The sequence below is a fragment of the Pempheris klunzingeri genome, chromosome 7 (genome assembly GCF_042242105.1).
Source record: "Pempheris klunzingeri isolate RE-2024b chromosome 7, fPemKlu1.hap1, whole genome shotgun sequence".
Taxonomy (NCBI): domain Eukaryota; kingdom Metazoa; phylum Chordata; class Actinopteri; order Acropomatiformes; family Pempheridae; genus Pempheris; species Pempheris klunzingeri.
Window position 1 is genome coordinate 13,322,537 of NC_092018.1, and position 144,179 is coordinate 13,466,715.

At 40.9% G+C, this 144,179-nt stretch overlaps 5 protein-coding genes across 7 annotated transcripts; 2 read left to right on the forward strand and 3 right to left on the reverse strand.

Annotated features, from left to right (window-relative positions):
* The first annotated feature begins 23,354 nt into the window (after positions 1-23,354).
* On the forward strand, positions 23,355-90,918 carry col27a1b (collagen, type XXVII, alpha 1b). Its single transcript, XM_070833948.1, has 61 exons — positions 23,355-23,407; positions 25,097-25,161; positions 30,142-31,463; positions 35,380-35,433; positions 40,756-40,809; positions 44,015-44,068; positions 44,170-44,223; positions 51,419-51,463; positions 54,084-54,137; positions 56,445-56,489; positions 57,408-57,461; positions 58,462-58,506; positions 60,590-60,643; positions 61,552-61,596; positions 62,196-62,249; positions 62,481-62,525; positions 62,729-62,782; positions 63,017-63,070; positions 64,273-64,326; positions 64,471-64,524; positions 64,606-64,659; positions 64,748-64,792; positions 65,866-65,919; positions 66,148-66,192; positions 66,367-66,420; positions 66,749-66,802; positions 66,985-67,038; positions 68,439-68,492; positions 71,578-71,631; positions 72,066-72,110; positions 72,933-72,977; positions 73,171-73,224; positions 73,893-73,946; positions 74,034-74,087; positions 75,072-75,125; positions 75,341-75,394; positions 77,765-77,872; positions 77,971-78,024; positions 78,288-78,395; positions 78,485-78,538; positions 79,490-79,543; positions 80,608-80,664; positions 80,750-80,803; positions 80,911-80,964; positions 81,078-81,131; positions 81,263-81,316; positions 81,435-81,542; positions 81,631-81,738; positions 82,607-82,714; positions 82,804-82,857; positions 84,629-84,691; positions 84,854-84,907; positions 85,009-85,044; positions 85,575-85,592; positions 85,749-85,784; positions 86,917-86,943; positions 87,061-87,126; positions 87,276-87,444; positions 87,553-87,662; positions 88,362-88,580; positions 89,716-90,918. The coding sequence occupies exons 1-61, from the start codon at positions 23,355-23,357 to the stop codon at positions 89,860-89,862; spliced, it is 5,115 nt and encodes a 1,704-aa protein (XP_070690049.1). The 3' UTR covers positions 89,863-90,918.
* A 671-nt stretch (positions 90,919-91,589) lies between these two features.
* LOC139204164 (3-oxoacyl-[acyl-carrier-protein] reductase FabG) lies at positions 91,590-95,164 on the reverse strand. Of its 2 annotated transcripts, none has more exons than XM_070834138.1 (8): positions 95,088-95,164; positions 94,771-94,941; positions 93,092-93,270; positions 92,523-92,616; positions 92,367-92,436; positions 92,245-92,281; positions 91,991-92,054; positions 91,590-91,803 (listed from the first exon to the last, which is right to left on the reverse strand). In XM_070834138.1, the coding sequence occupies exons 1-8, from the start codon at positions 95,109-95,111 to the stop codon at positions 91,645-91,647; spliced, it is 798 nt and encodes a 265-aa protein (XP_070690239.1). In that variant the 5' UTR covers positions 95,112-95,164; the 3' UTR covers positions 91,590-91,644. The 2 variants fall into 2 exon arrangements, with proteins under 2 accessions (XP_070690239.1, XP_070690240.1); XM_070834139.1 differs by having other exon boundaries at positions 95,097-95,163.
* Positions 95,165-95,335: 171 nt separating this feature from the next.
* Positions 95,336-97,824, reverse strand: ppil3 (peptidylprolyl isomerase (cyclophilin)-like 3). The gene is made up of 6 exons (XM_070834185.1): positions 97,770-97,824; positions 97,421-97,495; positions 96,385-96,478; positions 96,222-96,289; positions 96,012-96,130; positions 95,336-95,886 (listed from the first exon to the last, which is right to left on the reverse strand). The coding sequence occupies exons 1-6, from the start codon at positions 97,770-97,772 to the stop codon at positions 95,760-95,762; spliced, it is 486 nt and encodes a 161-aa protein (XP_070690286.1). The 5' UTR covers positions 97,773-97,824; the 3' UTR covers positions 95,336-95,759.
* Positions 97,825-102,761: 4,937 nt separating this feature from the next.
* lrrc8ab (leucine rich repeat containing 8 VRAC subunit Ab) lies at positions 102,762-108,586 on the reverse strand. Of its 2 annotated transcripts, XM_070833509.1 has the most exons (4): positions 108,491-108,586; positions 107,726-107,851; positions 103,475-105,593; positions 102,762-103,291 (listed from the first exon to the last, which is right to left on the reverse strand). In XM_070833509.1, the coding sequence occupies exons 3-4, from the start codon at positions 105,584-105,586 to the stop codon at positions 103,016-103,018; spliced, it is 2,388 nt and encodes a 795-aa protein (XP_070689610.1). In that variant the 5' UTR covers positions 105,587-105,593; positions 107,726-107,851; positions 108,491-108,586; the 3' UTR covers positions 102,762-103,015. The 2 variants fall into 2 exon arrangements, with proteins under 2 accessions (XP_070689610.1, XP_070689611.1); XM_070833510.1 differs by lacking the exons at positions 107,726-107,851; positions 108,491-108,586 and adding an exon at positions 107,081-107,136.
* A 112-nt stretch (positions 108,587-108,698) lies between these two features.
* hscb (HscB mitochondrial iron-sulfur cluster cochaperone) lies at positions 108,699-113,279 on the forward strand. The gene is made up of 6 exons (XM_070834145.1): positions 108,699-109,148; positions 109,257-109,353; positions 111,615-111,704; positions 111,863-112,007; positions 112,652-112,699; positions 112,841-113,279. The coding sequence occupies exons 1-6, from the start codon at positions 108,790-108,792 to the stop codon at positions 112,933-112,935; spliced, it is 834 nt and encodes a 277-aa protein (XP_070690246.1). The 5' UTR covers positions 108,699-108,789; the 3' UTR covers positions 112,936-113,279.
* Positions 113,280-144,179: the final 30,900 nt, after the last annotated feature.

Consider the following 144,179-nt stretch of genomic DNA (forward strand, 5'->3'; position numbering starts at 1 on the left):
CATCTCATCTCATCTCATCTCATCTCATCTCATCTCATCTCATCTCATCTCATCTCATCTCATCTCATCTCATCTCATCTCATCTCATCTCATCTTATCATATGATAACCAATAAACCCCAGAATCAGAACCACAATTGGTTTATTGCCAAGTATGTTTTCACATACAAGGAATTTGCTTCATTTGCTTAAGAAAAATTGCCAGAGAAAATTGAAAATAGCAAGAAGAGAAGCATTTACAGTAAAGAAATGTGTAAAATAAATAAAGAATATATAAAATATGTCTGTTTAAATTGAAAGGGTTGTACAGTTTGTGCGGGAATGTGCAAAATATTAACCCTGGAGTGTCCAAATGTGGTGTAGAAAAACTAGTTAACAGCCTGGTAGAAAAATTAAAGTGTAGTTTCTGCCACTCCAAGTGGTAACAACAAGACTTCAATGAAACTCGGCCAAATATACTGAAAAGAAGACCAAACCTAAATATTAGGATGAATTCTGTTATCACAGGATCATGTATTCACAGTTGTTGACGTGGCTCCCCGACAGCCGTTTTGTGTTTTCTTGCCTTGAATTGCTATCGTGAGGGACATCTCATCTCTTGAAGGGGTAAGATGAAAGGGATACTTAAGTTTGGGAATCCCAGCTTTAGGCCATTACTGCTTTATATTAGGTAGAAATTATGCGATGGGAAGAATGGGAGGAAATGAAGTATGTTTTGCGTCTTTGGTAATCACAATGAGAGGCAGGATGAATGGTCAGTAATCTAAACTGTCCCCTAAGAGCAGGATATTGCATACGCTGTCAATAAAACACAATGACGTATGGCTTCAACACAGCCTATAAACTTCAACACCAACAGTCAAATATTCACTGCAGCAGCTTATATTTCCACATTGATCATTGATGACTTTTACAAATATTGGCCCTCAAAAGATGCTGAGCAGGGGAGAAATGACAAATCGCCCCTGCAAAGCACCGCTCAGATACAGTAATGTGTCACATCACGGACGCCGGAGGGTGGAGGTGTGTGGTGAGCCCATTATAAACTGACACATTGCTTCAGTGAACATGGCAGGAAGCAAATGCTGGACTGCCAAGCCAAATACACTCAGACCCCCTATCAGTTTATGGATGTAATGGATCCAGCAGGCACACGTTGGCCTCCAGTGGCCCCGTGGATGTGCCACGGCACACAAGAAGCTGCGCGGCGCCAGTGTGGGTCAGGCCTTTTGAGAGAGCTGAGGTGTGAGCACAGTACAGCCATTCACACAGCTCAAAGAGGAGAGATGAAGAGAGAATGAGCAGGTCTATATGGAGCAACAGCAGGAAAATGCCTGTTATATAACAATAACGCCATATGATGGCGATGACCTGCAAGCTCTCAGAGTAACTGAGCAAAAGAGATGCGTGTTGATGATCTCTGGAGAACAATGAGATTTCAATTGTTTTCATATGTTCTATCGGCACTGGTGTAAAATACAAATGATGGCAATAACATGTCTGACTTTTCTTAACCCCTCAGATGAATAAGAGGATTTCCTCTGTATTATTCTTCAATATGTCTATCAACCAGCCAAGTACTGTTGAAGCTTCAATGTAACCAATTATGGCAATAATCTGCCATTAAATCTGAGCAATGGTCGGATTTACGAGAGTTTAAACCATTCAGCAGTTATATTACTGAGGCCCCCTTCTGACTGCAGCAGTATAGCATCTTCTTGCCATAAAAGTTCATTCTTGACTTTGGAAGTAGTTGTTTAGTCATAAATATAAAAAAGATGTTGGCTTGAAAGTTAAATACATGCTGTGTCATGTGTGATATGACTGAAAGCCCTGGAAAAAGCAGGTGGACCTTGAGCTGTTGAGTTGTTTTGCATTGAGGGCATCATGGCTGAATATTGCAATGCAAAGACTGTTACCCACTTTAACTGATTAAATAAGACTACTGAAGTTGATCAGGTCAACTTTGCATGGAGTGTGTTTTTGAACAATGTGAAGACTGTGGCTTTTGTTCCCCATCACTTGCATTGAAGACACACTTGGAAAAAATGGTGAACTTGTCCTTTAAATATCGTATTTCAGCCAGTCAGTGATATTCACCGCTAATGAGATCCAGCTTCCTTCCTGAGTGAAGTGTATTGGACTTTTTTGAGCATGAAATTGAATCCCAACAAAAGTCTAGAAGTTTCAATGTTTCAAATGGTCTTCATTAGTGGATGGAGTTTGCTTACAGCACTTTATATGAAACCAACATGGATGGGAAGTCCCAAAATTGTTAGATTAATCAGATAGATCAGAACAGAATTGAATTAGTGTAGTTAAGTTTTGGTGTGCCATGGTGGTCTAAACGCTGTTTCAGAGGCTTTTCTGTCATGCAAAGCAAAAACTGAATCCTAATTAAATTTTTGGCATGGACGTGGTCAAATATAAAACTGTAGAAAACTGGCACAGTGTATCAGCTTTTGGCAGCTTAATTATTATTCAGTAATTATGACTACTGGCATCAACATCAGCCTCACAAAAAAAAACCCAAACATAAGACAGCAGAAACCAAGACACTAGCACACAAAGCTTCTAAGCAACTGAAGATCAGAGAAGAACAGAGTGAAGGTCAGGGACAATGAAAGATGGATGAGGAACCAGAGTCAGGCGTCGGGTGCCCAGTGCCAAAGGTGTCGGCTGCTCAGGTGTCACTGGCTGGCCGTGCAAAGGGAGAGCAGAGAACAGGAGATCAACAGCTGTGGACGTATCACATCACCTGGTGGAAACACATTCAGCTCCGCACCTCGACAACACAACAGGTAAGACCTCCGTCCTGTGATGGGAAATTAGTGAGCGGAGAGAGTAGAAAGATGAGTTTTATCACTTTAGTACAGATCGTCATTGGAAAGAACTACTTATCACTGGTTTTATCATCAAGGTATAAAAAGCAGTAAGGGACAATATGAGTCATTGCTGTAAGTGTTTTGAAGTGTATCTGTTTTCTATCAGGTAGTCGAATAGTCAAGTAATTTTTTACAATAGTTTTTACAAATGGTGATTGCTAAAGATAAAGAAATTAACAGTGGTGGGAAAGTGGCTAAGTTTCTTTACTTCAGTACAATGTTTAGATAGTTTGAGAAGTACTAGTCATTTACTTTGTTCTTCCCCCACTGCATTTGAAAGCTGCAGATTAAGTTTGCACTGAGAAAATATTGAAAGTACTTCCATTATGCATCGTTGAAGATGAAGTTTGAAAGTAGGTATAATTTGCTCTCCCTGGTCCAGCTACAGCATCAAAATGCTGCAATTGCATTAATTTGTCTTTCTTTTTATTGGTGATACTGAAGTACTTGTTGCTGATATGAGTTACTTGTATTTTTACTCAAGAAAAATCCTAATTGCTGGACTTTTGCTTGTAGAGGAGTATTTTATTCGTCAAGATATTTCTATTCAGACGATCTGAAAACTTCTCTCACCAGTGGAAATTAATATTGGCAGATAGATTTACTGTGCAGTTAATGTGGATCATGGGCAGTGACGGCTGTCATTTGGAGGTGATTAAATAGCCTCAAAACTGAAGAGAGACTAGATTAAATCTCATGACTAACACATGTTCTCTCGTATTTTCTGCATTCTTCATGTTCTGGTAGAAACTGCAAAAATGTGTTTTCTCTCCAGCCACCAAAATGTTAAACACAGGGTATGTTAGCTGCAGTAAGTAAAATGCAAATTTACAACAACCTTCAAGGCAATAAACTGCATTGGAAATAAACAAGCATACACTCCTTTATTGCACAAACCCTATATTTCTTGCTATTCACCATCTGAGGTGCACTCATGCATACGTAGGCTGCTAATCTCAGGACATGGCTGTCTGCCTGCTGCCTCCTGTCCCAGAAGCACTCAGCCCAGCAGATGACATGGCCGCGGATGAAGCGATTAGGTTACAGATACTGCAAGTCACCGACAAGCTGTGAAAGAAACAATAGAGGCCTCGTAGACTCTAGTGAAGAGATCGGCGTCATCTTAATTCAGTTTCCCCAAGGTGGATTTCATCTGTGCTGAACACTTGAGGACCAGATGGGAGGACTTTGTGCCCGACTCTATTCATTGACCATAGTGACCTTACAGCTCCAGTAAGAAGCAGAGGACAACATCAGTTTTCATCTGTTCACTCTGATCTCCGTATATCGCCCTTGCTACAATGAGTTCTATCCCACCTGCTCGACACATCTTGATATAAAAATCCGTTTTTATTTCTCCTACCTAATATTTAATTCAACTCCCTCACACTTCTATAAAATGACCATCAGACAGCACTTTATGTTACCGCTCAGTAATGATGTGGTAATATGTGAACCTGGTGTCAGCTATTATCTTGGTAATAAGTGTGTCTTCGCATATTGATTTTCATTAACGGTTGGCTGTTGTTACCAAAAAATGCTATTGCTAATATTTTCTGCTCCATATACCATGAAATATTCCCCACCAGTTTTACATCCATGCTTTGATTTACCACCCTACTGCAAAAATGAAACCAAGATCTAATGAAACCAAGATCTTCTTCTCTCTTATTTTTAAGATAACTGGGCCACAGCCCAGGTGCTCCTAAATTTAAGTCGTTTCAAGTTGTCTGACATTTTGGAGAACTTACTCTCTCGCTAAGCTTTACATGACAGGATCGACACCACTCTCATGCCTAGTTTAGCACACTGACTGCTGACTACTTAATGCACAGACACAAAAATGGTGTCGACCTTTTCAACTAACTTTCAGCAAGAGGGCAAATGAACGCATTTCCTCAGATATTTTGCATTTTTCCATTTACAGTAGCAAAAAATATTTATTGTATCATGCACAATGCTGATAAATTTAATCTGATTGTATTTGATTATTACCTCTGTAACTGCCACAGTAAAATGTCATCATTAATTAACCTATTTACCTGTTATTACCATCTATTACCCAATTATTAGTGGCAATGCAAAATCTTACTTTTCATTGTGTGACCACAGAAAAAAACATTGCTCTACCCCTATAATGTTGTTTTGTGATCAACACATTTTTATTTTTTTTCACTCTAAATATAAAAATACATATTTGAAGGTCTGTATGTTTAAATCTAAATGCTGCTGTCTCTGTCTGGTGTATCTGACAGTTGTATTTATATCAGAAGGAATCAATGAGAAGAAACAGGAGAAACAGCAAGACTCTCCTTCAGGATCTCTTCTATAGGGGAGTCCACGGAGGAGACAGAGATACTCCTGTAAGCATGTTTCTGATCCATGTGTCAGTGTCAGCCCGAAAACGCCCAGCACCCCTTTCGTACAAATTAAAAGAGTAATTTGTTTTTTTAACAGATCCCAGCTCAGCCTGGGAGAGATGCTAAAATGATCCACTCCATCGCCAGTCTGATCAGAGCGAAGAGCAAACTCCTCCTCCTCGAGAATCCCGACACCGTGGAGATCTACAAGGTCAGCATTCAGCTCTTTGGAGAGTGTTTTATTATTACTATTATTACAGTGAGTGATGATTTGTCTTTATACATAATACATAAACTTAAAGCTAGTGTTATAAATTGTAAAATGTAATTTAATTTAGCTATTTTTTAACTTCAACATCAATAAGGAACAGCACAAATAAACATTTTATGGGTATTATTTTTTTCCTCACCTTATGGAGAAAGCACTGAAGTGGTAGCATTTCCCCTCACCACAAACTAAGCTTTTCAATATTCAAATAAAGAAATGCATCTTCATGGCTATGCATTACAAATGTGATCCTGTTGTTGGTCTAAAAGTCACATTATCTTACATAGTGATGATGCTTTATGTTTGCGGTCACATAGATAGAAACTCCTCATTACATCTGATATGACAAACTAGTCTAAACTCTCCTGACTTGTTCAGGATTTGGGCTTTGGGAGTGGCGGTGCTGAGCGAGGCCGATCACAGATACAGAGCGTATGAGCATCAGCTGTATTTAAACATGTTTTACAGCAGCAAGGGTCTCAGAAGTAATATGCCATTTTCTTTAGCGTACTTCTGAACACATCATCACTCTACTTCATGAACAATGTTTGCGCTGTTAAGGAGAGACAGACAAGACATTGGGGTTAGATGTGATTTCAGATGGTTTCACCCTCTTCTAATGCGCCCAATATACTGTAGCTGGATGAGTCCACAGCCCGGGCTGGCAGAACTGGCAAAGACGATGTTTACCTCCCAGCCATCACAGCGAAGGCTTCGAATCTAAACTCAATCAGAGGGGCTCTAAGTCAGTCCTGCCCTTACCTGTACGACAAAAGAAGAGGCTCTTTCTCCTCAGTTGCCTCTCAGAGAACTGGAGGTCACCCCAAAAAACAGGTAATCTGACATCTCATTAAATTCTTTTCAAGCTGAAACCTCTCTGCTCAGACTACCACCTTCTCTCCTCATATCAGAGTAACCTAAAGGCACGAAAAGAGGCAAAGAAATCCAACGTCACTGTGACAATGACCTACCTAGGACAAGGTCGTCGGGGATCAGTGTTAGGGTCGACTCAGGATGAAGTGAAGCTGCTCCAGCAAGTCAACGGAGGGGAGAATATCTGTGTCTTCAAAGGTCTGGTGACTCCAGGAGGTAGGAGCTGTGAAATTTATACCTTTTTCGTTAGAATGGCAAAGAATGCACGCAAAAGAGCATTTAGCTTTCTCTGCCTACAAATGTCTTAGTTATTAGAGTCATTTTCCAAAATCTATGAAGGTTATTAAGGTATTTACTCCCATTAAACACACCCAGAATAATAGGTGAGCGAAATTAGAGGTGTTAAAGCCTCTTCCTCTCATCATACCACCTCTTTTTAATTACTCATCTGACCTCAAAGCAGCATTGCAAAAAGGATGATTACGATAGCCTGAGGCAGTATCTGAGTTGAGCGGGAATGAATGGCCAATGTGTGACCTAACCAGACTACTATCACATAAAAAAGTCAGCAGACAAGACAAGTTATTTCATCTTTGCAGCTCGTACATGCTGATACACACTACCGCCGTCGCTGCAGAGATGGAGGCACAGTGTCAGGCAGATGTACAAGAAAGCAGTTTCTGTGTGTGTGTGTGATCTGTTTACAAAAACGTCTGTTGCTGTGTAAGTTAAAGGAGTAAAACAAAGGGGGAGGCAATGCATATTCCACACAGTCTATAAAGTTTTACAAAGTTTAGATTTTATATTAACTTTTTTATTGAGTTTTATTTAATTGATTTTTCACTACATATATATATTTATATATATATATATATATATATTGTATGTACACTCTATAGATATACTGACTTCAGTGGTGTGTGACTTTGATGTGAAATACATTTTAAAGAGGAAATAGTCACAAGGAAAACTTAAGGATAAATATTTCAAAAACTGTGGCTGAACTGATGATTCTGAGTCATCATTTTCACTGACTGAATCAATAGCTTTTAGCATTAAAGCTCCCCTCACTGGTGATTGAAATTGAATGGAATAAAATGCTGATGCTTGGTTAAAAGCTTATTTTAACTAAACGACCACAAAAACCACAGAAACAATCATGGGTAACAAGCCAAAGACATCAGGAACCGCTGCAGTATTCTATTTCCTGGATGCTGCCATCCCAAGTGTCTCACAGCAGATCCTACCATATATCCTACAGCTCAGGGATACTTTTCCTTAGAATGGGACAGAAAACCAACCCTCACCCTGTTACTGGCAACGTGACGGCAACGCAAGCCAAACGACAGTCAGATGACCAGGCTGAATCTGTTAGAAAGATCAAACATGATCACGTTTAAGCTTTAAGCGTTTCATGACAATTTCTCATTGTCGTTTTTAGAGCAGTTCCAGTTTGTCTCTCAGAGACACAGAGGTTACCCCTTCAGTGCTACCATGTACGTTAACGGCATCATGGTGGCCAGAATCAGCTCCTGCTGTGAGTACCGCTATGCTCCCGGCTTCCAGCAGGGCAGGAAGAGCTGCTTCAGGTTGAGTTGGCTCGCTGGTGGGATGCCCTGTTACAGGTCAGATTTCATCCTCTGGGAGGTGCACAGCATAGCATTGGCAGAAAATTGGAAATTAGTGTCAGTCAGAACAGATTGGGTAAAACCATTGCTCTGCAGATATAATGTATTGTGTGTCAATAGGGGAGGAAAAGGGCTGCATATGGTTTGACATGAGGGAATGATGGTAGTGGTGGTACAGTGGAGGAAATATGATGAAAGCACATTTTTCATCTTTTTCAGATGTACAAGTCTCCGAAACAAATACAGCTCCTGCCAACAACTGAACAACGGCACAGAGGAGAACTTAATTCTCCCTCTAGAGCAGAGTCCTGGCAATGGTACAAAGCCTGGAAATGAGTGTCTCAATTTTCCATTACTTCCTAAAGCTTATTCATCAACATTTTTGACATTAGGCCCAGTGCTTGATTTCAGAGGACTAGTTTAAAGACAAAATGTCCCACAAAGCGTTTTTTCTTCCTTTTATTTTGTCTCTAATGTCGCCAACGCAGGCCCCATCGAGTCATGTCCATCATCCCCTCTGTTTATTCCCGCCAAACCAGAGAAGAAATCAACAAGGAGGACAAGAAAGCATACCAAGGAGGGCGGCGGAGGATCTACAGACAGCGAAGACCCCGCCGTAGCTGGGATTAAAGAGACCTCCAAGAAGAAACGACGCAAGGGTCAAACTAATCAGAGAGAGTGCAAAGGCAAGACAGCCGGAAATAAGAGGGAAGAGGGACGAGACAGCAAGGGCTCCGATGTCTGGCAGGGGTCAGCAGTGACAGAAAAATGTGAAGACCAAGCATCATCTGCCAGACAGGAGCAGAAACTGCTGAGAGCAACCAGCGATGTCGAAGTGCTGCGGACAGAACAGCTGCGAGCGAGCAAGACAAGCAAAGTTCCCGGTGAGCACTGTTTGACTCATTTTAGCTGGTTTCATTCCCGTAAAGAGAAGAAAAAACATAGAGGAGAATAAAAATCTTCCACGCTTTCAAGTCGAGATTCTTCACTCCATCTGCTTGTGGTATTTCCATTTAGTATTCTTTGTGGGGGAAAAAATGGGAAAGAACAAGAGTGTTTCTTTTTAAAGATTCATTGCAGGATGAGGAAGCACTGACTAAGCAGAATGGAGAGAAACAGAAGGTCCTGGGTTCAAATGGGAAAAACAGAGATGGGGAAAGACTGAAGGACTTCTATGAAGAATGTGTGGAAATGAGCGCTGCGTTGGAACAGGGCCCAAACAAACACAACTGGTTCAAGGCAAACAGTGAGTAAAGAAACTGCAGCACAGTAAGAACGAACTGGAATCCCCCTGGAGCGCTGTCAGTGATTTACATAACACACTTAGCGGAGAAAAAGGGTTGAATTTGCGAGAAAATGATGCATTGAACAATGTCTGGTTGAAGAAAGATGGATGATGTGCTGGAGAGGTTATACAGACATTGTTCACACATACACACACACACACACACACAGGCCGGCATTTATAAATCTAACTGCAGCAGATCTGTTTTCTCTATCAAACATGAAATGCACAAACTGAATTTTTGATTTCATCACTTAACATTCTCACACCAACAGCGGGTATCAATATCCCTGTGTGAGCTTGGCTTTTGGAGAGACAGTTTTATTGTGGCTGAGTAGTTGTTGTTTTTTTCTCCTTGTATGCCAAGTCCTGGAGAGGTGCCGGCTGCAGAAGAGACTGTCATCGTGCCCCAAAGCTCCGGGCTCAGATGTGGAGCACAGTGCAGAAAGTGACACCGACCCGCAGCCTGATGTAGAGCCAGAGGAAGAACAGGACACAGCCAGCCACAGTACTGGCAAAGAAGAGCCTGTTAAAGAACAAGACCTGCAGGCTCAGGTGTGTGTAGAGCACAAATTACTGTGGTGAATCTGTTGTTTTTGCCAGAAACGCTCTTGGCATTAGATCACTGGCGAAGTCGCTTGAAATCCCTGCCACATCCCTGCATTATGCAGCAGTGCACATTCATTTGTGTTAGAATTGGTTATTTCATAGCCAAATAATATCATAAAGTGTTCATTTAAGACAATTTGTCCTTTAAAGGGATATATTTTCCAATAATGGCCAGTAGTTATTCAGCTTTCAGGCTTAGTAAGAATATCATAATGCAGTATTTTCAGAATGACGTGATTTTTTATTTTACAGTAAACTTCACAATGTTATATATAAAACCCCAAAATATAAAATTGAGTACAATGACAGGAAAACAGCATCATGTCATTGGTATGTAACACTTAACTGACTGATTAAAAAGTGGATTCATTCACACAATAATCATTCTAATCTAACTTAAAGGGCTATTACATTTTTCAGAGGTTAATACACAAAAGGTTGTAACAAATGGTCAGCGAGTTTTATCTGGGACATGCAGGCGTTTGGCTCGCTTGTACCCATCACGATGAAAGAGCTTCCAACAGTGCCTGAAAAATTCCTCAAGGTCTAGCAAAGTGGCACAGTGGATGTGGCCGACAGCCAGACCATATGTCTCTCTGGACTCTCACCCCTTCTCTGTGTTTAGAAAACCGCCAGCACCTGTCCCACTTACGTCTCATTCCCGGCCAGCAACACATTTTGGTGCTACGCTGTTCTCACACACAAACAGCAAATACTTCACATTCACAGCACTCTATTCTCAGGACTGTGTTTCTGTATGAGGGGGAAAAATAATCAATTTACGCCACAAAATGGGGCTTCTGTAATTCTCCAAAAACCTGCTGCCTGCCGATTGGGGGGGAAGTTACATTTCTTTGTACAGTCTGATGTTTCTAACTCCAACAACATTTTATTGGAGTTCTACAACCCTTGGTCTTATGAAAACATCATCATTATTATGAAAGTAAAATGCATTCCCGCCATTTTTTCCCATTTAATCTTTTCTCAGTTTTTCTACTAATGTCTTGCATCAGGCCAAATCAAATCCAAAAATAACAGCTCAGTTGAAATATTGACTAATATGACTTTCTCTTGGTTTGGACCTGCAGCTGGACGCCATGATGACGGTGCTGAGCACGTCCGATGAGGTGGAGCAGCTGGTTCTGAGGAACACGGACCTGACAGACGACCTTCTGCTGAGCCTGGCTGGGGCCCTGAAGAGCAGCCTGTCCGAGGTCATGCTGCTCAACCTCAACCTCAACCTCATTGGCCCATATGGTGCTCACATCCTGTTGGATGTTCTGCGAGTGAAGCCTCAGGTCAAAGGCTTACAGTAAGTCCCAGGCTCCACTGTTCCTTGGAAAAATAATAATTTTAATTCGGGCAACACACTGAATAACAAGCAGATACAAGAACATCGGTCTTTTCAAAGGGGACTAATATGACTTTAGCGCAAAACATAATAAGAGGCAGTAAAAAGACGCTGCTAATCCAAGGACTGCGTCGTCATTGCAGAATAAAATCTTAGCCTCTCACTGTTGAATTACACAATCCATCTCTTTTATGTCAGCGAGAAATGCCTCCAGTGCCGTACCTCTCTGAGTTTTTTCTTTTCCCCTACGAAATACAACAAATGTGCAAGAGCTTGTCTTTGTGACACTGGCTCAGTACACACTGACGGATGTACAGATGTGTGTGAGATACAGGGCATCGTAAAGAGCACAAAAGAATAGTGTGGGACTCGCCATTTTGAGAGCAATGTCCCTGTGCTTTCTGATGGAGAGATGGATATGAGAGAATTGATAACCCTCGCTTATCTGTCCATTGAATATTACGCTGCAGCCAGTGGCCGGTTAGATTCATTTAGTCAACGGAGAATCCAGGAAGTTACTGGTCTCCGCTAAGAAATAATATGGCACATAACCCCACTTAACATCAATGTTTACAAGTTTACAAGTTACAAGTTTTGTGTGGATTAAACATACTTACTTGTATGAGTGTCTAATGTGTGTGCATGATGTGTAGCAGATCAAACGTAGTCCTGTAAGGGTTGAGAATATGTACGAAGTAATGGGGCGGCTGTGGCTCAGTGGTAGTGTGGGTCATCCCTTAATCAGAAGGTCGGGGGTTCGATCCCCAGCTCCTAAGGGTCAACATGTCGAAGTGTCCTTGGGCAAGACACTGAACCCCAACTTGCTCCTGAAGCATGACTCCAGTGTGTGAATGAGTATGAAAGAATAGTCTCCTCCAAATTATATTCCTCCTGTATGAATGATGTGTGAATGGGTGAATGAGGATGTCATGTAAAGCGCTTTGAGTAGTTGAAATAACTAGAAAGGCGCTATACAAATACAGACCATTTACCATTTAATGATGAAAATCCCTGTAAAAATGCCCTACCCTACCAATGCATAATTTCAAACATTTGTGCAATAGTTCAAGTTTAAACAAAATATGTCTGACTCAATAACAGGAAAATATGCATAAAATCCATTCGTAACACATGCAGAATTTTTCCATCAGATGTAATGCTCTTGAAGCTGTATAAAAGGCAGGTACAAAACATTTATGTGACAGTTTGTAGCTTACAACATACATGATCCCATGAGGGAAATGTAATATCAGGATGCAAAGCCTTCAAAGTGAGCAGTACATGGAGGAATCAAAATAAATCTCCATGGTTACCATTTTTTTCTGTCTCTACAGCTTGTTTGGGAACAAACTGCGTGACCATGGAGTGCTGACCCTGTTGAATGGAATAGCTGAGCTACAGGAGCAAACAGCGAGAGCTGCTGCTGCCATCCAGCAGGCAATGCTTTCCCCATTGGAACAGAATATGTTTCTGCACCTCCCCTCTGGATGGAGCTCTTTCAAGGTTTTTTCACTTTTAGAACTGGATATTGGGGGAAATGGCCTGAGCAGTGACGGCGTAAAGGTCTTAGCCTCATATATGAGGCACCACTCGTATCTTCAGTACTTGGGGCTGGCGCAGTGCAGCAGCGCCGATCTGGCAGCGTGGAAGGAGTTTTTCGACAGCCTCAAAAGCAACAGCTCACTGACACAGATCATCCTCGACGAGAACAATCTGGGAGACCCAGGGGTGCGGCTGCTGGCGGACATGCTGAAAGAGAACATGAGTCTGCGGCAGGTGGATCTGGACAAGAATGGCATCAGCGACGTGGGAGGAAACGACATCATGGGGGCTTTGCTCTGCAGGACACAGTTCCCGCTGAGGCATCTGAGCCTTCAGGAGAACAACATCAGTGCAGGACTAATGAGTAGGATACAGGAGGAGGTGAAATATAAATGAATCCTGCAGGAGTGGGAGCACGCTTTGACAACATATGTAATATAATAAAACAGAGCGCTGACTTGCGAACTCATAGGATTCTTTGTTTACATTTTGAGGTCAGAGAGGAAAACTCATCTGACTCATTTGACCTTCAAACACACACGCAAAGATCTCTTCCTTCCTATAACTGGGTGGCCCTGCAAACAAATGCTGCATCTTAGTTTAGCCCAGGCAGGTAGTGTAGGAGGCATGTTTGCTTTAGGGCTGCACTGTGGTCTGGATGCACTTTCAAAGAGATCTCAATAAACTGAACCTTTCTTCTTTGTGGTGAGGTTACATCTTCACCATGAGTTTTTTTTTTTCTTCTTCTTCCCACCAGTGTTACCCCTCATGACTCCACACCTCCTGCTTTGCTAAAACTGACTCCAGCACAAGGCTCACTGATCCCTCTGTCATTTTATTGAATCATTTGCTGCCTCCTGACAAAAAAGTAACCACAGTGATTCATTCCACCCACAGTATTTACAGGTCATGGTTGACTTACTCGCAACTTTTTTTTTCTTCCCCTAAGAACATTTCAGTTGCTATCATGAGATCCCCTTTCTCCACTTCCACAAATCAAAAGAGAGTTATGGGCAGCTAAGCCATGCCACGTCAACTACCCTCATTTTGTCATTCTTGTCGCTTCGTGTGCTACACAGAGCTTCTATTCACAATCTAAGCATAAAGGGGGGGAGAAAAACTAGGGCAAATTCATCTGAATTTTGAGGCCGTCATTTCACTGCTCTATCAACACAGACATTCTGAGAATAACTGTACCTGTGATCAAAGCTTGTCAAAGTGGTAATTATCTCCTCCTCTCAGGCCTGCCAGTAGTGATTCCGCTGAAACCAATCCCTCCATATTTCATCTCCAGCCTTTACGAATTCCTTTCTGTGGAACCCCGATAAAGACGCTCTCCGAAGCCCCGAGAGGATGACAGATAAATGAGACTGGCGCACCTGAAGATTACATCGGCAGAAGTCATCCTGCTCTGTCGTATCAGACTGAATAAGCTTCTATTTGTGGTGTTGTGGTGGCGTAAATTCAAAACTCGGTGCCGCAAAGAAAAGACGTCTTATTTTGTATGGTCAATTATTTAAAGTCTTGTAGATGAGACAGGTTAAGATTTTGCTATCAGCACTAAAAAGCACTAAAAGAAGTCCAAGTGTCTTTTGTTTTTGACGGTTGATCTGCTAAGATCTCAACAGCCACAAAACACAGAGCTAAGTGGTACACCACCATGCCTGGCTGAGCATAAGCTGGCAAACAGGGGCTGCACTGTAATTCACCGTCTCCTTCGATAAGGCCTTCGTGCTTCTCTGTTACAAGTAAAACTCAGATCAGTGACCCCATTGTCCGTCTGCTAATGTTATCTGTATTTGGCCCGAAACAAATCCTGCAGTGTTACAAGCTTCTTTCAACTGCTCTTACAAAAACAAGGCCTTCAATCACAGAAGCTCAATCTGTTAGGAATTTACAGGTTTGATCCAGGAACAGTTTCCCCTTTCAGGCCTTTGTAGGTTACTGTATCGTATCTCTTGGTGCTTTAGCTGTACAGTTTCATGAGGCCTCGCTAGCGCTGCAATATCCAGTAAAATCAGGTTAAACCCATCATTCATCAATGTTATCCTGATAAGAACAAATCCATGTGACTAATAGGTGAATTACTTACTTTTTTACAGCTGAAAAGTAGCATAGATACATGTGATAGACTAGTATCGAGGGGTTAAGTCTCAGAAAACTGGTGCTGTGCTGTGCTGTGGGGAAAATGGAGAGCAGAAACTCTTGGGAATTGAGTTTTTTGATTGTGACTTCAGGCAAAAAAACAAAGCAAATGAAGTGAACAATGGTTACTTACCCCCATGGGAAGTTCAGTGATTCAGACTTCCTTTAAGTTTCCTGGGCAGGCTGATGCAATTGATTTCCACTAGCAGCATATGAAGGGTCAGTGTCTGTTTGCAGGGCCATTAACTTTTGATGTCTTTGTAATCGTGCACCTCTGGATACACACAGGTGAGTAAAACTTTTCCAACTTTGAAGTGATTTTTTTTTGCTTATGCCAGTGGCGCATGTCCTCCATTTTGGTCCAGACTATAGCATCTTAACAACTATTTGATGGATTACCGTGAAGTTTTGTACAAACATTCATGATCCTCAGAGGCCACCACTTGATCAGTGTGCACTTCTGATGAAGCATAGTAGCCGCTTTAGTTACACCTTATTACATCTGTACATATGCATAAAATGCTTAAATGGTGCACGGGACAAAACAGTCTTTATTGAGACAGTGTAGACAAGGCTGTATTTTATTGCATTTCCAAATGGAGAACAGCAGCACACTGAAGCTTCCACACTGCATCATTTCCACCACCACCAAAATGAACACCAAAGCGTGCTGGGAGTGACTGAATCCGCTTAGAGCATCTGTGCCATGAGAACAGTCTGAGTCAATGTATGGCATGAGGGAACGCATGGGCAGGGGTGTATGTTTGTGTACAGTGGGCCTGTTTTCAGCCTACATTTGGAAACCCGGGCGGCGTGTTAGTGTTTACGGAAGCCCGGAGTTGGTGGACTTCTGTTGGAACAGCCAGCCCTCTGTTGGGTTCATTTGAGTTGCCTCTGTACTGACCGCAGGCACTCACCAATTTGTTTTGTCTAATCTGTCCAAATTAGATGTTACTTGTGCAGCTTGACCAATTGGAAGCCGTTTTTTTTATTAAGTCAAAAAACAAATTTCACATGGAGACTTTGTTCAAGCCCTGAAACAGCATGTCCTGGCTTTGTGGTTGGCTAAATAGAGTCACTCTGCCAGGTTATGTGGATGGAACACAAATCAGGTTGGTTACAGCACTCAAAGAAGACTATGTTGTGGTCTTGATTCACAGCAGTATTAAGATCTTTGTCTTTATCCTCTCAACTGTTGCAGTAAACAGTAAGAGGGCAGCAGGAAGTTGATGTTGGCTCCTACTTACGAGGATGAACGTGGAAAGGCCTGGCTGAGGATGAGAGTAAAGATTTCTAGATTTGTCAGATGTAGCACTGGAGTGAGACCTCCTAGTGGGGCCTCTTCATAACAAATCCTCTTTTATTGTAAGTAGGAGGAAATTTATACACTGGATACTGCTGTGAAGATGATGCATGCAAAGCTACAGCTACTGCAGAAGAGTTAAAGTGATAAGTTTTTCTCAGATTGGTGGGACAGCTTGCAACAAATAAACCACTGGTTCCCAACTTGGGGGTCTGAACACGTAAAGTGGATCCCAAGATAAATCTGAGGGGTCATGAGATGATTAATGGGACAGGAAGGAATTAAAAACATATTTTGCTGGACAAAATTAAATTTATTTTTCATCTTTTATACAAACATTGCTGTTTTGTTGAGGAATACTACATAGGTTTATCCCTTCATACAAGAATCTGGGAAGGGAAAATAACTTGTTGGCATAGTCAGTGAGGAAAGTACATTTTATTGGCTGTGGATTATATGAGAAGCAGTACAGTATGTGAGTCACATGAAACAGTCCTTTAACTCTTAAGGATATAAACTGTATGTTCAGTGAAGCCTGCGTTGCCACATTCACTACAGTATGTGAAACAGCATTGTGATGGTGGTGAATGAAAAGTTTCAGTTCGCTCCTTGAACAATGGCTCCTGCTGCTGTTTGACATTTGGCAGAAAGAGCAGCTTTTCAATATGGATTATTCATCAGCGGCTTGATCCTCCACTCAAATGTCACCACAACAATGCCTCTGACTTGGCAGCAGCGTCTGTCTTTCTGCAGCTCTGCGGGGTAAGGAATTGGCAATAATTACCACATCTAATGTGGCCTTCAGAAAGATTCAGACTTTGTTTTCAAGTGCTTTTCCTTTTCAGATTCTTATTATTACAATTTTATTGAGAATTCAGGAAAGACATGAGAATCTTGGCTCACCACATCAGTGCATTATTGAGCTCTGTGCTTTGACTTGTGCCTGCTAAATAAGTTGTAAAGTTGTCTAAAGCAGGAAATGAGGAAATGTGTAAACTGCTGCAGCCGAACATGGTGCCTCAGATGATTGATGGATAGAGCAGACCTGTGACCGCAAAGAAAATATCAAGAGCATTTTCTTAACATGCAGCTTGACTGCAAAACTTGCCGGTAATCAACAACCTGCCATTCATTAAAACTCCGAATGTCCCTGATGAAACCTTGATTTGGGCTGTAAAGCTTCACATTTTAAACTTTTTATTTACTCTGGAAAAGCAGCACCTGCTTGCTCTTCTGCGCCAAAAAAGCTATCTGTGTTTATGCTGTCAAAGCAGAATCTGACCTTGTAGTAGATCATGTAAATTAGATGTTTTTCTTTAAAGCCTTTAAACCTGCATGAATAGATTTCTTTTGACCCCTTGAGGTACCAATAAGCCATCAAGTGATATCACCTTATAATGTCGATTTAATGAACGTATTAGCCAAAAGTTACCTACTCACACATTATGCAAACACTTGGCACTTGACTTGTGACATTATCATTCGTTTATTTCGGGCCAATCGTTGTTGAATTTCCGTTCAGTATTCACTTTTCTTCTAAACCCTGTCCCTGTCTCCACCAGCTCCTGGGGCAAGTGTAGCTAGGTGCTAATTTTGTGAGATTGTGAGTAAATCAACAACCTGAGTTTATCAGAGCTTTTTCATTAGAATGAGCAACCATTTTCACATCACACATGGATATCTGATCATTCATCATACACTGTGATATATTGATCAGAGCAGCTTTAAAAGTTCTCCCTACAGGATCTCAGCATCTCAGACCAAAATGTGCAACAACTCCTCCCCCACCCTGCCACCGCGCCTCCTGTTCATTCTTATTCGTTCTACACACACGCTACTAACATGGACTAACATGCATATGTGGCAACCAAAACACAAGACAGAGAAGTTTGAATTATAACAAATGTAATGGGAGTGACTTCATTCTTGCCATTAACCCATATTATCTTCACAGAGTAGTTGTTTAATGCCATAATAATGTAAACTAAACGTTAGAAAATAGCGAGAAGTGACCCAACTAATTTCCATAAGTTCCAAAATGTACACACAAATTGCTTGTTTTGTCCAAATCCCAAATATATTTAGCTTTAAATCACTGAAACAAAGACAACTTTGGAGAAGCTAAAACGAGTGAATATCTGTCGTTTGTGCACAAAATAACTTTAAAGATCATTGCACATATTTTAGTCGATCTTTAATTGCCTGTTGTGTCAGCTTTAATGTATTTGCTCTTTTAAGCCCATGGTTTGTCAATTGAGATCAGTAACTCTTACTCATTAAACCTATTCAAAACATACTCCTAATTAGATGTCACACAGTTCTGTCCCGAGGCTGCAACATAACAAAAACAGAGAGATACTATTATGTCACTCTAATTTGGACTTACCAAACAAGACTGAGTAGACTTTTCTTTTCTCTAAATTTCCTGTTGTAATGTATGGAATGGATAAACACAGCACCAGGGCATGCCCTTATTGGATCCAGCTGTGCTTGGACAGAGGTTGCTGCATTCAGCCGGCCCCAATTCCCCAAGACATGGGAGTGAAACAAAAGAGTCTGTGTTTATCAGACAAGACTTTCGATCACTAGAGTGTGACTTGAAAGGGCACATATGCTATTTTCAATGTCCATATTTTGAAGCCTGTTCTAAAAATACAAAAAGAAAGAGGGATAACCTAAAATGATGACAATCCCCTCTTGTGTTTTGATGTTTTAAGCAATTTTCAGACATGGCAGCCACAGTCAAAGGAACAAATCACCCAAATAAGTGGACTGTGCACAACCAGCTGTTGGTCATAAATGATGTGACTGCTCTATTAACTAAAGATGATTCATATGCATATGGTATAGGGACACTAGTTACATTGACACTGTCTGTCTGCAGGAAAATCCTCCAATTTCCTGCAGACACTGAACTTCTAATATCCATTGTAATGTCGCGGTATACAGGCCAGCTGACTTCTATTACCCACCACTGGTCTGGAGTAAAAACAGTCGCAGCGCCTATCCACACCTGTCAATGGTTATAGACGGCGTCCAGGATGGCAGTCACATGTGATGAGTGGAAGAAAATCGGCTCATAAACCACTAATAGAAAAACTTTCTTTTTAAAAGAATCTTCTCTGTTCCATTTCTCATTCCACCGGAGGTCTTTCCCGGTTTCCACCAGGCTCTTGGCCTTGATTGAGAGTGGAGGAAAGTCTGTTGTTGAACTGCTGTCAGGTAGGAAATCGGTGATAAACTTGCGGCGCTCCTGCCCTCAGGCGCAGCGTCCCACAGGCCAACATGAAAAGAGCTCCCAAAAGTTCTTGTGTCAAGGACCACCATCATATCAGACCACAAACCCTTGTGTGTCCCAAAGAACCATATCTGGGAAAACTCTATATGACAGTTACATATGTTTCTACAGCCCACGCTCGACGGGAAGGGATGGACACTGGCAGCTGTTACCGGCCCCCTTCTTTCAGTCACTGTGCAGTAAATTGTGTATGTAGCCAAAGCTTGATAACATATTCCTCTGTGCCACTGAGCTCAGCTGTTGTCTAAAAGCTTGGAGATGAGTGCAATTACTGACACATTGTTGGATTTGGACTTTCACGGGACTTTTAACTTTAAGAAAAACAGAACTTTGCTAGTGTTATTCTTTAAGTGGAAGAATTTAGAATAATTACAGAGGAAAGTTAAGATGTGCGTATGTACCTTGTTCCAGAGAGTTAGATGGAGATAGAGTAATATAAAGCTATAATCAGCAGCTGATTAGCTTAGCTTATGATAAAGACTGATAGCAGGGGGGGAAACAGCTAGCTTTGCTCCATACAAGGATAACAAAATCTGCCTACCAGCAGCTCTAAAGCTCAAATTAACATTTTACTGGCTATCTCATTTGTTTAATCCGTAGAAAAATCCAGTAAAAAAGAACTGTGATTTCCTTAACTCCACAAAATGTAATTTTTGCTCTTCAGCTTTTGTACGGATTTAACAAATGTGCCAAATAGTGAGCTTTAGATGTGCTGGAAAGGAAATTTTATTTCCTTTGGGCAGATCCAAGCTAGCTGTTTCGCAGTTTCCAGAGCTGATGCTAATCAAAGCAGCTGCAGGCTGTAGTTTCTTATTTATTGTGCAGATGTGACAGTGGTATCAATCTTCTCATGTAACGGTCAGCAAGAAAATAAATTTCCCTAAATGTCTAACTTATCATTTAAACTATTCCTTTACATACTTGCCCCCCCCCCCCGCCGGCATGACTTCAAGAACACTTGGCAGTCCCTGGGCCACAATTTGAGCACCACTTCCTTAGACTGCAGCAATAGTCATTACAAACCCCATGAAATTTTACACCCCAGATTGGAGATCGTCACTCTTCCACAGGCCGTGAGGACATTGCCCTTCTTGTCTGTGAACTAGAACTTGCGGTAACAAAAGCTCACATCCGACGTAGCTCAGACAGGTACATGGGAAGTGCTCTTTCAAGGTGGTGAGCTCCCTTCCTTCCTGGCCCTGAGAGGATGAACTGTGAGGGGGCTCTGTGTGAGGAGGAGGGATCCAGTTGCAGGCAGCTGAATCGGTGCTCTGTTGGGTCTCCCCTGGACACTGTCATAGCGTGTTTGCTGAAGGCGGGTCAATGAGGACTTTCTTTGGCAGAGGAATTTCACAGCACACGACAGCACACACACACACACACACACACATATACACATACACACACACACACTGGAACCAGTGCAGCCTTGCAACCCAGATCTCTGCTACTCTGGTGAGAACGGAAGTGGATGTTGGTGAAGGAGGGCTGTCACTAAAAGCTGGTCTGTTGGCTTAACTTTTCACTTGATGAAAAGAATCAGTCGTTTGTTATGGCTGAAACATGCCCATCATATTATATTAAGGTTTGGTAGAACTTGACACAAACACAGCAGTTGTGAAGTACAAACAGTAGGAGTGTTGACACTGCAAAGTTTCATCTGTCAAACAGATTATACTGTAAAAGTTAAACCGACCCTCTCACAAGAATATATTCTATATTGCAGAAAGAGCCAGTTAATTGGTGATGAGATTTCAGGGTAATAAGGAATAAAAATCCTGCTGTCTTGCGTTTTTGGTTTCAATGACCTGAAATGAGTATTGGTGCACATCTCGGCCCATAAGCAACAAGAAATAGCAGTACATAAATGTCATAGTTTGTCCAAAAGAGAGCACTAACTAACTTCACATAAGAATCTCAATTTAAGGTCTGCTTACTCGCTTATTGTGGAACTTTCGACCATATTGCACAGTATTGATTAGCAGTTAGGTTGCTCACTTGCCATGGTACTACAGGTATTCAAACTTTTCAAGATTTTGAGTACCTCTAGGATTTCTTGTCCATGTTGCTTTAAAGTAAACTTTAAAGTTGCAGTATATTTTAACTGTGCACTCACAACATAGCAAACCGGGATCTGCTGATGAAGACATGTGAAAAGGTCAAACTTTCCAGAACATGTGAGTAAGAAGACCTTGACTTGAGACTATTTGCTGCTGCTTCAAAATCAATTAAAAGACTGTCAAGCTCAACTAAATTTATTTTCAACTGTAAGTGTATTTATTTCGTTGTTGATTTATTCAAGGGAAGCAAACATTCATAAACTTTGTTGTGAATGCATCAGCTAGCAGAAAGCCTTTTTTCATCTATAGTCCCCTATGCAGATAATAAACAAGTATTGTGACCAGTTAAATGTGCTCCTAGGTCATATTCCACAATATAAAGTTTCACAGGGAGCTATTATCACTGAAATCCCCAGTATTTAAGTGCGATCACTGTTAGGCAAAACATAAATGCTAATATATGGTGAAAAAAAACATGGTGTATTAGAGAATAGGTTTAAACTTAAGTGACAATACAGCTTGTATATTGCCTTCCTGTAAATGCAGCTGCATTGTGTTGACATGCTATAATTTTGAAGGCCAAGAAAAATAAAACAAGAATAGGCCTTTTTTCACAGCAGACACTTTGAACTGCCACAGCAAGAAAAGCACAGGTGTAACTAGTGATGTTAAGGATGGCTCTGTTTTACTTTAGACGCCCCCATAAGTCACGACAGTGAGCCAGCATGCTTAATACCAGGACCCTGAAACTGAGGCAGCTAAATGGAACCGAACCAACATTAATTCTATTAGTTACACCAATGTTTTTCTTACTGCAACATGTCAAAATGTTTTCCAGGAAAAAAAAAATTTAATCTTCAAGGTTAAAAATAGTAAAGTTTATAAGGGGCTTTTGGTGTTTGCAAAAGTATTTTTTTTGCTTTCAGGGATGAAAACAGACTAAATGCAACAAGCAGCTATTGGCTCATAGATGCACAACTCATTCATTTATGACCACAACACACACACACACACACACACACACACACACACACACACACACACACACACACACACACACACACACACACACACACACACACACAGCACATTCAGGAGATGTTACACTCAACACGTGCAATCCGAGAGGGTCCTCTTCCTGTGAAAGACACACCTTCAGCCGGAGCAGCGCTGCACCGTCTCTGCTGCGGATCGGCTTCCCTCGATGTCAGCTGAGGGCGACAGAGGGAGGTGTTCCCCCTTCCCGGTTCTCAAGATTTTCCTCAGTCCACAATAAACTTTCATTTTGGGAAGTCGACACACACACACACACACACACACTCACATATACACATTCATGCACACACTCCCAACAGCGGTCGTCATCTTGTCCTGCATCGGATCCCCTTTGGAAAGAGAGCAGGACCAGACCTCCCTTCACCTTCACTGTAGTTTGCAAAGCGCGCCAGAGGAGGAAGGTGGAAACATAGGAAGCGCACAGGTGGACTTCTCCGGAGCGTCATTAAAAGAAAGAAAAAAACAACAACAACAAAACACACAGTCATCTTCTTGAAGGAGACAACAGGAGGCAGGAAGACGATGACAGAAAGCTGCCTTTTCACTGCAGGCTGATCCCACAGCGTTTTTTATTTGTTTGTGTTCCTGCTTCCTGGCGCGTTCACTCCTCGAGGGACACCTGGAATGGAAAAAGTTTATCTGCCTCGTCTGGACTATGGTAGAAACTCCCAAGAAAGAATGAAGTAACCGCTATGGAGCCGGACAATGCCCCGCACTCCAAACTCAAAACCACTGGAGTCGGGGGGTGAGTCGATCCATTTTAAAGTCTGTACTAAATAACTTTTTTTTTTTTTGTAACCCTTCTGTTTTTTTTTATTGGTCGTTAATGTGCTTGTGAACATCACCTGCGTCCTGATCAGTGTGACGGTGCTGTTCTGTTTGTGTTCACTTGTATGTAGGATTCATTTAAGTTGGAATGTTGTGCACAAATAGTCTGTTGCAGAACATGTAAATTCACATTCTGAGAAATAACACATTTTAAAGCTTTTTTTTTTTTTTTTTTTGGAGATGTATGCAGTTGAGCACTTGTTAAACAGGTGATGTGCTTTATTAGGTTGCTTGTGGAGGCTATTTTCCCTCCTTCTCAGACACTTCAGTGGAGGCCAGTGTAGCCTGCTGTACTGTTCAAGGAGTTGTGTGCTTTGCAGCTTGTGTTAGAATGAGCTGCCAAACTATCTGGGACTGATTTGAGGGAGATGTATGAGAGGAGGAGACAGTCCTCTCCTCCTCCTCCTCCTCCTCCTCCTCCTCCTTGCTGTGCATCTCACTCAGCTGGTTGGCTGGCTGTCCTAATGGGAGGGGAAATAAAAGTCAAAATGTTGCATCATATAACCCTGCTGGACATATGAGAGAGTCGGTCACAAGCTGCTACACCCCCCTTTTCCCCCCCCCTGCTATTGTCAGTGTGAGAGCAGTGAATGGGACGTAAAGAGGAGGGAGGGAACGTTTTAAGAGCCTCCACCAGCCGTCAGTGTGTCAGTGGTTGACCAGTGGCTTTCTGCGGCTCTCTGGAGAAACCACAAATGTAAAAAGATTTCCTGTAGCCGCTTTCATTATGGCACTTGTCACCGAGCCTGGTTCACTTGCTCAACAGGCGTCCGATTTCAAGTGCTGCATGCAACAGAAATCTTTAGCTCCCAAGAGTGCAAAAACCCAACATTATCCTGGTGATGATATGAGCTCTCATCAGAGATAATGACGCCTTTTAGAGCCATGGCATCCCAACGTGTGAGCAATCAACACTCTTGCTATCACTTGTCCCGAGAAATAAATGTCACGGAAAAATCAATGCTGTTAATTTTTTTTTATCGGCTGACATGGGATGATAAATGTCATGTGAAAACAGTTGCTGTGATTTCAGATGAAGGATTAAGTGGTTTTTTATAGGTCAAGAAAAAAGGCAGTTTGTCTCAGTTATTGAAAAGTTGGAGATAAAAAGAAACGCGTCCCGTTCACCTATATTTTTTCACTTATCGTAGGCTTTAAGGTGATGAAGTGTTTTTTAGGTTTGTAAGGGGTGGTCCTCTGGGAGCACTTACCTAGCACAGATGAGCTGTAGCTTATCTGGTCAGGCAGCAAGATAAGACAAAGCTTGTTGAATCGAAACGGATGTTTGACTCTTTGAACACAGCAGAGCTGCTGCTGCTTGTCTGCATCAGCTCTGATCGTCGTGCATCAAAGGTGCAAATAAGCGTTGAATAAATCATTTGATTTTCTGTGTTGAAGACATGAATGAATGGATGACTGAGGAAATAAAGAAGTGCTTTTAGTTTCTGATCAGACTAAGAAAATAAAGGGTAATATTTTAGGGCTCTGGGTAGCTTTGATTGGAATATATCATTGTTTTTGATATTTTATAGTCTCAACTATCAAAACTCTGAAGAAGTCTCCCAGATTATCTGTATTTCCTAAACCTTTTTGTCTTTCTCTTTAGGAGAGTTCTGATTCTCTGGACTCTGCTCTGTTGTACGTGCTCTCTAAGGCTCGCACAAGCACAAGGTAAGCAACTCGAGGACAAGGATGAGTGACTGTTTGTTTTGCTGTTCACGAACACATTGTCGAGCAGGTGGCGTCACAAACAGCAGTGTGGGGAAGAGGAAATTAAAATTGATTTATGGGAGGTTACAGTGACACTTTCAGGTATGTTCTATGTACTACACCGCAGTGAGACTATCCAGATTCCAAACTAGGTGATATACCCATCCATCCATTATCTATACTGCTTACCCTTCAGGGTCACGGGGTGCCGCAGCAGATCCCAGCTGGTAATATTCTCATTATATGAAATGAAATGGGTATGGAACACGAAATGGATGAAGACAGTGAAAGTAGCCATTGTTATAATATAAGTAACCCCAGCATGGGCCCCTCATTGTGCACAGCTTGATCCTTGTTATCCAGGGATTATCTATGACCAAAGAGATCAGCATCTACATTTTTTTTTTTTTTTTTATACGGCGCGGTCAGCTGTACCTCTGCCTGCATCACTCTTCAAGGCCATCTGATCTAACTCGGACGCTGTGTGATTACTTTTCCCTGGAAATCAGATGGTTTTTGTTGGAGCTTGGCTGCTCTTTGCTGCATTTTTCTGTGAAGTGGATGTTGTGTAGTGAACACTTGAACTGGATTAGCTGGAAACTGCAGGTGCCCTTGAGAATATGGCTTCCTATTAATGGATTTGTTCTCTGTGCAAATTTAGTACGAGACGCATGACACTAGGCTCTCACTACACCCCATAATCTTAGTGAAAACATAAAAAGAATCCCAGTACCTTGGAAATGTTTTACCATTTTGTAGCAGTTCACTTTATATATCTCTTAGCTCAAATAAGCCTCATACCCCTCTCTGATGTCTTGGGGAAGGTTTCCAAGGTGTTTCATGAGCTGCCTCCTCTCATTCCTAAAGTCTGTTCTGCAAAGATGAAGTGTACTCTTTCTCATGTTGACATTCAGCGGTGTCTTGATGTCTGATGCAGTCAGCTCTCTGTAACACAACTTAAAGACCATAATTCTGGCCATCATCAGTTGATATTTTCCTGGAATGATGACTGCTGGGTGTCTAGACATGTAGATTTGTACACGGAAGTGTTAATTTGCAAACTCTCCATTTCTATAAACTAGACTCTGTTTTAAAGTTTTAAAGTTGTCCATTTAATAAAGCAGGCCACTAAAACGGTTCTGCTGGTATAAAAACCTGCTGACTGTTTTTGCATCTCACTCTGTGTTGTCTAAAGCCTCCCTCCACGGCTGTCACCGGCTGGGTTATCCGATTGTCCGTCCCTTCGTCCATGTGTCATATGTTGTGAATGCGACATCACAGGAACACTTGAACAATTGAGCGACAATTGAGGGAATTTCTTCAAATTTGGCTTAAACGTGCACATGGATTCAAGGATGAACTGGTTAAATTTCACTGGTCAGAGGTCAAAGGTCACTGTGATCTCACCTCCATCCCATTCTCGTGAACGTGATGTCTCAGGAATGGGCATTTTATTACATCTGACACATGTCCACTTGGTCTCAAGGATAACCTGATTAGAATTAGGCTAGTCAAAGGTCAAAGTCACTATGACCTCTCAAAAGATGATAACTAAAGAATCCATATGCTAATTACAACAAAATTTAGTTTTTGGTGACACTAATTGGACACTAATCTTGGGTGCCCAGTTTGAAGCGGCAGTGATTATATAGATCCTCTTTGCTGCTGGTTGAAGACACGTGTGAGACATCCACATTTTAGGATTTGTAGCTCCTTTGCAGCAACATACATATTTGAAGCGCTGTTTATTGTCACGGCTACAACAAGGCAGACACGAGGAGCAGGGGATTGAACTTCTGATTGGTGGATGACCTGCTCTACCTCCGAGCCACAGCTGCCCTAGTGTCAATGAACTGACACAGTCCAGTTTTTTTTTTTATTGATTCGGACCCCAAGATACTTGTATGAGTCCACGCTCTTCAGTTCTGGAGGACAACCAGGACAGGGGCTCTCCTGGCCCTCAGATGGTCCACCACATGCTCATTGAATTTGCTGATATTGAGCTTTAGTTGATTGTTGTTTTACCATTTGACGAAACCATCCAGTGGCAGTCATGTACATGGAAAGTGACTTTGGAATCACAATCTATCTTCAGTCTTTTTTGCTTGAGTGGTGCTGGTCATACTCCAGTGCTAAAGGCCCAGTTCAGGATTGGTGTGCAGCACCAAGTGCTTTCCTCTGCAGTCATAGGAGTTCTACCACATGGGTTGCTACTTCTATGTTTTGTCCTTAGACAGCAGAAGGAAAATTAAATATTGATGTTCAATCAGCCTTTGAATTTAGTGTTTTTTTTAAGTCAGTTGCCATAGCTGCACATTCATAAACTCTCTACACATTTCCTCAGAAGGGTCGGGGCCCGATTAAAGTCAGCCACAGTGCACCATCCCTGGAGCAGATTTATCACTGTGGATGTCATACCTGCCTCCTTCCGCATGGTGACTCACCTTTCATTGCTAGGACTCAAACCAGCAACCCCCGGGTTACTGGTCGAGCCCCCTGCCTCCACATCTCCCTTTCAGCCATCTGGTAGCATCTTTTAGTCAGAAGACAACCTGAGCAGTTTGAATAGTAACGATGATAATGAAGATAAAAACATACAACCTGGGAATTCACTCATTCATGTAAGGAATCGTGATGTCCCAGAAATTGTTTTTAATGTGGTATGAGAACTTTTGACCGAGTTTCTAACTCCCTTCTTGTATCCTCTGGCCACTACGTACTTTAATGTGCTGAGTCAGTGGCCAGCAGTTCACCCTGTGTTTCTTGAGAGAGACAGTGTGACCAAAAAATGTCTTTGATTGCAGTTCTTCAAAGACCTTCATCTTTCTGCAAACACAGGCTGGAATTTAGCTAGTTGTATTAAATGTTAAGGACCGATGTGCTACTTTTTTTTTTAGCAGGAGATGTTGAGCCTGCATTGACAGAACGCCAATACTGGAAATGCATTAGTGTGTACATGTGCCTGAGAGAAGTTGTTTTCTTTACATTTGTGTCCAGAATGTGTAACACTTTTCTTTTCAGCTCATTAGGTCCCAGAAAGCCCTAAGCAGCTAGTCTACCTTAGATTTACTAATGCAAGGAAAAGCCCAGGAAGTAGATCACAGTTCACAAAATGAAAGAACAGTTTTGCTTTTTCTCTTACTATATTAACAATTCAAATGAGTACTTTATGGAGAACTGAGCTGAAGACAGTCTTTGTTCTTTTTTCAGTTTCTGGCTGTTTCTTTTCTGTGGGTGGGTTTTTCAATTGAGCTGACCTCCCGCTGCCTGCACAAAGCGAACAGGGTTTCCCTCCCAACATGTCTTGTGTCTATACTTGTTTCTCCTCTGCTGAGCCATAATTCATCATTTAGTGGTTTATTTTAGTCTTGCCCACATTTGTTTGATATCAGTTTGGAAACGGACGGATATTTGAGATCTATGTGTGAGCTTTTAGTTTGTGCATTGCACGTACTGAGAGGATTAACATACTGGACTCAAGGTATGCCGATTGGCCCTGCATGATCAGTTCTTCTTTATTTTCCATCCTTGCTAAACTAAACAAAAAGCTTTTGTTTTGACATTACTGATGACTTGCACCAATGCCTAACAATAGACAATAGTATGATAATGGGAACATGTCCAGTCTGCTTTGATGGTTGAACCAAAAACAGATTTGAGTTTCTAAGAGCACTGAATGTTATGATTGTGAAAGTAATATCTTAGATTCAGCATAACCTCGGTGCTGTTCTTTCAGTGGTTCTTGGTTTTTTTGGTGTTTGGGACCACCATGTTGAGTTTAGGGGTTATGAAGGACACCATTTTTTGGAGTTGAGAGATGATTCAGAGGCTAAAAAACATTTTTTACTCTCATTTAGCTTTAGTGTCAATTCAGTATCACAGCCTAGAGAGAACAATCATTTTTATAAGTTATCCTCTCCCTATAGGCAAGGAGATGCTATTAGTGTCACAAGTTGAAAAGGCTGAGAATCCTTCTTGCTCAACAATGTGCACTTATTGTAAAGAATACTCTTGAAATACAGGCTGCTTCTTGCCACAGTGAAATGTGGATTTAATTAAATCCTTACACAAAAGCGCGGATCCAATTAGGAGCAATATACAGTACACACAGCACTGTAATGTGTGAAAATTGCCTGCATTTTCCTCCCGTGAGATGCAAGTAGCAATTAAAACCTGCAGAGAAACACTGCGGTATGTTTTCACGAGCATGGGCCCCTGTCAGAGTGATCATCTTTAATCAACAGACATCACCAGATAAAGTGAGATGGCTTGTGCAGTAATGCACCTCTTAAAATCACACCGCTGTCCTCTCTGGGGACCCATCCAGCCTCTGTTTCCGCAATTGTTCTAATTAAGAGTGATGTAACGATTACATAATTTGTGGCAATCCCCAAAACTGGATGTTGATGTGTGGCCCTATCAGAAACTTTTATGCAGCCTTTTTAAATTGCTTATGCCGCAGGACTTCCATTAGTCTAACTTTAAACTTGTGAACTCCCAGCTTGGCCTCGCAACATAATTATCATTTATAATATTGCGCTTTTGTTTTTTCAGTTTATACTTTGATGCAGATCAGTGCACCACAGTGGGAGGTCATTAAAAGGTGTTTAACATGAATTAATTCTGAGTTGTCTTTTAAATAGCTTATGAAGTGCACGTATACAGTGAAATGTATTAAGCAATTAACTTTTCTTTTACATTTTGACAGTCATGTTTTCTTTTAATGCCCTCATGTGAGTCCCTTTGTAATCTGTGGCTTTACCAAAGTATTGTTTAGTTATTAAGTTATTTGGGGGTGCATGCAAAAGATAAGTACATGCTCTGTTGTATTACATGAGCTTATAATTCATGATGATACTGTAAGAAAAAGTTACTTCTCCAGATGCTTAAAGTTTACAAAGGGAAGAGTCGCTGACTTCTCTCTGTTTTGTGTCTCTAAAGATGTGGATGTTCTGCAGCAGCTTGGGCTCTCTGGGCGAAGGGCAGGCGGGTCATCATCTTCAGGCGCTCGATCCATCCCTAATGGCATCATACCCTTCAAGTCTGGGGTTATCCTCACCCCGAGGGCACGTATTCAGGTGCCTCTGCGCACTGTTCTGCCTGCTACCTACAGCTCCTCCAATCTCTCTGTGATTGTCAGCCTGTCTGTTCATCGCATCAACAGCGCTTTTCTTTTCTCAGTCCTGTCTAAGAAGAGGAAAGTGCAGCTCGGAGTGCAGTTTGTACCGGGGAAGGTCCTGGTACACGTGGGGCAGAGGAGCCCTGTGAGTTTTGACTATGATGTCCATGATGGCCAGTGGCATAGTCTGGCCTTGGATATCCAAGGTCACCAGGTGTTCTTGCACACTTCTTGTGGAAAAAAAAGTGTAAATGCAAATTTGCATTCTAAAAAAGAGGAGACTCTGGATGCAGAGGGATCTTTCCTGCTGGGCAAAATGAACCACAACTCGGTACCTTTTGAAGGTGCTATCTGTCAATTTGACATTTATCCCTCTGCTAAGGCAGCTCATAACTATTGTGATTACATTAAGAAACATTGCAGAGAAGCCGACACATATCGGCCCGTGTTTCCACCCCTGCTACCTCTATTTTCCACAGACCCAAACATTACTGTCACTCAGTTAACTCCACTGTCTTTTACGGATATATCCAAAAGGCCCCAAGGACCTTCTTTGGCCTTGACCGAGGAAAGCACCAGGACTACAATTCTTATTCCAACTGACCGCTCGCAGATGCTGAACAAAACATCTGTGTATCAGACTGTGAGCACTGCAAAACCTGGTACTGTGTCTGTTTCTCAACCGGTTCATCCAGGGTTGGAAAGTCCGTTTAAGTTTCCAACTCAAACTGCTACTGCATCTCTTAGGATCAGCATGACACCACAGAACCCCGAACCAACTTCACATGGTAGTGCTGGAAAGAACACAAAGCAAGGAGATAGTAATTCTCAGAAACCTTCTGGCCAAAATATGGATTTACCTGCTTCCACCAGACCATCCGAGATCAAGCCAAACCTCCAGACCACAGCTGCTTCGCCACAGGGGTCTCCTTCAAACGCCTACTTACCCCATAAAAAGCAGTTGACCACAGTAGCGTCAAAGAAACCTGAGCCAAGAGTGACCAGTGTGCAGGATGTCAAACCCACCTCGCTTATTTCAGTCACTCCAGCTGCAACAGATGGCTTCCAAACATTTGACCTGGAACCGACCCAGTTCTCACTGCTGGCTGGACCACCTGGACTAAAGGGAGAACCAGGACCGCCGGTGAGTGTGTGAGCTCTAAACAAACCCAATACACACATGCCCCTGAAATCCATGCTTGAGCACATGCATGGTTATCACACCTTAGAGCTGCAGTGAATGCACTGTAGGAATATTGAACATGACATAGTGGTTTAGTGTTTATTTTCTGAATCAATAGCTCATTAATTAGGGCATTTGATTTGTAATTGATGTTGTAGCTCTTGGCTGGCGCTGCTTCGGGCCAATTTCCTAATACACCTTTGTGTATCACATGCACAAGTATGACAGCTTGTTGTTTAAGTGTTGGTTTGCCTTTCTTTGATGTCCTGAACTACTGCTGACGTGGATGCTGACGTGTCTCTTAGATGTGTGCTTTGTGAATCTGGCAAGAACTGCCAAGAACTGCATCTCTAAAATGTTTGCTTATTTGACAGGACTGTGTTGCTGCGTTAATGATTCAGAATTGCTCCATTACCTGTCTCAGTCTTTTTCTGACTTGCCAGAAATATTTGCTTGTGGTGTGCAATTATTTTGTTTTTATCAATTAATTTGCTGATTATTTTCCAGATGAATTGTTTAATCATTTGGTCTACAACAATGAAAGCTGTCCACGACAATGTCACAGAGCTCAATGAGACCTCATCAAATTTGTTGGTTTGTCTGAAAAATTTTCCAAAACCCAAAGAATTCAAAATGCAAAACCAAGAAAAGCAGAAAATACCATTTTAGAATGTGAAACAATCAAATGTTGGCATTTCTTTGCTTAAAAAAAGGAATTGGTCAATCAAACTAGTTGTCAACATTCCTGTTGACTAATTGCTGCAGCTCTAATGTGGTGCCCTGTCCAATTGCTGCAGATTAATAAGCAATATCTTTTTTAGCAACAGTGGTAGAAATAGTCAGGTTCATAGCTGGACTTTGACAGTTACTGCTTGTCTGAGTGAAGGGGCTGGCAGTGAGGTGTCAGATTCCTCTGAGAGGGAGTGTAACTGCTCAGAGGATGGATACTTTTAAAGTAGGGTCAAAGTTAAAAAAAGGATAAAGCACTTGTGTACAATTGACCACAGCTATAATAAGAATATAAAAGGCTATGCAACATAAATGCAGTGTTTTAACTGTAGCATTTTACATTTGACTTACCACAGATTTTCTTGATAGAAACACTGCCGTGATGAGCAGGAATTATAGAAAATGGAAAATTGTACTTTTGTTTTCTTTCAAATACACACTTAACATTTTTCACAAAGAAACCATTAAACCAAGTGTTTGATTCATTAAAAATAATTGACACAAACAGGCTTGTGTGAAGGTTTGCGGTTTTGCATGTCTGAAGAGACTTGTCAGACTATTCCTCACATCACACAACAAGCTCCAGTGTTAAAATGCAAGAATGGAAAAGTTATGAGGATAAATGTAAACAGTCCTCTTCATCAGATCTTAACGGGAACACATTATGGAAAATTTACTTTTTAATGTATTTTCAACATAAATACGTGTCCCTGGTGTGTCTACAAAACCCCAAACTATGAGAAAAGACAATCCTCCCTCTTTTTTCATGCTCCATCTTTCAGTAAATGAGTAAAAATGCTGTTTAGTTTTGACCCCACTTGTGATGTCACAGGTAGGGATCTGTTGACCATATGATCTTGCTCAGCATTAGCATGTTGCTCGGCTGGTGTGTTTCCCCATCGGAGACATCAGAGCTGACTTGGGAGATGTTGGTGGTGCCTCCTCAGGGAGCTGACCAATCAGAGCACACTGGGCTGTCTGGGAGGAGGGGCCTTAAAGAGACAGGAGCTAAACCAGGGTGTTGAGAAGGAAGTCAAAAGAAGCAGTATGAGAAAAATAATGTGTTTGTTTTTTTTAACATTACACCCTGTAAACATGTAATGCTAGTATAAACCTGAAAATGAGCATAATATGTCGCCTTTAAGACTGCAGATTAATACTGGCCGTTGTTTAAAATTCAGAACAACGTGTTAGATACGAACATAATCAAAGTATTTCATCTTGCCTTCATCAACCAGTGTTGACTGTATACATTCATGTTGACCATGTGGTCCACTCAGGCACTGCTCCTCTGTTGAACACAAAATGGTTACCCACATTTTCCATTGTTAAAAGGACTTCTCTGTCTTGTATTAGGTCATGTTTGATCAAAAAAAAAAAAGTTTCAAAAAAAGCTTTCCTGCTTTGGCAGCGCTGGAAACCGCAGCACTGCATGCCCCTGAGGCCACTCAGACCATTTTACGAGAGAGAAGTAACTGATCCTGCGGATTTTCGGCATTCACCACCATTGTATTGCTTTCTAATGTTTTAGTATGAAGTCTAAACAGATTGCTGAGTCGGGTATATGATCTAAATCATTTTCAGGCAATTTTATAATATTGTCCGCTGAATCATTTTAGTGATGACTAGAAGCACATTGTTGAGTTTTTGATCCCCCTCCACTGGGATTAGAGTTGACGTTAGTTGGTCATGGACTGTTTAAGAAGGCATAAGTTTCAAGTGCTCCCAGGAGCAGGAATGTCTTTGAAAGTAAATACGACAGAGTCTACTGCAGCATGTCAATTCTGATAGATATCTTAACTCCTGATGAATCCTTCAACAGGCAAAGATCAAAATTAATGACTTGCTACTCAAGTGAGGTCTTCAGTTTAGGGCTAGAGACTTTTATTGTTCTTCTGCTTGTTTTGCATCCACAGATAAATACCTCCTGAAGTATTTCTTGACCTTCAAGGTTCCTGGAAGTATCAAACATAGTTTATGAGTTCATGATGGAGGGGTTCTTAAAAATACTCTTTTTGGATTCCTGTCTGTCAACAAATGATCTGGGATGCATTGATAAAATTAAGTGTTTGTTACATATTCAATGTCCGCTCTTCAGACTCAGCTCTTTAGTACCATAGCAATCCCAGACCTCATGTTACCTTTTATAAAAATGATTACAATACATAAAGCAGTGAGGCATACAGGCTTTTAATTTGGCTAAAGGAGAGCACCTTTATTGATTTGGTACTCTGTATCTGTATGTATGTTTACATTGGCATTGAGAGTGGAAAGGTTGTGAAACCTATTGTCAGATTACAACCTAGAGTTCAGTTTATGAACAATGACTTTACATGCCTTGAAGAAATGAATAGTTATGGTTTACAAATTGTATAACTTCTATAAAGACTAGCTCTCCAGCAGCAACTGCAGCTCATACTGCTTATCGCGTGGACAGCCTGATGGTTGCAGTCTAAAGGAGCTACGGCCCTATGGCTTTTCAGTGTATGTTCCGGCTGAAAGGGTATAATTATAGCTCTTGGTCCTTTCTGAGTTGGACAAAAGTGCTCTATACATCTGACATTATTACAGTAGCCACATTTCAGAAAGGCTGCCTTGAGCTGTTTTGAGGACCATTGCTTTTCCCTCTTTCTTTGAAATAATGGAACCATGGGAAAATAAGTAACGATCTTAACATTTCAAGCAAACTGAGGTTCCTCAGATTGACCCCTCATTAGATTTGACCTTTCAGAGCTTTGCTAATCCATGTATGAAATTGTTTTAAAGCTAGCTGATGCCCATAATTAATGTGATTGGCTGTGGCTGGAACCAGTGCTGACCTCCCTGCCAGTACAATGAGTCAGACTTTCAGTCCGTGCAGTGTAGTGGTTTGGGCTTAAATCACATTGGCTGCAGAGGGACAGGGCTGCTCTAGCCGCTAACAAGACATTCTCATGCATGCCAGCATCTTACTGACTGAGTGCTTTGCAACACTGAGCTAACTTTACTTTACTGTATTTATTCATTGATGTCTACCTTGAGTGACTTTTACATGGTTTTTACTTTGAACACCTGAGACTTAAAATGCTGTTTCAGACTCCCATCCTTCTTCTGATAAAACTAGGACTGTATTATACCCCAAAACCTGACATCTTTTTTATCTTTTTAGGGCCTTCAAGGACTTCCAGGATTGCCAGGAAAGCCAGGGAAGAGGGGCCCACGGGTGAGTGCCTCCCAACCAGTGACAAGTTTCTTATTTTATTTCCTGCAGTCCCTCTTTTTTTTTTTTCCATTACCACTTCTCAGTTTCCCTCCAAAATCTTTCATTTGAATTACATCTTAATGATCCCTTAAACATGTCTGATGTGCATTATAGTGAGATTACATCACTAGCAGTGCACTGATATGGAAGGCCTTTGAGCATTTTGATCAAGCACTCAGTGACATCTTTGGATTACAGAGCATTATTCAGCCAGACGTTAGTTTGCTTTGGCTCTGGGTTTGATCAAGCTGTGCTTCCCTGCTGCCAAGGTCCATTTGTAAAGCTAGAGAGCAAACAACCATAAGCTACAAATCTGTGGGTTGCCAATGTAGAATTAATTGAACACATACGGTAGGTAGTATATCGGCATGAAAGAAAAATAAGGTAACTTGTGCGAGTGCAATATGTATATATTTACAGAACAAGTACATTCTATCCCATACATAAACAGTACCAGTACTTAAATTAGGCATAGACCCTATGTTAACATTTGTGAATGCTTCTAGTGTATTGGACTGAGTCCTCCATTGCCATATCTTTCATTATGGGGCTCAGCGTCTGTCTACAACTGTGAGCTCCTGATGGAGCGACAGAGTGAGTGCAGATGTTATTTTAAGCCCATGTTTTCAAAAGAAATATAAGAAGAGAAAAAACACTGGGAGATGATTTGTCCCAGGGGACAGTTTGTTATTTCAATCTATTTCTAAGACCTTTAACTGATGATTGTGTATGTAGTTGCTGCCCTTTAAACTGCCTCTCCACCTCCCTTATTTGAAAATGAATGGACCAGAAGTGGAACTTGGCATAACAATGAGTACTAAGCTGAAATAAATTTGCAAGAACTTAAGGCAGTCAAAAAATGGAGGGATGCCCGTTTTGGTTGCTCTTTTGCAGAGCCCCTGCTGAAGTCCTCCTGCAGGGTACTTGTGCTACTGTGGAGTGTGCGCATGAGCTACCTGCCGCAGCCCGTGAGACTGTGCCCTGCGGTCAGGCCTCAGAGGGGTGGGCTGTGGGAACCCAATCTCTTTAAACAAGAAAGAAAGAGGGCTTTGTCCCCATCTTATTAAAGGCATTTAAGACCCTGTCTGGAGCTCAGCAGCTCTATCCAGTAGTACACCAACCTCTATAGAGTTCATTCATCATCAAGCTCTTGAGACCCAACTGCAGGCCACACCGACTCAGAGCGAGGAAAAAAAAAAAAAAAAAGAAACAGAACCTGAGGGTGCAGTTCAGGTTTTTACTGATTGTTTTCTTGAACCATCAGAATTTTCCTGGATAGTTCACGTGATTAGAAGGAAATTCCTCGCAGCTACACACAGGATCAGCAGAAAGCTCTGAAGTGGACTCTGGTCTGGGCAAAGCCTCTACCACAATGAATGCCACTGTTATTCCTTATGTTTGTATAAGATTTTATATTTCAAACATACCTTACTTCAATTTGCAGAAAGTTAATGAACAGTAACTCTCATTTAAAATATTGTAACAAAAAAACTCTGTTGTACAATTTCTGTCAATTTTTCAAGGAAGATGCATTACAACTTTAAGTATTTAGAGACAAGGTTTCTTTGAAAAAGATTTAGTGAAAAGAAGAAACACTGGCCAAAAATTCTGCCCTGAATTGTGTCCTTTTTTATGGAAATTATGTTGACACTTGTGTACATGAAGATTAGTCAAGTTTTATTTAAAAAGAAATGTAGTGGAAAGACTTGGTCGCCTTTTTGTTTTGTGAACTTGAAAAGCCTCAAAGTGAAGACGTATGTGATAAATGTATTCACCTCCGAGTTATCTGATTTGCTGGAAGCGGCTCATATCTTTGGAAGGCCCTTATCTCATTTCGCTTTCACCTTTCTAGTCAGATATAGAGAGCGTTGCACCAAGATGTGGTGTGAAATAGACAACTGTTGCCGTATTCTAAAATGTGTGAACAGCGTGACCCGTGTGGGGCAAGGCTAAGCATTCGTACTTATCACAAAAGCTTTACAGCTGTTGGGATGACGCCATGCTCTCAGGGCTTTAACTCTCTGACAGTAAGGTGTCACGTCTGACCGAGCAGACAGTCTCACCGCTGCTACCACCGAGCAGCACCTCTTACACGTGAGAGCGTCCACGTTTCTCAACACAGCCCAGCAGAGTTCACCCGGCTCTGAAGGGGAGGCTTGAGAGTGGATCAAAGGGGGCTTTGTGCAGAGAAAGGGACCTGCCAGTGCGCTGTCAGTATCTGACGCTGTGTTTCTGTCAGAGTGAAAACATTTGCACTTTAGCTTAAAGAATGGTTGACGATATGACAACAAGGATCCTATGCACTTAGGCTAATAGGGAGCACATTTAGAGAGCTAAAGTTAAGTGGCTGAAAGTTCAAGCAACACTCATCATGTTCATCATCGCTGAATTTTTCACTGACAGTTAAGCTGAGCATGTGTAAATCTCTCTGTAAAATGTTTGACCTTTAAATGATTTTCTCTGTATTACTTAAATATTATTAACACGCCAGTCATTCTATCGATACTTAGCTAATGGAAACATTTGGTGCAAAGGAGATGATTTTATATTTCCAGCAATAGTTTGTTTTAAGTCGATGCACGAAGAGAAGAGAGCATCACATCAATTCATCGACAGAAAACCCAAGGAAAAGACAGATGTACTGAAACTGTCACTACGTCCTGACAGTATTACATGTGACAGGTGATCTGTGAAAAATCAGGTTCTTTTGGCTTCTTCCAGTGCTTCTTAGGTTATTGGCAAGAATCCAAAGTGCCTGAACGAAAAACAACCAGTCAGAGCCAGGAGGAGTCTCTAACGGCGTGTCAGTCATCGCTCGTGCACACGCTGCACAGCCCTCCCCCACCCCATGTGCATCTTATTCAGTGAAGCTCAATAACCTCATGAAATTATAATGTAAAGTGACCTCCACCACTTCTCTGTCTCTGCCTGTCTATCTGTGTGTGTGTGTGTGTGTGTGTCATCTCCCTTGTTCTGTTTAGACACAACTGACAAATATGTGAAATATGTTCTCAATCTAAAAAAAACAAATCACATAACAAACAGCAGTGATGCTAGCCAGTTTATGATAAATATAGTGGTTGGGCTTTGAAATGTCATCATGTGGAGGGAAAAAAAATCTGGGAAATTGAAATTCCAGAACAGGGAAGAGATGGTGAGCCAGCAGCCCCGTGGCTCCGGCCTGCTGTCCTGCTGTCCTGCTGTCTGTGGCAGGCTTGTCATCAGCAGTGCTAACGTTGTGTACTGTTCTGTACCGTTGTATTACTGGCCCCATGCAGTGCCGTGGTTAGTCTGCGCATGCATGGCAGTCTTCTCTGTGAGGAGGAGCTTTGAAGGCAGAACTGAAGTGCAGTGGAGCGGGAGGGACCCTGGAAATTCATCATTCAAATTCTGCAGTGAAGTCCACTCTCTTCTCAAAGTTACCAACTGCTGCTCTAACCAACAATTTTGATAAGCAGTTTAGTCATTTATTAAGTAAAAATGCAAGACACTTGATGGTTGACACAGTTTTACATTCAAATATTGTTTCCGGGCAATTGATAGACTTGACATTTCATCAGTTCATCAAAAAAAGATTGGCAGATTCATAGTGTACTTAGTAATGCCACCATAGTTATACTACTAGTGCCGTTAAGATCCTTTGATATCCATCATATAGCGTAATCCTCCGGTTAATGACACAGTGTTTCCTTATGTGCAGTCCAGTGAAGGTGTTAGCGGGTCTGTTTGGGGTTAATGGCGTATAAAAACAGTAGCACTCCACGTGTTACTCCTGTAAAAATCATTGACCCACATCGTAAACCTGGTCACAGCTTTGGCATACAGATGCTCTTCATCTGCAGGTTTCAGGTGTGAGTGTGTGTGTGTGTGTGTGTGTGTGTGTGTTTTTTTTTATGTATATGCTGACTGAGGTTTTTCATCAGTGCTCATGCATATTTGTGTTTATTTGCTGGTGGTCTCTAAATGGTTTCTTTTCTTGGAACTCTTTTCAATAATTAAGCAAAGAGGCACTTCATTCCTCTTTTCACCCACGCGAAGACAGATAGACCTAGTGAGTCATTCCTCCCATTACGCTCGTCTCCATCGGGATAACACCCACCATCCCTGTCGTTAGTGCCGTGCCTCCTCACCTTATGTACTGAGCGAATTCAATTTGTAATATTCTGTCCCAACCTCCCTCTTTCTCTACGTCTCCTCCTCCCTTTGCTTTCTATCTGAAGATAATCACTTCCATACGTTTTAATATCGAGCGAGTGAAAAGGGGAATGCTGCGAATAGAGGAGGAGGAGGAGAAGGAGGAAATCTGTAGATGAGCTTCTGTTAAGTGTCTCCATATGCCCAGCAGTGAGCGCCTGCGAGGGGATAGGTCTGGCCAGTTTGAGTGGAGGGGGAGCTGCCTGGGCTGTTTGACTCCTCTCCCCAATCTGATAATTGAGCGCAGATAAATAACAGAGGCACAGACGGGCTGGATCACCCAGCCGTACACTTACACCTCTTGGCCTCCTGAGTCTGTTTGACTCAGAGTAATCTTATCCCTCTCTTTCACCTCCATCTCGAGGGAAAAGGTCCCCCCTCACAACCCATGGAAAGTCTGAACAACCCGAAAGAATGGGCTGAAGTTACAGTAGCTTCCTGTTCAGGCCATCTGAACATGTTTCAGTTTTTCTGGGGAAGATTTTCCATGCTCAGCAATTCGACTTCTCTCCAAACAAGTGTGCAGTTGAACTCCTCACTTGGATGCCTAAGGAAGTTGTGGCTTTATTTTTCCAAACAATCCCCCTTCGCAGCTCGCTTGAATTTATTGTCGCTTCAGCCAGAAAGAATAGATTTCCTCTCCTCATTTTTTGCTCTTATACATCGTCATACCCAGCCTGACTTGCAGGAGAGTCCGTTTTGATAAAACATTTGGCACAGGTGGTGTGACGGATGAGTGGCCTTCACTTTGTGGGACCCTAGAAACAAGTGGAAAAGTGTAGGGATGAGGAAAATCACATCCATATGTCGTAACTTGGGCAGGCAGGCAGACAGACGGGGCACGCAGGAGACACAGTATGTCTCACAAAGCACCTTTACACAAACACAGAGGGACCCCTGGGCACCGCTGACCTGTCCCATAACACAAACAGGCAGTGGAAAGGGAACAATATGTGCATACATCTGTGAATACCTAACACATAGTACTAACCCACCCCCCCTTTGCTGCAGAAATGGAGGCCTGTTCAATGACCCTGATGATCACCTTTACTCAGTGTCTTCCTTAATCATGTGTGTCTCTGTTTTCAGGGTCCTCCCGGCCCGCATGGAAACCCTGGTCGGCCTGGCCCTCCAGGAGTGAAGGTATAGCCTTGACAATGAATAATTTTATGTCAAACGCTAACTATCTGTATTTAGGAGGAAAAAAAACACCTGCAGCTCATCTTGAAATATGTAGAGGAATGAGAGGATCCAGACTATAAGCCTCTTTTAATTTTGCCAGCCAAAGAATTAAAGGAACAAGCCACAGTTCCACATCCCTTCCAAATCACTTCTGAATTGAGTGACAGGTATTTTAATACGTTGACTAATGCTAGACAACAACCACACAAAAATATTACACTATAAACTGTTAAACAACCTTTCAATGAACCCCAATGTTGCACTGAGTGTCATGTTCTTTCATCACCATAAATACTGTCACTGTATTTCATTTTAAGCCAATCCCGCGTACACCGCCCTGGTGCTGTCAATATCTGCTAACCCACCAAATGTTTATTGAAGGTACAGTCTGCAACTCATTTTAGAAGCATGTGTGTTACATTGGTTCAAATTCTTAGAACAGCAATCAATAAATGGAATAGTTTGACAAAAAAAGAGAAAAAAATCTAATGTCTGTGTCACAGAACTGTAATAAATTCACCGACCTGCCTGTCTACCTACACACCTGCTTACCTGCTTGCATGCTGCAAGTGCACCCATTGTGCATGACCAGAGTCTTTCCTGAGGCTAAAGCTAGCGAGCTAGTTCCACAAGAACGGTAGAGAAAGTTTCGCCAGAATTAAAATTATGGCTGAGACAGACCGTTGTTCAGTGAGCTAAGAGCTCAAAGCCCAGCCGCTGACCCAAGCAAGCAGTTGCTAAGAGCTAAAGGTAACGTTACGTTTGTGATAGCTGTTTTGCTTGTGTTTCCCAGATTGTGGCATCCAGCAGAGTTGTTAATTTGTTTGATTGAAAAACTAAGAGGCTGCCAGTCAGCGCTTGTGTATGAACCAATGTGCATGGAGCTGAGAGCCACAGACAAAAGTAGGGAAGTCTGAACTAACACACCATTTGTTTTGGTCTTTTCATGGGGTCTATAGAGTAAGAACAGTCTAGAATAACCGCAGCCTTTCTCTTATGCCGTTAGTGGTTTGTTTACTTTAACAACACATCAGGGAAATTGGTCTGAATTTTTAGTTATGATCAACTGACACAAAAATGCTTTTTAATATTTATATTAAACTCTAAAAAAAGCTCTTACCACATATTCATGTAATGTATATGGTAAGAAAATTGAACAGAATGGGCCTTTTCAGCACATTGCGAGATTTTTAAAGAATGCTTGTAAATATGGGAAAACCTGTTGGGGATGCAAGCAGTACCAGTGCAAAATGATGATGCAAATAAGATGCAATAAAATGTACAGCAGAGCTTTTTATGGTACATACAGACTTGATTCTCTGTAAAGACCCAAAACTACATAATATAACAAGGGCATTTAAACAACAGTGTCAATTTGAAGAGTAAGTATTTCTTGTGGTTTTTCTTCCTCATCCAGTGTTTGTTTGTGATTTCATTTAGTTTGCATGTCTGAGGTCAGATCCTCTTGGCATCAAAGTACAACTCTTCTAGCCGCTCAAGAAGCGATTTGTTTCCCCTCAGGAGAAAACAGCAGTTTTAAGTCTTTCTGACTCACTAATTTGCAAGTACTTGACATCAGTCAAGTGTTCCAGCTGATTTGAACTGTCAACAGAGAGAGTCGCTTAGCTCCATGATATGTCTTGTATCACAAAGGAGTCTGTATGTTAGACTCTGCTGGAATAAAATGGAAAATTGCTCGTATTTCAAGTCCGTGCCTAATCCATTCGAATGCATTGAATTTCAGCATTTTTCCACTGCGTCTTTAAACATTAAAAAACATAATTGATACCACCCTTTGGCCTGCTTTACCCAGGAGAAAACCATAAGTCTTATATCATACATGTGTGTTACTGGAGCCTAACCAAACCTGGCCCAGCTCAGCTTGACCCATTTGCACACAAACCTCAAACGGCAGACAGCCTGGTCTGGCACAGTCCTCCGCTTTAAGAAAAATGAACAAGCCGGATGAAAACATACTGTGTTAGCTGAATTTTGTTTTGAATATGCCACTTTATCTGGATATAATGATGATAAAATGAGACAAGTTGATAACAAAATGTACGTATTACTTGAAGTAGCCTACCATTAGACTTAAAAATGAAATGAATGAAGACATAAAATATGTGTATAATCAGTGTGAAGTAGAGTGCTTATTAGAGAATGTAGCTTTCAGAAGAAAGTACTTCATTCAGCTGCTCTTTGAGGTTCAACTGCTCAGATGATGTAGTTGAAGTGAAAACCTTTAGTCAGTAAAAAAGACTGTTCATGTATGTATGTAGCTCTTGGCTGCAGTTGCTCTCCTGGCTCTGTTAAGAAATCACTCTGGAGAAAAGTCTTTGGATAAAATACTTTGCAGTGCCAAGTTATAGCTGACAGGAACATGTAGATTTAAAATGGCCAAATATTGTAGATGGGAACTCCTGTCATCCTTTCACCAGCAACACAGTAAAATAAAACACACTTCTTTGAAGCGGTGCATGTCTCTCCAGCTATAACTGCACTGTTGCCTTTTGTACTAAGAAGACTAGAAAAAAAATAGACTCCTTAAAAAAGAAACATGAGCTTCAGGATTGCACCAGAATGAGTCACAATACAGGATTTGTCTCCATGCCCAACTTATTAAATGAAATGTGTCACAGCACTTGCAGTCAGCTGATAACACTTGTTTGATTGCATTGCTACAACATTGTTTCTACCGCATTCATGTTTCTTTATATGATAAGTTCTAACACCGGAAATTATCTATTTCTCCAAGAACCTCTTGCATTATAATTGCCTAGATAACTGGGCCGCTCTTTCACCAGTGCGATTGGATGTTGAATGCTGACCCAGAATGCACTGACAGGATTCCCACTGCCCGAAAAGGCAGAAGAATGTACACAGTCACTCCCCATCACTTCTTGCTGGCTTGGTGTAAACCGAGTCACTGGAGGGCATAAATGGACTGCACGTTAGTGTAAATACAACTGCTAGACTCACCAACAAGTGGGATGAACTCATTACTCTTGATAGCGTAAATGAAAACAGCACACTCCTCTGCGCCTTGTGAAGTGGAAGGCTCTGGCAGTGCAGGGAACATGCAGTGAACGTTGGTGCACATTAGTGTATATCTCATGTCTACTGAGGAGAAAATGTGTATTTAAAAGTATGATTTTTATTTTTCTAGGGACAAAAAGGAGATCATGGACTGTCCCCTGGTCAAGCTCCAAAAGGACAAAAAGTATGCATACTGCCATCTCTCTTTTCATAGAACTACTCCATCATTGGCAGACACAGTCATGCAAATTATGCTGGTGTATTTACCCATTTTCTCCTTTTTAGGGAGAGCCTGGTGTATTGGGCCCCCCTGGACTGCCTGGCCAAAATGGACGACAGGTAGAGAATCTGACTGTTGGTGTGTGTATAAATCTACGAGGAAGTAACTGATACATGTCGGGTATCACTGGCCCCGCCCCATATGCGTGACAGTTTATATCGCTCATGTGTCTCTGCATATGTGTGTGTCTGCTCCTTTTCCGTTCTCTGACACTCCGAATGAACAAGCGACTGAATGAGAAAGTTCTGTATACTGAGGATTTCTAAATCAAAAGTACGCTCTCTCAACCCTGGCCCACTCTGAACTGTCTTTGATGGGAAAATATGTGAAATTGCAGTGTTTAGAGACTCCAGCCAAACATGGATGTTTGAGCCTTGGAAAGCAGCCTTACATAATGCAGGCGTCAAGGCGAACACCTGTGTTCTGGCTCCCCTGTGGGTTGAAATACTAAAGGTTTGAATATCTGGGCTGTTACATCATCAGTATCACAGGCCACCGAAGTGAGGAAGGCAGTTGAGGAAGTTTTAGAGTGAAACTTCAGTTTCACATGCTTCCTCCGAATGCATATTATGTCATTGACTCTCTGGAGAACAACTCTTCTAAAAAGTAGGGCAAGTTATGAATGTGGTTTAGCTCTGTCATCTGGTCCTCCTCTGGGTTGTTAGTCGACATCATTTGACTTATTTACATGCCGCTGAGCTGGCTATCCTGGCAGGGAGTGTTGGTTAGCAGCATTTTCTCCATGGCTTTGCATTTTCTCCATGGCCTTTTCCCAAAGCCTGTTGTCCTGCTCACACTAATTACACATCTCAAGAGGACCAGACCCTGCTGGATTGCATACTGTGCAGAGTGTGCAAATAACATAGTACTCCGTAACTGAGTGACTTTGTTTTTTTTAGTGTTTGTTTTAAGAATATTTAAGCATTAGTTGTTTTTTTTTCCATTTTGATGACTGTAATACTTAAATTAATATATTACAGATTTATCTGTACAATGGGAAACCATAAAGCACAATACTTTCTTCCATTTAAGAATAATTCTGATCCTATTCTATATTTTTGTTACTGTCAACAAATTCTATGAAAAGACGGTAAGCAGCAATGCAACAATACTTCCTTTCTCTGTCTGTTGCTCCACCAAAGAAGAACATCATTAAAACAGTTCAGATACTTTATACTGAATCTGTTCCTTTCTAAAAATACTCAGTCATTTCCTAAAACAGGTAGGCACCTCTATAGATGGCAAACTTTTATCAAATGGTTGTGCATGTGTTGGGGACTATTTTTAGCTGTGGATACAGGATTTCCTATACACAAGCTCATAGTGAGTACTTACAGCAGCAGGGTGGTGGTGGGATTGACTGAAAAGGACTTAAGTGTTCATGTTCATTGTAATGTAATGTTCAGTATAATGCGCTGCTCATCATTGAGATATATATATATGTGTGTGGAGAGAGAGAGAGAGATGAGGAATGAATATCTTTGCAGAAGAGAGTCAAAACAGAGTCGATGGATTGGAAGCTCTGTGTTTCACACCACGCTTATAGTGTCACTCCTATAATCAACAACATGAGTCTAGTAGATTGTTTGCTAGCTGTCCGCACCAATGGTTGATCCCAATGAACTGCAGGCCTCACAAAATCTGTCAGAACAGCTCTGCCATCTTTGCTATTAGTTACCTCCCAGCACTGTAGAGAATGACAATGTGCAGTTAATTTCCATGCCCAAAATTTCACTAATTCAGCATTTCTTCCAGATTTATCTTCTTAGCTGGGGAAAAACCACGACAGCAGCGCTTAAACCCTCAACACTTAGCCCCATTGAGAGACACAAACACTCCCACTAAAACCCAAATGTATGAAATTAATTCATCAGCTTCTCAAGCAGTAGGACCCGCCCTGTGTACTCAGTTGCAGGGAATTTCTAGTATCTGAATTAATAATTGAATGAATGAATATGGTGTTCAAATACGTACATGTGCATTTCATGGCAGGTTACAGGCTGTTTTCATACTTGATAACACGAGAATGAAGAAGGGAAGCTTTGCTGTGGGAATCGCTGCTGAGTTACCTGACATTCGGAGTGTTGCAGCAACATCTGTTTAGAAAAACAAAGTCATAAAAGCTTGTGGAAAAAAAAATCCTCAGACAGGCCTTTTAAATTACACTCTTCAGTTTATCATCACACTAAGCCCCTTTTGCAGTCTTTTGTCAGAGTTATCCACTGGAGAAGATAAAAACAAAAGCTGTGCATCAGTACAGTTAAGGTCAAAGTAAGGTCAGGTTTCAAATGCCAGGAGAATGCTAATTAGAAAACAACTGTCACACAATAGAAGAAAACCTTTGTAAGCAACTTTCTCTCTCTCACTTAGAGACGCACGCACACACAACTGTCCTCAGTGGGAACACAATAGCATGAGTGCAATAACGCCTTGGCGGGAGCACCAACAATCTGTTATGCAATCGGACAGCACTGACTTTGAAAAAACCATCTGGTGCACTCAAGGTTCCTCCGCTCGGTGTAGTAGTGGGGAGGACTCCAGTGCGAAAAAGGAAGACCTCTCGCCTTGTGAGTCATGGAGCGAGGAGTCATGGGAAAAAGCGGATATTCTTCCTGCTGATTTATGGTAATTGAGGATCTGTTCTGGGCGTGGACCGGCATCTAGGCAGAGGTTAAGTGGTTGTAACAGATCCCCTTTTCCTGTCCTGATTAGTTCAGGTGGGACTCTCTGGTTCCACTGATCATGTCTGTGTTAACTTTTAAAAACACACATATCCCCACAAGTAACTGCTGACAGCCATACAAAGTATTAAAATGCAGTTTGTATCCAGCTAATAAAAAACGAGGCAATCAGCTTGGCTCTGCTGAAAGCCACCAGACACCTCATTGCTTGCAGCTGTTCTTAACTCACTTGGATTTTTTTGATCACAGTCCGGCCCTGGAAGCCAAAACTCCCAACAGCGCACTTTTGTATTCAAATTACAGTGAAATTCCATCATCTGCCTCAGATGCAGCTCGACATCGGTTCCCTCCTCTGGTCTCGTCCAACCAGCCAGCAAAGCTATGACCTGCCGCTGTTTTATGGACCCTTTTCGCTGAGTTTGGTGCTCAGTTCTTGGCCCGATGCCAGAGAAAGCCTTTCTCACTGTGGGAAATGTGTAAAGATGTAATGAGGAGGTAGCCTGGGAGTCATTCAGCAATGTGCTCTGTAAAGCAGGAAGAGACCCATGTATGTGCGTGTCAAACTGAAACACTGCATGGAGAGTATTACCAGCCCTGGACCAGTGTGCCTTTTACACAGCCAGCTCTGATCATGGCACACTGGAATAGCGCTCAACTTTTTATTAGCTGCGCAGCCCTCAAGATTTTTCCCTCCTGCAACTCAGTTTTGTATAATAACATTCTCATGCCTTTATTTGCCGAATCTGATTTGTCAGAGGAGGAATTATGAGGCTCGCCAGGTGGGGATACATTTTTTTGTTATAATAAATATAAAAGTCTATGGAAAGCACAGTGTGTTTTTTGTCTGCTAAGGAAAGTCTGTAGCTTATTCTGCAAGCGGCAGAGACGCTGCTGCTGCTGCTGCTCTTTGCCTGTTGGCTGCAGGGTTTATCTGGTATGAGTTACACTAATTAAAACTGTTCGCTCTTCATGGAGAGAGAGAACTAATGGAGAATATGATCATTTGCCATTTTCCTGTCACACAATGGATTTACAGAATTCCGTCCAATTTTTATTTGTATTTTTTATGATACACACACATGCACATACATACACACTTAAGGGACAGACTTCCTTTCCCTACTTTTACTGTACTCGGCTGTATTAGCCTCGCTGGAAGGCCCAGACACATTCCTTTGTCTTTTCGTGGCTGCAGTGCTTTGGCTCCAGCAGGAGACTCATCTACTCCCAAATTCCCGTCAGATAATTCCAACTCGGAGTACATTGCTGTCTGTCAGTAGAGAAAGACAAATAATCATCAATAAGGAGTTAGACAGAACTAAAGTGTAACCGTGTCTGATGGAATCACTGTGGCCTGCATCTGGCTTCACACTGTGCCCAAAAGCTGCAGGAGATGTGACAGAAAATGTGGATCTTAAAAAATAGTTGCTTGTCCAAGTGTGTTTATTTCTTCCTTTCTTTGTAGGGACTTTTTATTGGACTCAACTCATGAGTGTTTTTGATCTCTGGTACATGTGACTCTGGCGAATGCGCAAGTTTATCTTCCTGCTGATGGTTTAAGAGTCAGTTCACACAACATGATGGCACCACAGATTCGGCTCTCAGTCCTTTGGTTTGTAGCTGAGTGTCAGTTGTGATATAATTTCTGAAATGTTCCAATTAAATGTTATTAATGTACTTTTCTGCATTATGATGATACACTGGACCAGTATTGGCCTCTAGATCAACATGGGACCTCAGCCTGCCAGCATGATTTTACTTAACAGCTTCAGGCACGTCAGTCTCACTGTTGCTCAACCCTGCCTGACCCACCAGTGGGTCCGTCATTATTAACTCATGTTGTGCAGCCAACGATTTTTGAACCCATAGAAACTCATTTTAAATTCTAATCGAGTCCAAAGTTGTAGGTTTTAACATTTTACTGATAAGCACCATGTAGCTCTCATAATATTTTAAAGAAGCAGACACAGACGGTGCTGTATAATGATATTTGACATTTTAACACATTTTGAAATAATTTTTTTTTACTTTAAAAAAGAACAAAATGTGGGTTTGACAGTTTCAATGAGCACCAGACCATGTTTAAAGGAATATTTTGACATTTTGGGAAATGTCTATGCAGATTCATGTTAATACTACTCTGATGCCTGCACAGTGAATATGAAGCTACAGCCAGGAGACAGTCAGCTTAGGTAAACGTAAAAACTGGAAACATGGAACAGGAAGTCACTGCGCCCTGCCAAAATATAGTCACACAAGCACACCTTTGTAAGGTGTACACCTTTTCTATTTTATTTGGACAGAGCAAGGCTAGCTGTTTCCCTGTGTTTCCAATCTTTGTGCTAAGCTAACAATTCTTGGCTGTGGCTTCATATATAACGGACGTACATGATAGTGGTATAAAGTTTCTCGTCAAACTCTGAGCAAGAAAGTGGATAAATGTAATAAGTGACATTTAAGGTGGAAAATCTAGGTTAAGGACTTTTTATTAGCATGTGATAGAATCACACTGCATTCTTAATGACTTTTTTCAGAGGTTTTAGCTTTCTAACAAGAGTAAAAAAAAAAATTACACCTTCAAGACTCAAGAGATTCAAAGCGTTTATTGTCAAGTGTACAGTGCAGAAACGGGTTTCCCTGTACAATGAAAATCTTACTTTGTCATCCACACTGAATGCCAAAGAGTAAAAAAAGAAGAGGATAGAATAAAATATAAAAACATATAAATATAAACTGCTATTGCTAAATAAACTACTATTGTTTAACATAGAAATATATTTACAAAATGTGCAACTTAACATAAAGTACAGTCAGTGTGCAGATGAATGTGCAGATTAGAGGTAGTTGTGACTCCTATTGGCTGTTAAGGAGCCTGATGGCGGAGGGAAAGAAGGAGTTCCTGAGTCTGGACGTCCTGCATTTCAGACTCCTGTACCTCCGGCCTGAGGGGAGGAGAGTGAACAGTTTGTGTTGGGGGTGGGTGGGGTCCTTGATGATGGAGGCAGCCCTCCGGTGGACTCTGTGTCTGTAGATGCTCTGCAGAGAGGGCAGGGGAGTCCTGGTGATCTTGGACGCAGTCTTCACCACTCTCTGCAGGCGTTTACGGTCCATGATGGTGGTGCTGCCGTACCACACGGTGATGCAGCCGGTTAAGATGGACTCAACAACGCAGCTGTAGAAGTTGGTGAGGATTTTTAACGACCTGCCAAACCAAAGGAAATACAGCCTTCTTCACCAGCTGTGTGGTGTTCAGTGTCCAGGTGAGGTCCTCGTTGATGTGGACCCCCAGGTATTTGAAGCTGCTCACCCTCTCCACTTCCTGACCTCGGACGAGCAGTGGCTGATGAGGGCTCCTCTCCTTCCTCATGTCCACTATCATCTCCTTAGTCTTGTCCTGGCGTTTGTTTCACATGTTACATTATTTCACATGAAAATAATGTAACAAACTGAATATCAGCACAGAAGGAGGCCAATCACAGTATTTGATCAGCCCAATCCTGATGAAAAATTCTTACATTTCATTGCACTCCCCTTCATCATCACCCAGGCCTGCATAAACTCAGTGAAGTAACCTTTACAGCTGAGCCCTGCTTTACGTCAATACTACCAAATGTCTCACAGCACGTTTGCAGAAGGACTTTTTAATCCCCATGTATACACTGTAGCTGCAGGCTTGAGAGTGCTAGGTATGGCTCACTTGATGGTGACTTGAGTGTTTACACTGGTCCAAATTTTCAGCCTCTGAATAGCCGTGGTTTACTTGTTCTGCTGCGGACAGGCTAACACAGCTGGTGGCTAATGGCTTCACACTTGAGAGGATAGATGTGCTCTTCCCTCGAAGATGGCAACACATGACTCTATCTGCACTACTGTAGGCCTTGATTGTGAAAAGAATAATACATTTTGTAACCAGCTGGCATGCTCATTTGAGACCACAGGGCTTGAAGGTGACCATTAATCACCCTTTTGGGTTTCACTTGTTCCTGTGTAATTGGTTTACTGGTTTTAATTAATGGACGATTGTTCTGAATTGTTTTGTCATAGTGCAGTGGTGGCAAAGATTAGACAAACTCATGGCCAAGCAGTCCTGCAGCCATAAATAAAAATGGCATTGTTCTTGTATAGTAATCATAAAGAAGGGTTTTATTCAGGGTTAACCAGCCAATGTTAGAGATAAATGCTCCATTAGTTTCACAGCTATTAAGTTTGTCTTTGCTGTGAACCCTTTTAAGCTAAACCTTGAACCTCTTTATTATTATTGAACATTTTATAAGGAAAAGTCAAGTCAACTCTAAGGCAACTGGAAGACCTCATCATAATTTCAGCCCCTGCTGTGTTGACTGTGATGCTCTTGGACTCAAGGTGCTAAACTTCCTATCAACAAAAATTAGATAAAGTTTGACCATCGACCAAACTTGACCATCAATGTTTTCTGCCCTTGCCCGACAATCTCTTTCTGCAAAGTGCATCATTTAGCATTGCACTTCCCTGTGGCTTTGTGATCAAAATTTGTGTTTTCCAGTAATTTATTGTTCGATTGCAAAACTCTAACTTACCGTTTCTCTATCAACAGGGACAAAAAGGTCATCCTGGTCCTTCTGGTCTGCCAGGTGAACCCGTGAGTACCTTATTTGTGTGAAATCACGACCACAGTTTATGTATATCATACATTTTCTGTCATGTAAGACATATAATATATCTCATTTCGTTCTCAATAACATCACCAGTCTACCACCAAGCTGTAATGTTCCTCCCCTTTGGGCCAGTCAGTATAAACACATTAGTAATTGCAATGCCTGTAATTGTAGCTCCCCCTTTGGGTCAACAAGTATAACGGGAAAGTGCTAGAATCCAATTAATGCCATTTTGAGGATGCATGCAGTAAACTCTGAGGTGAGAGGCATCATTTCTCTTTCTCTAAAATTACCACAGGGGTTAAAAACAATCATGAGGCAACCAAACCTAAGAGGATTTTTCTGAACAACAATAGTGGCATTTCAAAACAACTAAAAATGATTTCTCTGGTTCCTGTGACATAATCCCTCCGTCGTCTTTGAAGTGTTATCATGCTGACTAAATCCACTGCATGCTGTTTGTCTGTCTGATGGCTGCACTGTGTTCACTGTGTGTCAATGTATGTTTACTCATCAAATAGAAGAGCCAAGTCGAGTCGGTTCCCATAAGACTCCAGCACATCTTTCCATTTATAGTTGCAAAACGGTAGGAAGGGAGGGAATGGCAGAGAGTAAATATTAATTCAGACATATTGGGACGTTAAAAAAGAGGTTTTGGTGTGGTGGAGGATAACAGTTGGGTGGAAGAGACATTAGACATGAGCTGTTCTGGAATCTTGGCGGGAATATCGAAGGAGTGATTTCTGGCAGAGGTACAAGTGGGCTAAATAGTTTGGACACCCCCTGGGTCATTCCTCCTCCTCCTCCTCCTCCTCCTCTTCGTTCTTCCTGAGCACAAATCCAGTGCACTATCTTTGAGAAGAATGTGCTGTGTCACAATGTACTCTACTTTAGTTGAGTCTACTGATGATACATTTTTACTTTAAGTATTTCTCACCAAAATGTGCGACAAAGATGTCGATTGAATTTTCTTCCTTAAAAAATGATTCATTATTTATAGTGAAATTTGCATTTAACTTGAGTCTGAAATCTCCCCATTTACTAGTAGCAGTGAACTATATTTACCCATATGTGGGTTATGACTGAGATTGAGTGAAAGTTTTGGGTATTCTTTCAGTTTTTCAGAATGGCTCTGTCATTGACATGAATGACTAAGCCGTTTGAATATGCAACAAAACATGCAAAGTTAATTACAGCGACTTCACATAAAAGCTCTGGATTAGGGGTCCTCCGAGCTGTTCAGTAATCCGCCCATGTATTTATCCTTTGTCATTTTATCTAACTTTATAAATTCTGAACATGAAATTTCTGGACGTATTGAATAGATGCTAAAATTGTCTCCAAATATCAATCCAAAATCGCAAGTAAAATATTGATCGTCTGTTATGCAGGTAGAGGTGAATGGATAAACGGGGGAATGATTTTTGGACACAGCCCATGTTTACGTTATTTGAAAGTCTTCTTCTCTGCCTTTAACTAGTTTATCTCTATGTTTGTTGGCACATTACTGCCACCAACTGTTGATCAGTGGAATTGCAACTTTTACATTATCACCCTCTTCAGTTGGCAAGAATGTGTATTGCATGCACACACACATTATGAGTTTGTGCATGTTTGTGTGTCCTCGTACTAGTAGAAGCTAAGATAGGAACAAAATATGAACCTAATGGACAAAAATATCAAATGTTGGCAGCCTTTTTTAAAATCAGATAATGTTTGTTTATTTGAAAGGGCATTACCCTCCATTTCTTATTTCTTATTTTGCCATGATAACCTTCCTGCTGCAACAATGCTTCATTATTATTGCAACTTTTACTTCTACTACTACTATGACTACTTTTTCTCTGTGACCATTTTTGCAAGATTTCCCATATTATTTTTGATAATACAGTAACATCTTGATCTCTCATAGCACATTGTCTGTTTTTCCAAACTAGAAATATCGAAACATAACTGTCGCCAGATTTTACTGAATGTGGTCGGCTTTAAGTATGCCGCATGAGCAGCCTGTAATTTTATGCATGCCTCCACTAACTAATCCAGTTTTACTCTTCTGATGTAGAACATGTAGAATATAACATTCCTCTCAGAGAGATGCATTTGGTTTGGTCTCACCACAGGGAGGGAATGACTCATGTGTTATACTGTACGTTGATGAGGATAAACATATTCAAGCAAAACTCTGCTCACAGTATTCTTAAAAGCATGTGGCTTGACCGCATTATAATAGCACTTACTGTTGGATTAATTGAATGGTTAGAGTGCTAACATAGTGGCGCCTCTTTCCTTAGGCAACACTGCCCCGACTAAACAAAAGGACTCTATCAAGAAGCTGAGAGATTTAAATTCTTTTATAGGACTTATTGACTGTTGTTTATTACTTCATAAACAGAAGTGCTTGTATTCATTTTTATTAGTGTCTTTCCTTGATTCTTATTGCAATCAGTGAGGCTCCAACAGAAACCATATGTGCAAAAAAGAAGCCTTTTTTTTCCTACAGAAGGCTGCTTCCCTCCCTCAGTCTCCATCCTTCAGTCCTTTCTTTCCTTTTCTCTCTTTTGCCCTCCTCTAGTGCTCATTTCTCTACCATCTTTCTCTCCACAGGGTGAACGGGGAGATGATGGAAGCCCTGGGGCCAAAGGCTATCCTGGCAGGCAGGTGCAGTAAATCTAGTGTTGCAGTGCTTGTTGAGGAGGGCCACACACACGTGCACACACACACAGACATGGAGACACACACTCACACATAAGGAAAGATAAAACAGTAAATAGAAGCTAGAATATTATCAAATTTCCTTTCATATCACACCTTTTTGAAAATATGGCGTTTTTCTTTTAATAAATCAAATTTCAGCTTGTCATTTTTGCTTGCTGTTAGAATTATGGATAAAATGAGAATTATAGGGGAAACAGTGAATTTTCTGTAGCTAGAAAATAATCAAATGTTAAGATATTGAATGCTGGCAGAGAATCTTAGCCATCGGCTTCTCAGCGTCTGCCTCAAAAAACCTAATTTGGTAAATCCAAATAGAAAGTTTACAGCAGCTGAAGGAAAGGAAAAGTCTTCAGTAAGAGTGACAAACGGCTCTAAATGTTGAGAAGCACCTGCGGTGGAATATCAGTGATGCATGCCCCCGGTCTAGTGAGGAAATAAAATGTTTAAAGGTTTCCATGGTAAGCACCGCTCTGAAGAAAGGAAAGGTAATAAAAGTGTGACTAATTCCACAGCTCCCCGGGTACAAATAAGCTTCCTCTGTTCCTCCGAACTGTGAGCATCTTTTCTTGCCCCATTTCTAGGAATAGCGTTAAACTTAAGAAGTCAAAGCTGGAGAGCATTAGCGTTTCTCTACATTTTAAAATCTGTTTCCTCTTAGCTTAAAGTAGATTTAAACTCCACAAACAGCTGGACAACTACTCTCTTGCTTGCGCTTCCTGAATGTTTATGATAAGGTGGAGTTCAGGCACGGGTCTCAGTGTTTCCCTCTGTGCCTTAGCGCACTTACTATGTCTGAACTCTGATCCCCTTAATGGCGTGTGATGGATTAGGTTTTAGCACCCCCTACCATCTGTTGGCTGTGAATCACGAGGGCTGTCGGTTTCTGTCAAGGCGTTGCACTTTTCTGTGGGGAGTTCTGTGAGCTGTGAGTTGGTCTTTACAGTTTCAGGGGGAGATTTTCTGCACTGGTGGATTTGCCGGCGGTGTCTCTGAGAAATTGATGTGAACGCTGTTTAAGTATTAACACTGCAAACGGCAGCCAAAAGGCTAATTCGAATTTTAAAAAAGGATGCAAAAATCTGGATGTCGATGCTTATCATCGGGTTGCGAGAAGTCTTAACTTGATCACTTATGCAAGAGAACAGAAAGCTCTCACTCACTGTGCTTTTGCTTGCAATAAACTTTCTATAAAGAACTACTTTAATAACTCTTTATTAAAAAGTGCTTTAGTAAAAGGATAATGTGTGGGTGCTTTCTCTTCTCTTGCCCATGGACATTTCCTCCTACGCACCTGTCTACATGGAATTGAAGGTGTGTATTAGCCTTTTAAGTCAAACTTGGTTACATATGGCATTGTCTGACTCAGGCTGTGGGTATAAGCCTACCAATGGCAGACAGTCTCAGTTGGAATTCATACTGCGTGCTGCTGTTTTCAATGTCCTTGTCATTACGTCAAAACAGCAACTTTTACAGAAAAAAAGATGCATAACTTGATAATGTTATTAAACTGATATCAATTCAATTCAATTCAATTTTATTTGTATAGCCCAATATCACAACAGAGTGTCTCATAGTGCTTTACAAAGTTCACAAGAAGCTTATATGAAGCGGATCTGTATGTTGGTGTCAAGCCAGTGTCAGTGGTGCATGCCGCTGTCAGAGTGAAAAGAGATGCCAAATCAACCCGTACTGAAAATGGATCAGGCATGAGAGCCTTGTGAGTTGTTTCTTGTCCGTTCCACTTCATACGAGCTTCTGGGATATAATCTGCATTTCCGCATAATCTGAAATTATCTGTGGTTTTAACTAGCCCATGAGCTCCTCTAGCGCTGAAGTATAACTTAGGCAGACTTCACCTCTAGGGCACTAATGATAAAGTTATGTTTGGCTTCTATATAAGAAAAAGTTGTATCACATAATTACTGTTTCATGTGGCGTTTTCTGTTGTGGGGATTTAGCCATTTTAATGCCGGGGCTCGCCTCCCCAAGTACAAATGTTCAACTAAAACAAGATTCTTCCAAACAGAATTTTGCACCATGGCTGCATCCTGGGCTTAACGCTGCCCGGGACGACTTTGATTGGTTTGAAGAAACAGTAACAAGCCAGAGTGTTTTTTATCCCTTTATACCAGAAAGATAATGGGTCCAGCCAGACCTTTCTACAATTGTTAGTACATTGACTGCAACACAAATTGAATTCTGCCACTGTTTGTAACCACAGAAATGTGTTTTGTCATCTGTTACATTTAGGGTTTACCCGGGCCTTTAGGGAAAATGGGGCCAAAAGGAGTCAGGGTAAGTAGATGTTGAAATTATTACAACTTTGGCATGCAGTATTTTATTAAATGTAAACAGGAAGCATGTTTGATCTCTGGTAATGAAAAAGGTGTTTTGAAAATAAATACTGCATATTTTGTGCTTTAAGATCCGAAGTGTTTAAAGCATCCTCAGAAGAACATACTCTATTGTTTTTGTCATGCACCCTCCCTCACTGAAGGCTACAGGGGCAGAGCGACATGGCATTCTTTATATATGTCAACAGAGCAGTTTCACTTTCTTAAATGGTTAATAAATTACTTGGTGTGGGTACATAAAAAGGCCAAAGTCATAAATGCCACTTGTCTGACCTTGTTAACTCCATGATGATAATGACAGATGGTTTTGTGGGCATATTTCAAGTGCTGTAGGAGCGATTGTCTCTTTTTAAGTTCAAGCAGTTTCCCCGCTCGCTGTACTTGTTAATTTTAGCCAACTATTCTAAAACTGCATTGCTCTGCTGCCGAGCACGACCGTAATGCATCAAGATGTTAGCTTCTCATTAAATGTTATGGTAATTTGTGTTCTGCCCTTTTCGCCACTGTTTTCTCCTCTTCCACCGAGTAGGTTTGGCAGAGAGATCTCCAGAGATCCCTGATGTGAGGGTATGTGCCCTTGGACTACATCGTGGAAGCCAGCACCATGCAGTCCATGGGCATATACACTTGCCTCAAGGCTTGGCTCTTCGAGACCAGTCCACTGCAGCTGAAATGCCTGCGGTGCTGTAACAGATCAAAGCATCACAGCCCAAGTCTGTAGAGAAGTGTTAGTGTTGTCGATGTCCAACAGCTCTTCACAATATCCATCATCTCTGCTCTGTCTCATTGTGCCCCCTCCTTTTCCACCTACCTTTGCCTTTTTTTCCCCCTCCACTGCATCTTTTATTCACCTCCCTAGGGTCACATTGGCATCCCTGGGCTTTTTGGCTTTCCTGGTCCTGATGGCGAGAGAGTGAGTATTAGTGTCTGTGAGAGTAAATGCCTACTGGGTTGCATTAACTGACTGTCCACGGGCCACAGTGATGAAATATAAATTATTCTTGAGGTACTTCAGGCACTCTTCACCAAATTACTATTATAACCCTAAAGTAGCACAAGCTCCCTTATGCTGTATTGGATCAAGCCTGGGGGCAAAAACAACCTATGCCTCCACCTCTGTACTGTCTTGGGTCTGGCTAAAACGTAGGAGGCAGATTTAAATTTACTCAAACCCAGCCAGGATTCAGAGTCTCATAAACCTCAAGGGCAGTGAACCAAAACAGTGACACCAGATCTCTCAGGAACTTTATACCAAGTATTTTGAAAACTGTTTTTCATTTTTAGCCACAGTCGCTAAGTGGTGCTTCAATGCGACAGTGAATCTGGTCAGTTGATCCTACACTTTGAGTAGAACGTGTCAAACACTGGGATGGATTTCAATGAAATTTGGTACAAATACTTACAGCGTGGTCCTGAGGGGATGAATCGCAATTGCTTTGGTAATTCTGGAACTTTTCAGCTAACGCCAATAATGGCGAGTCAGAATTTCCACTATGACAGGTTAGTCCCCGAAATAAGAACCAAATTCTGTCAGCCTCATGCTTAGATGGCATGCTGCGAAGCTAACATGCTAATGTTCATATTGAATGTCAGCTCAAAGAGCTTGACTAAATACAGTTTAGTCAGTCTTTAGTCAGAAACTTTAGCTTAGTTGAACTTGACAAGCTGAGTCTGAAATGCTCTAAAATGGCCATCCCACTGACGCTACACTATTTGTTCCTCCATATTGTTTCTTTATGCTCTATCCAATACCTCTGTTTTCTGTTGTGGACGGAGCATAGGCTCACAGGGTTGCTAGTGTGGCTAAAGACTTCTAATTTCTCCTTTTAGATTATACATCTTTATCTCTCCTCTAGCTCCTTATCCCTGTGACTGTCCCCGTCTCTCAACTCTGTTTTCTGTCCTGTTTCCAGGGAATTCCTGGCGTTCATGGGAAGAAGGGCAAGATGGGTAGGCCGGTAAAGTTTTCTCTCAACATACTTCTCAGAGAACATATTTAATGCAACTTCATGAAAGCGAATGTGGCTTGTCGTGATCTATGGACGCTTACTGTAGCGCAGGTTTATTTTAAAGCGTATTAAATGACCATTACTCTTACAAAGACTGTAGTTCAACGTGAAGCCCCCTCCTGGCCTCATTCATAAATCTGCAAAGAACAGTTGTGGTAACTTCCCCACTACCACAGTGATGCAAATCATTACTATAGGGATTGTTATAAGGGAATAAATATGGACTGTAAATAATGTTACTGAATGTATTGAAAACACAATTGGCCATGTGTCAGCAGATTACATTTAAATTCTCAGTCATTTCCTTTTTACAATCAGAAATTATTGCCCCCCTTATTTATAAACCTAGTATGATTAATTTTCTTTGACTGAATTTGATTACTATGTGTTATACAGTGTGCTTATTACTGTGCTTGTTTTGCATTAGACTGATATGATAATGCGATATGTCAGTTGTGGCTTTGGCTCTCCGGAGTCTCTACCCACAGATCAGGGAAGTCTATCGTCATTGGCGCCTGGAAGTAAATTTCCCGTCCTTCCAGGCTTACATGGAAAATACTAAAGCTGCACATAACCACTTATGTAGATCTGCTATTTTCCCAGGCCTAGTCTGGTTGGACATGTTTTTGGATATTATTATGCAGTAACGGTCAGTGACAAAGACGAAAAATATGCTCATAATAGCCAAGTCATGAGCAAGCCATTTCTCTTCCTCTGCGGTAAAAAGTGAGGTCAGTCAATTTACGCAAGAAGGTTTTTTTTTGTCCTGAGTCAGCAGTAACACGGTTGAACAAACTCTGGAAAGACACACAAGAGAAGCCAACAGAAATACATGCGATTCACATGTCCCAAAGCCTAAAACAACTTCAGCTACAAAAAGCTAATCAAAGATTAAAGATGCACATTTTATGGGGTTAAGTAGTACCCCTCTTCCTGTGCTTTCCCTTCAGATGGAAAGTAGGAAAGTCACCATCCATATTTTATTATTTAGCCAGTGTTATATTTTGCGCATAGCAGACTGGCAGGACCTCCATTGGACAGATCACATAATGAAAAAGGTCTCGCCAACCTCACTGAAAGTTGTTGTCAATATGAGAACAAAGACTTCCATGTGTTTCTGATTAAACCAAGTCAGTTATTGAACTTTTTGGAAAGAGGCACATTTTTCCACTTTTCCTGTGAGCTTCATGTTGCACCAATTACTGCTTATTACTTTATCCACATTTTCCTGATGTTCTAAATCAGCAGTTTGCCACTCAAACAATCCTATCTCTCCCATCACTCGAGGTCGTCAAACCTTCATTTTTAATATTTTCCTCTCTTTCTGTTGGCAGAAAACGAGAGATCTCCCCTATATTCTGATCTTTATCATTTGTCCAACCAGCATTCGGCCTCTGTAGGCAAGTGCTGAGCTGTGATGTGCAGTGGGCTGCATGTTGACCTTGGCACGCTGACAAGCACACGTTGAGCGTGTGGCCTCGCGGCTGCATCACGCCTCTTGTTCTGCCTCTATAATGGAATTACGAGCACCAAGCAAAAAAAGAACGCAGTCAGCAGTTCCTGGGCCAAGCAGCTTTATTCAGCCATTTAGGCAAGTCCTGGGGGTTCGGTTCGCCGGGCTGCTGAGTGCTCCCTGCCAGCGTGTGCACAACACAGACACTCGGTCGCTCGGAAACACTCAGCCGTGGAATTTCCTGCCGGTCTCCCAGGAATGAAGCGCTGGGAGCGTATTTGATGGGATTTGCTTGGCTTTACTTTGTAAACCTCTGTTTTGGGAAGCACTTTGGGGGTCCAAGGATAGAGGGTGTCTCATGCTGTACAAATTGTAATGCCTCTGGAGGCAAATTTGTGATTTTGGGATTTATAAATAAAATTGACATGCCTTTGTTTGTTTGTTTGATCCCTAGTGATTGATGTGATAACCTCATTGACAATCCATGTGATTTATCAGTAAATTTGACCTCAAAATGAGCATTCAGCCTCTCAGCTCCCCCTCTGGTCACATAACTATCCTGTTTCTTTGTGTGCTCAGGGGTTTCCTGGTGACTTTGGAGAGAGGGGACCCCCTGGCCCTGATGGGAACCCAGTAAGTGAACTTATGTCGATAAATGCACCATTTACTCCATTTTAGCACTTCATCTTGTTTGGCCCTGAAGAACATTTTAATCAGGTTTCAGATTTAATGTAGCACATTTCATGTAAAAAGGCACACCAGCGTGCTTTACAAGAAATAGAACAATTGCTTATGAAGGCACATACAAAAAGTAGAAACAATAAAACGAAATGCAACTACATCACTTGACTTTCTTTAGTCTCCGTGCTGTAAGACTTGTGCACTGAAATATTCGTAGCTTATTTGCATATTGTTTTAGGGCAAGAACATTTCATTCCTGTGGAAGACTGACTGTGAGGCAAATTTGTGCAGTCATTCAGTAACTCACTCACCCGTCATAATCCACACTGATATGAGGGCAGCATCAGCAGTCTCACTTGCCTTTCCCCTCTCTGTAGTTTGACCCTCACTGCTCGTGATTGACAGGGTCAGTGTTTGAGCGTGATTGGCTGACCTCTGAGAGCCTCTTCCAGGCTTCATTTCCTTTGCCTCCAGAGGGAAATAGGGATGTTCCATTTGGCTGAATTCATCTTCTTTCATTCATAAAGAGAAGGATGAGGCGGCAGGAAGGCCACAATGGGCTGTGTGTCATCCATCTCTCCACTGCATGCGTAGCTTGGAGAGGATGTAGGCATGGCATGTCGCTGCGGGGTAGATCATTTAGACAACAAACGTCTCTGTGTGTCATGTGCCAAGAGCTCGCTCGCTATGAGTGGAGCGACACATTACATGGGCTATCAGTGGAAGAAAAACACTAGTAAACAAACACATTATAGAAACAAACTGTATGCATTCATGTACAGCTCTACACCTCCATCTGCCGCTGCTTGTGTTACATCTTTTCTTTTTCTCTCTGTCTGTGTTTTCTCCCCTCCTGTTAGGGTGAACTTGGAGCTCCTGGCCCATGTGGAGTCCCTGGTCTTATTGTGAGTGTGTCCTTCTGATTTGATAACTGCATATCTTGTGCTATATGCACTTTGTTTCCTTGTCCTCTCTGTCTCTTAAATCCCTCTTTGTCTTTGCTTTCTTTTAGTAAGCAGCTTATAGCTAATGTTTTGAAATACTGTCATACATCTCTTCCACGTGTCTCTGTAGATACATTCAGCTGAAAAGTACATGTTTGTTGTGTATTGTGAGCACCGGTCCTGGATTTTGAATGCTTTTCTTGGTACTGACCAAGATGTGTCCGAAGTAATATCGAGAAGAGCTGAAAACTGGCATCGAATGTCAGGTCATCTTTGCAATCTTGTATTTCTTGATCAAGTGGTTCATAATTTGAATCAAAATCTTGAAACTTTTTTATGTATTTTGTTTGGCAAATGTCTAAATTTAACATTTGGGAAGTTTAAGAGAAAAACATGTTTGTAAGGTATAAAAAAATAATTTTAACATAAGCACTGAGAGTCATATCAGCACAAGTACAGAACATTTTCAGATGATAGCCTGCCCTACGTATAATGGCAGTTGAAGGTTTTTGGGATTTATCCGGACATTCAGTATGTTTTCTTTGGGTGTGTGTTTGCAGGGAGACATGGGCCCTGTTGGCATTATGGGCTCACCAGGACCACCAGGACTCAAGGTAAATGATACGGTTATGCCTCCGTCTGGCATTAGTGATTGATCTTAACCAGAAAGTCTTCATGTCGCGGTTCATCTCACCATGATCAGACACATGGCTGCTGTTGGGATTCATTTATTCCACAGCTTGAGTATGTGAAGCCTTATGAGCAAGGAAAAGCCAAGGCTGCTCATTAATAACCCTCAATCATTAATCATGTTTTTTTTTTTTCCATTTTATTTTGCTTCCAAGGGAGTACCTGGAAACCCAGGGGAACCAGGACTGAAAGGTGATAAGGTGATCTGCATATGTCTTTCCCAGACTATTAACGTTCAGTATACAAAAATTTGACAAATCATAAAATTGGATCTCTGATGCCTGAAAAAGCTAACAGATAATACAGAGCTGTAATACACCGCTTGTATTACCCCACACCTTCTGTATTGCATGTTTCTTGTATACGTTTTTGCTTATTTTCTCATGTTTTTTGGGGTTTTCAGGGGGATGTTGGCTTACCTGGACAGCCAGGGGAGTGTGGATTCCAAGGTGACAAGGTAGGTGCGTGTTTGTACTGCAGGTCATCCATAAATATAAGGATTGGTTGTGTGATGCCTGGCAGTTCTTTCATCAAAATGTCTTTTGGGAAGTTACTGACCTCCAGATTGCTTCTGATGATCAAATCATAGGAATGTAGTTGTGTTTATATATGTAATCAGCATGTTAATATATGTGATTTTTTTGTTTTTTGTTTTTTTCAGTCTACATGTCTTACGACTTTTATGTTACAGGGTATCTATGGTTCACCTGGGTTGCCAGGTCCCCGTGGAAAACCTGGGCCGCAGGTATTTATATATCCCCCATTCAAACACAGAGCAAGCCCCAGCAAGACAAAAGGTCGAAAAAAAAACTAGTTAAGAGTCTGTAATACCCATTGTTGTTGACACATGTAGAATGTCTGACACTGAAATCCAATTCAAAAGCACAAGCACAAGCACAAGTACAAGTAAGTGCAGGTACATCCTACTCACTAATACAACATAAATGATTACATGCAGGTAACAGGAGCTCAGTGATGCTTCTTGCACCAGTGCAGAGTTTGGATCTCTTTGATCAGATTGTACGCTTAATCAGTGATAAGTGGTAACACAGTTTGTCTCTACACTGTACACAGCGCTTCATAGAGAGATTAAACACATTTATTTTCATGCTCAACTGCTTTAGTTGTTTGTATGTTGTCAGTATGTGAAGCAGTGTGCTGAGTCCCCCGAGTGATCATTAAATGATAAAGCAGTCTACCGAATGGAGTACAGAGTAGGCTGTGATTAGACACAGCTTATGCAAAATGTTGTAGTGGAGGTGAGTTTCTTTTCCTGAGCTGCTTCAGATAAGAATTTTGTTCTGAAAACATAGTGGTGTGTTCAAAGGGTACAGTGATGCACCGAGGAGAAATTGCTGGCGCTCCTGAAGAAAAATGGGTGGAAATCTTCGAATGTGTACAAAAGCAAGCTTCACGCATGTAGGAGAACTTTGGTCTAAGAAATGTATGCTAATCAAGCTGTGGAATAAACAACCCCTCAAAGAGCAGGGGGCCAGCGAATTCCCAGAGCATGTGCCGGCTAAATTTAGACTAATCCAGCAAAGTTGGCACTTGTGTGGTCTTAAGTAATATTTTCAGTGGTCTCTGATCTGATATGAGATTCTAAAATGGAAAATGCACTCTAATGCTTACTTGACTGTTCTGAATGGCCGTACTTTCCCCCCTATCACACTCTGATTTTATCCACAGTGGTTTATTTGTTATTGTGAACACTGTGGCTTTAAGAAAATGAGATTTGATACACTGTAGAAGATGCATTTTTTGGCAGGTGTTATGGGGCAGATTTCTTAATTTTCTGGATTATATTAGATAGTTTTAGCAGCATGCCACATAATGTTCCCTGCACAAACCATTCAGTGAATGTGAGCTATGGTATTTAAAATGTTATGTGTAAATCTAATCTGTGTGACAACAGTAAGTAAGTAGGTAATTTGTGACATTTCTTAGGGCAAACCTGGTGAAAAGGGTCCTGACGGCCCACCTGGACCTCCTGGCCCAGAGGTAGGACAGATTCAATTCATATTTTGCCTAGATGGATTGTATTTATATCATTCTATCAGTGTATATGCTAATACAAAGATGTGTGCTTAAGTTATGCTACTGTGTGGTGATGAAGCCGCTGTTAATTAACAGTCGTTTTCACAGGGCTTTCCCGGTGACATCGGCCCACCAGGAAAAAATGGCCCCGAAGGACCCAAGGTTAGCACATTGACATTAACTCTTTAGATCTGAATTGTCAGTGCAGAGAAATTAAATTCACTCTCAGTGTTTCATCCAAAGGGAAAGCAAGGGACAAGAGGTTTGCCTGGTCCAAGAGGAACGCCTGGACTTCAGGTGGGGTTGCCTTAACATATTTTTGAAAATGAATAAAAGTTAAAAGCAATCTGTCCCCCACTGAACTTCTGTGACAATGTTTTGTCAGGGTGATGAGGGACCAGTCGGGCCAGCTGGACCCGCTGGACACGAGGTGAGTGCTGATTGGATAAGCCCTGCAATTTGAGACCAGTTAGAAAATACGATAGCACAGTTATGTTTCAGGATCCACACACAACACTGCAATATTTGCTGACCACAAGTTCACCATGTGCCTAAATTAAACTTTGGAGGAATTACTATGACCCGTTACTACAGAAATCCTTTGGCTGACTGACTTTCTATTGTCATAAAGCTGTTTTGACAGACTTCCTATTGGACGCTCTGTACCCATGATACCAGAGTGGTCAGCAAATTGCTATGCTCTTTTCTATCGTTCACACGCAATCACAAACAAAAGCAACCGTCTTTAAATGTCAAACCAAAATATGTAGTTATATCAGTTGGTTCAATTCAAGATGAAATTACTGGAAAAGGAACACTTCTGTCTAAATCCTGACAGTAATTCATTATTTTAGTATCTGTTTGGGAGGTCAGTTTACAATTGAAGTTATTAAATCAAGAGACACTACAAAATAAGCCAAATAGTTGTTTTTTCAAGTATCTCAGCCTTACATGCAGTAGATTAATAGTCTCAATTATTAGCATCTGAACAGAGACCATAGGGTACGAAGAGGCAGTGCAACAGAAACATAGGACTTTTTAAGGGACACAAATGATGGCTTTGAACTGTTCTGCAGTATGATAAACATCCACAACAACTATCGCTGTCCAAAAAAAAAAAAAACCTGTTTGTTTTGAGTCATCCCCGGCAGAACAATAGAGGAGACTTTTCCAGTGAAACTCTATTTTTGTAATGGTTGACTCCAGTCTGCCATCTCCCAAAAGTGCAACCCACAAGTGATTACTGAAAACAAACACAAATGACCCAATGACTTGTGTGAGTAATAAGAAGCCTTTGATGCTGCAAACGCCTCTTTGTTTTATGGATCATTAAGTTTCTTAAAGGGATGTTTTTGTTCTGGCATCAGTTGTTGGTTGGTTTTGTGCCGCGGCCTCTCGAGGGACAGCAGACTCACTGGCTGCACCTTTTACAGGAGATATAGACTTTGTTTGTTGCGTGGAGCCGCAGCACACTTCTCTGTGTCATTTTCGCTTTCTGTTCAGGGCAGACCTGGGAGACAGGGAATCCCTGGACTGACAGGCCAAGATGGATTCAAGGTCAGACCTAAAAGTCACACATCCAACGCCGAAACACTGTCCTCCTTAACTGAACATCCCCGCTCTGGTTTTCTTTTATGATAATATATCATCTGAATATGTGTAAATTAGATGTTAATTCTCTGTTACCACAGGGGAACGGGCCTCCTAGCACATTTCAACTGATTTGAACTAAAAATGAAAGGCATGAATAAGTTTGTGATATGCTAATTGTCTGCTTTGCTGTAGGGCGAGACCGGGATAACTGGCGAGGTCGGAAAGCTTGGCGAGAGGGTAAAGGCTTTTCTCCCTCTTTCTGCGGATTTCTGTTTGATGCTCACTGTGTGTCTGCGTATGTGTCTGTTTGGTTGGAGTCCCATAGCTGTGCAGCCTCTTATGAGAAATCTAACTTCAATAGAGCTACGAGAAATAAGAGACAGTTAAGACAGCATGTTTTCTCTCCTTCAGGGACTGCCTGGTTTTGTTGGGCCTCTCGGAGAGACAGGCATCGCTGGAGAAAAGGTTAGCATGCTCTCAATCTGTCACACTTTGCTAGTGTCACAATTTGCTGTCGTCCAGCATCCATTTTTATCTGTTGTGTTTCGCTCTGTTGATGTAGCATGTGATTACAGCTGAAACATGATGTCAATTATTGCAAATTTGTTAATCACTTAATTGTTATTTATCATAATGATAACAATTATTATAATTATTTGCTGCTACTTGCAGATTTGCATTGCATTTTGTAGACCGAACACAAGTATCAGACAGATGAATCAATAATGAAGGTAATCACTAGTTGCAGCCCTACTTGAAATATTTAGCTGATGGTGGCTTGTGGTTCTTCCAGGGGGATCGAGGGAAAACCGGCGCCCCCGGGCCGCCAGGTGAATCGGGGCCGATGGTAAGGAGTAAGTCTGGACCCCGTCTCTCATACCAGGGGGCGTTTTTAAATCTACACATGCAAGGGATGGGGGTGTAATATGTTTAGAGAGACTGATAAGGCCACTCAGTTTTGTCAGAGCTAATTTATGATTTCTTTGATAAATCATATAGATATCACTTGAGTAATGTTGTTTCCGTCAGGGTCACACTGGAATACCTGGACAGATGGGACCACCTGGACTACAAGGGATCCCAGTAAGTTTAACAGTGTCATAGCTTTATGTGCACTCAATGTAAACCAGTGACTACACTAGTCTGCAGTGTGGTCTCCATAACTCTGGTGAGTCATAAGTTTGTTGCATTTCTGTCGACATCCAGAATCAGTTTTGGGCGTGGATGGGTGTGGCCAGAAATGTGCATCGTTGCACTTGTAAGCACACTCAACAGTGATGTCATGACGTACCGACTCACCCTGAAGTACACATCTACATCACTGCAGCAAACTTAGAAGTTAAACCAGTGGAATTCAGCAAAATCAAGATTTTCAGCAAGTCAAGTCATGTATAATGTATGTCATGTTCATTGAACCCATTTAAAAACAGCCCACACTGACCAAAGTGCTGTACAAACCAAAGTGGGTAGCTCAAAACACATCCAATAGAAACACTGGCATTAACATCAATACACACAACTCAAAGGGACAAATAAACAACCCAAAGGCATAGACGCATGTCACAAAAACCCCATCACAAGGTTTTAAACTCTACTGAGTAGAGGTCATTGGAGGGGGCTGAGCTGATAGGGAGGGGGATGCTCCACAGTCTGGAGGATGCAACAGCAAGGGCGCAGTCACCCCTGAGATTATATTTAGAATGCAGGACAGGGGAGATGGAATAAGAGGTTAGGAGGTCTGTGATATAGGAGGGCTTTATAGCCAAAGAGGAGACTTTTAAAATCGACTCTGAGAGAGGCCACAATAGGGGTAATAGGGTCTCTCTTTCAGGTACCTGTTTGGAGCCTTGCTGCAGCATTCTGGGCCAGTTGCAGGGACGACTGACTAATCCCAGTGTACAGGAAGGTGCAGTAGTCGGAGTGGGAGGATATAAAAGCATGCATGACTTCTCTAGATCTTTGAATGAGAGAAACTGCAATAGCTTGAAGTTGAAGAAAAAAAAACTACTACTACTGCATTGACCTGCTGTCAAACATTAAGGAGGAATAAAGTATCACACCGAGGTTGTTGACATGGGGTTTAACAAAAGTGGACAGGTTCCTGTTGGCAGTCACTTTGATAAAGTCAGAGGGCCTTCGACTCAGCTGTAAGAAGTGTTAAATTAATCTCAACAAAAATCCATTACTGACTCAATATATCAGTTCTAACCTCTATGAAAGCACTAAAATTCAGGCTTTGATGGTTGACATTTTATTAAAAAATCTGAACTAAGTACTGTTAAAATAGGTTGGTTAGAAAAAGGCTATTGTAGTTCATGGCAGTTCTAACTGTGCTTTCTATGTACTTAATCTCTATGTACCCATGCATTCAACTTGCCACGGTCACAAAGATATGTATTAGATGTAGACAACTGTCCTGCGTATCTTAGTTTCCAAAGTTTATCACAGTGAAACTCAATAATCATGTTTTCACACACATCCAGGGGCCTCCTGGTTCACAGGGATCCATTGGCGTCAGAGGACCCAAAGGCAGGAGGGTAAGTAACTGTTATCTGTCTCATGAGGTTATATAGCCATTAAATGACACATAACTACTGTCTGTTACCAAATATGACACAACAATTCAATCCACACCCAAATAATTGAATCAGAATTGTGGCTCTAAGTATGGCAGTGTAGATTTCCATCATGCTTTGTTCCCAAAACATTTTAACTTCTTTAATATTTTGCTAAATACCAGCAAAACTAAACACACTGAGCTGTAGGCCTACTTTGTCTTTAGTGCTAAGTAGCAAATATTAGCATGCTAACATCTAACTAAGACAGTAAAGATGGTAAACATACTAACTAAATATCAACATGACAGCTTTGTCAGTGTTAGCACGGCTGTTGCATTTTTAAACCTGGTAGTTTTGGAATTGGTCCAGTCGGTTGCCTGCAAATGGGCTACAGTGGCTGCAACATAAGCCATTCTATGTCCACTAAGGTGCTTGTTTTTACCACTGACAGGCTCAGATTGTTATTCAAAGTGTCTGACAACATTGTGGAAAGGATCCCTACAGAGACTGACCTGTAAGGTCATTTTTTATTAAACCAGAAGCAGCTGTTGCAAACTTTCTTCAAAGCCACCAGACTCCATTGACAAAAACAGTAATTTTATTTCTTGCAGAACTTGGCAATTGATGGTCTACCTCTTTACTGATCGTTTAATTTGTGTTATTGTGTGACTGTGGCGTTTTAAAGGATGAGTTCAGGTCCAACACGATGTTTGTGTAACACACAATAACACAAACAGGTTAAACAGAAGGGACCTTACAGGTCTATCTCTGTAGGATCTTTTCCATAATCTTGCCACACACTTCAGAAAAAACATGCACTTTTAGTTAATGATTTGAGCTGCTCCACAGGATTATGTTGCAACCTCTGTAACCCATTCGTGGCTGCTGACTAAAGCGACCTACTGGACCAATTCCAAGACTTTTGTACCTACCAAAACAAATTTCAAACTCAAAATATGTAAAAATGGGGCCATGGTTTAAAATGACCAGTTGTCATGTAAGCCATGTTTTATATTTGCTGATATGTCTTACCACAGAAAGATGTATTTGTATTGATGTATTTTGCTTTGCATTATATCATGCATTTCACATCCCTAGCAGCATCAACAGTAGGCCATTTGGAATAAGAGCACAAAGTAGAGAAACTCAAACTTCACTGATCAAATCCAACCACCCACATACAGTCAAATTAAATCTATTAGAAGTGCAGTGCTAAAACGCCAGAGCAAAGTATTGCTTCATAACTTTTAAGAAACGTGTCTACATAGTCACACAACAAGTTGAATCTGGGCCTGTATTAGTGGAGCACATGCATCATAATATGCTAGGCAGATATTCCCATTGTATTGCTGCATAGAATAAAACACAGTGGACTTTCAACGTGTGTTCATTGGTTTGTCTGCCATGAACTCAGTATTATTCCAGTGTTCGCTGCCTTTTCCATAATTGAGTTTTCTACTTTGGGAAAATAGCCTTTGGTTGCACAGCAGGACTGAATGAATAATTGATCTAACATGAATAAGTGGTATAATTAAGGCATTTCATTCTGTGGATTGGTTTTACATGGCTCCCTTGATATCACAAGCAGTCACAAATGTAATGTTTAATAACCATAATAGCTGAAAATTACATCAAGGCATTGGAAAATAGAATTAAAACCAGTATGATTAAACACCAGTCTCCTTATTACACTGTCTGAAGTCATTCCCAGTCAACACGAATGGGGGGGAAAACCCAGTAACAACCTTTCCCCGTGCCAAATGTTTTGTACGCTGACTAATGATATTGCCCCCGAAAAAAAGAAGTTAATAATTTCAGTCTTCAGGACAGACAATTTAAAAATGCGGTCAGTGTGTATTCCTGAAAGGAGCGAAAGCAATATGTGACAGCTATTGTGAGGATGAATCCAGTTCTGTTACTTTGTTTACTTCACATTAAAGTCATACTTCAGAATTATGTCACCCTGTTATTCAATTTAGTTGAAAAGCTGAATTTCCAACGCCTCCATCCAAACTGTCTCTGCTGAACTGAAGCAACTTTTCAGTCTGCATGCGATGCATTTTTCTGATATGTAAACAAGTCATTACCATCAATTTTTCTGAGGGGTTTTCAGCGCACTCTTCAGTAAAAAGTCCTAAAATTGGGGCACTTTAAAGGAAAGCCATGAAAAGTGGTGGGCCTCCATCTAATACGCCTGTTTGGGTTGAATTAAAAAAACTGATTATGGACGGAGGATAGTTGTCTCCAGTATAAAATATGTCAATCTTAATAAGTCATATAGTCAATGTTGTTTTTCCTTCAAAAAATAAAAAAAGCCTGTCCAGTTTTAGCTGTAGTCATGTGCTTTCTCCAAGATTTCTTTTTTTTTTTTAAAAGGAGTGACAATAACTTGGAATAAGACAGATCACTACCCCAGTGTCATGATTATGTGACTTTATTGAACAAAATCTAAATTGCACTACAAAAAAGAAAAGATTCCCTCTTATGTGTAAATGTCAGTATTAGACTGAACAGATCATTAAATGAAATAAAATTTGTCTGTTACCGAGCAGCAGTGGATATTCCAAGGAGCTTTATTCTGCTTTTACATAAGATGCTTACAGGAACAACCAGAAAAAGACACAGTCAGTCCTTTAATCTTTAATGACGGTGGATAGTGTGGTTCAATTTTAAAGGCAAGGATGAATCAGCTGCAGGATTTGTGACCTTTTCCCGAGGCTTCCTTACAATAACTTCAGTGTGCAGGCGGTACCACTTTGTGTGTGATGGTGGAAAGATGGGGACAAAGTCGACACAGTGTGGATTGGGCACGCTTTGGAGCTAATTCGCAGATGCCAAGTATTTGCAAAATCGCCACAATCTTTGATGGTGTTTCTCATATGTGGGCTAAACCACAGTACACAGTAAAGCAGAGAACTGCCTCCACTAAACAAGGTTGACAAAAATGGAGATTAAGTGCCCTAATTTATTGACTTAATATATAAAAAAACAGGTGCCTCAGGTGTTTTAAAGGGCGTATTTTCCAATGCTATTCATCAGTGATGACATGTATTTCTTTGTGTAGGGCCTGAGGGGTCCTGATGGCCCAGTAGGGGACAAAGGGTCCACCGGAGTAAAGGTGAGCACATGGTCAAATAGTCAAGACTGATGATTAATAGAGTCTCAGATTGAAGTTTCTGGCCTTTTATTGATGACGGTGCTTTACATGCTGAACTACCTTAGAGTAATGTCCGGCCTTCAGCTTCTTAGCTGCACACATCTAGTCTGTCCCATGGGAAGAGAGGATAAACAACAGTTTCTGTAACGGAAGGAAAAAAAATCACGAGAACTTTTACAAGCAGCTTTGTTCACTAGACTGTAATTATTAACTATTTTTAACATCTAAAGAATCTTTAGAAGACACTCTTTGTTAACTACAAATCCAGCAACAGAACCTTAAATCAAAGAGCCCTAAAATATTGATGGTGCTGGCGGTGCTTGGCAGTCGGGAACATTTTAGCTCTGGGGGATTTCAGAAAGCTCAGTTAACTGAGTTGGATGTTTTCTTTGCAGGGCCCTGATGGTCCACCAGGAAAATTGGGCCTCCCCGGGGAGACGGTAAGGAAACTTGGGCTTCTTTACTTATCCCACCAAACAGCAAGGGAAGAAGTTCTTCAATAATGTACTTAAGTAAAAGTAGAAATACTACAATGCAAAAACAATCCATTACAAGTAAAAGTCCTGTATTTAACATCTTACTGAAGTGAAAGTGCGTTAGTATTACCTGAAATATGTCCTACCAGTATTAAAAGTGAAAGAACAAGTCATGTAGGAAAATGTCAAAAAGGGAAGAATGTGTATTATCAGAAATCATATTAATGGATTGCACTATTCATGCATTAATGTGTATCATTTTACTATTCTTGCAGATTGAACAATTAACATTGCATTATACAGTATAAGATCATATGTAGAATGTTGTTCTTCAAAGTAACTAGCTATTATAGCTGTCAAATGAATATAGTTTGTGGCTTTGTTTTATATCATATCATTGTAAACTGAATCTAAAGTAATTTGAAGATATCACTTTGGGCTCTCACAACTTATGACTGACATTTTTCACTATTTTTGAAATTTGAAGACAAGACAACTTAAGTAAATGACAGATGAGCACAACCATTACTTGCAGCCCTACGTCTAATCATCCCTCTGTTCGTTTACATGGGAATAGGGTAGGAATAGTGTAATCATGACTTGGCTAATATATAAAACCTAAAGGAGGATACAAGAGCACACAGTAAAGTGAAATGTCTGTTCAACCCTCCATAAGTCTGTTTGTTGTGATGACAAAAAAAATGAAAAAAAAACTCCATTAAAATCGAATCACTGTTCACCTGTTGGAGTAGAACTAATTTTTCCATTTGTGTCATTTCGCTGCAGGGAAAGCTTGGCGAGCCAGGTGACGCTGGGCCTCAGGGATTTCTAGTAAGTGATTGGGGCTAACAGAGGTCTCTTTTAGGTCAGTCTTAATTCTTGGGGTGGACTAATTCTAGGAAACAGTGGTGGATAAGAGAGGCTTGTGTGGCACGCTGTTACTCCAGCCTGTGTTGTAGCATTTCAATGTGGGTATGAATACTGGGAGTGTGTTTGTGCGTGTAAACAGCTGTATTATTTCCAGGGTGTTCAAGGACCCTCTGGATCTCCAGGTGCCAAAGGAATTGCAGGAGGGCCAGTGAGTTTTTTTTATTCACCTCTGATAATTGAGTTGATTGTCAAACATGGAACCAAAATAGGTTGCATGTATAATGTATGCTAAGTTTTTGTTGTTTTTTTTTGCTTCATGTGGCTCAGCTATATAACATTTTGTAAAGATCAATTTTGTGAAGACCGATATCACAGTGTCTCACTATCTGTAATGAGCTATGGCTCTCCAGCACCTACTGTGCACCCTCCTTCTTCTCTGCCCTTGAAGATAAACTCTGAATTTCTACTTTCACACCTTTTATTCAGTGCTGCCTGGAATCCCACATCCTGGTCAAAAAGCCCTGAACAACCTAATCCTCTTTCTCTTATTCTGCCCAAGTCTCACAGACACAAGCAGGGAAGTAGCGAGTCTGAGACAATTTGATTTACACCATCTCCTTCCTGGAAAGGCAGCTTCATTGTAGCCTGAATGTGTCTCTATAACAGCAGGCCTGTTTCCATCACTTGCAGAAGCTTTAGCTCAGTGTTTTGAAGGCTCTTAGCCCTGAAGATTAACTTATCTCCACAAATCCACACTTTCGGCCTGGTTCTTATTTCTTTTCACATTTTTACTCCTTTACTGTCACTTTCAGAGGTGTTTGTCCAAGATTAGAAAGCACTATTAACCTTTTTATTGATGCCTCTGCTTTTCTGCAGGGACCAGCAGGGCCACCAGGAACGATTGGTCCGCTGGGGGAGATGGGGCCGAGGGTGAGTTTGATCACACAGCTAGTGTAAGAACTCCCACTGACTTTTATATTGGCATCGAATACAAAAAGGCTGTCACTGTTCTGACAGGGGCCGCCGGGCAAGGCTGGAGAGAGAGGACTGCCTGGTGAACCTGGAGAGAAGGTGAAGATGATGCGCTGTTGACATTGTCATTGACTGTTGAGAAATCTGACTGGTGGATGTCTATTTATATTTGTTTTAAACCACGAACATTTGTGTTGGGTGGTGACATCCCAGCTGCTGCAGTAAATGGTTATGGCCATGGGGAGGGCTCCTTCTGCTCTATGGAATTAGTTTTTTGTGCCTTAAGTGAGTAAGATGGGACATTTTGAGGAGCAAATGAAGAAGAAAGAAAATTATCACAGAAAGAACAAAAATAAGAACAAAAACAAACAAACAAAATTTGGGGGGCTAAAACATAATGCTATACTACTCTCAGTTACTGAGTAGGCAGCATTGGAAAAACAACCATGGCGGAAGCACATTTTGCACATTAGGAGACACAACACACCACCAGTGGTGTAGTGAGAGTGTGATTACACAAACACTGCTGACATGAGCTTAAGATGTGTCCAGATTTTCCCGTGCGATATTGGACTGTGCACAGTGTCGGACTATTGAATGCAGAGGCGACTCTTATTGCTCACTGTAGCTCTTTTCATTTTTGAAAAACGGATATAAAGTACATGTTCTGTGTCGTAAATATCTCTATTTCATACTTTCATATTTTTATATTTATGTTCCTTGATCATAACGGCAAATTCCTTGTAATGTGAATACTTACTGGGCAATTGGAATGAGGTTATTCATTTATTCATTGATTTTGAGTGCCTCTTTTTGTCTGGAGCTTCAGAAACTTTTCTTGGATGCTTAGGTTTTTCCACCATACTCCTAATTGCTGTAGCCTACTCTGTAGCTATGGTTGCTCCCCAACTTCAGCTCTGGCAAACCCATCAATGGTATTTAACATAAAATGCATCACTATTTATGTTGAGAAATAAAGAGACTTAGTTGCCGATGATGGGCTTAATCAGCATCCTGTGAAGTCGTTCATTAATGTGTAAAAGATCTGCTGTCCAGCTTTAACCGTGTTTCTTCTCCTGACAGGGTGCCATTGGTCTACCTGGCAACATCGGGGAGCAGGGTTTGACTGGAGAGAGAGTGAGTATCCCATGTTTTCTTTCTGTTTAGTCGTAACCACAATTGATGTATTTAGGCAAAAAAGTGGACACGTCCCCTGCAGCACTTGCAGGAAATTTGTTTACAAGGCTACAAATACAGTTGTCAATGTGTGACCCATCTGTTTTTTCCCTGTGATTACTGTCCTTGTAACGCTAAAACATATTGCAACCATCATTTTATGATTTGTCTATCAGGGTGAGCCAGGAATTGATGGGGAAGCTGGAACAAGTGGACCTGATGGAGCCAAGGCAAGTTAAAAAAAAATAATACTGGAACTTGAATTTGGATTTATTCATCACTTTAAAAAAAACACTTTTTTTTTTTTTTTACCGTGTAGACAGTAAATGGAAAAACGTTGGCGAGTCATCAAATGTTTGTCAATAACAACAAGGATTAATTCTTTCCTGAAGCTTGATGTCTGTGAACCCAGTGAACGCTCCTGTTTACTGTAGCTGCTTATTGTAGTTAGAGCAAGCCAAGTATTGTTGGTGAAATATTGTCCTTTGTACAGTTGGAGCTGCATTGTGTTGATGCTTAGTGAAAATGGATAACAGTGCTATTTTAAAAGCTCTGAAGTCTGGCAAGTATTGTGACGGGAAAAAAAAGATGTAAAGCACCAAAAGCCTGCTTGTTCAGCAGAGCCAAACTGCTGGAAGTGTGGCTGACGGACCCACAAACAACTTTTGGCTAAAGGAGGTGGTAAAAATGTGAGCACAGAGAACACTGAGGATTAGAATAGAGTCAACCTGAGAGTCTGTTCAGCACTGTGCTGCACAGGACGTTTTCTGTTAGTCAGGAGAGTAAACTACTGTGAGGGCTTCTTGGCCACGGTGCAGCTCCTCAATGGAAAACGGTAGCTCAAGAGGGATTTGCAGCTCGTGCTGTTAACTGTTTGGGGGATGAAAACCAGTTCATTGTTATTGTCATATTACTTGCAGAAATGTAAAATAGAAATTCAGCAAATAATTAAACCGCAGTCAATGTTCTAACTGCCTCCCTCCAGCAGTCTGTAGCAAATCCAATACCTAATTATTGTTTCCAGGTGTTCTAAGAGTATCAAGTGAGTCTTAGTGAAAGAAAAAAGCCTGTTATAGTCTAAATCTGCAACATCAGTTGGTTCTGAGAGAAGCCATATTTGTATCTTAGTAAACCTTTACAGTAAGACTACCCTAATGTTTAAATGGTTTATAAAGCATTGATAAGCAATTCTAAAGAAGTCATAAAACAGTTTTCATACATCCATGCTGGCTAACTATTTGGCAAGATCCAGTAAATGCTTACTATCTAACTTTCTAACATTTATAGTTGGTCAAAGGGAGCCTTATTGTGAAGTGTGAAACACACTTCACACCTTCAAGGTAAACAATATTGCCAAAGCCTTATTGTATGAATCTGGAAATATGATATGCATCATTTGATAAGCCAAATTAAACTGTTTAACTACTGAGATATGCCGACAGGGGTTAAATGTTGTGTGTTACAACAGCTTATTTGAACTAATTTATGAACTAATTATCGATTAGCCCATATGTTTATATGGGCAGTCTGATTCTAAAGTGGTATCCAGGAAGGCGAGGTTGAACAGAAATACCAGCAAAGAGGGAAAAACAATGAGAAATAAGGTGGAAACAGACAGCTTTTGGATACAAGATTTGAAATTCACTAGAGGCTGCTGAGACTTTAACATGATTTGAAAACTAAAACCAGTCAATAAATCAGAAGATCAAACTACAGGAGAGATGAGTTGTTAGATACAAGAGCAGAATTCCAAATGTTAACATTGATCGAATACAAATAATCTGGAAACATTTTATTTCTAAGCACTTTTTTATGTCCACATTTCAAGTTGGACAGACCATTAGCCTATTTGATTTAGTTTCTCACCTTTTGTTACATGGACAGGCCTTGATTTACCTTTCCCTTCAGCTACTCTAAGTAGGTCGGGCATGTAAACTGTTTACAAAACAGCTTGTAGCATCAAATGTACAGCTGAGTCTCAACTTCAGTCAACAAGTGATGCTCTGGGGGCACGATGCAGCTTTAACAACATTTCAGAACAAGTCACAGGGGCATCCTTTTTTTTTTTCCATCTTTGAAATATTTGCAAATAAGAGCCTGTTGTGTCTCACTAATACATTAGTCCTGCTTTGTGTGTCTCTGGCTAAACCCATGCAGAGCCAGCTGTGGAGCTCAGATCTCCCCTGTCCTGGCCTCACATCTCTGGATCCAATTTAAGATCTTATTTCTAACTTGCAGTGCTCCTCACTGACTGTTCCACTGTCAAAAATAAAGATTATTTGTGGCAAAGCTTATGTATTTATGGCTTCTCAGGCTTGGCAATAAATTATGCGGACATTTTGCCACTTGATAATGTGGAATATCGTAAGTGGTACGCACCTTCATGGCTATACTTGAATGTAGTGAGGGCACTTTGACATTTATGTATGTATTTATTTTTGACTTGTGAAAAACTAAAATCGTTATTGCATATAAATACAATTTCTAGTCTGAATATTTTATTGAAATTGATTCAAACTACAACAGGATAAAATTCAAAAATAGTCCAGTATATTTTAACTCAACTGTAAGATCACTTTTTCACTTGTACTTCTTCTCAGGGTGACAAAGGGGATGCTGGTCCCGAGGGTGCTACAGGAGAGAAGGGTGAAATCGGTCTGAAAGGAAAGGAGGGACCCCCCGGCCCCCCTGGACTGGTGGGTGTAAGGGTGAGTGTCACAGCAACCAGCTCCAAATTTCATTCAATACCAATGAAAAGACAGCTCTCATTGCCCACTTACAACCTTGTTCGATGTTTTTTCCTCAGGGTCAGGAGGGTAAGCCCGGCAAAATTGGCGAAAGAGGAAAACTTGGAGACAAGGTTTGTCAGTTCACTCACCGGGGGCTAAAATACACTTTTCACTCTTGTATGTCAGTTTGCTTCCTTGTACGAGAGGTTGAGTGGTTTCTCTGCTGTAGTGATAAACAAACAGTAAGGTCAGGAACCTCTATAAGCATGACATTAGAAGCGCTTGTCAAATAGACTTTAAGCGTTAAATGTTTGAATTGTCAAACTACCTGCACAACTGTTCAGGGATGTTTGCACACTCACTGCATGCCTGCACATTTATGGCCCCTCTCCAGGGGAGCAAGGGTCATCAAGGTCACATGGGTGAGACCGGACCAATCGGTGAGCAGGGAGAGACGGGGTTTGTCGGACAGAAGGGGGCAAGAGGAACCATCGGGCCGGTGGTAAGACATCCAAGAATGACTCAATTGACTCTCTTGGTTTTTTTTAATGGATGTGAGCTAAATATATTTATATATATATATGTCCCTAGGGTGCTCCAGGGAGAATGGGCCAACAAGGAGATCCAGGCGTGTCGGGTTACGAAGTAAGCACCTCTTCATCAACAGTGATTGAATAATACATTTCCCTGCAGGATGTTATGAAAGTGAGCAATGTTGCAAATGGGGACAAACAACATTTTAAAGCCTCAAAAATACAGAAAGCCCGCTCTCACCTAGATGACCTTAGTGACCCTTGCTCTCCTGGAGAGAGTCCATGTTTATGCCACTTAGCAGATACAATATTAGGTGTGAGTCAAAAGACAAAGACAAGTTGGTCACCTTGTCAACAGATATGTTACCTGATGAAGATTTCATGTTAAAGTCATAGCTGTGTTCACCGAACCTTTTTGGGGACCATATAGTGCTTGGTGGCCCTTTGCCTCAGTGTTATTTCTTTACCAAGAAATGCTTTGCACATATTTCCCTCACATCGATCTGTGTTTAAAAAGCCTAGATTGATTTTTGGAAGGTGTTTCATCCGGGCTTATATTTCATACAGAGCATTATTGAATGACACTATTGGTGAGTAGATACTATGCCTGTATTGTTCTGGTGTTGATGAATCACAGGCTGAATCTCATTTGCTTGTGTCTTGTGCTTCCTCTTCACTCCACTGCTGTGGGGAATCCTCTCTAGTACTCTGATCATAAAAACAAAAAGGACAGTGATTGGAGTGTTGGAGAAGCATTTTGTTTGCATTAGTTTCCTAAAAACTTTTATTTCTTGTAAGAAAGAGATGAAAATATAGGTACTGGTCTGTACCTGTTAATGCACATAGTAGATTCAGGATCATTGCAGATTCAAGACAACACTATAATCAAATTGCTCATAACTCATAACCATGACATGGCATTTTCCATGGCAACAAAAACTTCCATGCCTCTCTTCCATGTGTTTCTCTACATTACGAACACAATATTTCACACAGTAAATTGCAGTGAAGGTCGGGAGGTTAATGTCCTGAAATGAGCCAGAAACTGTTTTTCTTGTCATAGGGTCACATGGGACCTCAAGGCCCTCTGGGACCTCCTGGGCCAAAAGGTGAAAAGGTACATTCCCACACTTATTTGGTGTCCCTAATAGCCTTCTGCATTTTAGTTGTGTCTAATGAGGTGTGGGGGGCTGTAGTGGTTGCATTACTTAATGTAAAACTGCCATGCTGCTCACTGTCTTTGAATGCACGGCCAATTTGTTTGATGCATTGGAACTTCAGTTGAGTCCCTAATTAGTGCTCCTTCTGTCCGTCTTGTTGTCCTTGCAATATTCCTAAAGTCATCTTTAATTTGACCAATGATATGAACTCGGACTCATCCAATTAACTCAGTGCTGTCAAATGTGTATAATTAGCGAAGCACCTGGACTCTTCTGCTTGTGATTTTGGGGATATTAGCAACATAATTTGTGTTTATTTGACAGGAGCAGCACCCAATAGAACACACTGCACCGGGGTTTAGTGAGACGCTAATTTGCATTTTTTTTTAGTCCCTGGTCAGGAGCCATCTGGATGTGGATATTTGTTATTTTCTCTTTGCCAATATCCACGAAAATAATGGCTGCGCTTGCTCTCTAATTAAATCAGTATCACACTATCACACGGATCGTTGCAAAATGTGTGATTGTCAATTGAGAGTGCGAGTTAACTGGCACTAAAACAAGCTGCAGAATCTGCTAAATACAGATGTGTATCACGGCAATGTTAGAAGCACTAATGCTACAATATGCTGCTTGTCATCCATGTATGTGTGAGTTTTGCTTGGGCCCTGGCCATTACTAATTATTCTCCTACTTATATATGCCTGTTTTTTCATTTATCCATTTAATTTGACACATACACAATGCATGACTATTTAAAACACACACACACATCTGTGGTTATTGTTTAATGAATCCCATAAAGACCCTGGAACAGACATTGGCTCCATTTATGTGAAATGGGATCATTGTGGGTAATAGCCCATGTAATGATTTGCCATTCATATGAAGAGAGCGGGCAATGTGCGTCCATTGTTATAAGCTCTCAAACAAAACATGAATTGATTTTGCACAGACCATTGGGTTTGAGGGAAATTCCTCTGATTGTGGCTTTTTGTCTGTTTCTGTATCGCTTGTTTAGGGTGAACAAGGAGACGACAACAAGGTAGAAGGTCCTACAGGTTCTCCAGGTGACAGAGTGAGTCTCTTACTGTGCTCATTATTGCTACCTTGTTAGTGGCGGTCTGGATTGTTTAATAAAGTTTTTTCCCCTGTGAACATAGGGTCCTCCTGGAGACAGAGGTGAGAGAGGAGAGCCCGGTGACCCTGGACACATTGTAAGTGAAATAAAAAAAACTGACGTGTTGTTCACTTTTGTCGTCAGGTATAGTGTCAGTTATGTTTAAGTGATGCACTGAAATGTAGAAAAAAATTTATTTTCCAGGGTCAAATAGGCGTTGATGGAAAGAGAGGTGAAGCTGGTTCCCAAGGGCTTCCTGTAAGTATCTCATTCATGTCTCCTAAAATGTAAAACTCTCGTATATAGACACTTTGTGAGATTGTCCATACACAATCAGTGTAATTCAAATCAATGGTTATTGATCATTTCAGGGAAATCCTGGGCCAAAGGGACAACAAGGGCTGAAAGGATCCAAAGGTGGTCAAGTAAGGACATAAATAATAGTGGCATGATTTTTTTGTTTGTATGAGAAAACTCAATATGCAGTATTATTGGACTGTAGTTTCTGTCATGCAACCGAGTCAGAACAGTGGAAAATGAACTCTTCATGCTCCAGGGTCAGAAAGGAAAATCAGGGGCGAGAGGCGCACCTGGGACCAAAGGACCACCAGTGAGTTAAATGTATTTTTTTGTCTCATTCTTAACTATAACTCGCAGTAGAGCTACATGTTACTATTTAAAACCAATGCAATCTTTGACGTAAACATTTCTGATTGTGTTTTTCTAAGGGTCCAGAGGGTCCCCTTGGCCCACGTGGCGTTGTGGGCAGGGAGGGACTTGAGGGCCCGTCTGGAATGGATGGACTGCCTGGTAAAGATGGAAGTAAAGGAGTGAAGGTGAGGACACTGTCAGCGGTACACTTTTCAAATGAATGAAAAGAAAACTAGCACTGAATATTGTTCACCAGCTATCTTCTGTGTTTAGGGGGAGCAAGGAGAGGATGGAGAAGTTGGCTTACCTGGCAAACCTGGGCAGCAGGGTAAAACTGGTGTGGTAGGGCTTCCCGGAAGTCAAGGCTCCTTTGGACCAAAGGTGAGAATGATGCACGCACAATTTGTACCATTTTTTTTTCTCCATTTCAGCTGCCTGAGCTAAGAGTGTAAAGTTTTTTTGATCTTTCTCACAAAGAACCCAGTGTTAAGTTATGGTACATGCTTTTTTTTTTTATAGATCACAATGCAGGCAATTGTGTTGCTAATATCAAATGGAAAGTGCCAACTCGGCTTTAATCTGCCAGGGTTGCCTCCCTTGGCACCATAATGCTGTCTTTATATTAAGTGTTTTCTGATCACAGAGGCCAAACTCTGCACAAAATCTCTTACAACATTTCCCAAAAGACCTCATATTCACTGCAATAATTTTGGGAACTTAGTGTTGCAGATTCATGAGTTGGCACAGTCACGATTTACATGGCCTTGCCAATAAATCATAAAATTTACAAAGAAACAAAGAAAGGCTTTATTTGTTAGACCTGTGGTACCGGGTCATTTTCAACTCATTGCCCATGGTTTGGAAATATAGTTGTATTCTGATTTGGTCATATATTTGTGATCTACGTTCAAACATTTACTGACAATTTGTTATGAGGCAAACTGTTTGGCACCAAGGCATCTTGCGATAATGAAACTTTCACTAATCATTTTAAGTTGCACCGTGGTAATGTAGGGGAAAGGGCACCTGACCAGCACTGTTGAGATTCAGGTTCACTTGTTGGAAGTGGTGCTTCCTTCTTAGTTGCCCGACTAAATACAGTGCACTAAAAATAGTGCCCACTGGTGGGAAGCCAGTGAGGGATCACAAGTATGTCACTGCACTAGTGGCTTCGTTGTCTCTTCAGAGGTTATTGTGTGGGATGTGCGGAGGACGTGCGTGTGTTTACATGTGTTTGTGTGTGCTCCAGGGCGAGAGAGGTCTTCCAGGCCAAACGGGTGCACCAGGAAAAAGAGGCTCTGTTGGTGGGATGGGATTGCCTGGAAAACAAGGAGAGCCCGGAGCTAAAGGGCAACCAGTGAGCACTGATTTGCCAAATACAAACTAACTTATTTGCTTGTTCAGCGATGAAAAGTGTCTTACTTTCCCATCACTTCTGTTTATCAGGGGGATACTGGTGAACAAGGATTTCCAGGGGTGTTGGGTCTGTTTGGACCAAAGGTTCGTGCTCCCATCAAGCTCCTCTGACAACCTGATGTCAATCAGACACATAAAGTTTTAGTTTTCCATTCTGAATTCAATTCTTGTCTTTGAGACAGTAAAATTACCCCGACAGTAGTTTCTCACCTTTTGGTTGAAGTACTTTAGTGAAGTGAATGTCTGAAATTGTCTGGAGGTACATTTCATTATATTATCTTCAGTAAAAATTGGTGTGAAAGCTGTTAGGTATTACAGTAACATGCCCCAGGATGACATCTGCTACAACGTAAGTCTGCTTTACGTAGAGCACTGCTGCTCCATAGATTATAGCCAGCTGTAGAAACAGAACAGGCTCTGCTGGAGTCTCACTCTTTAATTTGAAACCCGAAGAGTGATGTTGGATATTTTCCTACTGTGTGTTAGTTGAAGAGGAGTGTGAAGCAGATGAGCTTCGTGTTAGTGCTCAGTATCGTTTATGATAATTGTTCTACCTCGGAAGCAATGAGTGGGGATGATAAGAGCAGAGTCACCAGATAAAAGTGTAGAATTTAAAGGCACCGAAACAAAGTGTTAAAACATCTGAAGTCCTGGAGTGATGAATGCTTGTAATTACGTAACTGCAGCAGTATTGACCTTATTTTATATAAGAAGAGATATTAAGCTGTTTGCACTAGTTTCTTGTAAAACTTTTCCACTTCTTCAGCATTATTACATTAATCACACTAAAGATATTTCTTTATTTCCATGGTACTATTATGATAAATATAACAAAACCGCTGCGCTGCAAACCATTTGTTTTTACGGCTATTTTAGGGGAGATTAAAACTGGTAGCATATCGTTAAGTTGGGTAGCTGGTTGGTAGAGGTGTATGAAATAATTACACTTTGCATACACTAAGAAAGCTGTTTAGTGTGGAGTTGCCCATAGATGACACCACCCACAATTTTCTCTAGGGGCAAGTTTCAAAGATTTTGCTCGGCTTTGAAGAACCGGGGAAGCAGGGTGACAGTGAATTGGCACAAACACAAACATCGAGCAGTAATTTATTAAGCAAAAACATTTTTTTTCAAATTCTTTCGAAATTTCACAAAGCAGAAAAATATTGATAGATGAATCAATAATGAAGTTTAACTGATGGCCCTGGTACTGTGGAAAAAGAGATATTTTGTGTTTAATAAGAGAAGATGAAGCCTTGACACTAATGTTGTGTGACATCTGAAGCCACGCCCCTTTTCCATACCTCATGCCACTTCTAGGCAAGTTTTGAGTATACAAACGTATAGTATAGTGTAGTATAGTATAGTATTTGTGGGACGAATAAAGGTTTATCTTATCTCAGTAAACCCTCTTTTATTATTAAGTGAGCTTTTAATTGATCTATTGTCCTAAAATCCAACGCACACAGGAAATGGAGAACCCACTCAGAGCTATAATCAGTTAGAATGAACTGCAAATGGTTCACAGCAGGACAACTACTCACTTTTACTACAAAACAAAATAGTATCCATAGATAATTAGGATTGGCATATAGTACAGTCCACTTCTAATTAGTATGTACTCTGGAATGTTTACTTAGTCACCACCTAGTGGCCATTAGGGGAACTGCAGATGTTCTAGCATTAACATTGTGGTTGTCACTTGCAAACCACAGAGACATTTGTTAATTTAACTAATCCTACTCGTTGTCAATAGAGGTCAACAAAGGTCATTGATTACTTAGAACTGTGGATAAGGTATGGTAAGATTAATGGTTAAACCAGTAATAAGAAATGAGTATTTTTGTCTTGCTAGGGACCCCCAGGAGACTTTGGCCCAGCAGGGATTCAGGGACCGAAAGGACCTCGTGGTTTGATGGTAAGATGAAGATTGCCGTTAGTGTGGTAACCCAGTGCAGTATTTCAGCCGATGCCAGTGCAGCGGACTCAAACTGCAGAGTCGATGTGAAAAATAAGCAGAGCCCCCATCGGATGCTCCATCATATGTGTCCTCGGTTACTAACATGCCTTCACTTTTCAGGGTATGGATGGAGCTTTGGGTCCCGTTGGCATCATCGGCCCCAGCGGTCATCCTGTATGTACCTCATATCTCATCCCATCTGCCAAGCTTTATGTGACTTCTCTCTGCTTTTTGGCAGTGATGGAGTGATCCTCTGTCTCCTTTCTCTCCATCAGGGACCCCAGGGTGACAAAGGAAGTCGGGGGGAGACGGTGCGTGGCGCTGTTTTGATGAATCCTTTTCTGCCTGTACTGTGAGCACAGAATAGGATACTTAGTATGGAGACAGCACACCACTCAGCCTCTTTTGCCCTCAGCACTTTTCATTTCCTATTGTGCTCTACTGTTTGTTGTTACACTCACAGTGACACTTAGCTGCTGTGGAATTCCTGTCAGGGTGATAAATGTTGGCTGCATGCTCATCTCAAGCTTTTTAAGAGGTTTGTTGAGCACTCATACACAGGCATAATTCACAAGCGCACTCCTAAAACGCCAACATTCATGTCTGGGTTTGCTGCGCGGAAATAGGATTTGCTGTGTAAAAATAAGATTTCTGAGTGTTGGCTTGCAAAGGAAAGGGCAATTCAACATACAGTAGATAAAGACCATCTATTGAAATGGTATCACAAAGACTGCATTACACTGCATGATACAATAATATCTGCTCTGCTCTCAAACTCATTCTCTTATTGTGGGATTGGCCACTTATGAATATTGATTTCGTTTTCTTTCATCTCCAACAGGGGTTGCAAGGACCAAGGGTGAGTAATTATTCACTTCAGTAGCTTAATCATTATTCTTTGCACAGCCCTGTGGCCTGCTCAGTACTGGAAGAAATGAATGAACTACTTTATCTTCTTCTATAAAGGCCAAGTTCTAAATAATTTGAAGGCTCATGCGCTGATGCAATTTTTCAGGGATATCCTGGCCCGCGTGGACCACCTGGACCACCAGTGAGTTTTTCATTTTGTATATCTCGCATATGAAACAAGACTGCACATTTTAATTTCATGTAATTCAGTCGAAATTTCAGTGTGTAAACAAGTGAAAGAAAATCACCAGCGAGGATTATGCTTAGGAGTTCTTAACACGATTCAGTAATGTGCATCTGAAATAGGTACCTCTCAGATCAAAGAGAGACTCGAGAACACTGACTGATTTGCAGTCTTTTATAGTGCAAACAGATAAGTGTCTTGACTCTACTGAGTCAAAATGTGCTGATGTATTGCATCAGCACATTACATGCGCGTAGTGCAAAAACAACTCTCTCACGAAAAATTTCTTTTGTTTCCAAGAACTTTTTTTTTTTTTTGCATTTAAGAAGACTCATGAAAAAGTAATAGTTTAAACATGAAGAGATGAGAGAGACTTTATTGATCCCACACTGGGGAAATTCACTTAGGTGTTATCGCTCTACGAGTATCAAGAAACTGTTTCAAACATATTTGGTAAAATGAGCTGATCTGCATTTACCACAAGAGAGATTACACCATGTTACGCCATTGGCAGTTTTTTTCCCCCCATTGGTGCCGATCCTGGAAACAGTCTGGTCTCTTGATGGATCTGACGACACCTGAGGTAGTCATGTTAAGTGTGTTTTCATAATTCAGATCTCAGGGTTACACCCCAAATCACAGCTGTACACCCGGCTGTGGCCGCAGCATGTAGTCTGCTGCAAAATCATATGAAGAAGTGAAACTCATTAGTGCATTTACACCCAAGCTAGACTGTATGTCAAGTGCCTTATTTAGAGAATAATCTAACTAGTTACAGACCTGCTTGTTTCCCACTGTGGTCTGATTCATATAGATGCTAGCGAGGGGCTCTTTTTTTCTGCATTCGACACGCCTCATTTCCTGTGCGTTCATGCTTTGTTTCCTGTGAATTAATTATTGTTTCTGTGCATGTCTGCGTATTGGGTGACAAAGACAGAACCCACCACAGTGAAGATTAAGATTTATGGAACTGCTTCCTGAGGACAATACACTGAGAAAAAAAGTGCCAGCAAGAAAAAAAAAAAAAAAACACAGAAGTGGGTCAATATTCATGGTGCATATATTAAAGGTTTCTCTCTTGGGCTTTCAGGGTCTTCCCAGTTCTGCCCTTTCACTTGTAAGTATGTTTCTCCTTTTTGTCAGTTCGGGGTATTGGGAATGATATGTTTGTACAAACTGTGAGGAAAAGACTACGGCTGTGGTTACTTTATTGCCTTGCTGTCTTCTTTGGTAGAGAAATGAGGCTCTCGGTGCTGCTTTTCAAGTCATCATCGATTCTCAAGCTGCACTGAGGCCAGAGGTTAGTTTTCAGAGCATCTGTGCTCCTAATTCTTATTATTAATCTAAATGAGCGTGTATAGACCTGAACATGTTAGAGATCCTGTCAAAAAAATTAGCTCATTTAAATTTATTTTTGAAAAATCATGCCAATATTTATGTCTGAAGCAGAACTATCAGAGCATGGACCTGCCCATGTTAGACCAGAGCACAGACATCTTCAAGACCCTGCAGCATCTCAGCTCTCTGATCCAGAGTCTTAAGAACCCGCTGGGAACCCGTGACAACCCTGCGCGCATCTGCCGAGACCTCTACAACTGCGAGCAGAGGATGTACGATGGTGAGGAGACATTTTTACTGCTTAGTCACTCCTGTGCACATATTCATTCCATTCTTGTTGTTCTAATTAAGAGCCGTCTCCTCCTCTGCTGCTGCTACCCTTTGGCAGGCACTTACTGGATCGACCCGAACCTCGGCTGCGCTGCCGACACCATCGAGGTGACGTGCAACTTCACTGCTGGAGGACAGACTTGCCTGAAACCCATCACAGTGTCCAAGGTTGGAATCACTTCTGTTTAGCCACTTGAGTCAGCTAGACAAAACACCCAGATGAAATGTAAACTCATATTACTTAGATACAGACAACGTCTCTTTGGGAGCTCATTATGCAGACACTGGTATGAATATCAAATCCAGCGTTGCTGGTGTGCATGTGGGGAAAGTTCTCTTCTTTTTTTTTAAAGAAATAATTTATAAAGAAGAAAAACTTGGAGTTTAATGTTCATGTGATAAATTAAGGCAACCAGCTGTTCATTTTCTGGCTCTATACTATAAATTGTAGCTCTTTTTCAATGGATAATTATGGCAATGAATCTTAAGGCTCCCCATTTAGTCCTGTTGGCTAAGTCACCATCAAAGGCACGCTCAGTTGGCAAGTAAATAGTGTCTTCTCTTCTCATGCCTGTATTTTGGAGTTGTACTGCAGCCAGAAGATAATGCAACAAAACATCACACAGACTTGATGCCTGCATAAACTTTAAAGGGAGGGCAGACGATCACACTCGAGGCGCAATCTGTGACCCAGATGTAACGTATTTCTAATTATAAATAACAGAATTGCGGTCTGCTCTCAACTCCCAAATTGATTGTGTTCAACTTCTTCTATTACAGAGATCAATACTTAACAGCTAAGTCCAGTTATTAAAGTTTACATCAGGAATGTCAAAACAGTCAATCGGCAGTACACTTGCTTTACAGTTGGGGATAGGAGTGGGTCGTATCCAGATGAACTTCGTCCACCTTTTGAGCACTGAGGCCGTGCAGCACATCACCATTCACTGCCTCAACACGTCCGTGTGGGCAGCAGGACCCTCTCTGCAGCCTTCATCCAGGGCTGTGAGCTTCAAGGCCTGGTCAGGGGAGAAGATTCAGGCAGGCGACCTCCTGGAGCCGCTCATACCCAGGGATGACTGCTGGGTATGCACAGTTAGTCTTTTGGCATGGGTGCAAAGTGTGTGTAGTTGAATGTCTAGTAGTAAGTTAAACTTTTTGGGAAATAAATTTTGTTTTTTTTTTGCTGGGAGTTAAATGAGAATACCACTCAATGTCTTAAGTGAGGCAACTCCACAGGGGTGCCCTTACCATGAGGTGTTTTCTTGTAAACAAACAGAATTTAAAGTTGACATTCAGTTTATTCAGTGTTACTCTCCAAAACACTGTGTGTGTGTGTGTGTGTGTGTGTGTGTGTGTGTGTCTGTCCTTGAGATCTATCAAGCGCCTTGAATTAATTCCCATACTCATAAAACATTTATAAGCCGATTTTTTAAAAAATATTTTAAATCCAGCTTTGTTCACATCCATGTTTAGGCATTCTTGCTACCAATCTTCTTCCCTTCTTTTGCTGGCACATTGCTGCATATCTTGCAATGTACCACCAGCCGTAGATCAGTGGAATAGTGGAATAGGTGCATGCATATGAGTGCTTGTACACTAGATGAAAAACTGGGAACCGCTGAAAGAAGAACTGCTCCATAGTGCCTCTAGAGGTCAGAAACTCCACATGGAACCTGTATGTATAGAGCTGAAGGCAGGAGGCAGTTGAGGCATGAAGACAGGCAGCATGGGGGAAAAGCTTGCGGGAAGAGACAAGCGTCTCTGAAGCTCACTAATAAGCATTTATCTTGTTAAATTTATACACAGCATGAAATGTAAAATGCAAACCACCAAGTCTGCTATTAGTTCCTCTCTAACTTCTTGTGGTACCAAGCCATAAAGACAGTTTTGGGTTTGTTTGTCCAGGTCTTGAGACATCTGTTTCTAATATTTAGCCTCCAGCCCAATACTGTGTAGGTGAATGGGATTTAGTTTGTCCCTAATCCACTGACCTCAGTGCTGTTTTTTTTGGAACTACTTTCTACCAAAAACAAAGTCAAACAATGAACTCTGGATTATACAAAGTAACGGTTTGTGGAACGGCTGTTGAATTTTTAAAATGGAAATATTCATTGTTTCTAGCACCACAAATAAACTCCCATGTCGACCTCCACTGTATTGAGGGTGGAGGCTGAAATCTTAGCGACAGCCACTCACAGGATGCAACTTTCACTTTCAGATCAAAGATGGCCGCTGGCACCAGACCCACTTCATCTTCCAGACCGCGGACCCAAACTTACTCCCCATAGTGACCGTGTACAACCTACCGACCACAGAACCTGGCGCACGCTATCACCTCGAGGTTGGACCTGTGTGCTTCTTGTAGGGCCTTGAATGAATAGTGGCCGGGAATGCTCCTCAAAGGAGTGAATGCATGGAGGGTGGACGGGGGAGACTAATGCTTCTGCGGTTTACAGAACAGATCCCCATTTTTCTCTCCTCAAAATATGCTCGGACTGCAGTAACAGGAGGGGGCACCAGAGAGAGAAAGCCCACTGAAAATGCAGAGATAAAGACTTCTAGCACTAATCTGCCTATGGAAAACAATAATAAGCTTCTTTTTCAGAGACTTGAGTGTGATACAAGACCTGAAGGCAGGCAAGGAAGTAATATGAACGTGTAATTCTGTCATCTCTCGGACCATGTTGTATCATAGTTTCTTCACGGTCTGATGTCTGATTTTGCAAAAACCTAAAGCTTTTTTCAAAAGAGATCTGTACAGAAATATGAAACCGTTACACCTGCAAATGCAATAATTCCTATTTTAATGTGTAAGTATTATTTATACATGTATATGTACTGTATATTGTAATATAAAGTGCAATAGTTATTGTTCCACAGCCTTTAGGCATATACAGTATCAGCATCATATCACTCATTCAGGTATACAGAGTGCCTCAGACACACAAGCGTACTGTCTCCAGGTAAGTCTCTCTGAGCCTCTAACGACTGTCCAGTGCCGAGACACGCCGCATTTATGCAGATATCTTCACACCAACAACTGCTGTGTGGTACTTTCCACGTTAAAGTGGCTTGAAGCTTTCCACAGTGTGAACCGAGAAAAGTGTGTCAAGATGCTACCTCGTACTGCGCCTCTCATCTCACGGCAAACACGCGGTCACCTGATGTAATCTGGGATGACACGGAGGCGACACCTGGTGCTGCAACAGTTGACACTCGTATGATAAACTCCCGTCAGCTCTCTGCGAAGCTACGTCTTTTTTTACGAAAAAGGGAAGATTGTTAAATATATATGCAGGCCAAATTCACTAAATTATATTGTCATGGTAGCATTTTAACATTTAATACTCTTTGTACTATCTGACACAGTCTGACACTATAAGTTAAGTGTTTTTTATCTCCCTAAATGTAAATGTCTATAATTATACAACCTTTATTATCTACAGTGGACTCTATTTAAATTTTATTTAATTTCTGAGTAGCTTTACAATTCAAAACCAGGCATCAACACTATGTTTTATCACATTTTTGGCCATTTTGGAGCTTTAAGGATTCTACAGTCTGTATGGGGTTTTTCTAGTTAAACTGTCCTCGGCAATCAACTGTATTTTAGGACATTATCATCTTTTTGTTTTATTTTACTGTTCATGCATTTGTCACTCAAAGGTGCAGCAATGATGGTTGGTTCAGCCAATCTATAAACTCAGAGGATTTCGTACAATACACAACATTAAACTACCACAGTACAAAGCTTACAGTGTTTGGTCTGTACAGACATATTCTGCTGCGTGAATGAAGTCTAATGACTCAACAGGTAATTCAATAAATGTCTGAAACCTTTGTTGATAAGCAGCTTTTACATTTTTTTTTTTTTCATCGAACAAAAGCTCATAGTAAAGTGAGAAAATAAAATGTGTTCAAACTGCCTATTTGTGGCAGTGTGTTTTAGCCTCCCGTTAACAGTTCACAGCTGGAACTGTCACATCATGATGGATTTCTAAACATGGAGAGAATGTGTTTTTCTCACTTTCCCACCCAGATCCCTTTTTAGTGGTGACAGCAGCCTTATTTGATACAAATGCACAGGCAGACTTGGAGGTTGAAAGCAGTGTATTAGCAGACTTCTGTATCTTGACATACATGGTCTTTATCTCGGGCACATGGCATGGCGGCCCCCATCAATGGGAAGGTTCACTCCAGTGATGAAGCTGGCAGCATCGGACGCCAGGAAGGCGATGCTGTGGGCCACCTCCTCCACCTCACCAGGGCGACCGAGGGCATGGGTCTGCTTACACTTGGCAAGAAACTGGGGGCGAGAGTGACAGAATGAGGAGGAGGATGGGGATGAAGATCTTCCAGAAACACAATACATGCCAGGCCAGAATTAAACACAAAAGATCAGTTACATGTTTGAGATGTCCTCCTAATACTTTATATAATGCTAGAACCTCTTTACACATGTGGTAACATACAGTATTGACATGATCCGTCACCTGTGCATACTGTTCCTCATCCAGTCCTGCTCTCTTGTGGACATCTGTGACGATCACACCAGGACTGAAGAGTTGCAGCAGGGTGGGGATACAAAATACGGTACATTAAAAATGGTCATTTCCAACGGAAGCAACTGATATCAATGATTTTTGAATCCAAAATCCATTGGAACTGTTTACTAATTGTATGCATGCAAAATATGAGTGAGATCAATTCCTGAACACAATAAAAATCCATTTTACTCAAGACTCACCACACTGAATTCACTCTGACTTGCTTTGACGCCAGCTCTGAAATAAAAGTTGTTTTTTTTTCTTAAATATAAACTTTAACAATACTGAACATGTAGTACAAGGAGAAAAATGGCTCGCTCACCAAGTGCTGTACAACGTGTGAACTGATCGATTGCAGATTTGGACATGCAGTAGGCCAGCACACCAGGGAACTACAGAGGGGAAACAGTGTGTCACAATTCTCAGAGACAATAAAAGTAAAAGACATGATGTGGAGAATCTGCTACTTAACACCCACTGATCTCTGTCCATTCACACTGGATACATTGACGATGGAGCCTTTGGTCTTGATAAGGTGGGGCACGCAAAGTTGAGTCAGGTGGTATACAGATCTGCAATGTGAAACAAACATTACAGGATATTATTACCTAAAATGACTGAAAATCAAACACTAAATATCAAGGGAATCTGTGTCTTCTCGAGGCTGTAAAGGGCAACTGCATCTGATCATCTTTGATGCCATTCCCCAGCATGATAAGAGTGGTATCACACCTACGTCCACACATTTAGACCGGTAGAAATCTGTGTGTGACCACACCATACTTCAGTCCAACTGAATGCAATGATAAATGCAGTAGCAAGCGAGATTCACACAACCAGCAAACATTGCGTCATTCATCTTACCACTCAGAACATTTGTTTGTTTCTTGTGCAAAATAATATTTTAAAAGATGAAGTTGTGTTCAGTTATTGTTAAAGTCTTCCAGGCGTACATCACTTACAGCAACTGGCTGCAAATACCCCAGCTTCTGTACACTCAGCACTAACATGTCACCATTATGATGTGTCAGGTGTTTGAAATCCTACCTGACATTGATGTTCATGACCGTGTCATACTGAGCCAGGTCTGTTGTCTCGATGCTGCCCATGGCCAGGATACCCGCGCTGTTAATCAGAACATCGAGCTGGCCGAAGTGAGCGATGGTTTGCTCCACTGTCTTCTCCACCGTCTCCTCATCAGTGAGGTCCCCGGGAACGAGCAGAGGCTAAAACACATTCAACGTTTCATTACGTTCTGACTTTACAGGCATTTTTGCACCCATTTAAAGCACTTGTTCACACAGTACTGTAAAAAACGACTGTTAAAAGAAGTAATGTTTGGACGATAAAGTAAAATCGTTTGCATGTCTTGTCGTGTATGTCAGTGTCACTACGACTCTATATAATAAACGTACTTACATTCATGCTGGTACACACATTTGACATGAGACTAATTTAATTTAGTTTTAGGTACAGGGTTCCTCACAGACCCCCTATCACGACATCGTGCAGAAATAAATGATGGGTACATAAAACAATATATTTTTGTGACATACTCTTGACAAACTTTCTCATTTGGGTCAGTTCAGCACCATGGAAACAACCACAACAGTGGAGCGCACACACACACACCTGTGGCAGAGGTTCATAGCGTTTTACTTTGAGAATGGCCTCAAATGTGGAAGAAAAAATGCCTATCTAGGAATGAATGGTCTGACACGCCAAGGTCGCCTCCACAGAGTTACCAAGGCTTTAACTCCATCTCTGTTGCTATGGTTACTTATTCAATGTAGCCAGTGCATTAATTTAGAACAACGAACAATCACTTCCACCGTTATTACTTAGGAGGTGTCTTATATCGTTTTTTTCACAAGTGTAGTCTTTATTAGCAACCAGCTACAGTACTCTGGTCAGCCTCATGGTTTTTGGAGTCGTCAGGGTAACGTGAGATGTCACCAGATACTAAATTGGAGTAAATTGGTAGGATTTATTGCTGATCATATCTATGCTCTTTTTATTGCTTTGGAAAAATGCATTGTCTGGAGTAGCTGAATATGACAGGAATCTCTGTTCACAGTTCCACTTGATTAATTTGTGCATTATTTCGACCAACCTTTGTATTCACACACATCTAAATTCTTGAGCAAAAAGCCAAACCTTGCAGAGCTGAGAGTCCATATCTAAACAATTCATCTCTTCGATATCTGGATGTACAAAAAAGGCTGTTAAAATAAGTACTTTAAGCTTAACCACATTTTACTACTATTTTATTCTCTTTAAAATCTTTTTCATTACAACTTAACCCGCCTGGCATGTTCGTAATTATGGACTCAGCTTGCATACACTAAATGGTGTTTGTTGTATGCCTGTTTTGATAAAGCTAAGTGTTGTCTCATTCCTATTTATACCATTTCCAGCCTCCCAGACTAGGAATCTGTAGTTCTAAATGTGCCTACATTTAAAAACATATTTAAAATATGCTTTGTCGTCACCCCACAATTCAGTGGGGCTCTGAGGATTGTTTATGCGGAGTGATTTATACAACCGGGGGCAGTCACACCAAACTCCATTCAAAAAACAGATAATTTTAATACGTCTTCACATTCAGGCTTCCCTTCGTCCATTAAGATCTACGTTCAACGAAACTCTGGCACAGTGTCAGCATGTCTGTACTCCGGTTAAACACTATGAGAGTCCCGCAGAGTCCAGCTCAGTGTGAGAGTTACCTCGGCAGCTCCACAGTCGATGCACTGTTTGGCTATTTTGTTAAGGTTTTCCACGTCGCGGCCGTTCAGAGCCAACCGGGCTCCGAGTTTAGCGAACAGGACGCTGGTTCCTGCCCCGATGCCCGAGCTGGCTCCTGTTATCAGGGTCACTTTCCCCTTCAGCGAAGACACCTAAAATAAGACACACATACAAACGCCAGGTCAACGACACGTCAACCGTGAATACATTAACTGTCATTTAGTGGTAAAGAACTGGGAAAGAAATGCATGAGTGATAAAACATACAAGGAAACAACAGTAAATGCATGTAAAGTTACTTTAAATACATCGTCTGAGTCCATATTTTCTGTGGGGTTTTCTTGTATGCGTGAAATTACTGAAGCCAATGCGCCATGCTTCGTACCCTAATGATGACGCAATTTGACGCAGCAGGTGCTTACGGATGTGTAGTTCATATAGGACTACAACACGCTCTTTCTCCCGACTTCCATTGGCACCTTCATCATCTTATCTTTGGCCACGCAGAATGTTTAGAAATGATACTAAAAACAATGTATTAATCACGCAAGTTTTATTTGATACAAAACAATGGCAATTTATTTACATAGCCTTTTAAGAAAAAAAGATCCGAATCAGTGTTACAGTTGTGTTTTGGACCAAATTGTGAATGCATGTAGATGCCTTGGTGAATAATAAGCTACACATCTCCTAAAGCGTTGTCACATCAAGGTGGGTTTAAAGGAGAAGTAAACAATATCTTAAAATTCATAAATCATATGTAATCAGCTAGAAAGTGGAGAGAGCACAGCTAGATTTTGCTTTGAGGTGAAAATTCCAGAAAATGCAGCTGGAAAACGATATCTTGGGGCTTTTATCTCGAATTTCTAACCTCTGACAAGAGGCCATTTTAACTTTGGCAAGATCGATTCCCTTATTGGAAGTCCACATCTGTCTTAAAGGCCTATTTGAATATTTGAAAAGACAGGCGTCTATCCAGCAAAAGGGTTGGCGTGAATGGTCACATCCTTTATCCGGGTTTCAGTCAGTGGTCGGAACGTCTTTTCATTGATGGGCAGTTTCTCCAGCTCATCCAGCGTTTCCAGGCCATCGATAATCCTACAAGTGCGAGAGACTAAGAGGTCAGTTGCCACTACACACTAAATTCTAATCAGTCAAGAACTGCGTGTAGTGTACACTGACCAGCTGTCACATAACACTTTATTGGTATACATGTTGCTTACTTTCCAAACACTGTGTACTTCATGTCCAGATGGGGCTGTTTGGCATATGTGAAGAAAAACTGGGAGCCATTTGTGTTGGGGCCATTGTTTGCCATTGAGACCACTCCTCTTACATTATGCTGAAATAAAAGAGGGGAGAAAAGTGACCATGTTAAAGACTGACTCTTGATTAAAAACTAAGCAAATGAGCAAGAGTTAGTAGGAACTCACTTTTAGGTGTTCACTGTACTCATCTTCAAATTTGCGCCCCCATATACTGGTTCCTCCTTTACCTGTGCCTGAGTGGTTTGATCAAAATACAGGGAACAAGACGTGAGGATGTGAATTCTGACATTTCAGCACTGAAATGAAGCAGATGACAACAATCCTGTACCTGTAGGATCTCCGGTTTGAACCATGAAACCTTTAATATTTCGGTGGAAGATGCACCCACTGTAGAACCCACTGGCACACAATGCAAGGAAGTTCTGCAAATAGTAAATAAGCGTTATTATATTCCATAACTTCCAAAAAACACGACATAACCATGTCTGTAATATCATATAAAAGCAGTAGAGTGGTATTTAGATCTTTTACTAAATAGAAGTACAATCCCACACCGTAAAAATACTGTTACAAGTAAAAGGTCTGCACTGAAAATGATACTTCATAAAAATGTGCAAGTATAATCCAGAAAATCTACTTGAAGTATTAAAAGTACTCAATGCAGAAACACGTCCCCTGTTTTACTGCTGTAATTGAGATGGGGTTCATTTTTTTTTTATTTTCTGCTGATTATTTTCTTGATAAATCAATTAATTCATTGTTTGGTTTGTAAAACTTCTGAAACTGAGATAAACATGAAGGTGAGAAAGTGAGAAATGTCAACACAATCACCCAGGGCCCAAGGCGATTTCAACTTCACCATGTTAGGAGAACTTATTAGAAATACATTGTTACTGTTAAAATAATTAAAAGGAAAACAAGCAAATTACAGGCAGATGAAGCTGGAACCATAAAATGTTTTTGTATGAAAAATGCCAACCCATTTTCTGCCAATCAGCTTTATAAACAATATATACTAAATATACTGCTGGTTGTTTCATTTATAACATTCATATAGGCTCTTTTTAAGTTTTGTATTCAGAAATCTAACCTTTAACTTCGTAACTAAAGGCGTGATATAAAAGTTAGTGAAGTAGAAACTGGCATTAAAAGAAAAGACCTCATATTTTTACATTAGTTCAGTACTCCCGCCACGGAATAAAAGCAACGGACGTTAAAGAAACTGCAGAATTTATAATAATATAAGAAGACAACTTAAATGCACATAGGAGGTCTTAAGTCCTTGTAAACTGATCTTCATGCCCGCTCTGACCGGAAAACAACAGCAAACCAAAACTGTAAAGTAACTTTAACTGTTGACCCACCTCACATGTTCTCGGTGTGCGCTCACAAAACAACTCAATCTTAATTTCTCCTAAATCTGTGTGAAGGGTGACCGCCTGTAAAATGTACAAAGGGAAAAAAAAAAACATATGAAATCGTTAAACGCCGACTGTTAAGAGTGGCTATGCATTCATTCATTGCCTGTTTGCTAACTAGCTTAGCCTGTTAGCAAGACTCAAAAATAAGCAAGTGCTCGTTAGACGTTCCTGGACAGGCTGCTAACAAACTAAACCGCGCTAAACTACCTTTATTAGTTAACAGCTTCTTAAACAGTTTTTATTACGTTCATGCTGACAGCTACCTACTGAAAATGTTTACTGTGAAATTTACCATTTCAAATGTTGCGTCTGCGAACAAGTGCGTCGTAGAAACATGTCCGTGTGGGTGCTGTAGCTAAGCGCTCAATGGTTCCGCCAGGGATTTGGGGACATTTAAAAAGGGCACATACATAGCAACATGACACATTTGTTAATTTTATACTGTGCCAATCATTTAGCTATTAGTAAATATTATGAATATGCTCAATGGAAACAACCACAACTGTATAGCCTGTGCAGAGAATGTACACTTCGTGCTGTAAGGGAATGGACACGTTTACCTGCAATGGGGCCTCTGGACAAAAATTCGGTGCACTTTTTAGCCCCAAAAAATACTCCTTCTCTGCACAATTTATACCATTAATCGTGGTTTCTCTGCTAGAGTATTAGATTTGTTATTGGGCAATATAATAAATACAATAATTTTACGAGAATGCGACATACAGGCACAAAACTGAGATCTCTTAAAACTAGACTTCAACACAGTGACCTGCTTCAAGACCTTGCCTCAACAGCAGGTACTTCTTGAATTAAGTGTTAGTAAAATGGCATTAGCCTTGTACAGGTGTCCTCCTGTTACTTCTCAATAATATCATGACTATCACAATGCCTTGAGTCTGATATGGTACCTGGGATATTGTAGAGATTGTATAATACAATAGAGAACTGAGTCATTCACAGAGACCAAGAAAAATTTGGTCAACCAAGTTTATTTTATTTTACCTCTAGTGGATGGTGTGCAGAACAGGATGGGACACATGTTCAAACAGAATACTCACATTCACATCATTCATGCCAATACTGATGCACTGATGATTTCCTATTAATTAAAACCTTTTGGCAACCAAACACTGCATGAAGTCAAAATTGTATATAAACTATGACTGGAATTAAGGTGAGGAACATTGAATAATAATAATAATTTAAAAGAATGTACCCAAAACTAATGATTTTAAGAGGTGAACATCAAGGGGTGACAAAGTCTCACCATGCCGACATACATTCTCACTAATGACACCCTCTCACTCACACACACTTTATCTGTGCTAATTACAATGAAGACACAACACTTCCAAAACAATACAGCTCAATTTATACATGGACAATAACGCAGAATCAAGGTTAAACCAAGTGGTTTCTTTTAAAAACACAAACACATTTTGTTTTAAACCAGCAGCCACTATTAAATACACCAAACTAGAAAAGAATGTATAGAAATGCATATAAAACTGTAACTGTAAAAAACAACTGTTTAAATTAATAAAAATACCAGGTGTAATAAAAAATAGGCAATCAACTCAAAAAAGAAGTGAGTACTAGCTGGCTTCCTGAGAAATTTTTGTTATATTTTAATATTACTAATAGCTGTCAAAATGAAAATAAAATAAAATCAATTAAAATGATGGAGGGGAAAAAGGAGAAAAAGATTAATAACAACAATGAGACAAAAAGCTAATCTAGTTACTGATACCACTTTACTAGCAACATACACAATGTATTTTTGATGTACTGACCATTTACTTGCTGCGCTCACTGCAACACTTCACATTTGACACAACGTTATCTCATGTCACTCTTAATAATACAATAGCTGATTGTCTTAACCAATGGTGTATTGCTGAGGTGTCCTGGGTGTCATAAAAATGTTTTTTCTGTGAATAATTTGGAGAAAGAAAATCCAAACAAATTTAAATGATTACCTAATATCATTTTAATCTCGTGGCTGGCAGTCATTGGGTCGACCTCCCCATACCAAAAACAGACACAACAAAGTGATGTATACATTACGTTGTATACCATTATTTGCATTTACCTAAATGTAACTTGTGGGAGAGGTGCTGTAGTGCAAAAGCATTCTCTAGGACCAAAAGTCTCCTCTGACCAAGTGAACTTTAAATTCTCACCATCACCATAGTAAAATGAATATGACAAAAGGAATGCCCATGCACGTTAGAAAACTACATCACTAACCTTTACATAGTTTAAATAAAGGCAATATTGCACAATATAGCATAGTTTAACAGATCACTGAAGTAATTGTACATAGCTTAAACTATTCCTATGCTTTTCAACCCAGTTACTGTTCTGTGTATTGCTACTGTCCAAGATTTCTTTGCAGTTAGGTTTATTAAAACATAAACTGATATTTTTTCTTTTTCTCGGGGTAAACACGAGGACCCCTACTGTGTGCTGTGCTGTGCCAGAGCTGTGCATTGATCTTGAACTCCGCATTTTTAGCAATGTGCTGCTTACTGTGGCAAAACACAAGTGCGGGAAAGTCACTCTCAGGCAAAAAGTATTGAACGTTTTTTGAACCACTTTGAAACCAAAAACAATAATGACAAAAATGAGATGACCTGACCTGGAAAGTACGGAGGCCCATTTATGGCAGGAAAAAAAGACAAATTTTTTGTACAATTATGAGAAATGAAGTCAAAATTGTAATCAAGTACGACTATGTCAGAATTATGAAGCATTAAGACAGTTCTTAACACCTGCTGGATGTGAGCTACTGTAAGGAGACATGCAGAAGTAGTTTTTAACTACCTCATAGCTCTAATTTAGTGAGTCGAAATGATAAGATATTATTATGTTATTTTGACCTCGACATTTTAAAAAAAATTCTATAATACTCTTTAAATTTAATAACACTAATAATTTATCTTTTTATTTCCCTGGCAGGGATGGGTCGCCATAAGAGGTTAGTGTATCTGGCACACACACAAAAAAAAAAAACACTTTAAAACTACACAACCAAAAAACCCATCACACAATAAAACAAAAAATAAACAATGTTGTCATTCCCAAAACAAGCCTGCTTCACTTCAGCAATTAAAATCTAAGTCCAACTGCTAAATGTCTAGATCGCTATTACAAATAAGACTGGTAGACATTTTCCTGAATTATTCTAAAGAATAATGTCCTTCTGACTTTTATGTTTTAAGTTGTCAAACGTGCAAAGCAACACTGATTAAGAGAGTTGAAGCTGCACAAAGGAAGACTTTAAGTAAGAAGAAAGTCAGCACAGCCAGTGTCACAAGGCGAGGATACAACACAAAGGAAATGTCTCAATAATAACATTTGAGACACTTTGTGTATCTTTCATTTGCCCAAACTGATTACTGGTGTTAACTATGGTCACTTGTTAGTCCACAGTGATGAAATAAAACATGAGTGGAAAAATATGAAACTAAACAGCAGAACCGTCCTGTTACTTCCATTATTATTTGGGGCTGGGCAGTCTAGTGAATTACCTTCATCCAGACATAGTCGAGGGTGTGATCATTTGTTTTGAACTCCACAGATGCCACAATCAAAATGACAGAAAAAGTACATAACACAAAAAGAGCAAGTTAAAGTTAAGGCAACTGCCCTGGAGGCAATGGCTCTTTTCAAAAATGTCTCCTCATCTTTCAACCACATGACAAATTCTTTTTTAGGAATTACAAATTTTCTTTTCATTACCAGGAATGCAGCTTGTTTTTTTTTTTGTTTTTTTTTTTTAAACGCTTAATGCTTTTGGACATAATTGCAGACGTTTCAAATTTCACTATGATGGAGTTTCAGAAATAGCCATTTTAAACCTTATTGAAAATAGGATTAAACTCCATATTCACCTCACCTGTATGAATGAAATATAATAATCTCACATTACCCGATCAAGGTAGAAACATATTTATCTTTAAAATTTTTTCATTGTGATAAAAAACCTACGTCAACACAAGGTGAGGATCTTAAAGAACTAGACTTACCTTTAAATATGTTTTCTCACACTAAATTATCAGGGCAGACAAGTAGACCAGTGCTCAGTTTATATCCACCACAGAAAGGCTAATAAACCAATCTAGTGGTCCAGCTCAACATCTACGTTCCTTTCAGACACATTACCAATAACTGGAAGCTCAATGTCAAAGTTCAACGTCAAATCTGTGTTATCACATACAAACTTTTTGAAAAATTCTTTTGATGCATATGAGACTCATCTCATTGACAACCTTTCAGCACTCCCACCACCCAATTTGTTCATTTTGTTTTGTGCAATTCATTACAAATAATATGGATGCAGCGTGACCATGCAATAGAATAGTATACTAGCAGTAAGGACTGGGTATCTGCTTGCTTGCAAGATGCTTCACTGATTCAACTGTATGGGAGTAATGCCATGTAATACTACTCCACTAGGTTGCATTCAATGGCCTTTCCTCAAATGCTAAATCAAACACTACACATCAACGCCTCCACTCTGCTCCACTGGCTCCATGTAAGGATCGCACTCTCTATCCCAACACATGTTGTGCTGCTACAAGGCTCAACCAAAGGCAGCTCCTTTGCCTCTGTAGCGTTAGTGCCACCAACAGTCCCCTCCTTCAGCCCTCTTAGACACAACGATCTCATAATCCTTAAACTTTCTTGGCAGGACTCAGTCATCCTAGATTTGTGATTTCATGTTGTACTTTCATGATTTTCGAATTGATTTCAATCTAAGCAGTTATTCAGGTATTTGTAGGCTGTGGTCACCCCTCTACAGCAGAAAAACAATGAACACCAGAGCAACAATTTATGGCAGGTCAGTGCTGGACAACAGATTGAGAGTTAAAAGCCACAGAGCAGCCGCTATGCTGACACAAACGTTTGCTGACTGGACTGCGTAGTTTGCTTGTGATCGGTATTGTCATTCCCTACATACAAACATAACATTTAATCTGACGACTTGTGAAATATTTTGAGTGCAACTGCATAATTTTCCTTAAAAAAAGACTAAAAAGACAGTCACAGCCTCTTGCCTATCGTGATTTCATGATTAACTCCTTTGCATTTTATGATGGGACTGGGACTCCATCCACAGAAATTAGCAGGGACAGTACACCTTGCTATCTTTTCTTTAAAACTAACAATACAGTGGTGTATTAATTGTGAACAGAGGAGACTGGTGCTGGCCCTCAGTTTTGCATACTTCAACTTTTCCACTATAACCGAGAAGCATAAAATGTAAACAAACGCTACATTATTGCTAAAAAGCATCATTACTGGGTTAAAATGGGAAGGCCTGAGAAGTTACTTGTAAATGAAGGAAAATCAAGTGAATAATTACGTGAACAACCATCAGTATTTTGGTTCTGCCAAATTGGCACTGGTTCTCGATACCCAGCCTTACTGGCAGTGTACACTGCAGCAGGACAACTGCCTGCATCAACAAGCAGGGACAAAATAGACGTTCCTCCTGTGTCAGGGCCCAGTTGGTCTCAGCAACAGACCTGCTTATGCCTGTTCTTTGTCAACTTTCCATAACTGTTCCTTGACCTCTGTGGGCAGGGTGTTAAAGAGGTCCTCCTCCACCACAAGGCCGGTTCTCTTCAGCTGTCTGCACTCGCTCAGCTCCACAGGCAGACACTCCAGACGGTTTCCTCTCAGCTCTAGCTGTGTCAGCCCGGTCAGCTCACCAAACCGCGATGGCAGAGACTGCAGGCAGTTGTTCCCCAAGTTCAAAGTGCGAAGCTTTTTGCACTGGAACAGCTCATTAGGCAGGCTCTCAATCTTTATTTCGAGGTGGGGAGGGTGTTGTGATGGGAGAGAAACAGAGAGAAATTAGAGTTCATAATTTAAAACATTTTCAGCATCAGACAAATTGTTGCAAACAATCCATGAAGAACAAAAAAGCAATGTAAAAATCAGTAAAGATTAAAGTGTTTAGAATACATTGATTATTCAAGTACTCACCCTGTTGGCTGTCACTGCCAGGTACTGAAGATTCTGGAGGAAGCCAATGTCTGTCGGGATATAGGTTAGGTTATTATGGCTCAGGTCCAGGAAGCGCAGCTTTCGGCAATAAAACAACTGGCTGGGGATCTTCTCAATCTTGTTTCTATTCAGGTACAGTTTTTCCAGGTTGGTCAGTGTGCCAATCTGGATGGGAATATAGGCAATCTGGTTGTACCAGAGTTTAAGGCAGACCAGCCGATGAAGGTGCTGGAAACTGATGATCTCCTCAATGGTCTTCAGGTTGTTGTCCTTCAGATCAATTTCCTGTAAGTTGTGCAAGCTGAAAATTGAGTGTGGTATGCGCTCGAGATCACAGCGAATGAGCTCCAGTTCCGTCAGGTTCACCATCTTCTTCAGGCTGTTGAGCACCATCAGCTTGGTGCCTTCATTATTGATGGAGAGCTTCTGAAGGTGCATGCCCACATCAGTCACCACCTGAGGTAGCTTGGTGAGGTTGCTCTTCAGACGAAGAACTTTGAGCCTTTTGAGCTCCCGGAGCCCGTCGATGACAATGTAACGGTTGTTCTCCGCACTGAGATTCCCTGTCAGATGAAGTTCACTAAGATTCTTCAAACTGTAGATCCATAAGGGAATCTCTTTGATATCAGTGAACTTGATGTGCAGAGACTTCAAGTTCTCACGCAAAAAAGCCAACGCAGGAGCTTCGATTTTAGCTGGTGTGTGGTAGAGCCACATCTCCCGCAGGTTGACCAGCTGGGCAATGATCGGGGGGATGGTGACATCGGGGATAAGCTCCAGTTTAAGAACCTCCAGCTCCATCAGGTCGAATACTGTGTCTGGAATGCCACTCAGCATGAAAAGGTGCAACTCCAACTTCTCCTGAGAGTTCTTAGTAATCCTCTGCCTGAGCTTGTCCAGTGTCCACTCATTGTTAAGGTTGAGCTGCCTCAGCTTATTCTCGCTTACTTCTGAGAGGAACACAGCGAAGCGTTTAGAGTACAGAGGATCATACTGATCTATCATGTGCATCATGAAAGCAAAGTCATTCTTCACATCAGGTATGTCGCTGTAGCTGCTCTCTTCCCGTATGGACTCGAAGGAGTACTTCTTTAGAGAGCGCCGAAGCATCCAGCAAAGTGTGTACATGCAGATCAAACCATACACCACTACTAAACTAATGTAGAAACAGGCTAAGATTTTAAAAAGTGTAGCCAGTGGGTGAGCACAACGGTACACGCTGTAACCTGTCAGACTCTCTATATTTACCGAACAATCAACACTGAATTTAATATCGTGCACATAATACCCAGTATAACAGATTATCAAAATGAACTTGATGACTTTGATGATAGTCTGACGGATGTACAGTCTGTACACAATGTCTCCTTCTTCTACGTGTATACGGAATTTCTTCACTTTTTCAAACAGTGCTTTTGCCTGCTCACCCTCTTTCTTATCCAAAACCCCTGTTTCTGTCCTGTCTACAATGCCCTGCTCAAAGCGAGTCTTTGTCCTTTGGAGCATAGGAACACTAGCTTCAACATCCTCGCTGATAACAGACTCCTTGTGGTCCATTGAGCCGTTCATTTTCATTGGTTTTGGGTCGCTCTCTTCAACAACCGTCTCTGACAGCGCCCTTGTTGTCCATGGGGAGTCAAAGCATTTCAGCAAGATGGAAACAAAGTGCTCTAGTTTGGAACTAGTCCGTGGGAATTTAAACCAAAAGTTGCTGCATGCTAGGAAAATGAGGGTGTGAAGTAATACTAGGTAAGGAAAATACTTGGCAAACCAGTGCAATCTGTTCTCATAGCACACAGCATCCACATAGTTGTACTGGTGGCGGTCCAGATCATACTGGATCCCTTTGGGCTCTAAGAACAATGATGCAGAGAGGGTAGAATTGAAGTTCTTTTTGCAGGTCTGATTGACCACCCATTTGCAGGGCAGGCAGATCATCTTGTCCTGGGTGACCTGCAGTGTCCCCCCAAACACAGAAATCATAAGCATAACAATGGAGATGTAGTCGGTGAACACATCCCACCATGGTTTCAGGATGCGGTATGCTGGCTGTGTGTCCACAAAGTACCGCAACTCAGTGATGGGGATCATGATTTATCTGTGGGGAAAAAAAGAGTTGAATCATAACTGAGTACAGTAATAAACTGACTTACACAGCCTTGTCAAATATCAAAAGACTACAGATATGGCTTTCTACGGCATCAAAAGGAAAGAGTTCCTTTTTCATAAAGCCTAAACAACACAACATACTACGAAGACGGCAAATCAATACTAGAATGCTAGCTAACAAGGTCATACATCAGAACACTGGAGACAGTTAGTTTGAAGTGTGCCAGTAGTAATGCACTAGAGATTCCCACTTATGACACATAATTGCCTGATTGACTTAACTGAGTGGGCTACCATGCAATTCATTTAACTATTATTAAACAGACACAATTAATCTTGCTTTCAAGAGGGTTGGCACACCAGACATAGCATTTCAAATGTTTTGTCTAAATGGCAAAACAGCCATCAATAAAAATTTTCTGCAATTGTCTGCATTTTAATTTAGTCCTTCAATGACTTAGGTGAGGAATTAGTCTGTGTCCTCATTAACTGTCCCCAGAAAAAAGAAGAAGAAAAAAACAAAACAAATACTACACAGGCAATGAGACAGCTGCCTTTAAAGTGTATGCAGCCCATAAACATGATAAATTAGTAAATTAACAGAACTATCATTTCAGATTGCCGTAATTGAGAAAAACCTATGGACCTAATTTTCATTGGGAGGACTCCTTAATTAGCAGAGATGCACCGATCCACTTTTTCTCTACTGATGCTGATTATGATGAGAAAGTGCTTCAAACCTTATAAAGTACTCTGATACTTTAATAAGTATTTTGAATTGTATAATGTATTCTGTATGTAGTATGAGAGGCATTTATACAGTTAGAAAAAGTTGAATGAAGTCTGTAAAATTGCTTTGCTACACAATAAAAACACTATAATAAAGAAACCGTAGTATAAATCAGTCGTTATTGGCAAATGTCCTATGCGCCAGTAATGGTGGATATACTGATTGCATAGATGCATCACTACTAACCAAAGCTAAAGGTGGGCGATGCAATCATATGTATTGTGACAAATTATAAACTTGTCAACCATCCAAGATTTCGCAATATCATTTATACAGCGGCACCTATCCCCTAAGCATTGCTGGGTGTATTGGGCCAAAATAAGTACTGTTGCTTCATGGTAAAATTTGATTTTTATTTGATTTATGTATCAATGTAATGAATTCATAGGTTTGCTGGGTATTACATTGATATTACACATTCCTGTGTGGTTAATTGCACAATTAGCAATCTTCAATTTAAGATTCAGAAATTATACCATTTTGCTTACATATTCTAAAATAAGCCGTTATAGAGGGGTTTAACTGTATCACCCACCCCTCTCTACATTTGGCACACATGCAGTTAACCAGTTAATCTATTACACCAAGTGGTTGGTATGAAATATAGCCAGACTTAAATAAATGCGCACACATGAACAAAATACATAAAGATTCTCTTAACGCTCTTAAAAAATGGTTCTACTTACAAATCCGAACGGTAGGGCACAAGAACTCCATACATAAACAGTCACGAGCCATCCACGACTACTCCTTTGCTGCTGTTGTACATCAGAGCCAGATAAAGCCTTCCAAATCAACCTCTAGCCTTGTGCGAGTGTGACACACCCAGCATGTAAGCCCGAGAAGTCACTCTTCTAAAGATGATGTTCCGTTTTGGCTTGTTTAACCCAAACAACACGACCGCCAGAGGAGCCACCTTGCTCCCTGCTCTCTATTCTTAGCCGTTTCCGTTAATAATACCCAGAGTATTGTCTGTGGGGGCCTTGAGAAGCACCTCCCTTGACCTTCAGGAGGAGATCCTGTTTATCTTAAAGAAGCTGCTGTCTCCAACCAGTGTCTCTCTGGAATACTCTATCGTCACCTTTTGCTCCCCCACCGCCCCCAAAAACACACACCTACACATACACAACAAGAGCTGGGAGTTGGCATTCATCAGAGCTTGTACTTTGTTAGGAAGCTGTAAAGACGAGGAGTCAAGATGCCTGGTCTGATCCTTGGCCAAATAAGCATATTTAGACTGGCCTCAGTTCAGAGAAACGTTTGCAAACATACTTCCAGTGAAGTAGCCTGGACTGACAACGACAAGTACACCTCGTAAACTAAATACTCACCAGTTTGGAGGTGTTATCTGTGCTCCAGTGTCTGATGATGTCCCTGGTGGACGAGCCACTCTCTGTGTAACCAAAATTCCTCATGGGCCATAGCCGCTCTCATCGCCATGGGGTTGAATAAAAGACCTGCATATGTCATTGAAAGATGTGGTTAATATGTGGTTAAAATGTGGTTTCAGCTGGTTTCTACCTTGACTTGGGAGTGACATACTTCAGCAAAAAGCGTCAGGAAAGTTACCTGTATGCCCACTACTGATCCAAATTATGTTTAAACATTAATAGCTAATAGTACACCTGTTAAGACGTGTAATACGTATGGTGCCAGATATGATTTTTGTTGTCGGATACATGTGTTAATTCAGATGTGCCTACTATCCATCAGTCACTGCTCATCACGTTAGCATGGGATGTCTTTGTCATCTGGCTAGGTAGCTGAGCTAGCGCTTCTAAAAAGAAAGTTCAAGCTGGGTGTTTCTTTTTAATATATACAACTAAACAATGTGACACGACATCTTTGGGGAAGTACACTGCTGTCTGACAACACGCTCCCTATCGGCACCAACCACAAACAAGTATAAATGCTATTAAAGCAGGTTAGCAAACTAAGCTAGGCTGCTATTAGCAAGTGAGCTAACCTAGCTAACTGTACATGTTGACTACCGGCTCTCTCTGTCATCGGAAGTTTACATGCGAACAAACGCTGAAGCTGACATGACAGTGACGCACTGTTATCATGTATTAAAACTGCTAACATGTTCAACTTACTACGTCTGGTGTGCTGCCATCGATTGCGACGCTATTTTAATGTCAATAGTTGCGTGCACTGTTGCTAGCAGCTCAGCTTGCTAGCTGTTGTGTTTTTTCCCCCAGCACCTACGGGACAGTTCTGGGTTTGCACCGCCAAGGGCACGGGAGGCAGTGTGGCGCTTTTAGCAAACGTAGAAGAAGAACATACTTCCTCAGTTGTTCCTGATGAGGGATGTAAGTGTTTTGAAAGCAAGGGGAAGATTTTGTGTGCTGACTGGTTGTACAACAGCTGCAAATAGTGTGTTTTCACTGCGGAAATGTTGTCTTCGCGGGTCTTGTGCTCATCCCGGGTTTTACTGCACCCAAACTGGCTGATGATGAACCGTCAGTGTGTTTATGAAGCTGTTACATGTTCAGCCTATTGCATGACTACCAGCTTCCCCATGAAGGACACACACCGAACCGACACGAACTTCCAAGCGCCGGGAAAACAGAGACAGATAGATTACTACAGTGATCCAGTCAGATCACACAGGAATTACTGCACAGCTCAGGTGAAACTGACCTGCTGGAGTTGCAAACAGCCTCTTGACAAAACACTTGCTTTTTTCTGCTTGTCATGCAAAGTAGTCCAGCCCCCCGAGGAAGGGACATCCTACTTTCAGATTATGAATTGGTGAGTATCTCATTTATCACCACCTGCTGTGTTACTCATGAGCATTTTATTGATTAAGTCAGTCTGTGGGCAAAATATTTCATGTTGCCTTGTTTTGCCTCTTTACAGTGACTACACATTCACACTGGACACACAAAGGCTGCAGAAAAGATACTTGCAGCTCCAGCGGTCTCTGCATCCAGACAACTTTAGCCAGAAATCTGTGGTAGGCAAGGGGGGGGTGTAAGGGGAATCTGAGCAGAGATCAGTTGAGTAACATGGTTTACGAGTCAGCTGAGGCCGTCCTATCTATTAGTGCAAGTGCGAGACAGGAAATTGAGTTTGACCCCGTGTCCCTATTATGCCACATGGCTTGGCATTTTTGTTTTGTTAGTGTGATTCATTGTGATTTGGCCAAGGGAATAACTCTGGGCAAAGCTGGATGATTGCTTTGTTAAAAGACATTGACAAATTTAGGCCCTCTTAAGGAAGCTTACCCAACATTAAGATAACCAAGCAAACAAGGCCGAGGCAAGGCAAGCAAGTTCAAGGAATCAAAAGTTAAATAACAGAGAGGATGATAGGGCATCACTTTTAGGAGAGAAAGGAGTATAGACAAAAGTGGAAATATAGTAGACATGATACAAACAGCTTTATGTTTTAAATTCTATCGCATGATCAGTGATATTCTGACTTTTATCAGGGAAAATCAGGCGAATCTAATGACTGGCTCAGTTCCATTAAGTGTCCCAGGAGGGGAGTAAGCTAGCATGCACAATACTATTATACTCGCAATTCATCAGGGCTTTTCCTGCTGTGACATGTCTGTGAAAAGAAGGTTTACTTTGAAATACTTCAAAATGTAAAAAGTTCAAAAGAAACAATGGTAAAGGACCTCCATTTCAATAATAAAGAGTAAAGTATGATTAAACATATTAGTATTAAAACACTTCATGATTCATTTGAAGTCAATAACATTTGCAATGAAACAATTTGACTGGTATGTTTTAAAAGTGTAAAAGTCATCATGAGTGTTACAAACTGCGGAGTGGAGTGAGTGAGCCAGGACGGTCTAAATAAAGGTGATATCAAGTTGCATTATGGGAAATATTGGTGCAGTGTTTTGGGAGCCTGACCCATATTAGGGACTAAAAGTCAGGATATTTTAGAAATTATAGAGTTTTAGAAAGCAAACTCATAATGATGGTTGACACTGAAAGAAACTAAAGGGAGAAAAGAGAGAAGAGGTCTCATTTTGAGATGGAGCACTCACTCATTGCCATTTAGGAAATAAATGTGGTCTTCTCCTCCTCTTCACTTCTGCTTTGTCACTCCTTACAGGCGGACAAGCTTACTTTTTTTAACAACAGAATTTTGTGTGGGAAAAATAGGCTTGATGCACTTGGTAAATCACATTCAGCCCAAAGCACAGTTAGGCTGATGAGACAGGCGGGCCTGTACTTTACATAAAAACTGGTGCAGCTTTAACACTGTCACCTAAAGAAAGAAGACTCGTCCCAGTGCATCTGAGCAGTTTAAAGTCGAATGAGTTTATGGGCTATTTCCTAAAGTGGTAAACGGTTGACAAAATTTTCACATTATCCGGTTTCTCCCTTGTGAATCATTAAAAAAAAAAACGCATTGTTGTTTAGAAGAATGGCTTTGTGAATACAAGGAGGAGCCGAGGTGTGTCGCTTGGCACGTAATTTATTCTGTGCACTTATTGGAAAAAGCACAATGCAGACTGTTGTCATGATAGGATATGAAAGCTTAAGTCATATTCAGCAGAATGTGAGAGAGGAGAGGTAGCCTAAATGGTTGCTTCACACACAACCTGTCCAATATTATACTGACTCTGTTTTATTTATCAGCACCTCTGGCCATTTTTTCTTAATTAGACATCTTCCAGCCTCAGGGGTCCTCATCATATATAGAAAACTCATTACTTATACAAGGCTACAAGGCAGCCAACTACTGCACTGGTTGTTATTACAGAAACAGCTCCACACGATGGGCCCATGGGCCAGAGCTTGAGACTATTGATTTTCACAAGAGCTGACAAACCTGATAGCTGCAAAATGTACTCGGATCTGCCAACCATTTCCAAGATATTTTCCTCTCCGGCTTGTTTCTGCACATCTGTCGTGTCAAACTTACACCTGCATCGCTCGAAGGGTCCCAAACTGCTTGACTACAAAAGAGTAGCTGTATGTCATACATCTAATTGTCAGTATCACCAAGGATTTGGTGTTAAAAAAATGACAGTGGTATACATTGGTTTGGCAAGGTGTAAAATAGCTCAGATGTTACTCCCTTTTGTGACAGTCTGATGTGTATTTCTGGATAGTGTGAATATTTGTTGTTAGAAATTCACAGCATGTTAGTTTGAATCACAATAATACAGATTTTCTCTCCCTCTTTTAATAAGTGAGTATGGACTGAACTTGCCATCATTAGAAGCAAACTTAACAGAACCCTCTTTTGCAGAAAGAACAGGAGTATTCAGAGAGCCAGTCGGCTCTTGTGAACAAAGCATACCAGACTCTGCTTAAGCCTTTGAGTCGTGGTCTTTATATGGTGAGTCTGAAATTCCTGACTTAACTTCTAATGAATAGTTTATCCTGTCTGTCTGATCGCTTTTTCAAGAGAAACATCTTCACCATCTGACAGTTGAGACTAGTGGCAGGCATTTAAAGGGGCAGTTGGGTTTGATGATCTCCCATCCTATGTTTCAGCTGGAGCTGGAGGGGATGCGTATAGAAGAGGGCACCGACTCTGAGGCTGATTCTGAGTTTCTAATGGAGCTGATGGAGATCAATGAAGCACTTGATGAAGCAAAGACTCCAGAGGAAGCCAGTGAGATCGGCCAAGACACAAAAGGTAAACAAATATGTCTGTTCAGTCGTTGCCAGTGTTGACAGTTGACTATTGTCTTTCAGGTTTCAGTCCCGATTGATTTGGCAACACCTGCAGTTACCATGGTAACGGCCAGTGTGGTTTAATACTAAGGCCATGGCTGCTTGAGCAGCTACTTGTGTTAGAAATGCAGCATGGAAGTAACAGGTGTATCTGTTTATTGAGCAAACCAAACAAATTCCTGTTGAAGGAATGCACATGTAGACAATTTGAATCCAGGGTGGAAATGGCGGCAGCAATGAAGGCTACTAAATAGAAAGGTATTTACAGAAGATAAATACATGAATGGTCAATGCAGAAAAATTGCAGGCCATAATTACTGAATGATGCATACATGACAAATGTATCTCTCTTTACATGGCCTCTTTAATTTGTGTCCCATTTTGTAGACTAAAACATTTCAATGTATCCACGTGCTAGATGGTGCGAACCTGCAACATCGTGTTAACACAATACTTGATTTTTCTAATTTGGTTTGTTAAATTTCAAATCAAGCGTTTACTCTCAGAGGCAGGTGTGTTTGTGAGTTTCTAGGCGTGAAAAGCACCACACATGCTGTGTCTTGCTAAACCGTGCAGAACTGGAACTTGTTTCCTTCTCACTTGCAGGGAAACTGGCAGACTTGACAGAGAGGATAGACGCTGCCCTTCTTAAAGGTATTCACATGTTGTACTGAAACATTTTCTGTTCCTCCCACTCATTCCTTTGTGGTCTATGCTGAAGCTTTACCTTAAATCGCTGAGTGAGTCATTGATTAAACTTCCTTTTTGCACTCTTTTTTTTTTTTTTGTCACCAGGAGAGCTTCAAGCTGCCAAAGCACTGCTTGCCCAAATGAAATACTATGCAAACATTGAAGATAAAGTGAAGCAAAAACTTTCTGAATTCATGTAACCCCCCCCCCAATTTACTGTCACTTTATTCCATATTTTAACTACTTTTTAAAAAGTTTTGCAGAGAAGCGCACAAATTATTGTATATTTGTTTTGGGATTATGTAACTTTATTGTTCTAGTTGAATAATAAAACTACTGGTAATGCGTAATACACTACTGAATTGCTTGAATTGAATTTGTTCTTAAAGTGCTATTTTTTTTATTAAAAGCTGAATAAATATGAGGGTGTAATTGGATGCACTCAGTATCCCCCTTGAATTGCACTAATTCCACAAGCCTAATCATATCCAGTTGTACCTTCTGTATCATTGAATATGACAGAGATCTATAATACGCTGTGATTAAAATGCTGCTCGTAGTGTTTATATGATTATCCTGCCTATCAGTGAAGCATTTGTCATGAGGGGCTCTCTCACACGTGACACTCCTGTTCAGTTCCTCAGGTTACCTTTAGGTGGAGACATAACACCTTGACAATCGTGCAGAGGAGAAGTACATGTTGTACAAACTGGATATGAGACCACAAGGAAGTCCTTTTATTGAGGTAGACAGCCTGTTGAATTATTTATGGTGGCTTCATATGTACCATCAATGCTATGATAATCAGGAAGGCCCCACTGAATGGCGATTACTTGATGAGCCAAAGATCTGTGATCTGTGTAATTTCTAGCTCATAAATTGATGTACATTGACCCTGTGCACCTATGCCTTCAGCACAGTGACAGGGATATCTGAATGTAAATTCATCCATTTCCCTAATTCAATTTTTCAAGTTTTTTTTCTCAACACTAGAGAAAAAGTGTCATAATCTGTAATTACTTTGCAAATTGGAGCTTCAGTCACATCAAGGCTTTCGATCCGAGAAACTGATACAGGTGTAATCATACTGAAATATGGGTAGTGTCACTTAATCTGATAGCAGAGAGTGAACCAGCAGATCACTTATCATATAAAAAATGAATTTGAGACACACTAGCATCACAACCTAAACCGTGTTGTGTATAATAGTGTTTTTAGATCAACACTGTTTTTCTGTCCCTATCAGTCCACTCCAGCATCCCACTGTAACACATTCTGACTGGTTGTTTATTAGGTCTGGAACAACAATGTCATGTGTCTGAGGCTGTTCCAGTTTTTTACTTTGGAGAAGCAGTTTCCTTAATACACATAGATAGACAGTGAATTAAACAGGGCTTCTCCCACCACAAGGAGACTAACAGCCCTATTTATTATTCATGTCGTAATCGGAAGGCATCTACGGTGCCTTTAAATTAATGAGAAAATGTGATCGACCAACACCGAGGCCACTGCTGTCTCCCAGAACTCTTTGAAATTGAGTTTGAAAGAGACGAAAGGGAAAAAAAACTCACTACAGCCAGGCTGTGAAATTGACTTGGATGGGAAAGCTTGGCAAAATGAACAAGGTACATGGGACCGCCATGCAGCTTCTGGGATGAGTTAGGTCAGCATCAGGCCCACTGCGCAATTTATTGCTGCTGTTGAAGTGTTTACTTAGATTTACCCGTCATGGTTCACCAGGTTAATTCAAATTTCCTGATCAGGTCTGCATGACCCAGTAAATAGAATTCCTCTAAGTCATGTTAGTTACTGCATTAGTTTGACATTTTGGGAAATACTCTCACTTAATATCTTGTAGAGTTAAGAATATCTGTACCGCTCTATATAGCTGTTTGCTAATTATGACGCTACAGCCAGCATTTGCTTAGCTTAGCTTAGCATAAAGACAGGAAATGGAGAAATAGCTGGCCTGGCTCTGTCCCAAGATAACAAAATTAGCTCACCAGGTATTCTATGCCTCATTTGTTGTATTTTTACAAAAACCAAAGTGTAAAAACCATTTGCAATTTCTGGGGGGGGGCTTTCTTTGGCTAGCTGTTTCCCCTTGTTTCCAGACTTTATGCTAAGCTAACTGCTAGGTGTAGCTTCATATTTAGTGGACCGCTATGAGAGTGGCGTCGATCTTCTTGTCTCATTCTCGTCAAAAGCCTTTTTTCCTGAGATTTCAAACGATTCTTTTAACACAGTTGAAGTAATAATGAGTCAGTCTACATGCATTAATACAGAAATATTGTCTTTCATTGATTTGTAATTGTGCAATAGATAAGACTCATTTTGTGTTTCAGTGTTCATACCATCAAGAACCCCCTTTGTATTTTTGTCATTTTCTTGCAACCGAAATTGAAACTGCTTTCATTAAGACTGGATGTCATCATGTGGAGTGTCTGTGGACATTTTCTATTCTATTATTATATAAATCTGTTCTAGACAGATTGGGAACATGTATCAACTTTAAAAATCACTGGAGGACAATTTCACCTGGATTAGAGTGTCTAGCTAAGCCTCCAACAACGTGACTAATAGATGCATGTTGTAAATGCAGTATTAATCATCTCCATATGGCCTCAACATAAATATCATAATAAGATTAATGTGTTCCTGTGACCCCTGTCTTAATCATAATGTTCTCTTAATCACATTAAGACTGACATGTTGGTGGGCCACTGAAACACAATTGTAGCACTCTTGACAGAAATCTAACAGAAAATGTCCTCATTATAGGCTAGTTGGCTTATAATGATGGAATACAAACACCATATAAATATCAACTGTGGATGTAGTAGCCATTGAAAGGATGACTCACTGGTTGTGAACTCTTTGCTCCTCCCAGCCTAGCAGCAGTCTTTATGATCCTCGCCCCTCTGCTCAGCTTCTGTGTGACTCAGCCATTGAGTGTCGGCCCCATCATCCCACAGACACCTCAAGCCTGCTGTGTGTACTCGTGTCTCACCAGGTAGTAATGCCATTATAATCTACCAGTATTAGGCTTTCTTCCCACCCTTAATCCGTGTTTTTATGTTGTTTGCCTCATCTCTTTACCAAGCCGTGTCTTTGCCTCCCCATAAAGCTCATGAACTATAGTGCTCTCTGAATTTTTTTTACTGCTGACTTTTCTTTTCTTAGTTTTGAGTGTGCGCGTGTGTGTATGTCTTCAGTCTGAATCCACTCATGCAACTCGGTGACACGTGTAGACATTGTTCTGCACAGAAAAAGATCAAGAACACAGTGGTAATTTGCACTGATAGTGAGAACAACACAACACCAGGGATGTCCCACATGTCCGCTAATGTGATATTACACAATGAATGTACTGGAAAACAGAAGCTGGCAATGTAAATCACTACTACACGAATAAATATTCATTTCAATGATTATCACCATTTTCTGCTCACTGTTAACATCTTATCTTCACCTTTAATGAGGAATCAGCTCATTAAAACTATAATGCCATATCGCAAGTGCTCCAGATTGCTTTGTTTTTTCCTCATTTAGTGTAATTATGAGTCAAATCCAAACACACTATGACAATATCCGTCCTCTCTTTTCAGCTACATGTTTGTGGGCATTATTCCCAGAGGTGTAAGCCGCACTGCAGCAGGCGAGCTGCTCCTCTAAGCTTTTGATATAGGCCCCGCTGACAGATTTCTAGGAGAATCTCTGATCTCCTCCGCAACATGAGGCAAAGGCCTGTGCATTTAGACACAGCACATTTGTGTTTGTGCAGACCAGAATCAAGAGCTGCCGCATCTTCAAATCCCTTTGACTTCTCAGAATGCATAATCGGCCCACCAAAAAGCAGTTGTTAAGTAATCCCCTTATCAATTGCCGTCCCCTGAACCTCTTGTCACATGTGTTCCTCCAAATGATATCGGATTTGATCTGGTACACTGCACCAATCAAATACGGTGTCTGCTGTGTTGCAATTATGTTCCATAGCCCTCATCATGTTACTGTATATCACAGGATTTATAAAAGGTGGCAGGCTTTTTAGGTATCTCTTTTCATAATTCAGATCAGTTAAATTTTTTTCAATAGTGCCATTGTCTCGTGTTTGCTAGTGAAACTAATTCCTGATCCAGTCGCTAGTCATGGCTGTGGAAAAGCCTATATGGCTTCTACATGTCAACATATTGTACTGTGGCATACATTCCTAATGATTAGGACACCCATGCAACTCAATTTTTTCTACAGTTTTTTTTTCTGATGGAAAGAAACAATCTATGTCAGTTGTTGTAAAGAAAACTCATTTCAAACTGAACAAGGTTGTGACATTCCATATTTTACAGCTGCCATTGTTTCACCTGGAGGTCGCCCAGTTAACACAAATTGATATGTTGTTTCCCCATCTCCCAGTTAAATAGTCCAATAAAAACAAATGTCAAATATCTGAGATACGGCATTTCCCCAGCTGTGGGGAGTATAATTACCAAGAAAAAAGAAGGGTCCAGTTTTAATTAAACATCTGTGAAACAGCAGGCTACCAGTGAATCTGCAAGTTTAGAGGGAGCTTTTTGGCGCTCGGCTGTCCCACTGAAACACCAGGAGATATTGCTTCAAAAGGCTCCTTTGTGGTTCTTGAGTTTGGAAAGCCTTTGAAGGCGAAGAACCGGAGGTTTTAAACAAGGTGTATGCGTGTGGAAACAGATCAGCCATTCACTTTTAGCTGAGTGCAAGCCACTCGCCTCTGGTGAGATCGCTTTCCTCACCTTATCTCATCTGCTGTGCTGCAGATACTCGGCGCTGCCCATCTCACAGCAATCACATTGTCCATGGTTCAGATCTTGTTTGTTTGTTTTTCATCATCTGAATGCCTTGCACAGCACTGACACACAACATTCTACTCTGACATTGTGGCTCTCACATGGCTTAAGGCAGAACCTTTCAAAAAGCTTCTAAAACTAACTTAAGTGCTCCCTGCACTTCTTTATGTATCCTTTTGTCTGTCTGACTGGCCATCTACACCAAGTGCCAACTGTGACTTGGCAGACAAAAAACAGAGAGGAATGTCTTGTCATGCTGGCCCTATATCCCACAATATGTGTGTATACTGGTTATATAGGTATTTGTCTATGTCGCTGACACTGTCAGGTGAGACCTGTTACCATTGTCTACCAAAAATAGTCTGGTCGAATGGTCAGTGAAGTGAAGTCTCTGATATCATTGGTTTTTCAATGTTATATCTATATATTTCTAAATTTGGGTGCATTACTCTCCCCTAGTTTTACTGCTATTATTTTTACAGCTTAGTTTTACTAGTTTGTCAGTCACCTGTGGAGCACTTTGACCTGCACTATCCTGTATGAAAAGTGCTTTGTGAACAAAGATTGATTGATTGAAATTGATTATCTAACTGGCTCAGTTAAGCCACTTTTGTGAATGACCCTTAAACCAGCACTAACCAGCACCTTTGTCCGTGTGGAGGCAGGGCAAAATGCTGTAAAAACACAGCTAACAAAAGGTCACCTTATTAAGTGGATAGGGTGAACTTGTTAGCATTTTGCATACGTTTAGCAATATAAACATACATTCGGAGTCGTGTGACCAGCTGACCCTGAACAGCAGACAAATATAAGTCCAATATTATACTAGCTCTGCTTTTTGTCTCCAATACCTCCTCAGAATAATGTGCAGGTCTGTAGCAGTGAAATGTTCCCCTATTTCCACCAGCTAGTCTCTGACTTTGTCCATTTGTCTGTCTGCTTTGGTACATTGGGTGCAGTGGTACAATGTACACTGGCTTTTTAGAGGTTTCTTCTTTTTTTTTTTTTTTCTCGCCAAAATCAGCTGCCTGCATTGGCTTAAAATGTAGATGATGACAGTGGTAAGAGTGAGCAAAAAGTGAAATTGCAATGAAAAAAAAACAATGAGCTGAGAGACTCTAAAAGGCATAATACAGCTGAACGGATACACAGAATCATGTGACAACTCTCTGTGGATTTGTAACTATGAGTGTTCTTTTCACATATACATGATTTTTTGATCTGTTGTTATCATCAGATTATCAGCTTTAACCCTCCAAACCCCCAAACTGTCAGTTTACTACATGGAACATGCAAAAACCTGAAGATGGCTTTGATTTTGCAACAAATACAAAGTGTCCTTCCTTGCCTGGATAAATCAGCAGGCAATAATGTGGCTTCCATGTGTGACAATGGCTCTACCTATCACAGATTTCTCACTGTCACGTCTTTGCAAAATTGAATTGAAACACAAACACTTGTTACAAACACCCTGATGTCTTAGAGATTGCAAGCAGTATTGGGGACGCTCAGTGAGCTCACCAATTGGTGTGAATGCTAATATCCAATCCTCAAGCAAAGAAGCATCACACTGTGCCTCAGCTTTACTGCAGGTGGGCCAGACAGGATTCATTTCTGAAAGAAGGCAAGACAAGGCGATTGCATTGTGCTGCGGGTACAAACCAATTCTGAGCTCGGAAAACAAAATTCTATCACTGAGTTTTATTACTATGCAGGAATTCAGCCAAATCCCTGCACTTGTGGCAGTATATTGCCTTGACACAATATTGTTGGTGAGCCTCACCACATTCTCCTGCATTTCCAGGCGGGAGGAGGAAAATTTGCAATCGCCAGAACACATTCATTTGGGAGGTCTTGCTTTTTCAGGCAAACAAAAGAAGCAACAGTCACCTCTCTGCTTGTGTTGTGATATCTCACATAATGATGACTCTGATTACTCCATGCATCCTACCAAGTTCAACAACAATCTAACCTTTTTCTACTGCAGCTGTTTCTATGACAACGCAAGCCCCTGCTGCAACTTTAAAGCATGATAAACACTAAAGCCAGAAAATGGATTTGATTGATCTTTCTTCTCTCTAAGGGACTGATATCAAGACTGATAGGGGTGTTTAGGCTAATGGGCAAAGATCGAAAGGTTATAATGGTTTTGCTCCACTTAAACATTTTCCACAGTTGAATATCTCTGAAGAGTGTGTTAGAATTATGACTGGATTTCTTAAGATGTCATATTATACTGAATGTGACTACAGCTTTGACGTTTTTCACAAGGGTGTCACCACAAAACTAATATCCAGGTGAATCTTTTTGTAAACGAGAGAGACCTGTCTTTCCATGGTATGAAAACACGCCTGTATTATTGCCTTCAGCAGGTATTGGATCAAGGTGTTATCTGAAGCTCCAGTTGCAAAGAAGAAAACATTGGGTTTTTCTTTGCCTTTCTTTCCTTATTGCATTTGACAGGACACTGACCACATAACTCAATCCTGTCACCAGCTCAAATTGAAGCCTTTGAGAAAAGTGCTGTGCTATTGACCCATGGGCTTCACTCAGTGCCTCTTCAGCTAAAAACACCCAAGAATATGTTGTCCACCTTACCACTGCCCCGAGCTGGCAGAGTAATAGGATTGATGCTGTAATCCGGATTGTGAAAAAAAAGTAAGCAACATGTGATGATGCGTGGCACGATGATGATGATGCACCATCCTCAGTTTGAGTCTCTTGCCAATCACCAGAGTGGAGTGAAATTAATCACTCTCGGGGCTGTCAGTTGGCGTCAGCCAGGAGACATTTATCTTTGAACCCATGTCAGTAATTTGGCAATAACGGGTCCTTTGATTAATTCACTGCCTGAATCTCTGCCAGGAGAGCAGGCAGTGACAGATTGATGATGCTTGTATGCTGTAATTCCGCGGCCCTCACTCTTTACAGTGGTTACGTTTGTGTGAAAAAGACAATACAGTAAATTGCATACTCCTGAATGTGTGTATGTCTGTCTATCTATCTATCTATCTATCTATCTATCTATCTATCTATCTATCTATCTATCTGTCTATCTATCTATCTATCTACCTACCTACCTACCTATATTGTTTGAGAGCAGACTTCTAAGCTGCGTTGTCAGCAACAGCGAGGATCTTTGCTGCATCCACTGTGTTGTCAGGAAGTTGCAGCTGATTTCAGGCTAGTTACAATGCAGTTCTGAGGATTGTTTGCCAGTGCCAGCTCACTGTGTCCTCAGAACATCTTCAGTCATGCTGCTTAAGCAAAACTGTTGACACATCTCATGCTAACAAAGTTCATTCCAGCGTGCATCCAAGAAATTTCTGCCAGGAAGAGGAGACATCATAACGTTTAGTCAAACCTGCAGTTGAAAAAGCTCATTCAGCAGGTGTCATTCCACATATTGCCACCTCTTCTGGATTTGTTTTTTTGGACAAACTTAATGCTTTCTTCAAATCGTCTCAAGGGACTTGCCTGTGAGGTAAACAACACGCTTAGGATGTCTTATTCTTTTTCATTTGACAGCTCAGAATGCAGCCCTGCTTTCCTGGGTATTGTCTTTAGTGCAAATTTCCAAAAAACACCTTTTCACCAAGCTAAATGGAAATTAATGACTGTTATCCTGCACCCAATTGAATCTATTAGTCGAAAAACATTGGAGTCTTAATCTGAGAATCACTGGTATTATTTTAATTCAGCTATATGTCAAAATGAAAAATTGCCATCATTACTACATTTAATTGGTATTCTGAATTAAAATTGTTGTCTTGGGCCACACGTCTACCTTTTTCACAACTCCCTTCCAAAATAGATATAAAAAACACATAAATAATAATAATAGAAAAAAAACTCTTTAGGCCACTTGTCAAAATTAATAATGTAATAAGCTCAAACTGTCCTATATAATTGGTCTCAAAGAGCAATGTGGTAGGGTTGTTTTGGAGCTGGACACACATAGTCACAAGTCATATTGCAAAGAATGAGTAGTCTGGGTTAACAAATAATGTAGCCAGCTATATCTGACTGTCCGTGTGTTCCCACTAAATCCTGTGTGAGATCTCCGCTGCATTTTTGACAGTGTAAGGCTATGGGAAATGTAATTCTTACCAGTGGATGGACTCATCTAGCTTCCCACCTCAGTGTGGATCTTTCTTTCTCTTCCTGCCGTCCTCCCTCCACCAGAACATCTCAATAAGATGTATTCTCATTTCTTTTATCTTACCTGTTCATTTGCTGCCTGCCTGATTAGACAAATATCATCTCCCACCTATCCATCAATTATATGATCTCACACTGTGGGTTTGACGAGTGCGACTCCATCTGTTTTCTCTCCGGCTGACAAATACTTGCCAGTTGATAGGGGAAATATTTTCAAGTCTTGAAGCTGTGTAGTGTGTGTGGGTGTTATATTCCACTCTATATTTCATTTAGCTGTAGGTCTCTAACTGTAGCCATGGAAACCTAGCCGCACCATGACCCCTCCCATGGTAATACCTTATTAAAGTGAATTTTGTAATTTAATGTAATTGAATGGCTGTAATTGGATTAGTATGCTATTACAGCTATTACACTTATCTTCACAGCTCGCCCTGAAATCTCTTAAATGTTCCACTCACTGATGGTACTTTCTAACACGGGTAAGTCCCCTGGCAGAGCAAATGCAAGTGCTCTAGCAAGCATATCATTCGCACATTCTTACATAGATATGGAATAACCATTAAAATCACTGATAGCAACCTGTTGGACATGACTGCTCTGAGCGGAGAATACTTTACAAAAAAGGGAATCACAAAAAACGAGTGCTTACTTTCAGAAAATATATAAAGAGTTCTGAATGGCTGCAAGGCTGCCACCTGCTTCTCCATCGCTGGCATGTTCCCTCGGCTGATTCCAGCTGCCTGCTGGAGGAATTAAGGAGGAGATTTGAAGAGTCTGGGCAGATGTAACAGCTGAGTTGACATTAGCCTGCGTGGGACAACATGCAGCTCAGATAGAGAAAAATGCTCTGCACAGTTAACTGGAAGGCTTAAGGATGTTGCCTGCTTCATTATGTCCCAGACAGGCTTTCTGACTTGCTAGCCAAAATATATTTTCTGCCCACTGCCCACACGTATTCTAAGGGATGGAGATAGAGGGCTGGTTTGTCCAGGTGTAAAAATTTGCTAGACCTGCAAAATTTGACCACTTGGGTTGACCTCTGGAAAACCAGCTGATAACGAAACGGCATCTAACAGGAATTCCAATAAATTGAGGCTTTGGTAACTTGAAAAAAGTGAGAAAAAAAAACATTTCCTCAAATGTCAAAAGAGGGATGTTGGGATGTTGCCTAATCAAAATTTGGAAATGAATAATACATACAATATGTGACCCAAGTGAGAAATAAGCTACAAAGTCAGCATGGTGACATTTATTGACAACTATTTTATACTTGTTGGCAGGTCTCAGGGCTATGCTTTATGTTAAGGGTATGACTGACATATTCTGTCTATCAGGATGAGGATTTGCTGTCCAAGTGCATTGGCCATTCTGTCTTCATTCATTCCAGCAGCAAGAGGCTCTGCTCTGTAAAATACATTGAGCAGGTCTTATGATAAGAAACAAAAAACCTGGTATTGCACATACTGCAAGATTTATTTCCTGTCTGTATGGAATTACTAAAAGTACCTCAGTAAATTATTTATTCCACATGCAAGTTGCAGTACAATCATCAGCATTCATAATACTGTTAGAAATCAGTTAATCCTCTCTTAACTGTTGGTTTCTCTTTTTCATCTCATTTTCTATATTTTGTAACCATGCAAGGGCAAGTTGTGGTGCACGTAATTTTCCTAAATATCTGAACAGAAAAGAATTACATGCTCATCAAGGTTAAGGGACCTTTGTCTCAATGCGAGAGAGACACAGGCCTAAGACAATTAACTCTGGTTCCAGTTTATGGACTCAAAATGTTTGCTCTCTGCTCTTTCAGCTCTTCTGAGACTGTGAACAACATAACGCAAGCTCCCGCCTACGCTCTATTAAAATTTAAATGATCAAACATATCTTTATTAATTTCATCCCAATGGACTTTCACATATATGGAAAGCACATAAATTAGCATTCTCTCGCTGCAAATGAGACCCTCGATTTTATTACATTCACTTAAGCCGTATAATTGCCTTTATTTAGGTTTTACATTCTCTAACAACATAGTAAAGTGCTGGAGATGCACAGACACCCAAACATTTGTAACGGCCTGACTAATAGCCACCCAGCAAAATTACAAGACTCCTGTTTATGTGGTTGTTTTGGAGTTATGAAAAGTTTGACACACAATCCACTGGAACTATTGAATTTTAAGATTTCTGGCACATCTCTGGTACACGGCGGCATTTATAACAAGTCATTTCCACCTGGGCTTGCACATGCAAAAGCAGTGTTACTGTTACTAGAATCATGAATTACATTGGAAATGCTGCTTCAAAACTTAAAGGTGCATATAGTACTTGATGACTTAAATCCACCTCTGGAGACGATCAGTATGTATCAGCATCACTGACAAATCTCTGCAGGGACTGTCGACTGGAACAGACAAACAATTAAGTCACATTTTCCCACAACACATACATAAGGTAATTAACGCAGAGATCCCACAGAGACATCACACGAAGATTTAATATATCCTGGTAAAAATTGCATTAATAACTAATTTTAAATAGTGCCTTGTCATTGACTGTTTTGCCTTGAGAAAAATAAACCACAGGATACTGGTGTCTTGAAATGCCAGTGGACTTTTGGGAATTTAAGGTTTCTGCTTTAAAACAGAGTACGAGGTCTAAAATGAGTTTTTAAAGCATAACCCTATCAACCCTCTGCAGATATATTATGGTCGTTTTGTGCTATGGGGCAGTAAAAACTATACTTATTGCCCCCTTAAAGGGATAGTTGGAGTCTCTAATGAGTCGGTCTGTTTGGTCGTGAGCTGAATGTCTTTTCTTTCCATCCAAAAATCTGAACTTCACTAACTGAGATGAGTGAAACGTGATAGTTATATGGGGAAACACTTAGGTAGGTACTTAGGTGTAGCAGCACTGATAACAAATGCAGTTACCTCCAGTACTTTAGTAGGCATAGATTGATATAATGTTTTTTTAATTGGATTGCCTCCCAAAATTCTGATCTCTTCCATTCCTTTTATCCACAAATTACACAAACAGATCTGCAAAGCTAATTGAAAGATCAAACGCAACATTTCAACATGAGACCTTGTAAGCCGACATGAAGACAAAAATCAGAGACTGCAGTTGTTGCATAATCATTGCTGTTCAGATTCCTGCATGTTAGCATTGATGGTTCTCAGCAGGGTTGGAGTTACATGGGAGCCAGTGGGATCTGAGCTCCCATACGGAGAGTCTGAGCTCCCACGAAAGCTGTAAAATTATAAGTCTATGGGGGTTGTTAATACAATAACAACACCCATTATTTTCATTTTCATTTCATTTTTCAAATCACAAATAATGCATTTTTCAATATTAACAGGATTATTTAATTCAAAGTGAATGTTAGTCAGTTATTGGTCAGTTATTTTAGAGATCCCCACAAAGCTCAGATTATAACCTGAACCCTCGTTCTCAGGTAGTATCTGAAGACGTCAAAGTCACCTTAAAGCAACCACAATGTCTAAATATGAATCAAATAAGAAACATGTGTCATTATTATTATTATTATTATCATCATCATCATCATCATTATTTCTTAACACTACAGTAGAGATGGATGATATTTCTTACTGCTTTTGGTGCAGGAACCTTTTAAAAACAACAAGCTGCAGAGATGCGCCGTCTTTGAGTATGGGTTTTGGAACGTGAATGTATTCACACACCAGTTTGGTACATTGGCTGCAGGACATGCTGTTCAACAGCATCTTCAGTTGGAGGCAGATGTGAGACAAGCTTGTCTGTGTTTGTGTCTTGATGCAAGAACGCATCAACAATATTTGGGTTCTTTTTCAGGCTGTAGAGATGAAGAGTATGTTGTCTTGCAACTGACAAAGCCTCTGAAAGAGGCCTATTTTGCTGATTTTGAACAGGCTGCTTGTTGAATCACATCCGGTTATTGCGTGGCATGTTGGAAGGCCCTGACACGCAGAGGTTCCCAATTTCTTGGGAAAAATCAAACAAAGGGCTAAGATTTCTGGTTCCTGTAATATGATGTGTTCTGTTGTCCGATGTTTGTGTCAAAGTACATCGTCACTACAGCGCCTAAGAAGCTCAAAGCCCAAGATTCCTTCATATCAGTTATTTTATTTGATTTGAAAATGGCCAGGAGGTCAGGATGATTGACCACAGACATGTACACTGCTTATCTGAGTTGTCCAACACTCAAGATGAAGCTGGTGCTGCATGGACTTCACCTCTCTGACAGATATCAAAACATCATAGAGAAAGCCGTTGATACAGATGCACTAGTGTTGCTCATTTCAATGTCAGTTGAGGCCTGCCTGGAGCAGCTTCCATGTTGATGCGTGCTGGTCAAGGTGATAGACAATGGTTCACCCAGCATCCAGGAAACGGCTGTGTGTGAGACTCTTCCAGCATGCCACACACTGACCGGATATGATACAACAAGAAGCATATTCAAAACAGGCAATGTAAATGCTGTCAACAAAGTTGAAAAGCACTTGAATGAGCTTCAGGGTATGAGAAACTTTGTCTTGTCTGACTGTCTTTCAGAGGCTCAGGCATCAGACGCAAATGGCAACATTTGCGAGAAAATATGCTCTACATCTCTCTGGCCTGAAAATGAAAGCAAAAGGACAGTTCTGTGCCAGTCTTGATGAGCTTTGTTGAACTCGTGCATCAACTACAGACAAGCCTGTCTCGCAACATCTTCCCACTAAAGATGCTTTTGAACAGCATGCCCCACGCCCAACGTACCAACCTGTTATATGGAAACCAGGCGGGAAAGGTTGGATACTCAAAGATGACACACCATTGCAGCTTCTCCTTTTTAAAAAAGTGGCCTGCACCAAAAGCAAGAAGCACGTGTCTCTACTACAATGATAAGGACTGCAGTCAAAATATGAATTTCCAGTATCTGTCTGTGGGATTCCACTTCACAGGCTGATTCACAACAAAACCAAATCATGTTTAGACATTGATAGATAGACATATATAATAGGCTGCACACAATAAAACCATATTTTGACATCCTGGTTGCTTTGGAGTGAAGCGCCACTACCCGTTTATGTAGTAAATCGCTTCTTTGATGAATTTAATGATTTTTACGGTAAAAGAAATATGACCACCTGTTTTATGAATGGGACATGTCACACTTATGAAAAGATTAGGCCATGTTAGGTAGGCATACAGCAAAACCTAACACCTTTTTTAGACGGCACTATCTGCTTTCCTACCTCATTCCTCTCTGTTTTCACGCCTCTTGCATTCCTAACACTGTATTATTTCCTGTGATCAAAAAGTTTAGTCACATTATTTTTATCTTCCTCTCAGCTTTGATGATTATAACTGTATTGCACTAGTGTCCATGGCTGTGGCTCTGACCTAAACTTCGTTGTTTGGTGGATTCATCTGCCAGCAAGTCATGTCTCTGCCTTCCCTTTTGCTCCAGCTACACGGTGTTAACGATGCGTCAGCCCAGGCAGCACTGTCACTATTTCTTTAGGCTATATTGCGATGATTCATATGAACAAGCCATTAGGAAATGGATGTTTTCATGACCCTGTGATGAGGAGAGCGAGTGGGTTGAAAGTGAGGGCTTGCTGAAAGCCAGGCACCCTAATAGCCCACATACCATCTCTATGTGTGTGAGACATATATTGTGCATAAATACTTTTACTGATTTGTCTTCTTGGTTGTCTTCAGGCTTCATTAAAACTCATTAGAGAGTTCCCGTCTTTTGTGTGACCTGTAAAAATTGTAATCCCTTTAACATCAGTGAGACAGCAAGAGCTGTTAGAAGGATGTTGATGCTTTACTTTTTATGGATAAACCCTCTGACAAGGATTCAATTCTCCTTCTCTTGTTTGGACACCCCTGTTAGGCATTCAGCCTGTTAAGAGCTCTGTGAAAACATGAGAAACACTTAGTCCTTGAGAGGAAGGATCTGTTGTTTACAAAATGCCTGGGCTTTTACGGATGCTGTGTGTTTTTTCCTTTTGACTCAGAAAAGCTTTAGGGAAAAAAGGTCCAATGAGTTAAGAGCACCGCTCTCTGATCTTCCCTATTTAAATGCTTTAAAGGGCATGCTTTACTCAATGTGTTTAATTCATTACAACCTCTCTTTGTTTGACTTCACCAGCATCTTCTGCTTCTCTCCCCTGCTGCCTTGTGGCAGTGGCTGGCCAGGCAGAAAGCCACAACACAGCCAACAAATTCACAGTCAGAGCCACATCTCTGGGCTGGTATCCCGCCTACTAAGATCTGAGGTTTGCCATGAGGCTGACCCATCACACATTCGAAGAGAAGCAAAGGGGCCAAAGAGTTTATAGAAGTCCACATGGGAGATGCCTGCGGGTAAATTACCCCTCCTACTCCTCTTCTGTGCTTTTGTACATGCTGCCTATCTCTCTCTTACCTTACTCTGTCCTGCACTGTAAAGGCGTGGCCACGGCCCCCTCGGGGACCCATTTTCCTTCAATAAAGCCTATTGCTATGGAAATTGTATGTAATTTCAGGGCCCGTTAACGGTGACAGTGCAGGCATGCATATAGAGCGCTACTATCATCACACTGGAGCAGAAGAGCACCCAGGGCAAAGTCTCATACTCGTTGCTCCTTTGCCAGTCTTTGCCCCACATGGCATGCATCACCCGATGTTAACAGAATAGGAATGGACAGAGAGGGGAGGTGGATGGACTGGGAGGGAAAATGAAGGAGGAGGCAGCAGCGGTGAGTGTGTGTCAAAGAGAGAAAGAGAGGGAGTGTTTTAGTGGGAGGAGAGATTGGAATACTATATGAGAAAAATGGAAGCAGCAGAAGAGGCGAAAGGGATAGTGGAAGGGAATCCGAGGAGAGACAAGCCTGAATCAATATTTATACTGTGAGGCGAGACAATTCTGAAGCAGTAATTAAATTGGTGTGTCATATTTCATTCCATTATTGGGCCTAGCTTGCATGCAAATGATCCAAAAGGCCCCCTTTTCAAGTGGATTTCATTTCTTTTATGACAGTGAATAGAATCGAGCCAGGCAGAGAAAAATAAAATACTACTTCAGTATTCATGAGCTTATTGTTAGGAACTTGGGGACCATTCAACTGCAATTCAGCAGGGGTGGGGGGGGTGTACGATACAAATCCCTCTTGGAAGCAGTGGGCTCTGCTCTAAACCATTTTACACTCAAACTAGGTGCAGGGGTGGGGAAGCAAATCAATCTCATTTGAATAATGATTAGTGAAATGAAGCAGCGCTGTCGCTGATTGGAAACATGGTCTGATTCCCAACACCCCCCCCCCTCCCCTCTCTGGAGTCAAGGAGAATGAATAAAACATATCAAAGTAAATGTTACACTGGAATGCTGCCTGTGCAGATATTTTGGGTCAGACACAGCCTCCTTTAAACATTCAGTAGTTACATATCCCCTGTCATTTTCACAGATATGATGATTTGAATATATGCTCGAAAATTGTACTGGGTTAGTTAGCTTACACAGGAAATCAGATGGATGACTCTGGAAGGTGACCGTCCCTCTGCTGGTCCTGTCACCAGTGTTTACAGTAAGTATTAGTTTCAGGTGCTGCCTCCCCATTACAGTGCTCTGCACTTCTGACAAATGGAATTTGGGGGGGAACAGCAAAACACAGCTGTGCTCTGTGTAGCCAATTAAAAGTTTCCCTTCCACCTCTTTGCCTCTCAGTATTGGCTGCTCTTTTTCAGTTTCAACTCTACTGTGCAAGAAAAAGGATCAAAAGATAGAGGAGGGCGTCCAAAGCACAGCATCAGTGACTTTTTTTTAACTAACTCAAATTGCCTTGCCATACCTTTTTCTACACTTACACAGCATAGTCGATTTCCAGTGAAGGAAAAATGACCCCGACCCGGGAGTGCAGGCACAGACACTAAATAGCAAAGAATGGAAAGCCTCTGGAGTGGTGCCATGTTCAGAGCGCAGGTTCTGCCAATGGCATCTGAAGTGCTGCCAATGGGAAACTCAACATTAACGTCTATAGTGGTGGAAAGAACAACAGCTGCTTATGTTGTGTGTTCCCGTGCCAGTGCCCATAGGGAAAAAGGTTGTCAGATATGATGTGTGTTTCTGCAAGTTCCTGGAATGTATGTGTTTGTGCTTGCTCCTACAAGCACCTATTGGTTGCAGAAAATAACAGTCTTAACAACAGTGGTGGAAAAGTACCACAATGTACCAGTATGCCACTATAAGTACAGTAAAAGTGCTGGGCACAAACAGGGAATTGAATAAAAGTGCATACGTAGTCATGTATCAAGTAAAAATGGTCATTATACAGAATAGCCCCTCTAAAGTTTTTGTATTATTATATTATATGTATATATCCGTCCCATGACAGTAATAGGTAAATACTTTTTATACACATGAGAAGAATACGATCTGTAAAATGAAAATTATTAAAAATTATATTGTATTTGAAGTAAATGACAGTTTGATGGAAAACATGACATGTCACTACTAAACAAAACCACTTTCGAAAGGGAAAAGGTTTTTGCAAAGGGAGGTGAGCGAGAGACAATCAGGAGAACCCCAGAAGTCAGTGTCCGCAGATAGTGGAAGCTGTTACCACCTTAAAAATGAAGTAAATCCATGTAATAACACTGAGGGCTAATCACACTGCTGGTGTCGACAAGCTGATAAAACTTCATGCATGGCTTCTTGCTTTGTCACGAGTGGCCAACTGGAAGAATGTCACATCTACTCATTATTGCGGAGAACATATGGGGGACTACACAGCTGCCAGACGTGGGGGGCCGGTGCATGGTGGCCCTGGGCAAGCCTTCTGCTGTGCTGGTCCACAGCTGAGGGTGAGCAAGTAGCTTGAGCATTCACTGAGGTACTGGATGCAACATAAAAGTCTTCAACACAACAACCTTAAATCACCACTAGCCAAAAAAAAAATAAAGAAAATCAATCACTTACATCTAAGTACGTGCCTCTTTCTTTTCAGGGTCATGCAGGGCTGCAGCCTCATTGAGTGCTAGACCCAGAAACAGCTGCCAATCACTCATATTCATAATGTGAGTGATTGACGCTTAATGGCACTTGCGTGTTTTCAAGCAATGGGAGGAAAAACATATGAACTTGCATAAAGCATGCAAACTCCTTCTTTCTTACTTTGAGCCATAAAACTCCTAAAATCATAATTAGCATTTTTTATGCACATTTAGGCAAACCACCCCTAGATGGCACTGGAGACTCAGTTGACTGTTTCACTGTATGTGTGAGTGTGTATGTGTGTATGTCTGTGGAGCATGTGTGTGTGTGAATGTGTGTGCATGCAAGCACGTCTGTGTCTGCATCTGCATCTGTGTGTATGCCTCCCAGATTCAATTATTCATCATTTCCAGTGCAAATATGGTTTGGCTTTTCTATGTCTCTTCTTTTTCCCCAAGTTTTGTTTATTATTTATTATGCTGAGGCTTACAATGTTTGGGTAGAACAGAAAGCTGGGTAGCAATAATGTCACTGCGTGTGTGTCATAATTATGTGCTGCTACAAACACACAGGAAAAGGTATTGGCCGTGTGTTGCGGTACCCAGTGCTGCCGAGTCAGACACATTTGTTTGCCTTGTGTCTTGGCACTGATAGCCGGCGTCTGCAGACTGCATTATTTCACCAATAACCAACAGGCATGATTTTCAAATACTATATCTGTCTCTGGCTTGGAATGGATATCTGTCAATATATCATCCAATGTGTTCAACCGTGGTAACGATTCACTTTTGCTTTCTCCATTCATATATACAGTGGGTAGGTACACTTCAACTATGAGAGACAGAATGGGGGGAAAGAATCCAGGAAATCACATTGTCTGATTTTTAAAGAATTTATTTGCAAACTATGGTGGAAAATAAGTATTTGGTCAATAACAAAAGTTCATCTCAATACTTTGTTATATACCCTTTGTTGGCAATGACAGAGGTCAAACATTTTCTTTTGAAGTCTTCACAAGGTTTTCACACACTGTTGCTGGTATTTTGGCCCATTCCTCCATGCAGATCTCCTCTAGAGCAGTGATGTTTTGGGGCTGTCGCTGGGCAACACGGACTTTCAACTCCCTCCAAAGATTTTCTTTGGGGTTGAGATCTGGAGACTGGCTAGGCCACTCCAGGACCTTGAAATGCTTCTTACGAAGCCACTCCTTCGTTGCCCGGGCGGTGTGTTTGGGATCATTGTCATGCTGAAAGACCCAGCCACGTTTCATCTTCAATGCCCTTGCTGATGGAAGGAGGTTTTCACTCAAAATCTCACGATACATGGCCCCACTCATTCTTTCCTTTACACGGATCAGTTGTCCTGGCCCCTTTGCAGAAAAACAGCCCAAAAGCATGATGTTTCCACCCCCATGCTTCATAGTAGGTATGGTGTTCTTTGGATGCAACTCAGCATTCTTTCTCCTCCAAACACGACAAGTTGAGTTTTTACCAAAAAGTTCTATTTTGGTTTCATCTGACCATATGACATTCTCCCAATCCTCTTCTGGATCATCCAAATGCTCTTTAGCAAACTTCAGACAGGCCTGGACATGTACTGGCTTAAGCAGGGGGACACGTCTGGCACTGCAGGATTTGAGTCCCTGGCGGCGTAGTGTGTTACTGATGGTAGCCTTTGTTACTTTGGTCCCAGCTCTCTGCGGGTCATTCATTTTTGCTCACCGTTCTTGTGATCATTTTGACCCCATGGGGTGAGATCTTGCGTGGAGCCCCAGATCGAGGGAGATTATCAGTGGTCTTGTAGATTGCAGATTCAGTCTTCCCAGCCTGGTGCAGGTCTACAATTTTGTTTCTTTGACAGCTCTTTGGCCATAGTGGAGTTTGGAGTGTGACTGTTTGAGGTTGTGGACAGGTGTCTTTTATACTGATAACGAGTTCAAACAAGTGCCATTAATACAGGTAACGAGTGGAGGACAGAGGAGCCTCTTAAAGAAGAAGTTACAGTTCTGTGAGAGCCAGAAATCTTGCTTGTTTGTAGGTGACCAAATACTTATTTTACCGAGGAATTTACCAATTAATTCATTAAAAATTCTACAATGTGATTTCCTGGATTCTTTACCCCCATTCTGTCTCTCATAGTTGAAGTGTACCTATGATGAAAATTACAGGCCTCTCTCATCTTTTTAAGTGGGAGAACTTGCACAATTGGTGGCTGACTAAATACTTTTTTGCCCCACTGTATATTTTTTCTGTGAGGGAGATTTCCCACACAAGGAATTATTCATAATGACATATTGACTTTGGAAAGAGACTTTCTATCTATGTTATATTCATGAGTCACTCAGCACCCATGGCAAATACATTTATCGATCATCGCAGTCCACCATGGATCTTCAGGGCACTTGCAGCGATTTATGATGCTTTCTGAACACAGCATGAAGAATATGTCTCACCGTTATGAATATGATTAGGATTTTGGAGGGTAATATTTATAAACATCATGGGAAAACTTGCAAAGAACTCACAATATTGTCTGGAAAAATGCTAGCAAGGTGCCTCAGCGCAGGAGTGATTTAAAAATGTTCTCACAGTGGCTTGGAGCAAACATTTATTGAAGCGAGGAGGTATTTAGCTTTTTTTGGTCTCTGTCATTGGTTGAAATCTCAGCACGCCTCCTTCAGTCATTCATGAATGCTAACATGAATAGATTATAACACAATTTAGTCTATACTGCGGTTGATAAATGAAAATCCTTCATCAAATATTTAAAATGATTGAATAACCGCAATGTAGTGAACTTGGCTCTCACCCATAATGAGAAGGCTACATATAGGGTTGAGAAATAAAACGCTGGCTAGCGATGATGCAAATGTGTCCCATCAATGAACCCTACACAACAGAAACTGAGGATGAAATAACCTTCATGACAAAATAGGATTACTACAGTGACTAAGTAACCCAAATACATCTCTAAACTCATGGTTGTTCACAGTTTGGAGTACTTTTCTTCCCATCTCTGCTCCCTGTAGGTATTTGCTCAAAAAACTCTAAATCTCCATAAGAAACCTCTTCCCTACTCTTAACAAGTTTTCTACCTTATGAGCCATCATCAGAGCTAAGAGGCTTTGTATTAGCTTTTACTATTGCTAGGATATAAGCTTATTTTCAAGGTGAAATCTTTAAAAGCTTACAATAGCTTTTAACGGGCCAGTTTAGCAGAAAGTCAGTAAATTCTGATGTTACTGTGAGACTCCTAACTTTTTGGTCTGACATTAATTGCAGTGCTGCACATCTAGGTCCTTAATATATGAAAAGTGAGGGGCACTCAAAAAGACTTCTAAAACATTGAGTTTGAAGCTCAGACTGTCCCAAATGTAACGTTTACTGCATCTACTTTTCTTTTAGTTGACATTTCTGGTTTTGAGTGAAATACTGGATGTACTGTCATCAAATCTGGTACAAATATTCAAGGTTCCCAACGGCTTCTCTTCTAACACCATTATCAGGACAACAAAATTGTTACTTTTTTATGTCCAATTTCTTGCTAAACTAAGCACATTCCCATCAGCCTTATCTTTACTGTTTGCTAATGAACAAACTGAAAAAAATGTAAACATTTTTCAGCATGCTAACACATTGTAATTAGCATTTAGCTCCAAGCACAGCAGTTCCCAAAGGTTTCAATACGCCAAAGTGCTCGTTGGATGGGTGAACACCATCTGAAATTCCCTGGCTGTAGACTATTTGATTTATATGGTGACAATACATGCACACCTCTTGAACAATGCTGGGGACATCTGAGTACAGTGAAACTGGATAGGGTGATGAGGGTGTGATACAGGCTGGTAGTGAAGTTGTGGAAAGACACTCTGAGGCTGTAGTTGTGAGCATAGGAGGGTGCACGTTTAATGAAAGTAATATGATGGGATATGATTGGCTTCTGAGCAACAGCCTTGGCAGCGCGCTGCCCAAAGAGATGAAAGCAAAGCAGACATTAGACAAGGCATATGACTACTTGGGTTGCATTGTCAAATAAGTAGCCAATAGGAAATAACTTATAACATTGGAAATGGAATGCCACTCAAGAACAGGGAATTCAACTCTACAGGAACATTGTCTTTCTGGGCCTATTGTGGGAGAAGGTTGGAGAAGGTTGTTAAGATCACGTCCTGCCAGGTATTGTGCTCCATCAGGACGTGTCAGGAGGTCAGGAGGTGAAGGGCTTGAACCTTCAGAGAGGTTACAGCAGACGGCTGACAAAGGACAAGGAAGTGGTGGTCCTATGTATAAATGTAATGGTGAGATCCTTGTACGTGTTGCACGATTTCTTCAATGTGCAGGCATCAACTATATGATTCCTCCCACACTCCAACATCAGATGTTTGCCAAGATCCATTCCTTGATTTGGGTGAGTGACAGTTTCTTGAATTCTGTACAGGTGCCCAAGATGTGCTCTTTTTTTTTTATCACAATACAGACAGTAGAATTGGTTTGTTGGTTTACCCAGTGCCTTTGAAGCAGAGGAAATTGATTTGATTTTGACATGATTGTCCTCTACCAGACTGGGAGGTCCAGTCACAGCAGAACAAAATCCTGCCACCATATATCTGACTGTTGAGGGTGACACAGCTCCTCCTGGCACTGCTGCTGTGAACCCCCCCTATCTCAGAGGCTAGAAAGATGCCCTCACCTCCATGTATCACCTTAGTGAGCATAGTCCAATCAAGCCTATTCTTTCAGCTGTTAACTTTGTTTTCAAACTCTTATGGTAAAGGTTGTTCTCTGCAGTGCAATGAATAAGAGTTTTAGTGCTATTTTGAGGAACTCTTGAGAATAACATAAAATGCTTTTTTGGAAACTATCATCAGGTCACCCTTGTCTATACAAAACTTTATACGGTGTATACAGGCACGTACACATGCATGATAGCTGAGTCAACTGTTTCTGAAGAGATAAGGTGTTGAAGGTGCTAATCTGCCAACTCAAGGCAAAGTAAAGCAGACCTTTTGCCTCTTGTTTTTATCCGTCCTGCAACTCTCGGTTTGCTGGCTGGCAGATACATGACCTCGCCGATGCCGTGGGGAAGGAAAGTGGCAGAGAAGATGGCAACCAGCCAAGGAAATGTAAGTCTTCACTATTGTTTGGTCATGGTTGGCGTTGCTACATGGAGGTTTGCGATAAGGTGGGAGCCAAGACTTTTGTTTAAGACTAAAAGAGGAAGGGATTGAGGGAGTGATTGACTGGAGAGGCAGAGGTAAAGGAAAAGGGGAGGAGATGGAGGAAGATAAGGGAAGAAAGAGATACAGAAGTCGGGAATGAAAGCGTTGGCTTGAGCAGAAGGAAACTACAAAAAAGGCTGGGAGATATAGATTTTGGTGAGAGAGGAGATAAAGCAGAGGGATGGGACTGTTGGGAAAGTGGCAGAGTTAGAAAGAGGAAAGGAAAAAGCCAGACACATAGAGCATGTCATGTGGTGCTGCACTACTATTTGTTTTACGATGTGAAGATTTACCACTTATCATAATATATTGTATTAAAATGTATGTATAACTGACATGAATTAATATCTAATGTTTAAAACAACAGATTTTTAATGCAAGATTTCAAAATATTCCCTTGCAGTTAACATTAAAACTGAAATTCTCACTTATTTGACTGATGCCTTGCGCCTATGGAATGACAGTAGATAAAATAAATTAGGAGAGAGCTATGGAGAAGGTTGCATTGCTGAGTCACTCTCCAAGGAGTCACTGGAACAGAGAATTTCGATGCAGATTAGATACAAGATCTTACTGTGGAAGCTCCCAGCAAGGCTCTCTGGGTAGGAGAGTTTACTTTGAATCATGCTCATTAAAAAATCACGCCGAAAAAATTCAAGGATTTAATAGAATTTTTTAAGCTGGATCTCAGCGTTTTAAAATAACAAAATTCCACAGTGAAAGTGTTAAAGCCTTGGAGGTGGTGGAAATACAAAGAGGAGAACCGCTGTATTGAGGTTTGAAATATGTCATCTCATTGCCCTAGGAGAGTTCAGCTTGTATTAGTGAACAGTGAGTGCTGTCTGCCATAGACAGAAACAAGAGAAAAGAGTTTGTTCCTCCCTGTTATCATAGTTAATGGAGCAGCTCCAGGCTGTACATCGATGTGACAATGCAGATTAGAGTTTCAGCACTCCGGTTTTGAAGCTTTGGAGGAAAGTTTTTCCAAAACCCTGCATGAACTTTCCAGGGCCAAAAGAATAACACACATGAATTCTCAAAATGAGTCTTATTTCCATTTAAGAAGGCTCCTGCATGGGAGCGAAAAAATGACTCTTTATAGCGTTTTTTATCTCGGTGTGCAAAATAACAGCGCTGCTGGTTCTTGAGGCATGTAGAGAGTGAGAAAACCCTTGACAATATTTTGCTATTCCTCTGACACTCATCAGTGTACCCAGGGACTGTAGTATCGTGGTTGACATCCTTTACTGACACTGTGACATGTGTTACAGTGTTGACAGAAAATGTCATTTGCTCCCATCTATCCTCTGTAGGGGTCCAGACATCTCTAGCATGCCTGTATAAGCCACAGCAGGAACACTGCTGGGACCAAAATATGTGGAAGATATACGCTTTCTATATATGTCTGGTCTTTTTTCCCCTCAGCAAGACACATTTAACGTGACCTATGTGTAATGGAGTGTTTGCACAGAGGAACACAGAAGCTTGATGTGTGGTCTTAAGTAATATCTGCGTTCTGCAGCTTTGTCAATCCATGTTCATCTTTCATTTGTGTACTTGCACAATTTAATTCAAGCAGGTGTGGTCATTCTGTATCTAACTGATGACAGCCATCCAAAGCAATACAAATCAAAATAATGAGTTAATGCAATCAAGTCCACCTTCTGACATTGCCTGCTATCTGTTGCAGATGATTCTATTCTAGTTTGTCAACAACAAATGACCTTACTGTCTCCACCTTGAGTGTTGAGTGTAAATAGCTCAACCTGTCCGTAGCTGTAGCAACAAGATGTCACCCTGTTCTTCCTTTTCTCACATTGGATCAATGGAGCACAATGTTATATTTATTTATATTGTGTAAACTTATTTAATATTGTGTGAATTTTCTATGTTTTATTGTTTTACTGTCTTCTTGTACGGCGACCTTGAGTGCCAGAAAGGCGCCTCTAAATAAAATTTATTATTATTATTATTATTATTATTTGTAATATTAGCAGAAGAATTACACAATTACTACTACAAATTGCTGCTCAGAGAGAAAATCATATGACACACTGAACTATTGTTCACTAAGTACAACATTCTTTATTAACTGCACTGTTGTCAGGTATTGTGCTGTTGTTTTTTTGTATGTCAGTGTGCACAAGCACAGATTTCTGGTTAAATTAGACCCTGAGGCAAGATGGAGGTTCACTTGCAAGCCTCAATGATGATCTTGTCTTTTCAGCCTATCCCAGCATCCCCGCCTGTCGATCAACCCTCCATCATCCTTATTGCTTTCATATTGTGTAATTGTTGGAAAAGTAATGCATTATATGTCTCAGTCATTGTTTATATCTCGTATGACATAAATGACAACAGTGAAACACACCTGTGATTGAAAGACTCATAACTTCGATAAATACAGAATCTTAAGTGTAATTCAATTTAACAACATAATAGATAATTTAATTGATCATTGGCTACAATTACGTACACACAGTAATGACTATTATCAACACTGCAAGCTAAGCAATAGTCTAATTAAGCTGTTAACATAATCCTTCACACTGACAGCTCCCTGTAATAATCCTGTGTATGCGAGTGAAGTGCGTATCTTGAGAGACAGCTGCAGGAATTGGAGCGAGTTTTGTCAAAAGAAAAGGAACAAAAATGGGTTCTAATCCTGCTGCTATCAAATTTTACTGAAAAAATAATTACAGCAGTGACTGCAGACGCATAGAAGCTTTTAATTCCTGTGGTTTTCCAACAGAACTACTCTGACATTGTCTCTACCTTCCTTCCTCTTGTTAAAGTGCCACCAGCATGGCACTTACACTTGTTAAAAAGCTGCATCACAGCCATGTTTTGCAACATCTGCAATGTAAACCACATGGCTCTGACATCTGGCCCTACCTATAATCTTGGTCATAAACAGCTGTACAATAGAATATAATTCAGTGCATCAACACTGCAATAAGCATTACCACTTTGAAGCTTACAATGCTTTTGTTGAGACTGTTAGAGAGCTTGAAGTTAGTGTTAGTGTGAGTCGTAAGGTTCTCTTGTGAGCTTTCTTCCTCCTACTGTATATGTATACAAGAGACAAAACCACAGAACTGTATCATTTGTATATTCAAGGTCCACTAACGATTTTCTTTATGTATTTGATGGATCAAATTGCTACCCCAATAAGAAATGTGAAAGGAGTCTCATATAGTTGTATTTATGAACCAACTGAGATTAGACTGTCCACTAACTCACAGCACTACTGGGTTTTTAAGCCTCTTTTAACCAACTGTTTTAGGTTTTATGATCCACAAACTCAACTTTGGGCTCAGTATAAACAAACTCTAAACATAACTAACTCACATGTTGTCACCTTTCAAGTTGATACTAGCAAACGTGCTAGCCTAAACCTGCTTACCCATCCAGCAGATGTAGAGCTAGGTTAAGAATCATAGAGTACACACCCACATAATGAATGTCACTCAAATATTCTGTGTTCTTTTTAGCTCCAGTTTTGGTCCCCACCAACTCCTGAGGGAAATATCTGGCTCTTTAGAGGCTGAACATTTGCCGCAGGGCCATGGTATTGGGTTGACTTGTATGTTTTCATCAGTTTGATATAATGAATGCATGCCTCTTATTAGTGGCATAAAATAGTATAGATTATTACACTTCAATTTCACTGTGTGTACAATCACAGTTTGAATCGTGAAAATACTTCAGGGCAAGATGATGTGCCCCTTGTCCGTTTTGACCTGACCCTACCTGTCAGTGCACCCCAGCTTTCTTGATATGACCTCCATCCTGCTCCTCTTAAGTCCTTTGCAGGAGCACTCAGTAGCTGGTCTGCACTGCATGAGCAGGGGGTCTGGGGGGTCTGGAATCTGGGTGCTTGTCACTCCAGACCTCCCTGACAGAGAGAAGGGGTAGCAGAGAGAGCGAACACCACACAGCCGGTGCCAGGATCACTGACTCTTTGACTGCTGGCGTGAAGTGAACAGCCTGGTGTGGGAGTAGATCTCCCCTGTGTCTGGGGTCTCTCTGTCTCTGCTTTTCTTTCTCTCGCTCGTCTCAACTATGTAATGAGTGCTGCTGGCTGAGAGAGCAGAGGAGAGAGAAAGAGTGAGAGAGAGAGAGTCAGTACAATTGTGTGTGTGCATGTGTCTCTGTGAGCGATTGCTGATTGCTTGAATATAAATGGGATGTGCTCATTCACCTAAATCAAGGCCACATGCTTGGGCCCAGAGTAAAGTGCTCTGAGCGCAATGAAGCATTGTACTGTATCTGCCACTCAGCTCAGGAAATAAAGCCGAGCACTTTCCCTGCCCTACATGAAATACTCAGGGTAACCTTCAAAGAGCCTGTTGTTATAAACTGACTTCATGAGTGACCTGATTGTAAATGATTTTGTTATTTTCATGTGCACTATATCTTTGTCATGAATGGGAAACTGGTCACATTTGGTCTCATTTCATTTATCTCATGCATCTTTTACAATATATCTTGACAATTTTCCGTTTAATGGCTTTGTTTTTATATGTGTATGGAAGAACCCTCAATGCAATCTCATGTCTTGTTCAGCTTCAGCACATTCCTTAGCTCTGGTGAAATTCTATATTCTTATTGTCAATGGATCCCATAAAAGGACCAAAACAACAATGAATTGGTCTTACTACCAACTATTGCCTGTGTATCCAAATTCTGATATAGTTTATTCATTTGTGCTATAGACCTCATTTGTTGTCTAAAACCTACTCATAACACAACACTGAGGCACAGTGTTGCACTGGGTGATGTTCCTTCATTAAGGCACAATTGTGTGTTAATTCACTGCTGAAAATAGTCCAAAAAATGCTTTTCTAGCCCTGGGGGAATATTTTTTGTTAAAAACTCCAGTGCCGTTTCAGGAAATTACTCAGGTTTTTTTTTACAAGTGAAATTATATAGTTATACCCCCTCTTCAGTAGGATAAAATCGACTTGGGACTCAATGGCACAAACGGAGTAAAGAAGTCGAAAGGTACTCAGAGACATCTAACTCATTGTTTGTTTTTGTCCTTTCATGATAAGTGTGAGAAAATACATAATAATGCCAGCCTTATCCCTTAAGAGCTTGCTGCCAAACAAATATTTTTCAGTTGGCAGTCTACGCCAAGTACTTGCTGACCTTAATCGATTCCTTTATTGGATAAAATTAAAGATTTTACTTTCCCCTCTAATACAATTTGCAAAGTTTCTACTGAGCAAATTGAACACTTGCCAGCAATTATCACAGACACAAAAAAGAACCAGGAAACATGTCTTGAGAGTAAATCATTTGCCACCCACATTATAATGATGTACTGACAAAGTTGTGTTATTGATAGCACAGCTGTGTCAAACTGAATCAGCTTCTATAAACAGCCACGGGTAAGGTGACTTTGAATAATGCATTACAGCATGCCCTGTCCACTAACAACACTTGAGATGGCTAAGAAGAAAATGATAAAAGATGAGAAAATCTCTACCGCACTGCTATTTTTCTTTGCATAAAAACTGCAGCTTTCTTTTTCATGTCTCTCCTCTAAAGATATCTATTGAAATAAATCATGCCACAAATATTACAAGCTGCACTGCAGTTTTTGCATATCTCATCACATTTCTGGCATAGTTAAATATTGGACTCTGCATGCATAATATAGACACACAGTGGAGAAGAATGTGGATCAACCATGTCTGTCTGTATTCACTCTTTTACTGCTTTAGCTGACACATTGTCTGCCTATGCAACTTAATATCACTGAGAATGATAATCCACATATTTCATCTACGGTAGCATCATCATTTGAAGCTATGTTTTCGAAACAAGCAGTCCCAATCACTGTCATGATGGTTATGGACATCACAGTGGTGCATAGGCCTGACTGCATTTCACTCACAGCAAGACAGACATGTGCAATAGAAACTCCTGTGATGTAACTTGTTTATGGTAATATGAGCAAACATTGTACTTAAGTACTATAATGTGCAATAATATGTTTAAAGTGATATAAATCTGGTGGAGATAGATACATCATCTGCTCACAACAAATAGAAATAGAAATAACTTCAAAACAGATTGATGTGTATTTTGCATTCTTTATCAGATTTCAGTCAAACTCATCACACATTTTATGCTGTGGAAGTTTGCTACATGTCTGGAAGGCTCTGTTCAATCCCAATCAAAATTGCTCAGTGGGCAGATGAGTCCTCATTGTTTCTCTCTGCTATGTACTCTTCTTGATGAGCTTTTGCTTGGTGCCTGATGTATTTCAATTTGCATATAGTGGCTTGTATTAATCATGGGAAATTATTTTATAAAAGGCTTTTAAACACATTTTGCATTCACCAGAAAATCAAAGCTGCAGCGTGATTTATGGGAAATTGAGCTCGATGTTGGCTGTTTATTTTCTCCTGTATATCAATGAAAAAACAGACTTTTTCTCTTCCATCCCTCCATATGCTCTCTTCTCAAAAACAAATTCACCATTACAGATAATACATTTGAATATCACAGTTTCATTCCTTAATATGATTCTTCCATTTGGTTTAGTATAGATCCATTGAGAGAGGTTCATAATTACTCACCCATATCACTGTTGTAAAACAATACCACAATGCATCAGTTCAATCTTAATGCTGCAATTCATTTTTACCACAAGTTGGTACCATATATCTCCCTAGTTATACATAATAAATCTTGATTTGATTTCCAGCAGGTATCCATCACTAAGAGATATCCTGTTCAGCAACCCTCTGCAAGTTTATTGCCTGTCTAATTCAAGAGATCTGGTGCAATGATCACAGGACAGTAATAAGACATAAGACACAGACAAAGACAATAAAATACTGTCTTTACGATGGTCTTAAAGCAGCTAACGTGACACTGAATTGGTATTCTGTCTTTCATCACTCTCTGCATCTTGGCCTGATGCAACATTTTCAAAAGGACATAGAGGGAAGGAGTGAGCGCTGACCTATGCTGTAGGCCAGCTGCTTGTAAATAGACACACTGCCGTTGTCCTTCAGAAGAGAGACTTTCTCACCGATGTAATTCATCCATGCTGTTCTCTGATTTACGAACTGTCACTTGCAGACAGTCGGGGTGGCGCCTTTATCTCTACCTTGTCTTGCTAAATGAATTCCAAATGGCACACTGCCCAGTTATTTGTCAGTGCATTTGTTATTGCTGACAACCCCAACCCCCTTTAAACAAATATAAATCTGTGGAAAACAATCGCTGAGCAAGATGCAGCGTAACCTTTTGAAATATCACAGTGACCATCAGTTTCCATAGCAGATCATTTCCCCCCTACACATGAAACATGAAAGTAATGGCTGCATATGTCGTCTTAGAAAATACTCGGCCGTCTCTTTTTGTAATGTCAGTAACTCGAAATGTGACAGGATAAGTATGCCAGTTTAGACTGTAGGAGCTGCTATGGGGTCCAGTGACAAGTACTGTGGCTGTAGTAATATAAGTAGTAAATTTGACATGACATAGGCTGACATGTGACGGCAGAACTTTTAATATGCAGAAAAATGAAAGAAGATGAAATAATTCTGTGGAGAAGCACATTTCAGTCAGACAGCATGAAAGAAAAGAAAAGAAAAGAAAAGAAAAGAAAAACATGAACTAATGACAACTCATTTTCATACAAATTGTTCTTCACAGTTACATGGGTTTGATAGGGAGCTGAACTGCCTGTATGTCTGTAATTGTTTGTTGGTTTACAGAGAGCATAATAAACTGAAACATACTCACAGGGGGCAAAACAAACTATAAAAAAAACATGTCACCATTTTCTTAGGCTTTCATTAACAGACAAACAGGACCTAGTAAGTAAAAATGTAGCACTTTTCAAAAACAAAACTTACAAACAGAAGCACAAAATATCAGATACGATTTGTCACAGAAAAACCTAATAAATTTAATCCAGGAATAACAGAGCATAACTGACATTCATGGTTCATGGACATTCAGAGGATACATCCTAATGTTTTCAAGTCAAATATTTCAATTTCTTCTAAATGAATTGCCAAACAATTTGCTACGGATTTTCAAGGTTACCAGATGATGTATCCCTAAGACTTTGGTGATCCCCTGACTATTTTCCTAGCACAACCACAAGGTTGACATTTGTGTTTTCAGTTAAATGCCTTCAATACCAGTTGGACGGAGTGCCATGAAATTTGCTACAGACATTAATGTGCCCCTGAGGATAAACTGTAACACCCCTGGTGATCCCTTAACTCTCTCAGATTTTTATCCAGCACCA

Excerpts from the sequence above, each read along its gene's own strand:
- col27a1b (XM_070833948.1), top strand. The coding sequence starts at position 23,355 with ATGGAGCCGGACAATGCCCCGCACTCCAAACTCAAAACCACTGGAGTC. Across the intron at positions 78,396-78,484 it reads GAGGAACCATCGGGCCGGTG|GGTGCTCCAGGGAGAATGGG; the intron begins GTAAGACATCCA and ends ATATGTCCCTAG. Across the intron at positions 80,965-81,077 it reads CTGGTTCCCAAGGGCTTCCT|GGAAATCCTGGGCCAAAGGG; the intron begins GTAAGTATCTCA and ends TGATCATTTCAG.
- LOC139204164 (XM_070834138.1), bottom strand. The coding sequence starts at position 95,111 with ATGGACTCAGACGATGTATTTAAA. Across the intron at positions 94,942-95,087 it reads ACTCAGACGATGTATTTAAA|GTGTCTTCGCTGAAGGGGAA; the intron begins GTAACTTTACAT and ends GTCTTATTTTAG. Across the intron at positions 92,617-93,091 it reads GTCATGAACATCAATGTCAG|ATCTGTATACCACCTGACTC; the intron begins GTAGGATTTCAA and ends TTCACATTGCAG.
- ppil3 (XM_070834185.1), bottom strand. Across the intron at positions 96,290-96,384 it reads TCAAACCGGAGATCCTACAG|GCACAGGTAAAGGAGGAACC; the intron begins GTACAGGATTGT and ends CAAACCACTCAG. Across the intron at positions 96,131-96,221 it reads AGTACAGTGAACACCTAAAA|CATAATGTAAGAGGAGTGGT; the intron begins GTGAGTTCCTAC and ends CTTTTATTTCAG.
- lrrc8ab (XM_070833509.1), bottom strand. The coding sequence starts at position 105,586 with ATGATCCCCATCACTGAGTTGCGGTACTTTGTGGACACACAGCCAGCA. Across the intron at positions 103,292-103,474 it reads TGGCAGTGACAGCCAACAGG|ATTGAGAGCCTGCCTAATGA; the intron begins GTGAGTACTTGA and ends CTCGAAATAAAG.
- hscb (XM_070834145.1), top strand. The coding sequence starts at position 108,790 with ATGTTGTCTTCGCGGGTCTTGTGCTCATCCCGGGTTTTACTGCACCCA. Across the intron at positions 109,149-109,256 it reads TACTTTCAGATTATGAATTG|TGACTACACATTCACACTGG; the intron begins GTGAGTATCTCA and ends GCCTCTTTACAG. Across the intron at positions 112,700-112,840 it reads AGACGCTGCCCTTCTTAAAG|GAGAGCTTCAAGCTGCCAAA; the intron begins GTATTCACATGT and ends TTTTGTCACCAG.